This window comes from Saccostrea cucullata, unplaced genomic scaffold (genome assembly GCF_032062105.1).
Source record: "Saccostrea cucullata isolate Sc308-1 unplaced genomic scaffold, CSIRO_AGI_Scuc_v1 ctg121, whole genome shotgun sequence".
Classification (NCBI taxonomy): Eukaryota; Metazoa; Mollusca; class Bivalvia; order Ostreida; family Ostreidae; genus Saccostrea; species Saccostrea cuccullata.
In genome coordinates, this window is record NW_026928084.1 from 15,001 (window position 1) to 125,000 (window position 110,000).

The following is a 110,000-nucleotide window of genomic DNA, read 5'->3' on the forward strand; positions in this document are numbered from 1 at the left end:
TTTAATACACGTACAACAAATACAGTGAAAGTACTTTTTTCCATGGAGTCATAATTCCATGGAATCACAATTTCTGTTCAATCCAGATCGCGATTACTTAGTCTGACTCTGACCAACGATTGTATTCTTCAATGCACTTTAAATATAAAGTGAAAAATCTCCCCCCCCCAATTTCTAGAGGAAACTTGTGGCCACATTCATAGAAAAAAAAAATAAATCTGATACAGAAAAGAGTATAAGGTTTATAGTAATTGATAGGGTAGATAATTAGATGGAAAAAAAATTATATGTAACAAGTTTTTCAGTCAGTAGGTCTGTCTGGTAGCTTCACAGATAAGAATCTGTAAAAAGCTCCAATTCAAAGTAAATGTGTTCTGGTTTGACCTTGTAACTGATTTTTTTAGATGTATTCCATTACAGATCAAAAAATGGTATGTCTAGATCATATCACTTTGTATTTAAATAAAAGACCCTGTTGATTTATTCATCTTTAGGGGGAAGGGTGTTCATGCAGTCCCATTTTAGATGGTCATGATTGCAGGGGGGATGGGGGGCATCAGCAATGTTATGACTATTGTAAAATTAAAATTGAGTTGGGGGAAGGATAGCTTTTTGAATTGATAATAGTCTGTCAAAGGCCCAAAGACAATTTAGATTTCTGATGCATGATTAAACCATACCTTCCAGAAAGTTGTTCCGTCTTGTGAATGCATGTAAAATCCTTTCTTTTTCTCCCATGACTGTACCAAAACAAAAAAATCGCTTGCATTACATTGCTTTTACTACTGTAACAACATTTGAAGATCATTTTAATGTCATGAATTAATACAACTTTTCAATACTACAATCCTACCTTACTGTGGTATTTCACCCAGTACAATACTCCGAGGGCAATAACATATGCCCTCACAGTACGAGTAGCTAACACTCGGAAATTATTTGCAAGCCATGGACTCTGAAACAGATATGGAATTCAATGTAGAATTTCTGCATATATCAAATTATTAATCAGATCTTGATTTTAAAATATAACCCTTATAGATCTAAATTTTATATTGACAATCACATGAATGGCAAGGACACTTTTAATTTCACTGATTCAAGTAAATTCCCCCCACTAAATATTGCAGAAGCGTCAAGCCTGAAGACGATAGTTTAAATACATATCGGCTTTCTTCACGATTTTGACATGCAAAGAAAGTTTCAGAACTGGCACCCTTTAAAAATCTGGGAATTCCCCACCTCCAATCAGAGGCAACATTCTCAGGCAGAGTTTCCAAAAACTATCGGTCCTGCCGGCAAAACCGATAGAAAATCGAAATGTCCGATGAAATTCGCTCTAGTACCGGTCCGTGTGACCGATTGTGGTGAGGGCTTGTCCTGATTAATTTATTGTACTCTGATCTATTGCAATGTCTTCATAAATGAAAATTTTCAATGCAGCATGCTCCTATTTTTAGTAAATATCCATAATCTTATCTATTTTGCAATTCTACTTGACTTATTTACTTCCAAAAACGATCGTTTTTTTTTCTTATCCGAATTTCCTCAATTCCTCTGTTAATGGTAAACACATGCAGTATATAGGTCATGAAGTGCAATGCCCACTGAGAAAACATGAAGATAATTTAAATTTATTCTGAATTTCTTACTATCTTAACTGCTATTTATATATGATTCAATTTTACAAGTGAGAATTAAATTTTAATTTTAGAAAGAATACTAGTAACCTTAAGAAATTAGCTTTTTCAAGAATAAACTTTTTTGTCATATTTAATTGTTTCTTTCCCCCAACATTTACTTGGGGCTAGTGACTTTATTTGCTGCCACAAGCCTGTGTGGGCTGGTGCCATGCTTGAATTCTTTATACATGTAGTTGCAATATAACCCTGGTATCACAATCAGTGTTGATGAGCCATGAAAAGATTTTTTGTCATTTTCTTTGAATTACATCATGAAATATTCATTGTACATTCTAATATTTATTCGGACTGATAGAATATGCTTCGGACTGGTAGAACGCATTAAGTCATCAGTCCAAATGACTGATAGAAATATTTGGTTTTCGGAAACTCTGCTCGGGTTGATCTTTGATACACAAAACGAATTAAATGTCAAAGTCAGAACAGTGACAACTCATGATCAATTATTTAAGTACAAAACTTTTAGTATTTACCAATATCATTTTTTTTTTACTAAAACATACAATCTGATATAATCATTTTATCTGACTGTCAAAATTTGTTTTCTTTCATGCATTTTAAATCTTGCAAGTACTATTGATAATTTGTGAGTTTGGCATTTAATTTGGTTCGCAAATATAGAAAATCAACTCCTAGTCCTAGCTGTTGGAGATGGAGAAATTTTCAGTTGTAATGGTGCCTGTTTTGTCATTTTTCTGAACGGTGGCACATAGGTCTTTTTCAAACATTTACAAACCAAAGATACTTGAATTGAAATCCTGCTGCTTACCATTACTTTAGACAGTGTTCCCTCCAGCATGTTTCCTGGAAGCTGATAAAGTTTTCTAATCCCATTTACTGGCTTAATTTTTGGCCAGACTTCCATCCTTGGTTCACCTTTCGCTAACACTTGGTCTTGCAGCCAGATCTTTCGTCGAATCCTATCCTCTGCCGACATTTTTTCACCCAATCTATCCCGCTCATACGGAAGGGGTTCGATATTAAATGGTGGATACTGACTGCCATTGAACTTAAATATCTTCTCTGCATCCGAAATTGGCAAGGTTTCCTGTCTGAATTTGATAGGAATAAATTTTCCTCCTGCGGAGGCAAACCTTGGTTCGGATAACCTTGCCATTTTTCAGGCAGGATGTTGTGTGTTCAGTGTAAATGAGAAAACCTTCTGTGTGAAAATAAAATCCGGATTAAGGCGTAGCGTTTACAAACGCAAAACGCAGGTATTTATTCCATCACATGGAAACAGAATAAATCAATCATTTTTTCCTCTCCGAAAAAAAAAAATCAGTAGGTGTAACTGGCCTTATAAATAGTTTTGCTTTATCTGAATCATTTTATATCTTGTAATCTTGTAATCAAAGAAAAGGGGGGTTGAAAAAGCTAGTTTTTACCCAGTCTGTCTTGTCTGCAAAACTGTTATGATTGTTTTGAGCTACTAATGTACCTTAAAGGTGCAATTCGATCCTTATGACATGACCTATCTCTGGGTTACAACAAATATAAAACTTTTGAACATTTGGTGCTTCTGACTGACTCTCATATTTCACAGTTTGATTTCCTCGGGTATAAAATTTTAGACCTTAATGACCAAGGACCTATATACTAGTGTAAGGCAAAAAAAAATAATAATAACAGTCTTAATTGTTTTCTGCAACCAGACTGAAAAAATAGGGTAGGTAGGTAGGAAAATTATTTTTTAGCTCACCTGAGCCGAAGGCTCAAGTGACCTTTTCTGATCACATTTTGTCCGTCGTCCATCCGTCTGTCTGTCCGTCTGTAAACTTTTCAAATTTTTGACTTCTTCTCAAGAACCACTGGGCCAATTTTGACCAAACTTGGTACAAAGCATCCTTGGGTGAAGGGGAATTTAAATTGTTAAAATAAAGGGCCAAGTCTCCTCATAAGGGGAGATAATCAAGAAAAGACAAAAATAGGGTAGGGTCATTTTAAAATCTTCTTCTCAAGAACCACTGAGCCAAAAAAAAAAACTGAAACTTATGTGGAAGCATCCTGGTATAGTGTAGATTCTAAATTGTTCAAATCATGACCCCCGGGGGAAGGGCGGGGCCACAATGGGGAATCAAAGTTTTACATAGAAATACGAGAGGTGATCAAAAAGTTCGCAAACTATCTCTATATCTACAAAACCACAATTCAGATTAGAATGAAATTCGGTACACACATAGCCATACAGAAGGTCTATAAATAGCATATGCTGAATAAAGTTTTTCTCCATGTTTGTGACGTCACTATGTAGGTCATTTGTGACGAAAAATGGTTCTCTCAGTTGAACTCGTTCAACAAACGACTGTACAATTTATTGTATATCTTAGAAATCCCTCAGCAGTATTATATGATAATTTGTACACAGTTTATTGAGATAAATGAGTTCCTATAAATTCAATTAATGATTGGATTGATCGTTTTACTGAAGGAAGGCAGATGGTTAAAAGTGATACTTGTTATCTTGCCCAGTTAAAGCAAGTTTGAAAAGATATGTATTTTTAATTAAGGAAGTTGCTATCAAAGACATCCAATTAGCACTTTGAAAAATAGTTGAATATTTGAACAATGATATAATTATTAAATACCTAAGATATCGTTTACTTTAGATTTTAAACACATGAGATATGATAAAAAGGAGGCACCAACTCTCTATCCACCTTGAATAAAATTCTCTCTTGAGACAGACGATTTGTGTTTTAATGGTCGCCATACTTATTTTTGGAAAGGATATTCTTATCCACCCATTCTGTTGCCGAGATATGACCATTTCTGACAAATGAACTGTTCTCGTCATAAAAATTAACTCACTTGGAAAGAAATATAAAGCTCAGAAAAACCTTCCATGTTCTGTGACAGAACGCTACGGAGGGGGTCACGTGACCGCCAATATCACGTGATTCACGCATGCGCAGAACGGTGGTTGATGTGCATTGAAATCGGAGAGGATTAATTTAAAATATAATCAACATTGATACCAAATATTGTAATTCTTTTTTGGAAGTTATTCAATTAGTTTGCGAACTTTTTGATCACCCCTCGTATATAGGAAAAATCTTTGAAAATCTTAATTCTTCTAAAGAACCAATTGGCCAGAAAAGCTGAAATTTATGTGGAAGCATCCTGGGGTAGTGTAAATTCTAAATTATTTAAATCATGACCCTGGGGGAAGGGCGGGGCCACAATTGGTAATCAAAGTTTTACATAGAAATATATAGGAAAAATCTTTGAAAATCCTCTCAAGAACCACTGGGCCAGAAAAGCTGAAACTTATGTGCACATGGAAGGATCATGGGGTAGTGTAGATTTCAAAATGTCTAAATTATGATCAGTGGGGTAGGGTGGGGATGCATTATGTATTACAAGGGGGAAATCTGGTAAAGATGGTCAAAGCTTCTCGGGTGAGCGATGTGGCCCATGGGCCTCTTATTTATTTTATTTTATTTTTTTCCAATGGTTGGATATGAACTAGGATCCACCAATACCACCACCACATTTTCCACTTCATAGGATCTTGATGATAGCAATAAAAATTCTTGAGGAATGTTTTAAAACTATTACAAAGCCAAATTTAACATGTCATAGGACTAAGGTCAATATTATCATTTAAAATAAGTAGTGTTTTATGAAAGTTCATATTTAAAACTCATATTTCATGAAATAACACTTGATTATATTTTTTTTTTCACTTTTGGATAAAGAAATTTCTGATTTTCCCCCCAAAACTAAATAAAAAACTTTAGGGTCAGGTGCGAGTAGCAGGAAACAAGACTACGGTATATTTTTATTTTTGGCCTAATTGAGGTCCCTGCCTTGACCTTTGAGTTTAACTTAATTTAAAAAAAAAATCAACCTTGGCCATTACAATTTTTGAACAGTTAGTGATATGGTTTTCATATTTCATAAATGTATTCCTTGTGACAAGGCCATCCCTTAAAAACAAAAATTTTTAAAATAAACCCTTTGTCCTTGACCTTGGAGTCTAGCTCGATCATCACTTAATTTTGAACAATTTTAACCTTGGCCATAACGTATAAATGTTACTTGTAGGGGTTTTTTTTTATATTACACACTACACAGTCAGATGTATCACTTAATTGTGACATGAGTTTTCCTTATGACAATATACTTTTCTATGGATATCATTATTTTTTATCTCTTGACCTTGGTTTGTCTTACATTAAGCTTACACCCTAAGCTGCCATATGGAGGTATCTGTGCTTCACAAACACATTTTGTTTTCTTATCAACATGTCTGAAACTTAAGTATCAACCTTAAATGCAGGAACTTTCAGGTAATTTGCTAAATTAAAATCATTATAACTTTTGACTGAATATTTTCATGAATATATATATATCATTCTATAATTAATTAATGCATGTATGTTGAAAAAAATGAATTTGTCAATAGTTTATTGAGATCTAGAATGAAATACACCAACAGAAATAATTACATCAAAGTTGATCAAACAACAAATATTGCATGTTCTTTAGCATACTGAAACCAATAATACATTGAATTTATATATTTTAATTGTTTTCTTGAAGTTGTTTAACAGAATCTTGGCAGCCAGTTTTCCAGCTGACACTATAATGTTTTGGGGGAATTATAATTTTTTGAAGACAGATACATGTAACACACTAGTCTAATGGCTGCTACAGGTCTATATTTAGTTTTCTGATAGTGTGTGAAATGTTCATACATATATATTTACAATTTATTATACCCCCCACTTGAAAAGCAAGAAGGTATATGGACCGCTCTCTGGGAAAAGGGGTCTTAATTAATGACATAAGCGTTGACGTTGAGAAAACGTGTTTATTGTGACGTCAAATTTTCGCGTCTTAAGGTAGGATTCTTCTCTGGTTTCTGACTAGATCGAATATTCAAAGAACATTTGTTGATATGTCTTACTTATTTAGATGTAAGAGATTTTAAAGACTATATTTTTCTTCCCTCATCACAATTATACAACTTTAAATAGAAATGGTAATCTGCGTTTGAAAACTAGCAGGGACTATATTTTTGGCGGAATGGTGGCGTATGAAAATATCATCTTTTCTGCCTCTCAAAATTATTATAGAACATTGAATTTAGTTATAATTTTTAAGCAATCAAAGAGTAGACGAAATTTTCAAATGTAATTAAAATTAATAATAAGGGACTAAAGTTTCAAAATATATCAAATAAATAAGATTTTTCACACATACTAGAACTATGTTGGCTTTTAAATGCTTCAAATCTAAGTACAGATTTGAGCCAAAAATCCGTAAAAAGTGTTATTTCTCTCTTAGTAAACGATCAAAACTTTTAGTTTTTGTATCATTTTGTACCTTTGTACCACAACTTTACTATATGTGAAAATTGGAAAAAGTTAAATATAGGAAGCCTATAAAAATAACTAATATATCCTAACAAATTTAGAAAAGTAGAGGAAATTCGGATTAGCAACTATCCATTTTATTTAAATTATCCATGTCAATTTGGTAATATCATCTTATAGGCCCTATATGGTAGTATCTTTTTATGCAAAGAGAAAAATATTCAATCTTTTGAATTACAATTAGGGATCACATGATTGGAAACAGTAATTTTTCTATATATTCGATCAATGCATACTATCTTTGCAAGATATATAACTGTATTCAGCGGCAGCTCACACATATTGGTCCGACCAAAATAATTCCATCATGATAAGTAGATACAACATTATTGTTCATGATAAGAGTAAAGTTGTGTATGTCATACGTTAAAGAAATCAAAAATAACGTCAAAATATCATTAGAAAGTCACTTTCCCCCCGAAATGCAAGTAAAAAATATCAATATTCCTACGCTCGCTCCCTCCTCAGCCTTTTTTTTTTTTACGTGTTTGATAACAGAGAATAATTAGGTCATTCTTCGATTCATATCTTTTCACCAACGAATTGATAATACTATATCAACAATTGTATTAAGTACATGTTTATAGTCCGTTAATTATCATACAATTTGTTCTTAAAGAAAAAATTAATCATTCTGTGTGTGTGTATTATTAAATGACGGAATTTTCAATCCCTGGCCTGCTCGTGTGTACACTTTGTAAACTGTAGGGTATGTGTGGCAAAACGAGAACTGCATGGGTTGGAGATTCGGGTTCGTGTTGAAGTTCAGCATACCATTATATATAGAACTTGAATAATGTAAGTAATTTCTGCGACAAATATATTAGTATATTTCAGTTATTTTCAAAACAAAAAAGGTTTTCCATGTTTTCAGTTTAGAATTTTCCGACCCGGTCCTGATTTTCCCAACCCGGCCATTTTAAACACAAGTTGTTGCAGATGCAAATGTTAGAACAAACTATATAAAGTTCAACAGGGATTGTATAATTTTTATTAATCAGAATTCGTATTTATATGATCTAATTAAGAAAAGAAAAGTTTTGTCTGACACCGTAACTTCTCGGCAAAACAAAACGTGTTTCTCCGAACTCGCTGGATGCGTGTGACAGCTCCATTGCACGTGTGTAGACCAAGGCTACAGGTACATGTAGGCCTATGTGTACTGTTTGTTAGGAGACTGGGTGACCGTAATGCTATGGAATCACGATATTTACAACAGTTCCATAATTAGACAGTGCAGTTTTTTTTTTTATTAACGTCATTATAAACACTGTTAAACATGTTAAATCTTACAGTCGAATATCTTTGGATATGGGGTAACCCATATCTATTCTTGTTATTCTTAATGTCCAGGAAAAAGGTAATGACCTTGACCTGACCTTGCCTCTAATATTAAACGGTCAAATTTAATCTCACTGACACCATCACTTAGTGATATTGTCCTCTTGATTCTGTGAAAATTTCATTCATTTCTAAATACAAGAAATGTGAGAAGAATCCTACCTTAAACGCACATGTTTCTTTTTTCTCACTTTCCACCCTCTGCTGTTTTTTTTTATTTTCAGAGTGAAAGTATAAATAAATACGTGTTATGATCGTCGTATTGTGTGTGAAATAAATTTTTTTGCCATTCTAAAATATTTTCTCAGGATACCCCTGAGGGATATTCTGATATAACTTACATTAATATTGTATTTTCTGTACTGTTTCCTGTGTGAATTTTACATCGGCATTTCGCGAACAATTTGAAGATCAATGTACACAATATATAGATACTATCAAAATTTTGTTCAGCTATTTTCGTTAGATTTGATATCCTAGTGAAATGAATAGTTAATCCAACGCTGAAACAAATTCTATTCATACGTGAACCCGCCTCTATGAATGTAAAGTATTATGATCCACCAAAATTCACAAATGCCATGTCTTTATTTACATAACGTCACTCGAGCCCGACCTCAAAGCATTGCGATTTAAGGGATAATCACCCTCTCACCAATTTTCATATTTAAATAAATTAGAGACTTAATGCTTTCATTTCCTAAGCCACAGAAAGAAGAAAAGACAATGAAATATCAGTAAGTATAATGTTTATACCTTGAAAGTTTGCATACATGTACATGAAAATTGACAATATTAAATGAATTTGATTAGTTTATAATAGGCCTATTTGTGCGTTCACACAACATAAATCAACATGTTCTATAATTGTAGCATTAATTTGTTGGTTGATGGATTGAAATTCATTTGTTTTCTGATATTTTTTCAAATATAAAACTGCAGGACGTGTTAAGATTTTTTTTCATTGTATTGCTTGCAGTTCATACATGCACGTATTTTATTTAGCACATATCATATACTTCGATACTTTCCACTGTTCAACCTTTTTTTAACAAGCATTGCTCCTGGATTTTAGGATTTATTTATAATTCCCGATTATACTCTCAAAGAATAATAGTTTCATTTAATAAATATCAAAAAACTTTAAAAACGATGTGTTATTTCCATGCGCGGATGCCCCCCCCCCCTTAACAATAGTAGAGTTATACCCTCCTCAAAGTGTTTAAAATATTACTATAGTAATCAAATGTTTAAAATATGCGGAGAAATAATACTTTTGAATTTAAGAAGTGAAAGCAGTCCGACCCACCCCTCTACGGAATAAGTTCAACACCTTTGAAAGGAGTGTATATTTTTTGGTTTGGTTTGGTTTTATTTTCTTTTAGCTCGTCAACAAATTATGATTTGGATGTAATTATTAATTAGGCAGAATCCATGCACCCCCCTCCCTACCCAGGAATAAATTGCGAGGCTTGGATCCTGCATGGCTTGAATCCCCGATACATTATGATGTTTAACCATGAGGGATAGAGACTCAGAGAGCGGGATACTATACTGATATATCAAAGGCAGCCGCATGTTGACTTGTATGAAATGTGGATATGTGGATAACTTACACTATACTTATCTTCATGACTAATACCTATCTAATAGCTAACAAGATTGACCAACTCTCTCCACCTAATAACAAAAATGTAGCGATCATATAATTTTAAAAAAAAACTTTCTGTCAATTATATCATTTTTATTTTTTTTTTTTTATACTTTAATTCATAAGCAAAGATATTCTCCGAAAATAAGTGTTAAGTGTTTTCAAAATGGTAGATTTGATCTTTTCATGTCATGCCATATCATGAAAAGTAACTCAAATACACTTCATCCGAAGATCATTCATGGAGGGGGGGGGGGGTGAAATAAGTACATGTACATGCACTTTATCCACTCCTGAGGTGTCAGTGGAGGTTCATAATTTAGTTGTTTTTTTTATTGAAAACAAGTAATTATAAAAATGCACATATACATATATGTATATTTGATTGACTTTTACACAAGTTCGTTCATGGAGAGATTTGATCTAAAGTTGCGCCGTAAAAAAACGAGTGATTCTTCATGTTGTACTTTATATCAGACAAACGGGGGGGGGGGGGGGGGGGTAATTCTCTATTATACACTTAATAGAAAACAAAAGCTCATTAAAAGTTTAACCCTTAAAAGCTTTACCAGTGAATACACTTAAAAGGAAATTTAAAGAAATATTGGTTGTGCACCTCAAAAGTAAAATGACGTTTTTTGTTGGTTTTTTTTTTTTGTTGGTTTTTTTTTTTTTCTGCTTTGTTTTTGTTAAATTTTTCTATTAGGCTGATCCCCCTCTTACAACAAAAATTACCACCTACAGCGTGTGCATATCATGTTAAGTCTTCTTTAATCTAATACTGTTTTTTTTTTTCAAATTTTATACAGCAAGTTAAATTCACGCATGTTAATTAGGCCATCTTTAAAATAATGTTTATTTACCTTCTCCCGACTTGGATTGGATTATAGTAGGTCGAAAAAAAAAAAACATTACCAGAAAATTTCAACATATTTGTTGACGTAATAAGAGGATTAAAAAAAAAAAAATATGGTGTCCTGGTATGTAAAAAAAAAGTTTTGAGTCGGGCCATCTTTAAACAGTCGATTGGGAGTGGACAACCATTTTTTTAAAAGATGGTCTTAGCTATTTCATTATTAACTCAAAACACATTTTTTTAATCGAGTTCTGGTTTCTTTTCAGGGTTTGGCAGTCTCAAAGTTTAACACTTCTCCCGAACGCCATGTAATATTTAAGTGACATCTCCGATACCAATTCTCTATTATACACTTAATAGAAAACAAAAGCTCATTAAAAGTTTAACCCTTAAAAGCTTTACCAGTGTCTACTCAACTGATTTCAGAATACAAAGCCTGGGATTTTGAGGAATAAGGTTCAAAAGCAGAAATAAAGATCAGCGTATTAGAAGATGAGAAATTTTACTCAGGATTGACCAGTTAGTTTACTGACCAATGATCTTATTGACGCCCGCAAACATTTATCCGGTCACAATTTCCCATCCGGCCTGTTAACCCCTTGAAAAAGTATATGTAATGATACCAAGCTTTGTTTTGAATATTACTTTTCTGTTTCTTTGTTATCATAATTATTTTGTTGGTCTTTAAAAACATTTATTGTTAAAAAAAACATTTGTAGTCAACCTTTATGAAATCAATTGGATATACATAAACACAATGTCATTCGCTGTGCAACATGTACGGATACAATAACTTTATAATTTAATAAATATGCTTCATGATATATTTATTAAAGAATGTGTTAGGAAAAAATAATTTATATCAAAAAAAAAATTAGGTTATTCTATTTTATCATCAAATTAATCTTAGATTTTGTTTCAAAAACGTCATTTCTTTTTACAAAGGTAACGTTATTGAAAGTCTTCGTTTCTAAGACGTCATAAAAGATAACGTTATTGAATAACGTCATTGACGTTATTATTTAATTGCAACATGTTGTGTTCAAACACGTATAACTTTAAATCTAAAGCAAATTTAAGGCTCAAATTTTGACTGTGTGTCCCAAATTTGTTGTAGATTTGAAATATTTGAAAAAGTAAATTTCGAAAATTTTGTCATTAAGACCCCTTTTCCCAGAGAGTGGTCCATATAGTAATCGGTATGTCGATCTGTCCATCCGTCTGTACATCTGTCCATCTGTTACGCTTTGGGGTACCCATCTCTTATCCACAACTCCTCTCATACCACTGAAGGAAATTTAATGAAACTTTCACAGAATCTTTATTAATATTGCCATTGTGCACCTCCTATTTTACTTTTTGATCTGACATATATTTTGCATTTTCCAGAGCAAAAACATGGACATGCACTGCCATTATATTCATGTGGGAGGCGGAGGGTTTCATTTATTTAAATTGATTGTCAGCTAGATTACAGGTGAGTACTGTCAGCTATACTTCTACACTGAATAGTATCTGTTACTACATGTATAAGTACCAACAGTTTTTTTTTTTTCGAAGTTGGATAACAAGATCTGGGTTACTAGCAATATACAGTTGTCCTGACTCAATAAAGTTTTGAGGTTATGTAGTTTTTTGAAGTCCGATAACAGAATCTGAGCTGTAACTGGTCCTGACACTGTGAATTGTTGAGGATTATAGTTTTTTGAAGTCAGCTAACAGAGTCTGAGCTGTTACTGGTCCTGAAACTGTGAATTGTTGAGGGTTATAGTTTTTTGAAGTCCGCTAACAGAGTCTGAGCTGTTACTAGTCCTGACACTGTGAATTGTTGAGGGTTATAGTTTTTTGAAGTCCGCTAACAGAGTCTGAGCTGTTACTAGTCCTGACACTGTGAATTGTTGAGGTTATAGTTTTTTGAAGTCCGCTAACAGAGTCTGAGCTGCTACTGGTCCTGACATTGTGAATTGTTGAGAGTTATAGTTTTTTGAAGTCCGCTAACAGAGTCTGGGCTGCTAATCTTCCTGGAGATCCCATCACACCACCACCTGTAAAAGGATTAACAATTTAATTATTTTTAATTACAAAGTATTAATTTAAGCACTAGTAAACACCTTCAATGCACATGCAAGCATTGGTTTTGGAAATAATTTTTTTAACCCATACTATAATAATAACATGTCAAACAAATTTCTGTAACAAGTGCTTAGCTGTGCTTCATTGCTATGAACAGATGAAACTACACATTTAGATTTATAATTTTTATAGAAAACAAAATATAATTTAAATTGGGAAATCATTTCTAAATTTAAATTAATAACTACAAGTGTCTATCAAAAGCAATCACCTTACTGCAGATATACATATACTAAAAAAATGAGAATAATAGAGAGAATGCCAGAAAGAGAGAATGCCAGAGAGAGAGAGAGAGAGGTCAAAATTAACATCTTATTTTGTCACCTGGATGAGCCCCACTCCCTCCAAGATACAGCCCTTTTAAGGGGGTCCTATAATTACTCAGCTGACTCGTGGGGCGGGTCATAAACAGCTGGTCAAGGGACATGGAACCGTGGAAAATGTTCTAAAAATAAAAGATCAGAAATAATATTTTAGAACAGCTGGCACTTATAGTGCCAAAAAAAAAAGATTTAATATTAGATAAAAAAAATAGTTTTAAAAAAAAAATTACATGGCATTGTTTATTCTCCATCTGAAAGCAATGGGTTCAATGAGTCTTAAAATATTTGAAAATCTATCATCTTTAGAAACACAAGAATCATTGTACATACCCCACCTGTCAATCCAAACACCCTCTCCAGATCTGGTGGGGTCAGGATGTCTCTTCCCACAACACTCTCCTTAAAACCAGGGGCATACTGCTCCACAGTGTCAAAAACTATTAAAACAAAATGAATACAAGATTGCACTGCATAATGTCCAGTGTTCTGTATGTAAAACTACATGTTTACATTGGGTTTTAATTTTATCTTGTTATTTTTCCCCATCTAACCAGCAAATGAAATCACCCTGTTATAAAATCACCCAGGCACAACTGCATTGAAAGAGAAATCACTGCATGTCATTGTTGAATTTTCCACGTTTTGAATTCACTAAAAGATGTGAGTGATAAAAGGGTAAAAACGAAACAAAGGCCAAAAGCAATAAAAACACCTTTCTTACCAATGATAAACAAGAGGCCCAGGGGCCACAGCGCTCACCTGAGCACATCGGGCTTGAATTTACTCCCCCCCCCCCCCCACCAGGCATTCATCATTTGAACAAACTAGAATCTACACTACCTGAGGATGATTCCATTTAAATATCACTAATCATAGCTTTGAAGTAGTTGAAAAGAAGATTTTAAAAGGTTTCCCTATATATCCCTATGTAAAACTTGGGTCAGCCATTTTGGCCCCACCCTTGCCCCGGGGGTCATGATTTGAACAAACTTGAATCTACACTACCTGAGCATGATTCCACATGAGTTTCATCTTTCCTGGCCCAGTGGTTCTGGAGAAGAAGATTTTTCCTATGTATTCCTATGTAAAACTAGGGTCTGCCATTTTGGCTCCACCCTTGCCCCGGGGGTCATGATTTGAACAAACTTGAATATACACTACCTGAGGATGATTCCACATGAGTTTCATCTTTCCTGGCCCAATGGTTCTTGAGGAGAAGATTTTTCCTATATATTCCTATGTAAAACTAGGGTCGGCCATTTTGGCTCCACCCTTGCCCCGGGGGTCATGATTTGAACAAACTTGAATCTACACTACCTGAGGATGATTCCACATGAGTTTCATCTTTCCTGGCCCAGTGGTTCTGGAGAAGAAGATTTTTAAAGATATTTCCTATATATTCCTATGTAAAACTTTGGTCGGCCATTTTGGCTCCACCCTTGCCCTGGGGGTCATGATTTGAACAAACTTGAATCTACACTACCTGAGGATGATTCCACATAAGTTTCATCTTTCCTGGACCAGTGGTTCTGGAGAAGAAGATTTTTAAAGATTTTTCCTATATATTCCTATGTAAAACTAGGGTCGGCCATTTTGGCTCCACCCTAGCCTCGGGGGTCATGATTTGAACAAACTTGAATCTACACTACCTGAGGATGATTCCACATGAGTTTCATCTTTCCTGGCCCAGTGGTTCTGGAGAAGAAGATTTTTAAAGATATTTCCTATATATATTCCTATGTAAAACTTTGGTCGGCCATTTTGGCTCCACCCTTGCCCCGGGGGTCATGATTTGAACAAACTTGAATCTACACTACCTGAGGATGATTCCACATAAGTTTCATCTTTCCTGGACCAGTGGTTCTGGAGAAGAAGATTTTTAAAGATTTTTCCTATATATTCCTATGTAAAAGTAGGGTCGGCCATTTTGGCTCCATCCTTGCCTTGGGGGTCATGATTTGAACAAACTTGAATCTACACTACCTGAGGATGATTCCACATGAGTTTCATCTTTCCTGGCCCAGTGGTTCTGGAGAAGAAGATTTTTAAAGATTTTTCCTATAATTCCTATGTAAAACTTGGGTCAGCCATTTTGGCCTCACCTTTGCCCCGGGGGTCATGATTTGAACAAATTTGAATCTACACTACCTGAGAATGAATCCACATGAGTTTCATCTTTCCTGGCCCAGTGGTTCTGGAGAAGAAGATTTTTAAAGATTTTTCCTATATATTCCTATGTAAAACTTGGGTCAGCCATTTTGGCCCCACCCTTGCCCCGGGGGTCATGATTTGAACAAAATTGAATCTACACTACCTGAGCATGATTCCACATGAGTTTCATCTTTCCTGGCCCAGTGGTTCTGGAGAAGAAGATTTTTCCTATGTATTCCTATGTAAAACTAGGGTCTGCCATTTTGGCTCCACCCTTGCCCCGGGGGTCATGATTTGAACAAACTTGAATCTACACTACCTGAGGATGATTCCACATGAGTTTCATCTTTCCTGGCCCAGTGGTTCTTGAGGAGAAGATTTTTTCTATATATTCCTATGTAAAACTAGGGTCGGCCATTTTGGCTCCACCCTTGCCCCGGGGGTCATGATTTGAACAAACTTGAATCTACACTACCTGAGGATGATTCCACATGAGTTTCATCTTTCCTGGCCCAGTGGTTCTGGAGAAGAAGATTTTTAAAGATATTTCCTATATATTCCTATGTAAAACTTTGGTCGGCCATTTTGGCTCCACCCTTGCCCCGGGGGTCATGATTTGAACAAACTTGAATCTACACTACCTGAGGATGATTCCACATAAGTTTCATCTTTCCTGGACCAGTGGTTCTGGAGAAGAAGATTTTTAAAGATTTTTCCTATATATTCCTATGTAAAACTAGGGTCGGCCATTTTGGCTCCACCCTAGCCTCGGGGGTCATGATTTGAACAAACTTGAATCTACACTACCTGAGGATGATTCCACATGAGTTTCATCTTTCCTGGCCCAGTGGTTCTGGAGAAGAAGATTTTTAAAGATATTTCCAATATATTTTCCTATGTAAAACTTTGGTCGGCCATTTTGGCTCCACCCTTGCCCCGGGGGTCATGATTTGAACAAACTTGAATCTACACTACCTGAGGATGATTCCACATAAGTTTCATCTTTCCTGGACCAGTGGTTCTGGAGAAGAAGATTTTTAAAGATTTTTCCTATATATTCCTATGTAAAACTAGGGTCGGCCATTTTGGCTCCATCCTTGCCTTGGGGGTCATGATTTGAACAAACTTGAATCTACACTACCTGAGGATGATTCCACATGAGTTTCATCTTTCCTGGCCCAGTGGTTCTGGAGAAGAAGATTTTTAAAGATTTTTCCTATAATTCCTATGTAAAACTTGGGTCAGCCATTTTGGCCTCACCTTTGCCCCGGGGGTCATGATTTGAACAAATTTGAATCTGCACTACCTGAGAATGATTCCACATGAGTTTCATCTTTCCTGGCCCAGTGGTTCTGGAGAAGAAGATTTTTAAAGATTTTTCCTATATATTCCTATGTAAAACTTGGGTCAGCCATTTTGGCCTCACCTTTGCCCCGGGGGTCATGATTTGGACAAATTTAAATCTGCTCTACCTGAGGATGATTCCACATGAGTTTCATCCTTCCTGGCCCAGTGGTTCTGGAGAGAAGATTTTTAAAGATTTTTCCTATATATTCCTATGTAAAACTTGGGTCGGCCATGTTGGCCCCACCCTAGCCCCGGGAGTCATGATTTGAACAAACTTGAATCTACACTACCTGAGGATGATTCCACATGAGTTTCATCTTTCCTGGCCCAGTGGTTCTGCAGAAGAAGATTTTTAAAATTTTTCCTATATATTCCTATGTAAAACTTGGGTCAGCCATTTTCGCCCCACCTTTGCCCCGGGGGTCATGATTTGAACAAATTTGAATCTACACTACCTGAGGATGATTCCACATGAGTTTCATCCTTCCTGGCCCAGTGGTTCTGGAGAAGAAGATTTTTAAAGATTTTTCCTATATATTCCTATGTAAAACTTGGGTCGGCCATTTTGGCCCCACCCTAGCCCCGGGGGTCATGATTTGAACAAACTTGAATCTACACTACCTGAGGATGATTCCACATGAGTTTCATCTTTCCTGGCCCAGTGGTTCTGGAGAAGAAGATTTTTAAAGATTTTTGCATATATATTCCTATGTAAAACTTGGGTCGGCCATTTTGGCCCCACCCTAGTCCCGGGGGTCATGATTTGAACAAACTTGAATCTACACTACCTGAGGATGATTCCACATGAGTTTCATCTTTCCTGGCCCAGCGGTTCTGGAGAAGAAGATTTTTTAAAAATGCCATTAATTTTTAACAAATTCATGATTATCTCCCCTTGGAAAAGGGCGTGGCCCTTCATTTGAACAAACTTAAATCCCCTTCACCCAAGGAAACTTTGTACCAAGTTTGGTTGAAATTGGCCCAGTGGTTCTTGAGAAGAAGATGAAAATGTGAAAAGTTTACGACGACAACAACGACAACAACGACAACGACAACGACAGACAACGGACAAATTTTGATCAGAAAAGCTCACTTGAGCCTTCGGCTCAGGTGAGCTAAAAATTAAACTAAACTGGTGAATTTTTTTCAATACTGTACTACTCTGACACAGACTGAAGATACTATCAATATCAGAGTGAAATCTAAATTACCCGCTATTACACTTACCATTATCAGCATAAGAATTTTTATCCTGTTCTGTCCATTCCTTCCCATTAAGGTGGTATGGGGTATACTGTGTGAACATGAGACAAACATGAGCACCAGGGGGCGCTAGGGTAGGGTCTTTGCTGGATGGAATCACCATTTCAATCATTGGCCTGAAACCATGTTTTAATAATTTTAATATTTTTAAATGGAATGTTGCAAGATATTTTTACTCTAGCAATTTTAAACAGAATGATTAATTGTGCAAAATTTTACAATCAACTGAAGTTTTTGGTCTTAGTCGTAATTTCTTTTGTAAAATGGGCCCCTGGAATACTTGTATGTTGAAATTGATTGATGATCCAAACCTTAGAATACAAGTTTCAACATCAATATCTCAAACTCTTGGACATCTCTCAGATTTCTGACAGACCTGCTACATGTACATTTGAGAGGTTGGACTGTAATTTTTTTTGAGACCTACATTAATAAACAGCTTAAGCTTACTTTTTGGAGTACATTCCTAGCTGGGCATCCAGGTAGGCATCATGGATTAGCTGGGTGTCTTCACAGTTAAGGTGGATAGTACACTGATGGTGTGGCATTGGTTCATTCTTCTGTACATTAGGATCTGCTGTAAAATCTGGTAGTCTGCTCAGGGCAACTGTGTATAAATAGAACAGATCAAGTCAAATAAAAAAATTTATGCTGTGTATTTTGCTTATACATACAAAATGTACAGGTGCTAGCTATATCATATAATATCTTTTAAAGGTCTTAAATTCTGGCAAAAATTTCATAAAACCAACACTCAAAACCAAAAAGAACCAGAAGTCTCTGTCGAGACTGTAGCTCTACTGGTTTGTAATTATCATAATTCGATGCACTATTATATGTAAGTGTAGTCTACTTGTCTTATGTGCCAAGTAATATTGAAATCAGACTAAAACTAAAGAAGGAGTAGCATTTTAAAGGTATTTCTTAGAAAATTCTATTTTTAGTGACCATGGCAACACCGTTCATTGAAATAAAAAACCGATATACTGTTTTATGTATCTAAGTGTGGTCTACTTGTGTGCCAAGTAATGTTGAAATCAGACTAAAACTGTAGAAGGAGTAGCATTTTAAAGTTATTTCTCAGAAAATTCTACTTTTAGTCACCATGGCAACACCGTTCATTGAAATCAAAAACCGATGCACAATTTTATGTATCTTAGTGTAGTCTACATGTGTACCAAGTAATATTGAAATCAGATCTAAAACTGTAGAAGGAGTAGCATTTTAGAGGAATTTCACAGAAAATTCTATTTTTAGTAACCATGGCAACACCGTTCATCGAAATCAAAAACCGATGCATTATTTTATGTAACTTAGTGTAGTCTACTTCTGTGTCAAGTAATATTGAAATCAGACTAAAACTGTAGAAGGAGTAGCGTTTTAAAGTAATTTCTCAGAAAATTCTATTTTTAGTAATCATGGCAACACCGTTCATCGAAATCAAAAACCAATGCACTATTTTATGTATCTTAGTGTAGTCTACTTGTGTGCAAAGTAATATTGAAATCAGATCAAAATTGTAGAAGGAGTAGCATTTTAAAGGAATTTCACATTTTTAGTAACCATGGCAACACCGATCATTGAAATCAAAAACCAATGCACTATTTTATGTATCTTAGTGTAGTCTACTTGTGTGCAAAGTAATATTGAAATCAGATCAAAATTGTAGAAGGAGTAGCATTTTAAAGGAATTTCACAGAAAATTCTATTTTTAGTAACCATGGCAACACCGTTTATCCAAATCAAAAACCGATGCACTATTTTATGTATCTAAGTGTGGTCTACTTGTGTGCCAAGTAATATTGAAATCAGACTAAAACTGTAGAAGGAGTAGCATTTTAAAGGAATTTCACAGAAAATTCTATTTTTAGTAACCATGGCAACACCGTTTATCCAAATCAAAAACCGATGCACTATTTTATGTAAGTTAGTGTAGTCTACTTCTGTGCCAAGTAATACTGAAATCAGACTAAAACTGTTGAAGGAGTAGCGTTTTAAAATAATTTCTCAAAAAATTCTATTTTTAGTAACCATGGCAACACTGTTCATCGAAATCAAAAACCGATGCACTATTTTATGTATCTTAGTGTAGTCTACTTTTGTGCCAAGTAATGTTGAAATCAGACTAAAACTGTAGAAGGAGTAGCATTTTAAAGTAATTTCTACTTTTAGTCACCATGGCAACACCGTTCATTGAAATCAAAAACCGATGCACAATTTTATGTAACTTAGAGTAGTCTACTTGTGTGCCAAGTTATATTGAAATCAGACTAAAATTGCAGGAGGAGTAGCATTTTGAAAAATTGTTTACAGACAGACGGACAGCTAGACGGACAGATAGACAGCTAGACAGACAGACGGACGGACGCCGGACGCATTACTATCACATAAGCTCTTCTGGTCTCTGACCAGTAGAGCTAAACATTACCCAAAAGTTTCACCTGAAATCAAAAAAGAGGATAATGGAGGAAAAATGAAATAGAGATGTCACTTACCATTGATCTTAGTTACAGGGGAGGTAAAATCAAAAGCTTTCACATTGTCCACTAGATCTCTGGGAAGTTTGTTCTAAAATATACATGTACACATGTATATCATTATGTGTCTGAATAATTACAACTTACTTTAGAGATTGGTTTAAGGGATTTCTCTTATGATGATCGATCTGTTGTGCTACAGATAAAAACTTACCTCTTGGATGAGATCAAGAAATGTGATCTTTGGACTAGCATTAGATATCACAGCCTTGGAGTGAAGTTCTTTGCCATCAGCTAATACGACTCCTTGGACTGCATCATTCTTTGTAAGAATTTTTTTCACTGGCTGGAAAATTAATCATATATTACATTTTATGACACTCATTGTCTTGTACATTCTATTGCAGAGTTTTTTCCCTTACCATACTTGTGAAGATATCAGCTCCATGGTCCATTGCACAGTTACAGATGGCCTGCGACACTGCCCCCATACCCCCCTCAACATAACCCCATGCTCCCTTCTTTCCCTCCAAACTGCCCATTACATGATGAAGAAGGACATATCTTCAATATCAAAAAATAACATTTAAAGCAGATACAAAAAATTAAAGGGAACACATGACCCCGTCTACACTGTAAACTCTCTGACAAAGTGAGAAAATGTGTGATTCAATGGTCAATCGACTAGTTTAATCTGAAATTTCTTAATGGTTAAATCAATATTTTTTTGTGATTGTCTCACACCAATGTTGGTGGAATTAGAAAGAATGAAATTACAAAAAATTATAAAACATTTCTATCTGTTAAAACACAAAAACTGCTCCAACTGACATGCATACCAAGCATTTCATATATATATATTATATTTTGTACACAAAATACAACAAGTTAATGTTGAGAATTTGCTCCTTTCTTAATTAAGTTAGAATTTAACTCATCACCTAAAATAAAGTTTCAATGCAAAACCTAAAAAGATAATTCAAGTTAGTTGTATGATCTAGAAACCATTTTAAGCTGAATATATGATATAATTATTATATTTATGACCTTCGCCTTTAGACTTTTGACCTCAAAATCAATTGGGGTTTTCTCATACTTTTAGCAGAATAAGGGAATAAAATAATAAAACAAACATGCAACCACTTTGACAAATCCAGCTGTAAATACAATAACATGCATATTTGTACCAGCTAGTATAAAAGCTTCCTTGGGGGGAAAATATTGCATAACACCAAAGAACAACATAATTTAATACTTTTGACATTGTTAAAATTACCTTTAAAAACTTTAAAGGGACACATCTTTTGTTATCTATTGCTAAAAGTAATAATAAAACCCTGCTTTTAAAGATCGTATGCACATATTTCTAAAATAATTATGACATTTCAGATGGACAAACATATCTACAAATAACAAGTCCATACCCACTGCCCTGTGACTCTGGGGACATCATGGCTCCTATCACAGAATCTGTGGCCAGTGTGGCTTTAAGAGGCTCTGACTCAAACCATTTATTCAAAATCTGAAATGTTACAATTTGTTCTGTTTTAATAACTACCGGTATAGCATCAGATAATTAGCAAATTTAACTATTTTTGCTGTAGAGCAACTACATGTATTTATAAAAGGATAAAATATATTTATTAAGGAAGCTATCAGCAATACCATGCATTTTCTTTGCATGGAGCACCTATCATAGATATGATGCCAGTATATTGTACAGCCACAGTACTTACACGGTACCTACTGTACATGGACAGGTCAGAGTACCTGTCATAGACCCTTGGGTCCAACATCATGTACATATACATATTCCTGTATGTACATTACTGTAAACCAATTAACCCTCTTATGAGAAAAATATTTGCGAGTTCCACGACTGACTTTAACTCACAAATATTAATTGCTGTGAACCAGTAATTTTGCTTAGCATTTGTAGAGAATGTTTCCTCAGGCTTGAAAATTAATCGTCGCATAATGGTTTCAAATGGACAAATCATGAATAAAAGATGATGTGGATAATAGTTGGTTTACAAATGAGTATATAATTTTTGACAAGTTGATTTGGAGACACCCACAAATTGAACAGCACTCATTTTCTTAAAAGATATCCGTAATATAACCAAATGCCTTCATTTTTCTTTATACAGCAATGTACCAAAGCAGTACTGTACCTTTGTTGTGGGGGCAGTCATTAATTCATAGAAAGCGTCACCATCTGATCCTAACGTCTTCACTGCAACAAAAAAAAAAAACAGACCTTACAATTCTAAAACTCTGATCTGTTGATGAAAATTTACTCTGACTTAACTAATGCATTAAAAATATTGAAATTATTTTCTGCTTCATATAAAAGAATTCACTTACAGGATTTTAGCAGAGTTTTGATAGCTGGTAATGTTTTCAGTGTTTCTCTTAGTTTTCCACTGGTCAAACTTGGAAGATACGGGGGTGGAGAATCCAACAGCGGGTCAATGGCTGTTACAATGTCATCCAGCTGTTTCTCATACTCAACAAAATTCTGTAATAAAATAGGCAGAAAATTTACTTTAATTATAATATTATTCATTTGTTATTATGACATCTTTACTGTATATTTGTTATTTAGTAGATAAATGTAAAGTAAAGTCATTATGTACATGATTTTTAAAAAAGGAAAAAAATACAGAGATCTGCAAAGGATTAAATTCCTGAAATCTGCACTTTACAAAAACTAAACAATCAGGTATATATCAACTCAAGCAGCAACTCAGGCAGCAACATTTCCTTAATTCACATCCCTTCTCTGCCCATCTAATAGAATGATTTCAACCCACATTTAGTTACATGGATGTTCCCATGTTTGAGACTATCATCAAATTGAACTTAAGATATCCATCAATAACTTACTCTTGCATCTTTTTCAGAGAATTGTGCAATTTGTCGGTAAGTCTCAGCGTGATCTGGTCCAAGAGTTAGGGAGGAACCTGGACCTGTTTTCCCCAACAATGGTGTATAAGAACTAGGATTCCGAAGGTAAACTTTCAGTCCATATTTCTAAAATTAGAAAATAGCACAATACGAAAATGTATATTTTTTATTGCTGTTTATAATATATGTTTTATAATTCCCACACTGTGATTCCAAATGTTAAAAAATATATACACTGTATAGGTATTCACAAGGTGACATTTTCCTTGGGATAAATTTCATTAATCTATGAAATAAACTGATTTCATAGTGTCTTAATTTCATTTTGAAGATGTCTAAATAAAAATCTATACTTAAATTATATTTTTAAATATATCAAAAGTTTTATTAAATTTATTTTGTTGATAGATAATATCAACAATGAAAACTAAATTTAAAGCTGACCAGTATATTTATTTCATTTACCTTTAATTCCAGATCCTCTACAATCTTTGGTCTCAGTAAACTTAAAACATAAGAAGCCCTGGAAAATTTAAAACCTGTAACATAAGAAATTAATACATGTACTGTGTTAAAAAGCTGTGCAAAATTTGAAAAAGCATATCAAATAAATTTAAGGTTTCATAAAATAAAAAAACTTTGAAAACCTGGCACAATTTCTTCGGTGACAGCAGCACCCCCTATGACATGACGTCTCTCCAGCACACAGACACGCAAACCACTTTTAGCCAAGTACGCTGCCTACAAATATTATCACATACAGGTATATATCTTTCATTTTAATACTTATCAACGCAAACAAATTCAACAGATTTCCTAGCAGAAAATTAACTTTGTTTTATCTGTAAAATTCATTTAAAATATACCTTTAATCATTGAAAAAAATTCAAAAATTTTAAATTGATTTTTTTGCAGCAATACTTACAGACACCAGTCCATTGTGACCTAAAATGATTTAACTAATGAATTATTTCTATTTATTAAATGATTAATGAGAAAATTGTAACCCTAGAATATCACTATTTTTTATAGTAGAAGACTAAATACTATCTTTCAGCTTAAATTTTGCAGTTCATCTCCCCTTGTTTTGTGTACATCAGTTTAATGGCCCTTTCATAATTGGTGCATGAGAAGAAGCATGAGAAGAAGAGACAAAATGATTGTGCAACCAAAAAATTTTGATTTTGATTGCACCAGTAAACTGTCACTGAAATGCTTTGTTCCTCTCTCCATCATATGGGATAAAGAATAATCAGCTGTGGGTTTCTTATCAGTGATGATGAAAATTTATATGATCTAAAGCAACCAATGGGTGATGCACATGAATGAAATCGAGTGATATATCTTGCGTCTATAATGTGACTGTTGTGCATTGAAAGAGAGTGTACACGTTGTTAGATAATGTGATAGGATTGCGCCAGTGAATCAGCACCCTGAATGCCATTGGAGTGCGGCACTCATGCCATCATGCGAGTCGGTGTATGATTATACCGCCCTTTTCTGACACCCTTTGGTTGACATATCGTTATAGTTGAAATGCAAAAAATTTTAAAGATGCTGCTCAAGAATTTAAGGTGGTCTGAAACAGATACTTTAAGTATACAGGGTATATAAACTAGCTGCTATTGGTACAGCATAGGAAATTGATTACCTTATTATTTGTGCAATGATAGTACAGATTACATGACATGTTGAGCAACAGTCTTGTGGTTGGAAAACACATGCTTAGACAGCCGCGATTTATCTTACTTATACCTTTTTCATGTTTTGAGCACATTAGGCCTGCGATTCATCTTACAACCTTTCAATATGTATCACTCTTGCCAGTTCACAAAATGTTGTAAGATATTTGTACCATTGTTAATTCGCATTTTTGCGACGATGCATCAAGAGATAGATAATTTGGATTGTATTCAGTGGCTGTCGTATCTGAATTGTGTGCATGCATGTCCACTATTTTTAATTTAGGAGACTTGATGCAACCACTTAAATACATGCAACAAATCTGAGAGCTTGTTGGAGCTATAATTTTCCAATCGCAAAGTGTTGTAAAGCGTTCATGTTTCAACTGGCCAAATATGAAAGGACCTTTATATTTATAATCACACTGAATGTCACATGCGGTTTGATGAGACCAATCTAAATAAACACTGAATAAGTATCTGCGCTCGCCCTAACAGCCGCACCGTCAACATATTATTCCTATCGCAAAAGTGTAATTAAACTCTTTTTTTCAAAAACCATTGAAATTATGTTAATTCTTAGTTATGATTTTTTATGACTCTTCGTTATCTTATAATTTCTACATTCATGTCAAATAAAATTATTTTTCTAGTTAACTCATACCTGCACCAACAACGATTACATCATAGTTTGAAGACTCTTTTGAACTAAATCTTGTTGAAGCAGTGGAAAAGTGTCGAAAGAAATGGCTGCATTTAAAATTTCTTTGCTGTTTTAATGCATAACCAAGACAATGTTTAAAATGCATTGTTTGATGATTTGTTGCTGTTGATCCTTAGGAGGCTGCCATTTCTAAGTCATGTGACTTTTATTTATTTCTAGTGGATCTCTGTAAAAGTAGAGAAAGAACGTAATGTGATGTCAACAATATTTTTGTATTATCATAAAACAATAAAATCTACTTAGTAAAATACATAATTTTTAATAGAGTTACGAGAAATGTGCCAAGATAATGACAAACCTATTTTTGTATTTTAAAATTTGATTGCTACCTCATTTTACCCACTTCTTTAAATCATGTGATCGATCCCTGTCAACATTCTCAAATCGTCAAGATGGTGGATCGAAAGGCTTTGCCGCTTGTAATCATGACAGGTTTCTGGGGAGTAGTGGGCATTATTCTACCGATAATTGTACATTTCTTAATGCGAGGATCGCCCAACAAAGGGTAAAACAAAATTATATTGCCTCTTAAATTAGTAATACATAAATCAGAATGTCTTCCTACTTTTCTTTGGATCACATGATAAGGAATTCCTGGCTGTGAGTTCAAGATAAAATATGCAAAGTTTGACTTGGTATCTTTATTACCACAGTATACAAATAATCATTAAATTGGAGATTAGGGGCGTGGGTTTTTTAATCATAACAAATGAAAATCCGAAATTCCTCTGGAAAACAATCTGTACATCAGTACATGTGGAAAATAATGCCAGGGGAATTTCTTTTCCAATCAGATCTGATTTTACCTTCCAAGGCACAGCTTTATGCTACATTCTAAATTCAAAAATCCAAGCCCCCCTTTTCCATCTTTACTACATTCCTTCCATGTTTACTTCCCTGTGGTTGCCCACGATTTTTTTATACTCGAAATGTTAATGCTAAGGCTGTTCTGGCAGCCAGTAACAATTTAGTCTTTCTAGAAAGTTGGGTCCTTTACCATGTCTTTGGAGAGTCCCTTGACTCTCTTGCAAGACCCAGTTTTCATACTCTTAATCTACCATGTTGAGGGATGAGAATACATCCTATTTCCACTATGGAAGAGTTGTACTTCTTAGTGCACTCTTTTGTAAAAAAAAGTTGCAAAATGTACAAATCTCGCAGGATTTCTGAGGCAGTTGTAATTCACAAACATTTTAAATTTTTCAGGATTGTGCAGTTGATGCTAATGATGACAGCTGCTTGTTGCTATCTATTGTAAGTAGATGTAGAGATACCTTTTTCTTGTCAGTGATAATAAACCATATAATTGATTAAAAATATTAAACCAATTGAAAAGGAAAGATATATTGAACATATTTATATTGTGTAAAAATTAATACCAATCTCACTAAAATCAGATCCTTTGATCCGCTCTCATAGATTGCTACACAAGGATGTAGCAATTTTTGTGAGCAGATCAAAGGATATGATTTTAATTAGATTGAATTTAATACATTCATATAGCATGAACTTCAATAAATTCATATGCCTAATATTCAATATATTCATATTACATAAAATACAAAATATTGAGCGATTTAAACATTTTCTGCAGCTGGTTATGTGCATTCCTTTTCCAACTGAATCCATTGATTGGGCCACAGCTGGATTCTGGATTGATAGCGTTTATCCAGGCAGAGTGGGAAAATAATCCAGTAAATCCAAATGTAAGTATCCACAAATCACAAAATGCTGACATTTTATGTTGTAATGGCCTGTCTTCATTAAAATATAGATCGCAGAAATCAAGTACTAGTATATCAGTATGTTTTTAGTGCAGTAAGTTAGGCTATATGTTATAATACAATAAACCGTATTTATAATGAAGTGCTTTGCTTTGTTATAAATGTTAATGTTTATAACATCTGCTAAGTTCACAATACCGTATAAGCAGAATTTTCAGCAAGGATTTAATTTTGGCATTATTAGCGAGGGTTCTGAGATTGCTAAAATTAAATATCGCTAAAAAATAAACTGTGTTTAATTTGTAATAGCTTCATTAGTGAGCATTTTAAAATCGCTAAAATTGTGTCTCGCTAAAAATAAAATACCATATTTTATGGACAAATGGCTAAATTTGCGTCTCTCCAAAATTTCCACTTATACAGTATATTTTAAAGCCTCAAGGAATGTAAAAAGCTGTGCTATAGGTATAGATTCTTTTAAAAAATGTTCACTCTTTTGTTGAACTAATGTTAAAATACTTTTTTATTTTTCTTTTTCAGTGATTTTTGAGTAACGAAAGCATTAGTTTAGAGATGATACCCCAGACTGTTGTACATAGACTGTACAGTCCTCTGATACATCTAGTCACATTCCAGTGGACCTTACAGATCTTAGTGTGTTAATTGGGTCTTCTCATTGTACATTTATTTTGTTACCAGGATATTAAAAGTAAAGATTTTTATTAATACTATTAAATTTGAGATCCTCTAATATAATAAATACATTTGTTCTATTTCTTGTAAAATTACTGTTGGGTAAAGAAAACAATGAATGATGATTTATGTACAGGCAAAATTCAGTTAAACTGTGAATTTGAAATGTCATTCTTTCAGAATGAATCATAACTTGTAATAGTGTACTTTCCTTTTGACATGTGTGATTATGTTTCATCTTTTCATTCAAATCATCATGTGACATTGATTAAGTGCTTTGTATTAAATTTTGAGTTGTAAATAGGTACTGATTTTGATAACATGTAGTACATGTATTTATACAAATGCATAAACAGAATAATTGTTTTATATACATGGGTAATATATGAAATTTTGTTGAATTATGAGGATTATCTTTTTTTGTTATTTGTTACATGGTTATGACAAGATAACCAGATTTACATTCACTGTCTACTACTTTACTTATTAATGTAGTAGTATTCTACTACCACCTGCATATGGTGATTATGTCTCCCTTCCTTATCTGGAACTCAAGAGCACACTCCAAGTATGATCAGTTATTGAACTTACACAGGCTATTGACAAATGAGTTGATGTTACAAGGATTGCATCAATCTTTTTAAAGTCAGCATTTTGCAAATTGTACTTGTATATTGACCTAGTCAGCAGATACAACCAGTCACTGGGTCATGTTCTGACTGATGCAAATTGTACATGTACATTGACCTAGTCAGCAGATTCAACCAATTATTGGGCCATGTTTTGACTGATGTATTTCTTGTCAAAGCCATTGTTTTTTTTTACTAAATCCGACTGTATTATTCAGTTTACCTAATAAGAGCACATGGCAGGTTTGACAAGTCAAAAGGGGATGTTTACTCCTAGACACCCCTACCCACCTCTGAGATTTCTAAAGGTCTGTGTTCCATGCCCCGTTCACAAATTTGTATTGTTTATAGGTTTTTGAGAATGATCCCTGCTATTTTCAACTTTTTCCTGTTACCTTGAGTGCAAAGGAAAGAATCTAGTTGTTTTTGAAAAGGGCTGATAGTCCAGGGAGGATGTGCACACTGTGCCTATTGAAATAATTATTTGGGGGAGGTCCAACAAAAATTGCAAAATTTAAGTGGAAACATAGCGGAAAATAAAAGAGTAAAACCATAGTTATCATCTATTTGAAAGATAATTTTAATGTTCCCGTAATAAAGATTCAGGAGAACATGCATCAAGTTTTTGCCCTGTCTGTCTGTTTGTCAAAAATTAACTTTAGCTTTAGCTTGACCATAAATTTTAAATGGGAGGGCTATGGCTTTCAAATTTCATAGGTCTATTCAATCCTTTGGACAAGACCTTTCTTTGAGTCAACAAACTTAACTTCTTGAATTTGACCTCATAGTTTGACCATCTGTTGCAAAAATCCCTTAAACTTTAACATTGGCCAAAACTTTTGAAGTTAGTGCTAGGGCTTTTATACTTCACATGTATTTATTTGTGATAAAACTTTTCAAAGGGTATGAAAAATTTTGACCTTTATCTTAGAGTTTGACCCACTTCTCAAAAACTTTTAACTTTGGCCATAACATTTCAACAGTGAGAACTAGGGCCTTTATATTTCACAGATGTATTCCTTGTGACAATTAAGACTTTTGTTTGGATACTAACAATATTGACCTATACCTCAGAGTATGACCTACTTTTGAAAAACCAGATGTCTCTGTCGAGACTGAAGCTCTACTGGTTTGTACTTATAGCAAAGGAAGAGAAAAGTACTTATAATAAGCAGTTGGGAATTGAAACTTGACAACAGCAATAAATAGAATAATGATCCTTGATAAAGTCTCTTTATGTTCTTAGTGTAGTCTACTTGTGTGCCAAGTTATATTGAAATCAGTCCAAAATTGTAGGAGGAATAGCATTTTGAAACAATTTTACAGAAATTTCTATTTTCAGTAACCAGGGCAACACCGTTCATCGAAATAAAAAACCGATAAACAGAATTATGTATATTAGTGTAGTCTACTTGTGTGCCAAGTTATACTGAAATCAGATCAAAACTGTAGGAGGAGTAGCATTTTGAAACAATTTTACAGAAATTTCTATTTATAGTTACCACGACAACATTGTTCATTGAAATCAAAAACCGATAAACAGAATTATGTATCTTAGTGTAGTCTACTTGTGTGCCAAGTTATACTGAAATCAGACAAAAACTGTAGGAGGAGTAGCATTTTGAAACAATTTTACAGAAATTTCTATTTTTAGTAACCACGGCAACACTGTTCATTGAAATCAAAAACTGATACACAGAATTATGTATCTTAGTGTAGTCTACTTGTGTGCCAAGTTATACTGAAATCAGACAAAAACTGTAGGAGGAGTAGCATTTTGAAATAATTTAACAGAAATTTCTATTTTTAGTAACCACAGCAACACCGTTCATCGAAATAAAAAACTGATACACAGAATTATGTATCTTAGTGTAGTCTACTTGTGTGCCAAAATATATAGAAATCAGACCAAAACTGTAGGAGGAGTAGCATTTTGAAAGAATTTCAAAGAAATTTCTATTTTTAGTAACCATGGCAACCCATTTCAAATGAGAAAACCGATACACAGAATTATGTATCTTAGTGTAGTCTACTTGTGTGCCAAGTTATACTGAAATCAGACCAAAACTGTGGGAGGAGTAGCATTTTGAAAAATTGTTTACAGACAGACAGACAGACGGACGGACGCCGGACGCATTACTATCGCATTCTGACCAGTAGAGCTAAAAATTACGAAGGCCATAATGAGCTTCCCCTTTCTACAATTCATTTGACCTTGGAGTTTGACCTACCCGATATTCTTTGAAAATTTATTCTTTGCCATAACTTTTAAATGGTTGGTGCTAATGGGCATATTTCATGGGCAATGAGGCAAGTTTTTTCTCTGGATATCAACATTCTTCATCTTTTGATGACTTTAGAGTTTGACTTTCATTTGAGAAACTTTGACCTTTGTACAGGGGTTTAGTGTTTCACACACACTTCTTGTTTCTATATACTGTGAAATCACAAATTTTGTGGGGGTTTAATTTTAGTTGTTTTCGAGGTATGACGAGACCCACAAATTCATGTCCACCACAAAATGTAAAATGTTACATAAGTACTAATTAATTCTTGATCCACGAAATCAAATCCCCATGAACCAAGAGATTTTCCTCAAACCACGAAAATTTGACCCCATGAAAATATTTGATTTTACAGTATTTCTGTTAAAAGTTACCCCCTTTCTCCTGAGAATAAAAGTTATACTTAAGATATCTGTACTTAACTCTTGATCTTACACCTAGAAGCTGACTGACATCTCCATTCAATTAGCAGAAATAATGTAGTCCTCTAACTTTATTTTTTAATCTGATATTTTCTGGAGAGGCCAGGAGCACCCCCCCCCCCCTCTTTAAAAAAGAAGGAGAGGGCTGCATTATTACTACCATTCAATGAACCAGATCAATGTAAACTGAAGCTGAGGATAATAACAAACAGAATCAATCTCTTGAAATGAATTCAAATTGTACAGAGGGCAAAAACATGGAACCCTGGAAACACCAGAGGTGGGACCAAGTGCCAAAGTAGGAGAAAGCATTCCATCCAAGGGCTATATATATATGTAGCAGAGGTCTTGAATGCAATACAATAAATGAAAATCTGCTATAATAAGACTAAAAATGAAACACTGACACACATTTGATTTTGCCTGATTATTTATTTCTTTTTTTTTATGGTTACAATGAGGCTTGAGTGTAAAACTTAAAGAAATATTATATAAAAATAATTTACTAACAAATAGCAGAAATATAGAAAAGTAAAGGTTAAAAAAATACAATGTACATATGTTTTTAAAAGAGGGGTTATTAATGTAAGTTATCATCATAAAAAAATATACAAAGTAACATCTGAAGTAATTTTTTCTTAAACAAACAATTGTGCAAATATTTTAGTGGTAGAACTAACCCTAACAAAATCTTTTAAATATGGACGGAACTTAAAACTAATCAAGTTTGGTAAGATATGTGTTAATTGCTGCAGATTTGCAAAGGGTGTAAAGAGCCCTATCATCCATTAACAATTATCACAAAAATAAGGTGTACTTACAAACTTAAATAATATCACTCTACAAGGGATACATTCTCCATATTAATCATATTAATTAATATTCCTGTGCTTGCAAATGTAAGATATATATACATTTAAATATGTCAAAACAGATAGAAAATTGTAAAAATTGGACCAGTATTGAGAGGCAAAATAGGTTTTGTTAAAAATTGTAAAAAATGACTAAGTTGTAATCAAAACTGTGTAAAATACATGTAGGTGCTGACTAAATTTATACTTGAAATAATTTTTAAGAGTATACAAGATCTATAACTGACCTCAATGGTCAACTGACTAATACACTGTTTAAAATTTTTTCTACATGTCATGATGGATAACCATTTTAATATACCTATGGGCAGGATCAATATAAACTAATTACAACTAAAATTTTTCCCGTAAAGATGGTTTAAATGTTCAAGGTAATGAATTCCAATTTTTATATTCTATCCTATCTCTTACATTAACTAAATGTTACAGTAATCCAAAACTTTTAGAGATGTAAAAAAAATGCAATATGTACATGTATTTAAGATATGGATGGGTGAACCTTGTTTGATTTCATGTTAAACAGTTTGTGTCGTGAAAAGAAAAACAGATATCAGCATAACACTTTTTTACCATGTATTTTATGAAAAATATTTCAACAAATAGATATTAAAGATGTACATGTATGAATGGTGCAAAATACATGTAACCAGCTTTTTTGTTTAAAAAAAAAGATTACCAGTTATTACGTTAAAATTCAAAAACCTCTCATCCACTGGCAGAAAAAAATTCTCACATAGTGACTTCCAACTGAATAAAAATTTAATTGGACTGAGTGAATAGTTAACAAAAGGTTTATCCAAATACCAGTTGAGCAACAATAGCAACAAAAAAAACCCCAAGAAATTAAATGACCCAGACAATCAATCTCACAGAAGATCTTCATCGTCCTCATTTTGAGTCCATCCCTCCATTGGCTCGGGGACAACAGCTGACCGACCCTGCTTTTTCTTTTTTCCTCTTTTGACATTACCCCCTGAAGAAGATGGACGGCCTTGACTCGGCTGAAGGTCATCAACTCCATATATGTCTCCTGCAAACAAAAATAATTTTAATTCTAAAATGTCTTCAAGTTTTATACCTGTACAGTCATATTAGATATGAGTATGCATGAGACTCCCAAATGCTATAATTGTTTATCTTGTGAAAAGCTAAATGAGCATCAAAAAGAGATGAATGTAATTTATGTATATTCATAAAAATTGTGATTGACATTTTCCACAATGGTGACTATAAGGAAAAATTACCAAATAATGAAAAAAGGAGTCCGCCTCCTGTTTACTCCATTTAAAGGGACTTAACTCTAACAAAATTATACAATTTAATTCCACATGGTGGGTTTATAGTAACTCACTTGAAGCCAGGAAATCTTCATCCACCCCGTAATTCATGTCTGTCTTGGCTCTCTCTAATCCCTGCCTCAGCTCTTTACCCAACTTCTTAGCTGCTTTGTCATTCCCTCCAGTATCTGAATGTTTATAATGAAATTTATTTTAAATCTTGACATGTTTAAAAATAATATACCTGGTCTTATAGTTGTATTATAATGCTGAGCTAAATGAATGACTTTCTGCCATTTCAAAGTTCATCCAAATTTAATTTTTTACATAATAGACAAATAAGAAAAATTTGTTCAGCTTTTATATATAACCATTGAGGAAGAGGGTTATCTTGGTGATAAAAATAGAACAGGAATAAAACTGGAACTGCTTAAAGTATTTAAGGACTGTTAGAAAACATTACCCACAAAAAATTAAATCATAGTCAATACAGCTTAATATTACCTTGCACTGCAGATTTTATGGTACTTTCTATTTCAGAATGAGACATGCCACTTGCTGCTGTTAACTGAGTCAGTAATTCACGCTTCTGGTTCTGTAATGGAATGGAATTAAAACTCTTTTAAAAAGTTGAAGATTAGAAACAGTGATCAATCTCAACAAAATCTAGAATATACAAAAATATAAATCATTGAACAGGGCATAAAACATGGAGCCCTGGAAATTCTACAGGTGGGATCAGGTGCCTAGAAGGAGTAGGCATCTTCTATTGGCTGGTATCAGCTGCAGTTCTTTCCAATTCTCATGATTCCTCCTTTTAACTTTTTGAAGAATCTTAACACTGAGAGCTCTGATGACAGTGAGTTGAGTTGAATATAGTACTATTCTCTGTCATCATTGGACTTTTAGTAAGAAGTGGCATTCTCGACGATACGTAATAAGCATCTCTCAAATGGTGACATGGATTCTCATTGGTTAAGAAATTAATAATATCAGTAACTTTGAATTGTTGTTGACAGTGAGGAGATGACTTAAACCCCACCTCTTTTATGTATGAAACATTGTCATTGGATCATTGATACACTCATTGACGTTCGCCCGAAATTCGATCCCATGTATATTTCAACAGTGAATGAAAGGCTGTGTAAATTTCAGATGTTAATTACGTAACGTTGAGAATGCCATGCCTTACTGAAAGTCCAAGGATAACAGAGAATTGTACTAAGTTGTATTTTCCACCTGACAGTGAGTTGAGTTTATCTCCTGATTAAGTGCACCTGACAGTGAGTTGAGTTTACCACCTGACAGTGAGTTGAGTTTACCACCTGACAGTGAGTTGAGTCTACCACCTGACATTGAGTTGAGTTTACCACCTGACAGTGAGTTGGGTTTACCTCGAGTTCGGTCTGTAACTCCAGCTCCAGTTGCTGATTGAGTTCCTCCTTGCTTCTCTCTAGTTCCAGTTTCATCTCACTCTCCAGTTCTTCTCTCTGTTTCTTATGACGCTGCTCCATAAAGGCGGTATTCAGGATATTAGTAGCTTTACTGCAAAACAAAATAAAGAATAATTCAGTTAGTGTATGACAGAGCTGCATTTCACAATTTGTAAATTTGCACGTTACTTAAATTCAAAATATGTTTTCCTAAAAAAAACTGTTTTTTAAAACATAAGGGACATTTTCCTAAAACTTCCTTTTTCCCCCAATATTGCAGTTTGAAAGAAGAGAAGGGACATTTTCCTACAAATTGGAACCCCACCCCCAATCTTGATAATACATGAACTGTTTTATAGAAGAGGACGGAATAATAAGGTGAACCTACCCTGCTCCACGTCTACGAATTGAAGAATTTTTGTTGAAATCCTGTTCATCTTCTATCTGCTCTCTTAGTTCCCTGAAAACATCAAATTATAAACTTACACTCCTTTTTGTGTAAATTATCTACACATACATGTATCTCCTAGTATATATTTTTAAAGACCATTACATTTTCCAACATATGGCCTATCAATGTTTGAAATTTCTACACATGTATTTGATCCTATTTTGGTGAATAGTGTTCTAGGACTAGAGAGTCACATTGCATCATATGCATGTTCATGTATATGCTAAGGCAATATAAAACGAAAAATATTATATTGAAGTTTAATTGAAGCAATGTTATTTAAGATTCCAACAGAACTAGTACCAGAGCATTGATTTTTAAATAAATAAAATCATTTGTCTATTTCTGCAAAGAAAGACCTAGCTAATACGATTTTCTCTAAATGAGACCTACATTTCCTTTTGATGTTTCTTGGCCATGATTTTCTCCTTGATGAGGTTTTCCTGGTGTTCGCGGGCTCGTTGTAGCTGATCGTTTAACTGATCGACCTGAGAGGAATGTTGCTGAATTATAACGTCCACTCCAGTCAAACGACTTCCCTCCCGCGTCAACTTGTTCTCCAGTTGCTCCTGCCAAAAATTAGATTTATTTTAAATTTTTCAACATTTTTATTCTTCTCTTGATGTGTTAACTTATTTAACAAACAAAACTGAACAATGTACTGAACAACAAAATATTCAAGCATACATGTACATGTATGTGACCTTTAATGTCTTAACAAGGTCTATAACACCTAAATGTGGAATATAACAAGGTTTCAGTTGTAATCCATGTAAAAAAATGATTCTTCATGCATGACCTTGACTTTATAACGAAATCCAATTTCAGTATATTGAACCCTTAGTTACAAGTCATCTGAAACTATCTGATTTTTTAAAATTAATCCTGCTGAATTCTAGATACAGAGATTTTTGCCTACAATTCATTTATTATCTTGGGTATGTTCAATATGTCAACAGTTAATGCCTTTGCCAGAGTTCCTTATGCCATTGAAAGAAATGTCAAAATGAGAGCTGGTGAACATTCGCTCTGTTAAACAGTCTCAAGTGATAGGTAACTTACCTGTAGATTTTGTAATGTTGCGTCCTGCTTGCTGAGTATTGCCTGTCGTCGTGCCGCGCCCACCTCTAATCGACCAATCAGCTGTCCCAGTCGCCTCTCTTGTTCCTGTAATGCCTCCTGTGTCTCCGCCGCCATTCTACGCCTCAGAGCGGCCAGCGCTGCCTTTCTCTCCTCCTCCAGTCGTTTCTCCTCCAACTGTAGCTCAGCATTCTGATAATTAAATGTAAGTATGTATGAATTTTGCCATTTTAAATTTGCCCAGAGAGTTTTGTTAAAAAAAAAGAAAACTGTGTCTCTGTTGAATTCAACAAGAATTTTGAATTCACTGACTGACAACATGGGTCAAAAGGATGAAAATAAAGCAGGCCTGGGACAAAAATTTCCCTGTATGCAGTATTAAGTATTGACATAAATTATATTTAGATTTTTCCTCTCACCAGCTGCTGCTGTAATTTCTCTCTGTCCTCCCGGTTGGCCTTGGCTTTGTTCATCAGAGTTTCCTCCTTTTTACGTCGGACTTCAGCCATTTTGGCTCGTCGCTCTGCCAACTTGCTCTCCAGGCTACAAATACAATAAGATTGGAAAGGTTGACAAAACTAATGCAAACCAAAAAGACACATGAACCATTGTATTTTATCCTCAATATCTTAAACCATTGTTATCTCAAAGTTATTTCCCTGTCCTATCACTTTTGAGATATCAAGGTTTTACTGTACAATTTTATCATTTCTACCTAACTACAGAACTAATGGGAACACAAACCTTTTCTGTTGCTTGAGTCGACTAACTTGTAGTTGGTTATTGATGACCTGCAAGTTGTGCTCATGCTCTCTTAAAATCTTCTCCTTGGCCCTATAAAAAAATCAATAAAACCATTAACCCAAGAAATAAACAAGTTCTTAAACACATTATACCTGGTAAATTTGAAAACATTTTTACCATGCATGCCAACTTCTGAACATTCCCATGGGGGATTTTGCATGTGACACAACAACTTTCAAAGCTTTATCAATTCGTGACATTTTTTTGTAAATTTTTAAAGCTGCATTAAGTGTATTATTCAATAAATATAATAAACAATAAAAAAGAAAAAAATAACTTAAACACTATGTTAATTTATGAACATTTTAACAATGTATTAGGCGTATAAATCCTGCGTACTCTTCAGTGAGCTCGAGACTGGTGGTCAGGACTTTGTTGACGGTTGACGTCTGCTGGACGACCAGAGCTTCCTGTTCCTGGTGCTGGGTCTCCTCCTCCTCCTCCAGTTTCTGTAAAAATAGAAATTAGGTCACAAAGAAGGTCAGAAATCATGTCACAGTGTAGGTCAGAAATTAGGTCACAAAAATGCCATTAGAACTCATGCCCTGCCCTCTCCTTACAAAAAGCACAATCCATCCATAATGAAAAGTAAATCTTATATTGTTATGATATGAAATGATCTCATCAACAAAAAGTATGTGTACATATCTTAGTGAAACTTATATTTATGGCACGCCAAATTCACAAAAATGAGATAATCATAGTTTCACAATCGATAAATTAGGTTTATCGGTTGTAAACTATAGTTTACAAACCGTAAACTATAGTTAACAACGTTAATCTATATTTCACATCTGTAAACCATAGTTAACGCGATAATCTATGTTTCACAACCGTAAACTATACTTAACACCGAAAACAATCATTTGCGATTGCAAAACATAGATTATCTGATAAATACACTTTCACGATTTGTAAACTATAGTTTACAAACCGTTAACTATAGTTAACGATCTGATAAATATAGTTTCACGATTTTTGAAACTATGATTAACAACTCTTAACTATAGTTTATGATTGTAAACTATAGTTTACAAACGTGAATCTATGTTTATCAACACAATCTATTGTTAACGCTTATTACAGACAGATAAACTTATATTAGCATTCGTAAACTATAGTTAACAACTGTTAAATATAGTTTTACAGATGAAAACTATACTTAACAAATCGTTAACTATAGTTTACGGTTTGTAAACTATAGTTTACAGTCGATAAACCTAGTTTATCAAATGTGAAACTAGGTTTATCTCATTTTTGTGAATTTGGCATGCCATATATATTTTAGCATCTCTCACTTCAGTTTTACATTAGATTGCTATACAAACATGACATATATTTTTAGGAAAACAGTGTGCTAATTCATGTTTTTCATGATTGTGTTAATTGATTCAGAAAAGAGAGGTTGTGCTAAATTTTCAGCATGGCCTGCTAATTTATGTATATGTATCTTATATAACATATTGTCAACTGAAAATAACTATCATAGCCTAAATACTGTGGATCACTTAATTTTTGCGACACCTTATTTTCGTGAGATAGTCATTGACACTTAATTAGCGAGATATAATTTTCACAAATTGTTGTTTTTCCTCTATATAATTGTAAGGAATACTTTTAAACATGAGAATGAAATTTTCGCGAGATCATTGTCTCACATAATTATGCGAAAATAAAGTTCTTGTGAATAAAACGTGATTTACAGTATGCTAAATTCATTCATATATAATAAGGACAGCTCTGATTTTGAATTGACTTTAAGCTCACTTACAGCCATTCTTTCATTCAGTTTTTCCCTGAGTCTGGCGGCAAACTTGTTCCTTTCCTCTAATCTGTCCTCTGAAATATTAATTAAAGATGTACTTTAATATAAGATGAACTTAAATCTCTATTTTATCATTGAAAAAAGTAAGAGTAGCTACAAACTAGTCCTATCCTTCACTTTGTTCAAGAAGACTACTTTGTAGCAAGATTCATATATTTTTGAAGCTGAAAACTGTACATATGACATTGTGGAACTGTATGAAGACTGACCAGTACTTATTCTATATCTTGATAAAAGTCTTAGAATCATACCTTTAATTTTCCAACATTCAAACGAATACACTGTATATACAAAACAAGAGATGTTTTTAAAACACTTATGCCCCCCTCCCCCAAATTATTGGAATTTTACAAGTCCAAGGGGCATAACTCTATCCAAAATGGCCCGTTCGTACCTCAAACCAAACTTGACCTAGATATTCTTATGATAAATCTGTATACCAAATAGGGATGGGTATCGCCAAAAATTTCGTATCGCGATATATCACGATTTTTTTCCACAATATCACGATAATATCGTGATATTTTTAAAAGCAGTTTTTACAATGATTTTATATGAAAAGTCATTATTTTTCTAAAAAATATGCTAGAAAAACAGAATTTTACTTTCTTGAAATTTTTATGTATATAAAATCAATTATGTTTGGACGGTAAAATGCCGTTCGTTTCACTTTTTACAACATTTTCTATACTTTCTGTAATTGTAATTTGAAAGATTGAACAAATAAATGAATAATTTCTGGACTTTATAATATATACCTAAAAACCGGTATTTAGGTCTCCGTATCACGATACGTATCACGCAACAAAAAATCGCGATATACCGGTATACCGATAAAATCGCACATCCCTAATACCAAATTTCATTTCAATAAAATTATGTGCAACCTCTGCAAAGAAATTGAATGGAAACTGCAAATAAATGGAATTTTTCTATGGCCAAGGGGCATAACTCTGTCCAAAATGGCTCGATCGTACCCAAAACAAAAGTTGACCTAGATATCTTCATGATAAATCTGTATACCAAATTTTATTTCAGTATGTGCAACCTCTGCAAAGAAAATGAATGGAAACTGCAAATAATTGGAATTTTTCTATGGCCAAGGGGCAGATCTCCAAAATGGCCTGAACATACCTAAAACTGAACTATCAAATTTCATTTCTATATGTGCAACCTCTGCAAAGAAAATGAACGGAAACTGATGTTGGACCGACAATATGAAGGGAGGCATATCAAAGTAAAAAAAAAATTCATTTAAGGGGCACAACTCTAACAAAGTCATACAACTAAAAACTAAACCCTTCCTTTTAGTCAGTGCTCTGTATATCAAAATTACATGCATACATATGATATGACATTTCAAAGGAACTACATGTACAGGGTGGGAGGGTGTTTCATAAGTACCATAGATAATTTCAAGAGAGACAAAAATTGAAAGTCTAAACTTTCTGAACTTTTTTATATTCAATTTAAATTGCAAGCTTAGCAAAATTACGAATTCTGACCTTCATACTGCTGCATTCTCTTCTTATGAGCCTTTATCAATCTATCCACCTCAAACTTGTTGTCATTTCCCACCACTTCTGTAATGGTGGACACCATCTTGTCATTGAAATTCTCTATTTCCTTCTGCTTCACTTCTGCTTCTTCCTGTTAATCATAACAGAGAATGATCAGGAATTTCTGTTATTTTCAACTTTGTTAAAATAAAATACAAGTTTATTTAATGTACAAGTGTCAAGTTATAATATGACTTACACGATCAAGTTAATTATTATCCATTTACCTTTCAGTGAATCAATTGTCACTTACAGTTCTGACTTTGTCCAAAGCTTTTAACTCCTCTTGATCCAGTTGTAATTCCTTCTGATCCATTTCCTGTAGATGTTTTTCCTTCAACTCTAGGTAGTCCTATCAGAAAAAAAAATAACTACAGTAAAAGCACAAATATTCGTGGGGGATTACATTTCGTTTATTTCGTTGTAAACAATTATCAACAAAATTAAATCCCACACGAAATTTTATATGACTATATATTGAATAGGATTACATTCAAAAAAACAAAATTAAATGCCAACGAAACTATTTTTGATGAAAAAATCAACGAAATTTTATCCCCACGAAAATATGTGCCTCCACAGTAAGTTACTTTTAGTCAATTTCTAGCAGTTAATGCAATACTGTAAACCCAATTTTTACTCTGGATGACTTTATTTTGCAATTTACTGGGGGTAAACTAGTTCGCAATGATTAATTTTTGCTATAAAGCCTTTTTTTGATCTGTTGTTAATAGACACAGAGACTGTAAGGACCGGTTCGCGGTGAGAAATTTTTGTGATGATGAGGCTCTCGAAAACCTCGCGAAAATTCATTGCACACAAATAAAAGTTGGTTTACAGTATCTATTGCAACCATGTATTATTGTATAAGTAGAAATTTTAGCAAGACGCAAATTTAGCGATTTGTCCTTAAAAATTGGTATTTTAATTTTAGCGAGATGTAATTTTAGCAATTTTTAAGATGCTTTATAAAGAATCTATTAGTAATGAAACGCAATTAATATTTAGCGAAATTCAATATTAGTGATCGCAGCACCCTCGCTAATATTGCTACAATTAAATCCTCACTAAAATTTCTGCTTATACAGTATTGATTCAAACCAGACTTACATCCACTAAACCTTTTGTATCCGTGGCTTTATCCATGTTCTTCAGGAGGAGTTGTTCCTCTTTTTCCTGCTCCGCGCACAGTTTCCCTAGCTCTCGCCGACGACGCTTAGCCAGTTTCTCCTCCAGAGTCAACTGCTGCCTGTGACTCTCTAAAGAAATATTTTTTCAAGGGTAAACAAATATTTCTAACAAAGTTTATATATATCTTTACAGCTACAGCTGTTTGCAAGAAAGTTCAAATCACATTTTTGAACAATTGATTTGCGTGATGTGTCAGAAATGTTTCTGGCTTTGGTCAAATGAATAGGATATTACCACAATATCTGGCTTTGTTAACAGGAGTATTACTATTCTGGCACTTTAGATTTTGTGCTCTTATCATTCAATCAGCTCAGATCTTTATGGGTCATCCAACCAATATTTTGCCAAACTCTCTGTCTTTCTTAATTAGTTAGTTGAGATTTATGTAATACCCCTGGTTTTTGTTGGCTAGTCGATATATCTTACCAAGGTCCCTGGCTTTAGTAAGCCTATTAAGATCCTGTAAGTACTCGTTCAGAATCTGGTTTTTCTTCTTTTCGTTGAGTTTTCCATCCTGTACCAGTTGTTTGAGGACGTCCTCATGACTTTCCACGTTTTCTATGACAACATCACCCTCCTGTTGATCCTGGAGCTTCCTCATGGCTATAATCTGTCTCCGCTTGGCCAACCTTTCCTCAAGAGCCTGGATTAAACAAATATACTTTACTGCATTGCAGAAAATGACAGCATTTCAGTCTGTTAATATTTTGCTATTTGTATTGCACTTGACAAAAGTAATTTGCTATTTCAGAATTAACCTTTTTCTGATTTTGCCACTGTGCAAATTAAAGATTTATGTGTACCAAGATTCCATTTTTACCCTTTGTTGCCTTGACAACTGCAGAGCCTGTTTTCTGTCAACTTCAGACATTTCAGACAATAACTTCTCCATCAGTGCATCAATCTAAAAACAGAAACAAAATAAAAGGGATTGTACAGCAACTGTCGTATAAATGTAATGTATACTGATGATCACAATGCACTACAGGCGATTTAAATCTCAAAATTGCAACTTAGGAGGGAAAGCTTTTAAATGTCACAATTCAAAGTTAATTTGCTGATAAAAAGTACTTACCTCCTTCTCAGAGAGGTCAGTCTGTTTGTTTATCTCCTTCCTGATGAAGTCTCTCTCATCTTCATGAAGACGTGCCTGTGCAAAATAAAGAAATAAAAATAACAACTCAAAAAACAAAAAAAAAATCTGATTAGCAACATGAAGCTAAAAGCAAGATTTGGTTTCTGTCTAAAAAAAAAAGTACTTGTCCATGACTTATCTGGTGTTTAAAATTTTTCAGGAAGTCATATTGTTTTGTTACCAGTTTGTAAAAGCCTCTCTGTATTGCATTTTCATTATAACTTACCAGTTTTTGATTGGTTTTGGCATCCAGTCTCTCTAGTTCATCTTCCATCATAGATGTGTCCTTGTCTTTAGCATGACTTTGTATGATGACCTGAATGGCAAATAAGAATTTCTTATAGAGTCTAGCTTCTGCATTGTCCCTAGGACCTGGGGTATTCCAAGTCTATAATGATGTTATCCCCATGGTCATTTTGGAAACCTCCTCTTTGGGGAGGAACCCTAGAACCCCTTCTACTATTTTTAATGCCCCTTGCTATTTTTTCTAAGGATCTACAACAGAGAGTCCAATAAGGAAACCTGTCCCTAACCTGTTCTTCTTCCCTTCTTTCGTCTTCCAGCATCTTCCTCTTGTTCAGTAGATCTTCCTTCACATTCCTCTCTACGATTGATCGAGCTGGCTCCCCCACCTTCAACTTCTTCAGTTGTTTTTTAACCATATTGAACAGAACCTAAGGAAAAAGTTAATCTTTCTTAATATAATTGTATTATTAACCAAAAGTATACCTGCATTTATATTTTTCAAACATACTAGAAGTTCATAGTGGTCATAAAATCTTCATTTGTTCATATAAATATGATTTAAATGAGAATTGATAAGGAAAAAAACCAAATACCATTTTTTATGTTTGCTTAGTTAAAGACGACTCACGAGTTAATGATAAGCTAAAGACCAACTTTTAAAAAATAAGGTATTGCATAAAAACCAAAGCAAAAATTGCAATGACTGTGATAAAAATGTCTTTAATAATCAATTAAGAATAAATATGATGCATATATACTTTAATAACATCTAATTTTAATATTATCTTCATATAATATAATACCGGTAGTAAACGTGAGCAAGTGTTTGTTGTTGTCTTAAAAATCTATATTTCTATATACCTGGTCTTTTGCGTTCTGTAAAGCTTTCATCAGGGCATCAACTTTTTTCAGATCCTGTTTGGTCATCTCATTTTCTGCATCCTCACTGGAATATAAAATAAAAGCAACAACATATTATCAAACAATGTGTCAAATTGCAACATCATCTAAAATTACACACCTGAAAAAGACAAAATCAACTCTGTTGTTTAATTCTCTTTCCTGTGGACAAGAAATTAGAATAGTCAAACCTGATTATCTTGAGCTCATTGGTACTGAGGAGAAAAAAAAAACTCAAGATATAACAGGATTCATGATATCCAGTCTAGCTAGGGTAATACACATGTATATATAAGGAATACGGGGTTAAGAGTTAAAAAATCTATTTGACATTTCCATGATATTCAAGATATCAAACGGCGATTGTGACCGGTCAGCAGGGGATGCTCACTCCTCCATGGCACCTGACCCCACCTCTGATGTTTTGGAGGTCCGTGTTTGGTGTGCTCCTGTTTTGTATTGTATCATGGACTTTTGATCTTGAATACTCTTAGTTATCTCCATATGTTTCATCCATGCCTGATATTACAAAGTTCAACTGTATCCAGTCAAATTTTCCCAGAACTAGAAGAGTAAAATTAAAGTGCTATGAGAGCCTAGCCAGTAGCCATATTATTCTCTCTCACCTGTGAAAGTTAGTCATGATTTTGCCCAGTCCCTCGGCCCCGGGGAGGGTCTCTGTGGTCAGTAAGGGTCCGCCCTCCCCCTCCTCATCAGACTCCCCCTCTACCTCCCTCCTCTTCACTTTCTTCACACCTCTGTCAGACTTTCCAGACTGCCCTCTACCTTTTATTTTATCTCCTGTATATTTTGCTTTGACAATGTGTGTTGTTGTTTGGTTTTTCTCTAGTTCTTTCAGCATAGCTTCTTCATCTTCCTGTCTCTGATAAAAACATTGAGATGAAATAAATTATATACCCTTTATCTTGTTTTGCATTCACTTGGCAATTGCAAGATGTTTTCATTGTTAGAATATTTTCTGGTAAGGAATGCAGCATTTCATTTCATTACAATATCAATAATATTATATTCCTTCAAAAAATACAGTCAGTTTGATTGGTTTAGAGTAGTCATCTGCAGGAAAACAATTTATGCTGTCTCCCTCATGTGCAGAGTGACAACTGAATCTCCCTTATTGGCCGTAAGATGACAATGCATATATTAGGCCACAACCAAGCATGCAGGGGGCTGCAACTGTGTTGTTAATCTCTGTTGAGATTCTGCTGGGCTAGATATTTGGACTGATGCAGACGGCGTCAGTCCAATTAATATCTAGCCCAGCAGAATCTCAACAGAGATTACTGTGTTGTCTCCCTTTTGATGAACATAAAATATGGAAACTAGATAAACCTCTCTAACAGAGGTGAACTTACTTTCTTCTTCTCCAGATCCTTCAGACAAAAAGGGACACATATTGCTGTAAGCAGAGCACCCAGAAATAAACCCAGGAAAAAGGCACCTGCCATCCAGCTAGAATCTAATGAGAATTGATCCTGCACCAAGTTAACTACGGCTGGAACACACACATCAGACGGGGAATAGGGGAAGTAATTCCCCGAGGAAGCCATAATTGGTTATTGTCCTTTTTTCCTCTTTAGTTAATTCTGAAATTATATAGTTTTTCTTTGTGAAATGTAACACATTTACAGCAAGGATGATAATACCTAATTAAATAACTATATAAGAACTCTGCAGATCTAAAATATCGTACCTCTTAAAGCCCCAACTATTTAGATTTCACTGTCTATTGCTCTGTTGACACGTTTGGCGTTTAAAATTAGAAGCCATTTGTAAATAATGTGTGTTGCGATGTCCGGGGAGAGAATAAAATGAAGAATGACATACGGAAACTTGGTAACATCCGTTTATAGTTAAAAACACGCCTTTGTATTTTCACGTGTCGTTTTAATATTTTGGGCCTAGGATATTTCTGTAAAATAAGAAACACATGATTTATCAGAGAAAAGGTTATTTTAAGAATTTAAAAGAAAAAGCAGCGGAAATCCATGAGTGTTCCCGGTTATTGCTTGAGCCGAATCGATTCGATTATTATGCAAACATTATTTACTTCCGTTGCTATTCTAAACATGATCGCACCTGCCTGATCGCCGAAAATTTTGAAAGATGGACAGATTGCAGTGATTTAAATACATTGACAGGTATCGTTAAGGCTTTGAAAAGTCCTGCATGTTCTTCATGTTTGATGAACTACTCATTTTAATATAGTTTTTGGTATAACTATTATGGATAAGGTAATTTAAAGAAAATAAATGAATGAAAAAATAAATACATGTAATATATTTCTTAATACCTGGATTCAGACAACCAACAGTGTTTCCAACCTACATTTTTAATTGATGGCTTTTCCTTAACTATCTCAAAAAGGCAAACATTAACGAAGAGCATATATAACTGTACCATGGCATTGGGTTATTATTTCCTAACATTGAACATGTTAAACATTAGCCAAAGTACAGTACAGTTAAGGAAAAAATAGTCTGCATTTTTTATTCAGAGGTAACTTCAGGAGACGAAAAAAATCAGACATTTGAATTAATGCATGTCAAGTACTCCTTGCTTAGGGATTGTCTTAATTAGATCTCACAGTGAGAGCAGTGCTTTGAGCTCACTCAATGTTTAAATAGATAAATGAAGGATTTATATAAACTGTACATATGTAGTTTACTTTAACATGAAGTGGTCACCCATCCAATGGTATTATACAGACACACCATTGCTTAGCTTGCCTGAAATAGAGAGAGACTCCACCACATTACTACATAAGCCAGCTCTCTAGTGAGGCATACAAGTTCCCTATACATGTATACTGTCTGTTACACATCTACAAACTTTGAAATTCATATTCTCAACATTTCTTTTCAGTGAAAACAAGATGTTGCTGTATGCTGTTGTGCAGCTCTCCCTACTGGTGACCTGTCAGACATTTACAGTGTCTGATTTGACGGAACTCTACGTGGAAGATATTAACGTCACTACAGCTGATGATTATGCATATTATTACAATGTATGTTTTGTTAATCTTATAATGCAGTGTATTTAAACATAAATCAACCTTTTAAAAGTGAAGAGTAATAATATATCTGTTAACTTATGTTAAACTCATCTGAACAATACTTAATTCCCAATAAATGGACTTTAATATTATTCTTAAAGAATAATTTGAATCTTCATTTGATTTTTTGCAAACTTTTCAGCTGCATACATATGCAGAAAACACATCTGTAATTCCTGCAAATGTGAATACATCCTCCTTTTTCACTGGTAAGCCCAATGTGGCTGGCTTAGTGATGGATTTCACTGAATGGAAAGTGAATTCCACTGGAGCGACTGTAAACACACTTCCTCTGCTCAAAGTCATACAGAGATGGGAGGTAAGTTTATTTATAAAATGTTTTAAGTATTTGACTGAAGTTACAGTAAGTAATATATACTGAATGAGATCCATTTACACGCTGAGCCTTTTTAAGTCCTTTTCCATGGGAAACATAGTTTTGAGTCAAATAATAACGAGAAAAGCCATGAAATTAACATTGTAATAATTCTAATTTTTAGAATTAGAATTTTATATTTCAGTTGAAATAATTTTTAAAAATACTTACTAGTATTCCACTTCATAGCTCTGTAATGGGGGATAACACTGTTATTACATATGTCCCTAGAAAGCTAAAAAAAAAATATTAATCTTAAATGATTTGAAAAAAGGCAGCATCTATTAATTTTATTTTCTACTGACAGCTGAACAGTGCAACAACATCACCAGATACTGTACTGGTTTCCATGGTGATCATCAACACAGGCACCATACCTGCTGCAGATGTAACAGTGGAGTTTGACCTCAGTAATGGAATGTTTTCTCCTTACTCTACAATGGCTGTCAACACATCAGTGAATACTGAGATTGTGCCTATTTCTGGTCAAGTGGAGTTCAAGTGGAGTCCGGGTAACCTTTCAGGTATAGGAATTTCAGGCACATTCAGGTCTTGTTTTCAAGTGAGAGAGAGAGAGAGAAAAAAAACTTCCATTGAAAATATCCAAGGATATAAGATATCCAGAGTAAAATACAAAAAGAATAAGGGGAATTTTCAGGTACAGTCAGGCCTTGTTTTCTTGAACTCGAATGGGACAGAGGAAAAAAAAAACTTCCACTTCCATTGAAAATATAAAAGATATCAGATATCCAGTCAGACATTGTTATCTTTTTCTCAATGGGACAGAGAAGAAAAAAAAAACTTCCATTGAAAATATCCAAGGATATCAGATATCCAGAGTTAAATACAAAAAGAATAAGGGGTTGGGACTTCCAACTTACTATGATATATCGATGGTATATGAGATATCAGTATACAAGATATCAAAGTTCAACTGTACAACTTCCGTACTATAAGTATACCTCAGTGGAACTATAGGAAGAAATTTTTCATCAAAATTAAATTGCAGATGAGTAGAAATTTATGCAGGGTTATAGATAAACTTGTTTTGAACAGGTAAATTATAATAAACGCAGCACAGTTAAGGTTACAAATGGAAATATCGGCGATTTTTTAAGATAAAAAATACACTGTACATACTTTATTAGGATGGGAGATTCTTTTTAGGACTTCCCTGATGTAAAAAAAAATGTAATGTGGTTTAAATCTACATGTTGGGGACATTTAAATTTTTCATTTAGGCTTGTCACGTGATGTCGACGTCACATGATTTTAGCAATAATTATACTTGCAGTTTAGAGGTCATCTATAAATTCCAATATTGCAAGGGTATAACCAAGTTAAAAATCTTAGTTTAATTTATAATCCTTTTCAACACTTTATGTAGTTTGTGAAAAGTGCTGCGAACCTATATATATTCCCTTTTTTAATTGCTAAAATTTAATTTGTTGGACGGCAGGTTGAATATTTTGCTGGTCAACTACATTAAATATAGCTATGATTAATTTATTTGCAAGATTTCATGAGGTTCGCAGCACTTTTCAAATATCTTAATGCTTCCTGAGTTTATGTGTAAAAACTTGACAAGATACATTGAGGGTATGCCCTTGCAATAAATCGATTTATTAGGACCCTTCTATTACTATTTCAATGAATCTGAATACAAACACACGACAGTATCACTTGTATGGATAATGTACGGACAGTTTATAAATAAAATACTAAAATAGATATCGCATCGAAGTTAATGGCCTTTTATTTAATTGCAAATAATATTTTATTTGAGAACAAAAGACATTTTTCATTGTACAAAATGTGACTTGATCAGCCTCTCACTGTGTACAAACTGCGTCATTTTTGCGAGATGACGTCACATTGACAAGTGCATTGCGATCGATGCATCGTTTATATATTGTTGTGTGGGATTTAACAAACAACAAAACTGCATGTAATAGTAAGTTTGTAAGTAGTATACAGCTATCCAGCTATTTGAAATAGCAAATAATTTCATTTTGTGGTATTTTGAAGACCTTATATTATCTTTGACGTCATAGTAAAGATTTCCCGTACCAATTAGGCCCCGCCTCCTTACTTTAACCTTAACTGCGCTGCGAACAAAATTATATAAAGTTAACATAGATCTATCTTATGAGCCTTCCCATTTCTTGCTTTATTCGACAGCGGGACAGGAGAAGTTTTTGAGCTTTGTTGCAACCCCCTCTGGAACAAATGGAGAAAACCTGCAGGCTGGAGACAACATTTACACTGGCCAGCTGACTTTCACCTACCCTGTAAGATTTCTTTCTTCTTCCATATTTAATTTATCTAGTGATGATGAAAATCTTTGACATATATTCTTAACTACATTCACTAAGACAATAATAACTAGTGTTAATTAATCATGATACATGTACGAGGGGTGTTAGAAAAGTTCGCGGACAAGTTCTATTGTGAGCGCCCTATTTCCACGAAACTGGTCAAACTTTCCAGATATAATCTTGAGCTTTCTTCCAATAAATATACGAGAATTTGGTGCTTTCCGGTATTTATTGAAAAATATACGGCATTTTTATTTTGATAAATCTTGCTTCACGGAGCATGCTACATTTTGGCACGTTTACATCACAAAGACTCTTTATTAAAATTAAAAATTGCACAATTGTGGTGCCAAGAGAGTTGTGATATTTTACCTGCCGCTAAAGTATGCAGGAAACGTCACCAGGAGAAATTTTGAATAAAATTGGATGGTATATGACTGTTTTATAGCCGTTAATAAATGATCAACGCGTAAAAACACAGCCAAAAATCGGAACGTCATTGAGCGTAATGGAGCACTGCACTACTTAAAAATTATGTGTACAGACAGGAAAATGTCTAAAAAGAGATTGAAATATTCAAGATGCTGCCGGTAATATACTACACATACAAAGAACAAGTTTTCAAATGGTTGTAGCTTCATAAGAATGGAAAGAGTAACATTTTGAATGATTAACTCCATCGATATTTCAATACCCCTCTATCGCATGGACGTTGCATTGGGCCTATGGTTTTGCATAGTTTCCATACCTGATCGATTGACTGCATAGACTTTTTTTTATTTTTCAAGATCTCAATAATATCCAAAACAATACAAAAGACATTATAGTAGAAAAGTAATATTTCTTGATAAAGATATTCAATTTAAAATAGAAAAAAGATAAGAAAAATCTGTAGAAATGAAAGATTTATAGAACTGCGACAAAGCTTAAAGGGTTGAAATCTGGTTGTCACGTCGCTTACGTCAAGTGATTGCTCCGTGAATCCCATAACCCCATAGTAAAAATAGTTGTAAAATTTTAAGATTTTATTATATGGACCTGATTTTTTACATACAAATAAACAAAATGTAGGAATTCATTCAGACATAGATCATACTTCACAGTACACAATAGATTTTCTGCAATTCAATGTGTCCGCGAACTTTTCTAACACCCCTCGTACATGTATTTGGGTCTTTAACTATAAATTCAATCAAAATGCCATATTTTCATACAAGCAATACAATGTAGTGAATACAGTAAAAACTTGTTTAGTACGAACACGGATATTGCAAATTCACGAATATACTTAAGTTATCTTGGATCCCTAACTATATAGATTGAAGGAATTCCTTATATGGATATAACAAATTACGGATATAGCAAAGTAATTTGATTCATAGGTCCCAGTGACTTTGTTATAACCAAGTTTTACTGTAAATGCTTATTATATTCAAATTCTGCAAATGTGATTCAACTACCCTCAAGGTCAAAAGACCTTAAAAATCTGATAGTTATGAACTTTAACCTTTTGCAAATTTTATCTATTGACACATTTCTACTGGATGGAAGATCCTATTATTAATTTGTAAAAATTAAATCATCTCTGTTTTTTTCTCTTGTTTTTCTAGAGCATCCTGACATCAAGTGTTGGACCAATCAGCTTAGCTATGTGTGTCCATGGCATCCGAGAAGTGGAAAAAAATGTAAGTATATATAGATAATGAAGACAAGACATCTGATTTAACCAAAATTCTGTTAGAAGTTTCTAATTAATAAAAAATCATTTGACATAATTTGAGAGCTCTATACAAATAATTTAATTTAAGTTGTAACACTTCATTTGATTGGTTAAACGGTTTTATCCATTTTGTATAACATAACTTGCCTACGTCACAATGAGTTACGTCAAAAACGTATTACTCCGCTTGACGTTAATTTTAAAATAACACTCAATTTTAAACCTTTTTTCCGGAAGAAATATTGTCTTATTGTCTACCCTGAAATTAAATTATAAGGAATAAATCAATTATGTTACGATATAACAAAAATTTGCTTTCTTATAAACCGCTTCGCGGTTTATAAAGCGTAAACTGCCCCAAGTTATGTTATATCGGATAACATAAGTTGAAATAAGCTTCATTCCTTAAAGAACTCGGATGTTATATTTTGTGGTGTTTTAGATATTGTACCAGCATGGTTTTACAGCCCTGATGTTTTTCGTGGCTTTTTTCCTCGGCATTGCTTTGGTGATTGGAGCTGTTTGTTTGTTTCTGACGATAAAACGAAAGCGATCTGTGAAAAACCAAAGCTTTACACAGGTATGTAATGTGCCATTGTCTTCTACTTTAATTTCATATCTAACTGAAAAGATTTTTTAATACAGTCAAACTATATTATCTTAAACTCAAGTAAAAAAGTTCAAGATTTCAGCGGATTTGAGAATTATTAAAGGGAAAATACTTAAAGAATAAATGTTTGGGACTTCCAAATCACTTGACACATCCATGATATTTGATATAACCGTATTCAAGATATCAGAGTTTAGCCATGATTATAAAGATGGACATACAAGTTAATAACAATGTACGTGTAGTACCAGTTACAGGGAATTTAAAGAAATGGTATTTATATGAATGATGCCATGATCTTTTGCAGACAAACCTAAGGTTGTCAACCAGAGGCAAAACAATCCTGATGGACGACAGAGATGCAGACAAGACAGGCCACACAATTACTGACTTCAGGTAAGAAGCACGGCCAGTCTGAGAATATCCAAAGCTATAGGACTAAAATTACAATAAAATTCTTAAAGTGCTCAAAAATGTACCATTCTGAATTGGTGCTCATATATATCAGTGTTAGATCTTAGTACATGTATTACCATAATTATATAGATCATCATTATCTATTTGATAATTTTGAAATAATTCTGTATTTCTAATTTTTTTTTTCTCCAGTAATATCAAAGAAGAGGATTCCATTGTTGAAGTCCTGGTTGTCAAAGATAAACTGAAACGTTTCAGAGAACTAGACAAGTAAGAAAAGTAGGGGGAGGGAGAGGGGTGGGGGTGTCAAACTAGTGACAACTAAACACTCGTCAATAGCTCCCTGTTGTTTTTTAAGTTAAATGGGTAAAAAAAGAAAACAGAACCATACAAGTATGATGCCAAGTGTTACTAATTAATGAATTTTGAAATTACAGTATTATTAGAATGAAAATTCCCTGAAAGTGTTCAGGTCCAAGAAGATAACACCTTAAAAAAAACTCGGACCATTTTTTGATTTATGAACAATAGACTTCTTTCCTCCCCCTTAAGTGACAGAAAGACTTTATTTTAGAACAAAATGAGGAATGGATAAAAACAAATTAGTAAATAACAACTCATAAATTACCTAAACATATGGTAATGGCTATTTTTAAATTTGAGTGCTTTGATTTGTAGCTTGGACATTTTGTGTACCGTGAAGGCAGACACCGACATTGAGACCCAGAGAACAGACGCTTCCTTGAAGGTGACGGCCATGTTGATACGAGGCCTGATCCATAACAGAGACATTGGCCCGCAGGTGTACGAAGCCGCCGACAAAAACGCCAAGCAGCGTCGGCTACTGTTGGATGCTAACCTGGACGACGAATTTCAGCGACAGAACAAGAAACTCAGAAAGAAGCTGGCGGCGAAGAATAAGGTACTTGTGAGAATTTGATGGGAACAAGGGGGAAAATGAGTCTAAATGAAAGTTGTCTTCAAGAAAAGCAAAGGGTATTCCCTGCCTTATGTTTGCCTGTGCACTTGTATAGATATTATAGAGAAGTTGTGAGTAAAACTTACAAGATAAACCATTTTACAAGAGCTTTATCTAGTACAGCCTTGCAGAAATTATACATTTGCCATTTTTGTGTTGCAGGCCAAATTGTCCAGGACACTGCAGAAACAAAGGGATGAGAAGAAGAAACTTGTCAGTGATATCGCAGATCTGGGTGACAATGTAAGTCTATTACATGTAACAAGATGGTTTTATAAAAAAAAAATTATTGGATGTAATGGCTATTGCATGCTTTGGTTATTTTTGTTATGTTTGAACATATTGTAATGATTATAACATGATATTGTCATATCATGTGTAATTAAGGTCTTCCGTTTCCAACGGAAGACCTTATTGTTTTTGTTCGGTTTCTTTTTCCCTATTATTATTATTTTTTTTTTTTTTCTTACCGATTTTTGTGCACGCGAGTTCTCGGAAACGGCTTGGTCGATTTTCATGAAACTTTCAGATCTGATAGATATTGGTCTGAACCTTATTGGAAATTTTTTATAAGTACGTCGTCACTTCCGGTCGTGAGATATGGACGATTTACTGATTTTAAGAGGGTCAGCTTGTCCTGGCAATCAGTAAAAAACGAATGAAGATATTGACTTGAGATTTTCAGTGAACGTAGAGGAAGGATTGCTAAATTGCTTTTTTGAGTCTATATCTTTCCAGCGCAAAAGGCGTTGAAGCTCGCCTGAGCTCGTTATAATCATTATTTTTCAGACCATCAAATTTTGTGCACGTGATTTCTCGAAGACTACTGGATGGATTTTTGTGAAATATGCAGGAACAATGTGTTAATTGCTATCTGAAGTTATTATATCCTGGAGATTTTTTGGAAATTCCTTTCTGGTGCCAAGTTACGGACAATTTCCTGATTTTAAAATGACATTTTGTTCGCGGATAATCTAAAGAACGGTAAAAGATATCACTGTGAAACTTTCAGGGATTATAGATCGTGATAAGTACTATCCAAGACGCGATCATTTGTACGTCGTCTCCACTTCCTGTCGTAATGGCATGCAAATTTAAAAAGTCGAATTTTTAAAACTTTTTTGTTTTTCAATATTTTCAAAATATATTACTATGGTTGATAGAAACATTTCTTATTATGCTGAATATATAATTTGTTTGTAAATTGATAAATTCAAACTCGAGATATTAACATTCAAAAATCTGAAGCGGGACCAAAATGGCGGCTGTTTCTGTCAATTCTGACATTTCGCAATAGGGGTTTACAGAGGCAGCCGAGCGTTTGCTTGAACGAAAGTAACATAAGGAGCAATGAAATGTGTAGGGATACTTGGATTGTCACCTCTTAGTTTCGTTGCAATTCTGTGTCAAACTACATTTATAATCCAAGGTCTCCTTACAAGTCTTCTTTAATTGGTTTTGGTTGTTTCTCAAAGTAGCAAATGAAGTACAATATCTACATCTTTTGTTTTGCATCACGGTAACACATAGCTTAAATCATAGTTATAATTAATAGTTTTTCAAGAAACAATATATACGAGGGTCATTCAAAAAGTTCGTAGACTTTTGTCCTAGCTTTTTTATTTAACGTCATATTATGTCCAAATTTGGTACAAATATTTTAACAATAGATTCAAATAATTTGAGAAAAAAAATTGGAATGTATCCTAATATTTATTAAAATTACCAAGGATTTAGAACAGCAAAAATGGGTCACAGAGCACCGTCAAAATTGAGTAATTTTCTAATTTTCACTTTATAGTATTTACAGCTTTACCTCTAATAAATGGAGCTGAAACGAAATAAAATTTACATGTTTAAATTAAGTATTGCTGTATTAATTAAAATGAAATCAGGTTATGTAATATCTCGTTCCATTTAAAAGATATCAGCTTCTAAATACATATGGACTTGATTAAAAAAGGCAAAAAACCATGACGTTGGAGGACGTCACGGAGCAGCAAGTAGCAATAAAATTAGACTTTACATTCGGGAAACTTTTTCTACAAGCTTAAAAAATCCTTATAAATCAGGATCTGTATGAAAAAAATCTGTGTATTTGTATTAAGTTGAAAATACAATAATTGAGTGGTAGCGAGTTGGAATCGGACGATGGATTGTCTGCAAAGAAACAGGTTAAAGTTAAAAATATTGTCAAAATAGTTAGGCACGTTATTGAACGTGATGTGTGCTTCAATGTTGCAGAAATAATAAAGTTGCATGGTAAATCAAAGAATTTGAAAACAATATCATTCTAATTCAAGCTATATCTGTACAATTGATAGCAAACCAGGTGTTAAGTATTGTGGAGAATGGAGAAGACGCAACAAACCGTGTTTGAAATAACAAAAATGTGTCTACTTTTACAAACTTGCTCAGCGTTGTTTTTGACGTTACAATATTGGTTAACCGTGCTCCGTGGTAACAAAACATGTTGCTTTTAATTTTGGCTAACGTGAGTTCTGTTTAATCAAATGGAATGAAACTTCACACTTCGACAAAATAAATGTTTATGTTTACGAAAAGGTGTTGATCTATAATCTTGTAATAATCATATGACGATGAGAAGCATTGTCTACGCATTTTTTGAATGACCCTCGTATACATGTAGTAAGTACAAAACGTGACCACTGTTTTCCCATGCACACTTGTGTCATATTAAATTAACAGAAAGGACAACTGTTACAATAAGAAAATATTTTATTTTTAAAGATAACAATTTTTCAAAGACCGTTTAATTGACCTATATAAACATTTTATTTTCTCAATGCAAGTTATTGAACATAATGGAATCTTATTCCTTGACCCTCGTAGGGCGATCGAGGCATTTTTTTTCGGTGAAACATACCACCTTTTTTATGAAAGTGTAAGTAATCAGAATGGTCAACTTTCGTGATTGAAAATTGAAAAATTAACCATTCATAGCTGTTTCACTGCTTTAGTGTTATTTGCCTATATACGATATGTTACATGTATGTGTTAAATATACTTTCCACACCTCAAAATTTAGGCGATAAGAACGCTCTTTTGTTATTTGATTGAAGCTATCTCACCTATTTAAATGAACATTCCAAGAGAAATTCGCTAAGATTTACTCCTTGCGTTTGGCGCGAAATTATGAATCGTGACCCTCCTTTCATAATTCCAAGACAGATTAACTGTTGCAGAAATATATGTACATACAAGTGAAGTAAGAGTAGTTGTTCAATAGCGTAATCGATAAGCGTATTGGATTTTCACGCTAGTGACCTGTTTCAATTACCAGTGTGTCCAAAGTATGTTTAATCCATTTTTAGCTCGATTTTATGGGTTATTTTTCGGAATCGGACGGAAGACCTACTCGTTGCTCGCAACGAGATCGTTTCTAGTTGTTTTCTATTTTTACTTGCACATGTATTTGCTATCACACATAATGATTATTGTATCTCATTGAAACTGAAATGTTTTTTTATGGACAGGAGAGACAGCAGTTACTGGACATGATGGACAAGGAGCACCAGACAGAACTGGACGAGCAAGAATTCCTCCTCAAACTTGAGCAAGACGAGGAGACCGAAAACCTCAGGAAGGTCTGTCCTCATAAAAAATTAATCCTCATTCGATCTAAATCAAACACTACAGAAAACCTCAGGAATATCTGTCCTCATAAAAATCAATCCTCATTCTGTCTAAATCAAACAAAACAAAAAACCTCAGGAAGGTCTGGACTTAATGTCCTCATAAAAATTAAACCTCATTCTATACAAATGAGACAAAACAGAAAACCTCAGGAAGGTCCTTCCTCAATGTCCTCAAAAAAATTAATCCTCATTCTATCTAAATCACACACAACAGAAAACCTCAGAAAGGTCTGTCCTCAGTAAAATTAATCCTCATTTTATCTAAATCAAACACAGCAGAAAACCTCAGGAAGATCTGTTCTCAATGAAGTTAATGATCTCATTCTATCCAAATCAAATACAACAGTATATAAACTTCAGGAAGGTCTGTCCTCAGTCTCCTTATAAAAATTAATCCTCCCTCTGAATTAAACAGAACATTTCAGGAAGGTCTGTCCTCAGTGAAGTGTTAATCATTATTCTGTCTTAGTCATACACAACAAAATACCTCAATGAGGTCTGTCCTCAATAAAGTTAATCCTTATTAATCTAAATCAAACACAACAGAATATTTTAGGAAGGTCTGTCTTCAATGCCTTTATTACATAGATGTTGATTTTGTCATTGGCAGAAATTTGCTGCGAGAAGCTTGTTTGATATTTTGAGTAATAAAATGTTGATTTTTTTCGTCGTTGACAGGAACTTGTTGTGAAGACAAGCTTGTTTTTTTTAGCTATGTAATGTTGATTATGTCATTAAAAGGAATTTGCTGTGAGAAGAAGCTTGTTTTAAAGTATTTTAATTTTATTTTATCGTTGACAGAAATTTGCTCTTAGGAAAAGCTTGTTTTTTTGTGTTATATGTAATGTTGATTTTGTCGTTGATAGGAATTCGCTACATTAAGAAGAAGCTTGTTTTTTGTGTTATATATATGTAATGTTGATTTTGTCGTTGACAGGAATTCGCTGTGAGGAGGAGGATGGGCATGAAGGAGATAGAACAGGACCTGTTGGAGGACGTCATGCAGCAGGGCCACCTGGTGGGAGAGAAAGCTGATTGGCTGTTAGAGGAACACCGCAAGATTCAGAGCGAGCTGGAGAGGAGATATGATGAGGAAGTGGCCAGACAGAGGTTTATACTGGAGGAGAAGTTAGAGAAACGGAAGGCCATGGCTAAACTGGAGGTAGGTTTCTGACTATTATGTATCTATGCATTTGTACACAAGAAAGAAATGTGAAATATTTACCAAATTGTATGAAACCGAGGTCCCAAGTTGCAGTAGGTGCTATCACATAAAGATCCATCCTTGCTCTATGCATATGGCTGTAAGTGCCGAGCATAGGGCAAAATTCGCACCGGCAAGTGGTGGCGTCTCCATATGAGTGAAAAATTTGAGAGAGACGTTAAACCACATACATGTATAAACAAACCAAAATGTATGATGAATTTGTTTCTTATGGATGTTAAATTGTTTTTATCTTTGATATTAGGAACAACAAGAAGATGATGAAAGTGATGTGTTGAACACAATGGCCAGTCATCAAATAGAACTTGTGAACAAAGCTAAGTCCAAAAAGTAAGTCTCAACCATGTGGCAATTTTTAATGCAAATTTTCAAGCACAAGATACAAAGTTGAACCTATCAGTTGGTTGTGCTATAGCGACAATTGCCATATGATTCGCAACTGTTGCTAAATTTTGATGACAGCTAGCTAGGGACCTGACATGTTTACTAATTTTTAAAATTTGAATGACAGGGTAGGGGGCCTGACTCCTGATGAGGCAGCAGAGTTGATTGCCTCAGCCAAGGCAGACATGGTGGCCTTAAAGGATAAACTCGACAAAGACAGACAGAAACAAGAGACGGCGCTGTCTAAACGTCTCGGAGAAATGAAGCGGAAAAAACTGAACCAGATGGTGAGCTCACAATTATCAAATAATAATATTTGAATTTTCATAGTATAAGCATGTTCATGTATTTCATTTTGCTAGCATGTGAAATTCTCTAAGACTAGCTACATGTATTGATCAACTTAAAAAATATGTAGACAAGTCCTGCATATCAATAATTGCAATAGTACAGGGGGTCTGAAATGTTAAATAATTGACTTTTTTATAAAAAATGCTAGACATGTTTTATTGTAAACAAATAATTTAGATTTGAAAAATGCTTTTATTTTGTTGTTTTTTGCACCTTTGTTAGCAATGCCTGCACTTCAGTTTCAGTAGATTGGGGGCACTGAAATGCTAAAGATAGATAATATGTATTTTATTGTATATATTGTACTTATTGTGTACTTATATACTTATAGTATATATGACTTTATATTTAAGAAATCTGAGCAAAAGGGGGAGATGGATAAAGTTTTGAAGACTATGGAGACCCAGACAGAAGGACCAATAGGTATGATATAAAGAATAAGTTAAGTTAGATTTGTACTTAATCTCATTTACTCTACAGACTTAAAGAGTTCATAAAGCAGTTGTAATATGAAACATGAATAACAGAATAAAATTTCATTGATAAACAATTTTGATTCATTTCATAAACATAACTGGTTATAATGGTTCAATAAGTTCAAAACACAGGAAATGAAAATCATTTCACTTTTAGTGAAAATTCAGTATAAATGTGTTAGCTATAACCATGTTTAATTGTACTTAGGGAACATGTGTTGACCCTTAAAATTTATCTTTGTAAGATCCACTCATGTACATTGAGACAAAGCTCAAACTGGAAGCCAAGCATCGAGATGAGATAAATGAAGAGGAGTCCGAGATCGATGAAAATCACGCCGAGCAGCTACGCGAGCTCAATGACCAGCTGACTGAACATGCTAAAGACGAGATGACTCAAGCTGAGAGGAACTTGATTAAAAAGATAGGTGAAATAAGTAAGTGTGCAGTTTTATGTTTGTATAAAAAGAATTTGAGTTGTGTCTTATTCTCCAATACACTGTATTGCTTATGTGGCAGTCAGATGGGTTTGATTGCCGGTGGCCAGATAGCTCAGTCGGTAGAGCACATGACCGTAGATTCAGAGGCCCCAGGTTCGAATTCTTATCTTGTCTACTGCATTTTTCTCCTCTCCTGTTACACTTGTACTGTAAAATTTAAATAGATATTAGAAAAAATTACTCTTGTAATACATCAGAATAACATACAATTTTTTCTGCAAAACACCTGAAGAAGTGAGAGTCTGGAGCCCATATATTTTTCAAAACCGTTTTCTACACATATCATCTGATAAAATGAGTTACCTTGTAATGTTACAGATAATGTGTCCATGGACCAGTATGATAAACTGCTGAGTCAGCATGAAGAGGAGGTGGCCCGATTACAGGCTCAACAGAAACGGTCCCAGGAAAAACAGAAGGCCAATCTTCAGGTTAGAATCACCCATATTCTTTAGCCTTTCAATTTATTCTCTTAAAAATTGTTGTTATGTCAATCTCTAATCTGTTCAAAGCAAAGCTTGCTTTCATGTAATACCTTCAGACTGGAATCCCTGCCATTCTGCCATTTGTTACAATATTTTATTCTTCATGTAAAAATGATATTTCTAAAATTAATTTCAAATATATTGATAGGAGGCTATCCCTGTTGTATGAAATATTCTTACATCGAAAACTGTCTCATTCAACACTTGTGCAATTCATTTCACTGTGTATTCTGACCCTTCATTTACTCCAATCTTACTATTTTCCATTGACTTTATGCTTTGTACTTATAGATACCCAGTCTATTTTGACAAAAAATGTTTCCAAGTGCATGAATGTGTCAGATTAAACAGGTTTCACTGTAGAATTATTGATATCTGTTTATTAGAAAGTATTCAAGCATGTAACCAATGTTTTCTTTATTTTATTTGTAGGAGAAGCTTGCCAAGGCTAAGGAGGAATGGAGACAGAGGAAGGAACAGGAAAAGGTGGAACAGGAGGAAATCAGGAAACGGGAGGATGAGGTTGTCAAGTAAGTACAGGTGCACTTAGGGCAACAAAATTATTCTTAATTAAATAAGATAAGTGCATGTGAACCTAGGAAACAAGTAGAATTTCATGGGTTTTTTCTTTTGCTTGTTAGAATTTTTAATAGAAATATTAAAACTTAAAAGAAAAAGGTGAGCATTAGAATTAAAAGTAATCTTTTTGTTGACAGGAAGTTGTTGAGTGGTCAGATGTCCATGTCAGAGGAAGAGAGAGACAGAATCATGAAAGAACACGAGAAACAGATGGTCAAAGTTGAGAACAGGTCAGAAATTTTAAAATTTATAATTATGCACACAATCATAAAACATTACTGAATGCTACCTTTGTAAAATTCAATCCCTTGAAAAAGAAATCTTCATTATCATGAATGTGCATTTACTTTTATTTACAGTTTAACTTTGAACAAGCTGAGACAGAAGAGAATCCTGGAAGACAAACTGGCTGCCAAGCGAGCTTTACAGATGGAGAAATTAGAGAAGAAACAGTCACTGGAGTACGAGGTTTGTCAAGCCGCGCATAATTCTGTCCACCCCAGAAATCACATAGGCTTTGTCTAGCCATACACAGTAGTAAAGTTATTGACAAATCTCATTTTAAAAAAATGTTGATGGGGCCAAGAAAAAAAACATATATCCAAAGATTCAAGATATCTATTTATGTTTAAGATACACATAATAAAAACAGTGGTACTTCCAACACTTATCCTTATCCATGGAATTAGAGATATCAAGGTTCAAGATATGGACGTTCAACTGATACAGGGCTTCTATCGAGAAAAAAAAAATACATGTACATGTATTAATGAAATTGATCCAAATATTACAAAAAAATGTTTTTAATTAATAATTAAAAAAAAAAAAAATTTATGTAGAAAAAGATGAGACAGATAGAACATAATGGGGAGGAGTCAGATCCCGAGAACCAGAGAGAAAAGCTGGAGCTGATGAGGAACCAGTTTCATCAGAAAATGGCCGTCCTCCAGGGCCAGAAACTCAACATTGATGATGAACTGGAGATGGTATGTCTGTTAAAATGTTACTTTATCATTATTTTTCTTCTGGATCTTTATTCTTAATTCATTTGTTTATCAACCAATCTTTTGTTTTAAGGCTTTACAGATTATGCCTCCAAACATTTCTTTTTTGTATTTTTTCACTGGTATAGTTTTTGTATTTACTCATGGTATTGTCATATTCAAAATTGATATTTAGCTAGAAGAAATCAATTACGCTAGTTCATAATGAAATAATGATTTTGAATTAAAAGGTGAAAATTGAAATGTTGAAAGAAAGAGCACTAGCCCTGAAAGACCAAGAGGAGCAGCTAGGGGCCATGGTGGCAGCACTTCAAGTAGCCAAAGCAAGGGAGGTAAGCCATGTCAACTGGGCTTAAAGGAGACAATTTCTTCAATTACCTCCCTTTCATGGAATGAGAATCCTGATTATATGTTATAATTTTGTTGTATTATTTGTATTCATATACCCCAGTCGGGGTCTTTGTCTTAAATAAAAACTTGTAACTTGAATCTGAATTAAGCTTGTTTCTACAATTTCTTTTTTGCATCCTTTCAGATGGCCCTTATTGATGAACAGCAGGCAGCTATCAATAACTTGAAATCAAATCTGATGGATGAACTGAATGAACGAGGCATTTTGTCTGATCCGGAGTGTCAGAAGGTTCTAGAGAGACACAAACAAGTATATTATTAGATTTTTATATACATTGTTTAGAAAGATCACATGCTGAATACAAGTTTTGATTAATTTTGCTTGACATTTAAATTGAAAAAGACTCAAAAGTTGAACTTTTCATTGCTCCAGGAACAAGAACAGCTACACAAAAAGCTGGACAGCCAAAGAAGTCGACAAGAGAAGGTAAGATGTGATTAATGCATTTAATCTAATCAGTGTTTTTTTTTATTGCAATACAATCATGGTGGAAAGCAAAAGACAAGTTGGCAAATTTAAAAAATAAATAAATAAAAACATGGGATTTATGATTAACTTTGAATTTATTCTTCTATATAGCAAGTAAAAAAAATTGTAAATTTAAATTATTTAAAAAATATAAAGGCACATTGATCAATATCTAAAATTTGACTTTTATATTTTAGGAATTACGTAAGCGACTGAAGGAGAGGATAGAACAGAAGGAAGAGATAATGATGCGAGCTCACAAGAGAGAAATTGACGAACTGTTGTCTACAGCAAAGAACAAAACAGCCCTGAAAATCAAGAGGGCATTACTGGCTCACAAACATACAATGGAGATGGAAAAATTCAGGCATTAGAGTTTTTTCTGTTTAAAAAATATCTTTGCAGTGAAGGGCCTTAGTTGTACCTTGTTTTAACGCAGTATAAACTGTGGAGCTTTTTTTTTTACAATTATTCATGAACACATTAAATTAAACTGTAAATGGTTTATATCTAGTTACAAAACTTCTGTTGGGAAAAATAGAAGTGTTAATCTTTAACGTGAATATATCTCATTCTGAACAATATCAAGTAATATGACTGCATGTACCTGATAGGCAGCTATAAGGGGGGGGGGGGGGTGTGTTCAAATATAACATTTAGCAATAGACAAAAGTGTAAGGTTGTCTGTTTTTCTGTCTCTGTATAGGAATAATCTGGACAGACAGATAGCCCAGACCTTGGAGGAAGTCCGACGACAATTTGAAATCAGGAAAGCCAAGGAAACTCAACAAGAGGTCAGTGCAGGGTGACCATTTATAACAGTTTTCTTTACAGTTATCTGTGGTTGAATATTATTACACATCTATGATATATTTTCATTGTAAACCACCTTTAAAATTTTTGATTTTGTTCTTAATATAGATTCATTTCAAGTCATGAATACGGTACTTGTTCACAAAAACTGTCAATGGAATCATCAATTTTAAGAATTTAGGAGAAAAGTTTTTTTATGTTCAATACGTTCTGATAATTCAAATGCACTTAAAAGGTTTAGAAATAAGTTTTAATTTTGATAAGGAGTGTATTCTTTTGTCACATTCCATCTTTGTCATGCTGTAGGAGCTAAAGTTCATCGCTGGTTTGGTGCGTGTGGGCTCCTTTGACCAGACAGAGTTGGTAGATGTCCTCCATCTTTTGTATCCACAAAAAACTGATGCTGAAATTAGTGCTGTCATGAAGGAAATCTATGATCCTAACTTCAAACCCCAGACTCAACAAGAAGTGCCGTAAGTTCTCAAAAGATTATTTATAATTGTATGAATTTATGATGTAAATTCAAAAATCTGAAATTATAATAATTTATTGTCAGCAATAAAAATATATACTTTAGAAAAATATACTGTCAAACTCAAAATGTTTGCATCGAGAAATATTTTTTTTGGTGAAATTTGGAATGAGTAGATAAATTTTTCAGAATTTTCATCACAATATGCACATTATTACTTCAATCCAGTAATGAATTAGAATTACAACAACACATTTTATGCCTTCTTTAAATATATAAGCCAGCTGAGTTTTGCTGTTTAAATATTGTACACAGTAGACGTGTTGTTTATGTTTGTTCTTACAGTCCATTATCTCGCCGAGATAGCAACCTGGCTGAGCGAGTCCGCAGCACTCAGAGTCTGGAGTTATCCAGGCGAGCCTCACTGTCATCTAGGTAAGATATCTCAACTGGAGTAAATCCAGAATGTAGGATAATTAGTGATAATTAGTACATATAATAGATATTTATTTATGTGGTATATGCCAACCACATAAAGATAGTGTGCTGCTTGGTAGTCCAGAACATAGATTAATTAATGATCTATATAGTGTGTACTCAGTTTGATAGATATTTATTTGGTATATCACATGCATAAAACGTGCTGCTTGGTATTCCATATCATAGGATAATTACCTGGTAGTGATAATTAGTGAATTATAGATTAGATATTTATTTGATATATCACTTGTACAAAGTATATGCTGCTTGCTGATTAACTTTTTTTAGGGTATTGATTAGTTTTGATATTAATTCGTGTTCTGCTAGCTATTGTCTAGGGATTTACATGCATGTATAAGTCCTCCTATTTATATTTCAGTATTGAGGAAAATACTAGGTATATATTTAAATCTAGATGCTTAGTTTTCATATCTGTAGCTTACATATAATGGAGTTCTGGGCTAGTTTTGCGTTTTCTTTTTAATGGATTATCATGAAATTTGATTGGTTGGATGTAGAGACACCATTTCTTTCATTGGACATTTTTATAAAGTTTAAGCAATAAAGATTACTATACAGTGTACAAATCATTTCTATATGAGTGTTACCTCCAGCCACTTAATATATTTAACTGTGCTAGAGCTTAATTTAGTAGTCTAGTGAAGTTTAAAAAAAGGGGGGTGCATGAAGGACAATGGGATTCATGCAATTGCATGGTACATATCGAGATTTAAAAGAGTTGGTTTTGTTTATATCTGATATTCTACATTAAATCCAATTTAACTGAGGGTAAATATCAAGCTTAAGAGCTTGCCTACACATGTATATCATGCAATCAATAATCTTTTGTAATTACATTTATAATCTTATGACAATTTCACTTCAAGTATCAATCTAAAAGAAAACTTTTAAAGATAAAAGTATACATTTATTTAGCTTTACATATTTGTAACGAATACATCAAAGATTAAATTGATCGAGGTTTGAAAAATTTGTCATTTATTGAAGAAAAAAAAAATCATGAAATGGGAATTGGAATGGTATAAAATTATTTATAAGGCCACACCAATAACATCTTTGTTTGTCAGACCTGTGCACTACAAAGCAATCAATATAATAAATTAGTATAATCCCTAATTCTAGTCAGTAATTTTAAGATTATATATATCTAGTTTACAGCCAGACCCTATTAATACACAACAATAGCAGAAAAGTAGGTCATTTCAGTAATATATCAGTCAAAGTGGGACCATTTAAATCATGCATTGAATATACTTATGTATTCATTTACTACTGAAAGGGGTTGAATGGGAATAATCGGAGACAGTGTTGAAATTGTATTATTGAGCCAATTCAGTACACATTAATTAAGGGTAAAAAATATCTATTAAACATTTTTTTCTTACATCTTGCTTAAAGTTGGGGAATCAAATTTGAGTTTGTCTGTCCATCATTCTTTCTGTCTTTGACACTTTCAATTTGAATGAGAAGTCTAAATGTCCTTCAGCTTTTGCAATATTTTTAGAACCCCTTATTGATTTTGAAGGCAAAAAGTCAAATGTCAAGGTAAAAAAAATGCATAAAATGATTTCCATTTGATAATATTATTTCTGTTTTAGCTTTTGCAATAAAAGTTAATTTTGAACCTTAACTGATGAAGATTTTAATTGATTTTGATGTCAAAAGGATTCCAGCAAATATTAAATATTCCAGTTAATAATTCTCTATATTTCTTTGGGAAGCCCTCTTTCTGAGTATTAGTGAAATGTAGGTGAAATTTCACAAGATTAAACTTGATGATTTACTCAATTTATGGCTTACTAAAACATAATTTTTAATCATGCACAGTGAAATAACTTTACAATACATTAAATGGTCATATATCTTAGCTATTACAAAGTGAAATATATACTAAAAATGAACTATTCATTTTAACTAAAAAATATTATGAATTTTTATGGTGCTGAAACTAGAAAACATTAATAAACCTTAAGACTTATGCTTTGCTTTGTGTTTTAATATATTACATATATCATATCATTATGACACACTATTTAATGAGATTTATTATATATTCTCACTTTAACTGTAAATTTTCTTAAATTATTATCTTAAAACTTATGCTTTGCTTTGTCTTTTAATATAAAATTTATGATATTTTAATGAAAAACACATTTGATTTATGAGAGATTTGTTTACAACCCCCTTATCATAAATTTTCTATTAATTATTATAATTAAAATTACCAGTAGGTTTCATAAAATTTATAATCAAAGAAAATCTACTTGCATTGTAAAAACCATTTGTACAATGAGTATTCACTCAGATGTATAATATATCACAATATTTATTTCTTTCAGGCATTAATTATTTTTTGTAATCAAAACAATTAAATTAATTAAATAACCAATTCAATTTGATTTTGATTTAATTTAATAAAACTTTAAAATAAAAACATTCTTCCTGTAAATTAACATACAATTATCTTTAATCTCTCTCTTCATCATTGTAATTCTAGGGCATCTTTTGACGTACGTATTTATGTACAGTACCACATATTTTGCAATGGATTGTTCTATTACATTGATCGTAATCAAACAATAAATACACATGCATATTAATAACATGGCCAATTCTTAAGTTGATTGTGACCACTGTGTTCTTTAATTTGAGGTCTCAAACTTCTTAGTTTAAAACGACACACAAATAAACGAGTTTGTGTATTATCATAACAGAATAAATTTTATGAGTAACCTTCTTCATTTCATGGGAATAATTAAGACACAGTATATGTTTCTAAAAAAAAAATAAAATAAATATTTGCATTTTTTTTCATCTTTTTTTACACTAGTTGTCTTGTAATTTATTTTTTAACTTTGTATTTATTAAAAATAATACTTTTGATCATGATTTGCAGCATTTTACAAATTTAATATGACATATCTCATTATTAATCATTTAATTCTTGTCATATTTCATTAAATAAGTCAAATGCGTGAGTTACTCAATTTAAAAAAAAATTGAATCAATCTCCATTATATGAGGATACAAGCAAATAAGTTGGCAAGACTTGCTTGGTTAAATTTTGACCCATATGCAGGTCTGAAGCAAAAGTTATGTTATCAAATTATTAAAGTATAATGTACCTATCTCACTTTAAAACAGTTAACTACAAACGTATTTGAAAATTGTTTGAAAGATTTTTAATTTTATTCAAATTATATTCAAAGTAATTGGTAAACAATTTACCAGTTAGTCTTATACATTAACTGAATTCCAAATTATCTGGATTTTATTAAATGGTTTTAAATTTTTGATCTTGACTCCGCCTTTTATGATGCATCTTCTTTTGTGTTTAACTCAAAATGATTTTTCACTTTTGATTTAGATCTCAAAGGAAGCGCTCCTCCAAGAAATCTCGCCAGAATGCTGACTCCATCTCAAGACCCCTCCCCGAAATCCCTCAAAGACGAACCTTACGAAAACTGAACGAGAATAATGAATCGGACGATGACGAATACTCGTATTTAGATAAAAGACCTGAGCCCATAGGAGAAGTCATGGAGGCGCGCAGAGTGGACGATTTCGAGACTCTGCCAACTTCGGCGATACCCTCCAAGTTACCTCCCCTTGAGTCCAAAGTACAGAAGAAAAAGGGGGGCAGAAAGAAAAAGAAAAAGGTTCTACAAAAACTCGCTCACGCAGAAAGTGACGATGAGATGTTATGAAAAAGAAAAAGATAATGTTATTCTTGAGGAGGAGTTTTTACCGTAATTTGCAAGAATTCTTTTGATACCAGCGAGTACACTAAACAATTCTGTTTAATAGTCATTTAATCAAGAAATTTCAGGCAATTTTGTGACACATACATGTATTTTACATTAATTATTATTTGATTTAATTTTAATTTATTTTTAATTACTCATTCACGTAAAGGTAAATCCATACTCTTTCAAAATTTATGTCCCTTGACTGGCAGCTTTTGAGGACATTAACCCTTAGAAGTCATGCATCTTAGCATTTTTATAAGTTTCATATAGCTTGATACTCAATTAATTTGTCATATTTGACTTCAACACAATTAACTGTTGCATCTTGTATTTTGAATGCCCCATGAAAGGACTACCTAAACATTAAAATAAAAAAAATTAAACACAAAAATTTGTAGCAGTATGCCTTAATGTGTGGAAGTGTAAAGAAGAGAAACATTACGATTTTCCCTATTGACCTTTTGGTTGACCCCACAAAGGGAAATAACTTTTGCAAAGTGTGGATTGGACACACATTTATCCTAATTTGACTGTCTGTCATTTGCCATCTACCTCATGCTTCTTCCATTATACCACACAGTGTCAAGGTTTAAATCATATTCAAACATTTGAATAATTGCAGCCCTGTTTGGGATATTATTTTTCTGTCCAGACCAACATATAGTTTTTGAGCCAAAAAAAAAAAATCCTCCTTTTTTTCTTAATCTCATTTAGATAGTAAAGTATTTTGAAATTTAGATATTGAGAAAATTTAAAAAAGCAAAAATATTGTATTAAAATATAGTTGTGGTAACAGGATTAGAGATTTTTGAGTGCAGGGGATATTCCAGCAATAGAACAACATGCTATACAGATTTTTTAAATAATCAAAATTTGCCAAATTGTTTTAAAATAAAATTAAAATAATTCATTTTTTGGACATACATGTACATGTTATTAAAGAGCATTCAATTCAATTAAATGTAATCACAATAGAGAGCAGTTTTTCATAAAATTTATAATTTATGTATACTCTAAAACTGGAAACTTTAATTGACATACTTGTCTATAACTTATTTTAATCATTGGTATTTTCATAGACATGACAAATTTCACATTCCTTTTGAAGAGTTTAATGTAAAATGCATGTCATTCAGTGTTTTCATTCGCCATAATTTTGTAATGAACTGCAATGATCAAACTTTTAACTTTTACTCTGGACTGTGTGGAGTAATTTTCAAGACACAATATTTGGGGATTGGCCTCCACGCACGTTATCATTCATATTGCACCTCCTTTCTCTGTCAAGGGTAAATTGGTAGCATAAGAAGCCTTGCTCATTATTTGATTCAAACTGTGATATTTATATACATTTTTTATTCTTTATTTGATATACCAATCTTTTTTTTCCTATTGATCTTACAATGATGTTTTTTTTTTATTTTAGGAGATTATTTTTTAATGAAATAATATTTTCCCATGTTTTTTTTTTAATAAAACTGTCAGATAATGTATAACTTAATGTTTGTTTGTCTTTCTTTGTTATGTAAGGTTGATACCCCCCAACATCTAAATCGTAATTACCAAATGTAGCTGGTATCCAGAACACCTAAACTATATAAGGCAACACATTTGCTAAAGTCAAGGTTTTACGATCCAATCATGAATTTTTATGCACCTGGATCAATAGATTCAAGGTATATATTATTTTTGTTCTGTCTGTGCGTTTTTTTGTCTGCAAACTTTAACCTTCGCCATAACCCATAAATGTGCCACCTCTTTCAAATGACACAAAGGTCAATGACATTGTTACCGCCATTTCCAAACATGAATCTACATGGTCATGATTTGAAATATTTGACTGTGACATATATGCTAAATAATCCACACTAACCCAGGATTAGGTTCTTGACCAAGGTCAATGAAGACTGTTACCTATATGTTAAATATATAGCTTTTTCGAATTTTGTTGCCGCCGGTGGTACACCTGGCGCATAGTGTTTCACAAACACATCTTGTTACTTTCGTATTTCCCATAAAGATTTTTCCTACATGTTTCAATGTACAACTGGATTCTCCCCGCCCTACCCCGGGGTCATGATTTGAACAATATAGAATCTACACTACCCAAAGATGCTTCCATGTAAATTTCAGCTTTTCTGGAATTCTTGAGAAGATGTTTAATGAATTGTCTTTTCTTGATTATCTCCCCTTGCAAGAGGGCTTGACCCTTTATTTTAACAATTTAAACTCCTCCTTTGCCCAAGGATGCTTTGTACCAAGTTTGGTTAAAATTGGCTCGGTGGTTCTTCAGGAGAAGTTGAAAATGAAAAAAAGTTAACAGACGGACGGACAACAGATGATCAGAAATGCTTAATTGAGCTTTCAGCTCAGGTGAGTGAAAAAATGACATGCAACGAAATTATTATTATTTTTTTTACATTTAACCCCACCTAGTGAAGTAGTTTTATAATTAAAACAAAGCAAAAGTACATCTATTTTATGGAATTTCAATATTGAATTCGAATCAGCAATTCAAAAATATCATTGCAACAAATATCATGAGCAATTACCGGCTGATTTCGGTATCATATGCATGTTTATCCTAGTACTATTTTTATGTATAGTTGCATATTCAAACATTCGATGACGTTGATGCGTTCGTGCTACTGGTTTGTACCGTGCTGTTTGTCCTAGAATGTGATTTTCTGGTAAACAATTCTTTGATCCCTCTCCTAACTCGGACGTTAACAACGCTGTATACGATAGGATTTGACGCATGCGCAATGAAAAAGCAATACTGGAATATCAATCCTTTAGTTACTTCAAAGGCGTAGAAAGAATAGGGAATCCAGCAAATTACGTACAAAAATGTACAGATGGTCAACATTGTCCACGTTTTCGCTTGCATTGTAGGTCTTCTCTTGGCGGATGTGACAATTCGAGAGTTTGTCGAGTTTTGCCTTTTCTGTGATCCCTTGAGTGGAGGAGAAGATACTGAACTAGTTCCTTGACTTGATTGGTTGTTATTGAGGTACATGGATTCTTGGCGATGATCATTTTCCTCCGAGACTGGCGTTCTTTCTAGGTTGATCGTGTTCGATTCAGCACCTTCATATCGAAAGCTTTGCAAATCTCTCGACGAAGAATTTTCTTGAGCAATCTCATTTCTCTCAGAATCTTTCTCCAGGTAGATGGATTCCAGTTTATCATCTTGTTTTCCGTTCGATATTTTTGACTTTCTTGAATTTAAATTTTCATCAGTAGTAATCACTTTAGAATCTGTGTCCTCAACTTGTTGTAATGGGGCAGACTCAAGTCTCGCAGAAGACCGTTCTTTCATATCATCATCAGCTTCATTGGAATCTGTCTGCACGACTTGACATAATGGGGTTGAGGCAATATTTGACATATCGCGGTCATCTCCTCTGCCATTGTCGATAAGACGAGCACTACGTGTTTGACTTTCATTTGAATCTTGCTTCCCTACACGATTTCTAATATTCGATCCTACATATGATCGTGGAGCCCTTTTCCTATGTCGATAGATAAGCACATAGACAAGACTATACGTGATTATCAAAATTAAAAATTCCACTCCCATCAAAAAAGAAATCATATTTCTAAACCATAGCGTTTTCTGTTTTCCTAATATGCTTGTTGTATGAGCACAATATTTTTGCTGTGCCTGAGTTCCATTTCCAGACTGGGTACTATTGTGATAACTAACATTGTAAACAAGAGCTGCGGGGCTGGAACACAGCATGGCAAATAGGAAAAACCCTATCATGAACGACAGTTTGGTTGTAGATTCCATAGCTTTCAGGGGCCGCCATACCATCATTAGACGCTCCCATGCTATCAAAATAAGGATCAAATTAGAAAATCCTATAGCAGTATGGCGAAACACTTCGAACGCGTGACAAGCAAAACTGCTTTTCACCTGTCGTAACTGGAACACAATAGAATAAGGGGCAACAAGCACCACTATCACTAGGTCCGTAATCGCTAGACTCAGAATGTAAGCTCGTCTTGGAAATTGTCTTTTTTTAGACAAGTAAACGGCTATTACAAGTGTGTTGCCGATAGTTCCCAAAATAATATAAATAGACGTGGAAACAAGAAAAGATATCATATCCAAGTCCATAGCAACTTCTTGAAATATTTTCCCCATGATTGTTCCTCACTTTCTGTTACTGGAGGTAAGGTACATGTGAGTAGGATTTTCTCTTTGGTGGCTGCAATGGAAAGAAAACGCAAAAGCTTACATGTGTCATAAAATGTTTTAATACAATGTGGGTGGAAGAACAAAGCTAACCCTTAAGAACAGTTTTGTCTATTGCATACTTAAAATGGTATACTACTCAAACAATTGGGCAAGAATGCGAACTGTTGCTATCAATTCCATTGAAGTATTCCGTTTTGTATTAATGCAGTTAAGAATTAAGAAATTCCCTTACGAACCGTGCCAAGCTTTAATTTAGAAAGAAAAACATGGCTAAAGGAGTAGAGTAGGGTCACAATAGCTTTTATCTGGATACAACGGAAAAAATATTTAAAACGCTGTCAGACTGTAGAGTAGCAGGATCATTAATTATGACTCAGGTGGGTTGGGGCCCTTGAGCCTCTTGTTATTATTTAATTTCTATGATGGGTCAACGAAGAATTTTTATTTTATTGATTCCAAAGTATTGTACGGTGGTCCTAAATGTTCCACCGTAGTATTGCATGTCGTCTTAATCAGTTAATTATATTTAATAGAAATAATGTTCTTAGCACTAACTTGCATATAAAAGTTTATTTTAAAAATTAACCCTAACAAGATTAAGTAATTAGAAATACCTACCTGTAGAAATAATATGCTTTCAAAGTTGAATATAAATCCTGTTGTTTTTTTAAAATCCAATATTAACTAATTAGTTTCTTAGGCACATTCATGGCCATGCAAGTCCTCGAAGGTTGAAAACATAGCATGCTGAAAACGCCATGGGGAGAATTAATCGTGATCCTTTACAATACCCGTCGTGGCTGAAAAGTTCTCAAACTGTGAGAAATTGGCTAAACCGGTATGGTTCTTGTTAATCGGTATCGGGTGACTTCTTATTTTCATCAGGTCAACTTTATTGTTTTATAAAAAAAAACATTGTTAGATCTGCTTTCTTTTATAAATTCATAAATAGGTTTAGAACATAACATAATTATTCAGCCAATCAAATACTTCCATTTCTCGCGAAGAATTGGTTCTTCATGGTGAAGAATTCTTCTATTTCTGAAAAATTCAATGGTATCTGATTGGTTCGCTTGACAGTTATATGGGTGTGTCTTCATTGGTCTTTGTTCAGCACACAAAAAGAAACTATTCAAAACCCACGTGCTGTTTACAATGATATTTAAACTTTCTAGGCCTTGCTACACTTTTTTTTCCCACTGTAATCTTTTGTCGCCTTTTTGATTATTATTTTTTTCACATTTTGGTACATACAGAAAATACAACCATCGTCATATATATCAGAGACGAACCTTGTCTTTGAAGACAGATTTAATCACAATTTTTATCTAATTTTTATTTGATATGAGACAGCGATACCCACTCCTGCTGACTAGGGCCTTGTCATCTTAACACAATCATTTTTTTAAATATAGATATTTCGATTCTTGTTACATGGGTATTCATTAGTTCAGTAACTTAAATATCTTCACCATACCATTTCCCCAGAAAATCAAGCTATTTCATATAATCGCGTGCTAACCTGAATGGGTTGGGAGTCAATTCTAAAACCGCGTGTGTTCGATATTGATTGCGTGCTCGATATGTACAACGAGCGGTCAAGTTGAGCCTTATATATGACACAGTCGTGGGAGGAGTTTATTTTTAAACCATGCATTTGATTGGCTGAGGTTCTGTTTAAGTCAGTAAGATCATACGAAGAGAAATCTTCGTCACGAAGAATGGGCTCCGCTTCGCTCCGCCCATTCTTCATGACGAAGATTTCTCTTCATATGATCTTACTATTACAAAGATTCCACAGTGAAATTTGAATTTTGTCTGATGTACAATGGCAGAATAATCGGGGTCAAGAACGGAATTTCACTGAAATTGACCGTTATATTTTTTTAAAAACAAGATATTTAAATTTGGCTCTTTTTCAGACCGACTCTGGTTTTTGTTACATAACTGTATGAGTTTTGTATATAAATAGAGAAGAACTAGTTCTACTAGTAATGCCAAAATACAGAGAAAATCAGTCAAAAATGCTTTGCGCGTAATGAAGCCAGAAAACATTGTAGAGGTTTGTTTGCAGCACCTTACAAATCAGTGGCAGATCCAGGATTCTTGGAAAAAAAAGGAAGGGGAGTCGACATTTTTGGCCAGGTCGGGGTTGAGACGAAGATCTCTAAGCCCATATGTTTAAGGATTTTTATTTAAAAACAGTTTTTGTACATTTTTGGTCACATAAGCCCCCCCCCCCCCCCCGACCCACCCTCTTAATCAACCAGTGAAGATCATCACTGAAATGTCATTTTAAAATGCATCTAGCTCTGTCTCCAGTTATGTTGGAACCAATCTGGATTATGCACTACGTCGACAAGCATTCAGGCATGAGGACAAAACTATGATAAGATATTTTACAGTGTATACGGTCTGCAAGGAGTTTTCTACCAATTAGAGATAAGAAGTCCGTCCTCTGAATACTATCTGCTTGAAACCGTGAGTATGATAAGCATTAACCTCAAGAAAAAAAAATCTCTTTCTCTCCCATTTTAAAAGAAAAATCCCTTTAATTCTTTAGACTTCGAATAAATCGTATTCTTTATACATACTGAATTTATTTAGTCCATTTTCAGCATAAGGTACTGTTATATTTATCCAGGATATGAAAAACATACCAAAGAAAATAATGTATAATAAACAGTAATCGCTGAATATCCTCCGTAAATACCCGGTTCACAATGGCGAAGATAACGAACAGTGATCTATGAACAATTCAAAACTGTAAAATCTGCATAAACACGGACTCCTGGTAACTGTAGAGGTGGGATCAGGTGCCTTTGAGAAGAAATCATCCCCTGTTGACCTGCCCCTTTGTATTGATCACGTAGACAGAACATTCCGTAGTCAAATTCAATATTAAAACAAAAGCCTTACAATTTGTAACAATTTGAAACAAGCCAACCAAAATACCACCCACTCATAGGTTGGATTTGCTAATAAGATAATTATTATGACCATGGAATTTACGAAATATGAAAGCAAAGTTTTCTACAAACTTGCAACCAACACGAAATGTTTCAAACATATTTCTTGAATCAATCGATTAATATATTGTTGCAAATTTGTAGCAATATTTGCATTATATATAAGCTAGCAATAATCTTTGCATTCAAATTAGCACATATGTATCTATATTTTGAGAATCCAATGTTTTCAAGTCTGTAGCAAATCTTACTTGCATGCTGTAAACTTGTTGCATACAATCAAGAAAATAGGTAGGCCTACATGTATTTATAATGGCAAAGTCCATGTTTTACACTAGGAGACCCGAAATATACATGTAAGTGTCAGATCAAAAAGTAATATAGGAGGTGCCCAATGACATTTTGTAATAAAGAATCTATGAAAGTATCATTAAATTTTATTCAGTTGTATAGGAGGAGTTGAAGATAAGAGATGGGTACCCTTCAATATTATAGAAAAAATGGCCGTGCCCATGTTTTGCTCTGGGAAACCCAAAATATGTCTTACTCAAAAAGTAAAAATAAGAGGTCACAATAACACTATGTAACAAAGATTCTGTGAAAGTTTCATTAAATTTCAATGAGTTGTCTGCAGCTACATGTAATATTTACATCCACTAAATATTTTTTCCTTTATTTCTTATGAAGACCATTGTCATTTATCACTGCATGAACGACATTTAAAGCAAGCCACGTGCATAGATTTCTTGACCAATGGCTGTTCCATCAGTTATGCATACGATGACATATTAACCAATAATGCAATATTTAACATACTGTATTTAATTTTACTTTTTTTTTCATACAGATGTACGTAAATATACACAATAAAATGTCTTTCTTTGAGAATTAAAGTTGCAGCTGTTTCAGAAAAAAATGACATAACCCTCGGGGTATGTATTTTTTCTGAAACAGCTGCGACATTAATTCCCATACTAACAATTAACCAAAGAAATCATTTTGTTAATTTAAAACACATTATTTTTTAGATGTTGCTGGTGCCTTTGTTTGGACTGGCCATTTTGCAATGTCTGGTTGTAGGGGCGGAACTCACAGACACGGTCAATAAATTTAATGATGCTCTTGATGCAGGCTTGGATGGTGTCAAAGTCTTGATACAGAATGCAGAGGACCACCTTCCATCCGCCATCAACCAGGCTTTTGAATGTAAGTACAAACCCCAATAGCTCGAACTTGACAGGGAAAAAAACTTTGAGCTATCCGAGGATTCAAGTTATCGACTATTAAATACTTAAATAATATGTAACTAGGACTCCCAATTCACTTCGACATATCCATGGTATTCAAGATATCAGTGTTCAAGGTACCAAAGTTTAACTGTAGTTCTTTATGTTAAGCATAACTAAATACATCCTGTGTCATGGTGTCCTCTCATATTACACCTACTGCAAAATAAAAGCTTAGAAAAGAGAAAAGTAACCCATTGACCTTTATTAATGCTTTCATTTGATCACTTAATATCACTAATGCATCTTCACTTCTTGCAGATCTTGACCGACTTCAGAAGAAGCCTACAGGGTATAAATATATTGTTATTCATGCCTCTCGTATCTTTTCTGTGCAACTTCTTTAATTTACTCCAGACTTACTAGTATATGCGTTTAACAACCAGTATTACAGTTACTAGTAACTGGCTTCTTGAAAATTAGATCTTCGTATTTTTCATGTACCGAGAAGTTCATTTATTTGAATTTTACTGTTTTATTCTATTCCCACAGTGTGACCCATGTAACAAAATCAATATTTGAAACAGCTAAGAACACGATTTCACAAATCCAGAGCGAGACTGAAAAACTCTTCAATGCTCTGCGGGTTTCTTCGGACAACCTGAAATTACCAGAGAATATACTTCAACTCATCGGTAAGCTTCGTTTTTCCCTTCATACTTGAACTGTTACATTTGGGTTTTTATTCAAGTATAAAATACCGGTAGTTCATGTAATACTCAAAAAAAATATACTTGCTCCGAAATTTTACGACAAGCAAAGTATGGTATATTTATAGTCGTCATTAATAATAGTTGTATTTTCATTTTGTCAACTTTGAGCCATAGTTTACTGATATTTAAAGAACGAATTTTATTCCGTTCTATAGCAAAACACCATGAACAGCAAGATCAGCTTATCAAAAAGGCAAGACAGGATATTGCCGACTTTTTGGCAGCTTCCAATTTGAGGGCCACCAAAGCAGACGAAAAGTTAGCTTCCTACCTTCAGCATAAAACTAATGCTCTCAAACAGGTCTGTTTGCCGAAAGACGTGTCGTTCTTGCTAACTCTAGGCATTGCAAGTATCTGTTACTAAAACTAGACTTATTATCTTACAGGTAGTGACGTCAGTTGGGAGTGCCGTCAACGGCATCGTTGGAAATTTACAAAATATTGAAAATTCTTCCCTTCAAAAAGGTACATTTATTGAATAAGTTTTCCCTACCCTAAAATCATTCTTTGTATGTGTACTGAAATATATTTTTCATAATCATTTACAGATGTTCTTGAAGCGAGAATCAGTCACGTTCTTCAAACAGGCCAGAAAACGATTGAATCTGCCGTCAGTTTTGCAAATGAAGAGATAAAAGACGCCATGTCACATTGAAATATAGGAGTGGATCTGAAATACTGAATGCTGTATACAGTCTGATTTGATAAAGACCTATTACGATCTCTCTAACTATTCTCCTTTATTAAATACAAATTACAAGGAATATACATTCCAAACTACAACAACTATAAATCCCCGTAAACCATGTAACAAAGACGCACATGCAGAAAATACAAAGATGATATCACAGTGGGAACAAGAAATATGAGGTGAATTTAAAAATAGTCCTGTAAATAATTATTTAAAAAATATAATATTATGCTCACAAAAAAGAGCCAGATCTAATAAGTGCACAATATACATTCGCCTCAAATGTGGGGCACTTTTTCTTCGACTAGAATAAGTTACTAGTTTAATACTATTAATGTAGGTAAAGTGTACAACATTATTTATTAAATAAAAACTCCTAAAGGACAGATGAAACAAACAAAAATTTTATCAAAAAACTTTGAACATACTATGTTAAATTGTATTTGTGTAAGTAAAATGAATATTAATTAGTTTCACCGTATAAATTTTAGTTTTTCATTCAAAATTTCACAATCTCATTTATTTAAAGTGACAAAAGTTTTATAAGTTAATTACGATGGTTGCAGAAAAGTAGAATTTTGAACATCATACGAAGTATACGATTCGTTAATATTTATTTACAATAACAACCAAAAATATTGACCAGTCCAGGCATCCATCTTTTTGTTTGTATCATCTGTCGTTAATAATTTGCATACGTAGTTTGAGCAGTTTAAACTATTTTGAGGACTGAAAGCCTCAGTAACAATGCCAAGAGTTCTGCTGGAGATAGACTCAAGGTGAGATGTCGTTCCATGTGGAAAATTTAATCGAATCCCTTCCTGTACCCACACTCATTTCGCGGACGTAGTGGGTGCCCTCCCAGCCCCGCCCCACCTGTCGTTTGAGGGCGGAGTAAGGCATGTGTGTCTTAGGGATAGTGGGCGTGGCTATAAAGTCTTCCTGAATGTCATATTCACTGTGGATTGGACTACTTAAATAACGAAACGACGCCATTGCAGTTTTGGCGCGCTTCATTGTTGCAGCAGGTATGTGATTTCCGACCGAATGCCGCAATGGAAACCGCTTTGCGCTGAACAGAGAATCTGTTTTAAAAAAAGATATACCCATAATTATAATGATTGGAAGTACATTTCATCTTAATCAATTTTACTTTAACAAAATAAGATGTGGTCACTTTCGGTTAAGGTGTGTACTCACCGTCAAAAGCGAAGCTGTTTCTCGCCTTGTCCTGGTACTGACCTGAGATGACCGCTGGATCAGACTTTGGAACCGCTGCCAAAAACAGAAGTGAAATCGTTACACACAGAGAAAATATAACAGGTAACAATACTTATTTTACAAATAATAATCATGGAATGATAAATTTTATATTCGTGCGACAGCATAACTATCAATCTTGTTACAATTTTAAAGAGAGAAAGAAAGAAATTTCCCTAACTTACTTGAACTGAAAAGTGGTTCCTCAACATAAGATTTCTCAGAAACTCTGTGGTATCTGTTGTATAAACTAAAAGTAAAAAAAAGTATACAAAGATATTCAAGAAATCTGTCTTTAATACTTTTTGTATTACTAAATACTTGTGTTCTATACTTTCAGTTTGTCCCCAAAATATTAGACCAACTTTTTTAAATATGCGTCTATCTATTCGTGGAAAAAAGAGGGGGGGGGGGTAAAAAGGAAATCAATAACTATTATGCCTATAGGATTTTTCTTTGAAATAGATATTTATTTGTTAAAAATGAAATTTATTCATTAGAAAAAAATTAACTTGCAAGAAGATTTATTTGGCTTTTTTAACTTTCAGACCATTTTTCCTCTTAAATGCCACGAAAAAAAGCATAATTAATGCATTTACATTTAGACATAAGTTATAATCTATCTAATTGCATGAAATATATGACTAAGAAGGAATGCAATAACAGTGATTTGGTGGAATATTAACTGTAATGTTGAATGCTTACCATCTGATCATAGGAATAAATCGAATGTTGCCAGCTCTAACGAATGTTCCATGATTTAGAGGGCATTGGAAATATCTTCTCCCCAAAATCATACCGTCATTTTCCCCCACTGAAAGTCAAATGCATAACAACTTGACAAATTGTGTAAAATAAAAACACAGACAGTACCATAATTATATAATCTTGCAAAGTTATATTTAGTACCTGGCCTCTCCAGTGCCACGCCCACCCAGTCACCCTGTCTGTTGACCACTGACCCCTTGTACTTGACCACTCCACGGAACACGAGGTTACCCAGCTTAACCTCGACCCTCTGCCCAAAGTTGATATTCTGGTACAAAACCATTGTCAACTCACGTCCTTAAAATTGGAATCATGAACCGATACTGCAACATGCATAAGTAGCGTTACTCTAACAGGTATATTGTTTACAATTCGTTGGTGATATGAATCAGCTAAATAGATAACGCACGGGTGCCATTTCCAAAGATTTCATCTTAAATGGTTCCACTGAATCTACCTGTTCATGCCTTATTGTCTTTCTGTTAAATCTCTTATGAAACCTATCTCGATCACATTCTTTGTTGGCCTGGGGGCACAATAGTGTCATTGTTCGCAGCATTTAAAAAGCATCAAACTGGTCATAAATAAAACAAAAATGTGACGTAAATCTTTAATATCATTTTCACTTTGTAATTCATCCAGAACATATATATATACTTACCTTTATTGTCTCTTTCGTGCAAAAAGTAAATATCATCGACACGGACACCTGATTGAAGCCGCCATATTGTTTACATTGTATCTATGATTAATCAGGATCAGTCGTGTGTTTGAAAGTACGGCACCTCGTACCTGACATTTCGCAATACACCAAGAATTTAAAAGAATGTCTCACTTTTAATGTTATAAATCGCCTAATTATGTTCCCCAAACGGAGTTTGGGAACATATTGTTTTTACTCGGTTTCTTATTATTATTATTCTTTTTTTTCTTCTTTGTTCTCCGGTCTCTTTTTGTCCGCGAGTGTTCTCAGAAACTGTTCACCCAACTTAGCTAAAACCTTTTTAGGGTTAATAGGTGTGTAGTGTAGGTGTGCGAACGAAGGTCATTTTGTGCGCATACGCATGCACGTGCGGGTGCGTGAAATGAGTGAAATGACGGATATACTTTATATAGCCATAACTTTAATATTTTTTGATGAAATACTTTAAAACTCATTTAATAAGGATATATTAATAGTGTAGATAATGTGACACTGTCAAATTAGCACGAACTCACACGCATGCACGTGCGCTTTGCTCTGATTGGCTGAAACAAAAATGTCTATATCTTTCCTGTTTTTTGACGAAATGCTATGAAATTTAAAATATAGGCATACTTTACGATGTACTACAATATGATATATAACAATTGTCATGTAAACACGCGCATGCACGTGCGCTGCAATAGGTGATTGGCTTAAACTTTAAATGGCTATAACTCCCTTGTTTTTCAACCAATCAGTATGGGATTTAGAACATAGACAGACATAATGGTCTTCCACAAGGATATAGTATGGTCGTCATGCACATGCATGCACGTGCGTGCACGTGTGGTTTGCTGTGATTGGCTGAAACAAAAATCGCAATATCTTTTTTTAATTTTTGACGAAATGCTTTAAAATTTTAAACATAGTCATGCATTAGGATGTCCTACAATATGATATATAACAGTTGTCGTGAAAACATGCGTAGACACGTGCGCTGCAATCTGATTGGCTTAAACTTGAAATGGCTATAACTTCCTTGTTTTTCAACCAAACAGGATGGGATTTAGAACATAGACAAACAAAACAGTCTCCTACAAGAAAATATGGTCGACATGCACATGCATGCACGTGTGTGCACGTGAAATGAGTAAAATTTCAAATACACTAGATTAAAACGTATTTTTTGATACTTTTGGATAAAACACTGTAATTTCTAGTACTAGTATATAAATAATGTAGACAAGATGATATGGTCATTACGCACATGCATTCAAATGCGCATGCGTGCAATGCATAAATTTGAATATACTTAGTATACTTCTGGGAAAACATTGTTATAGTCTAAAAGGCAACGAGTTCGTCTTATACAATGAAGCTTACAGGGAATAACGCACCAAAAGGGAGATGGGGAGCGTTTGGGGAACATCTGTAACGGTTCCCGTTACAATTAGCCCTAGTTTTGATATGAAAATATAATGTATTTTTGCCTTTAATATCTTCTCTCAAACGTGGATAGTATATTTACCTTTAATGTCTTTTTAGGGTTAATGGGTGTGTAGATCAATTGTCTAAAAAAAGGTCATTTTGCGCGCATACGACAGTCGCGTTCGTTATATATACTTAATATGGTCATAACTTTTACATTTTTTGATGAAATGCTTTGAACTCATTATATAAAGATATATGCATAGTGTTAATATCATGAATTAAAATTTTCCCTGCTTTTTACTTTTGGGAACACAAGAATCTCAATATCTCTTTTGTTTTTTGACGAAAGGCTTTGAAATTTTAAATATAGTCATGGTATTCCATATGATATCAAAAAAATCAAGAAATCACGCGCATGCACGTATATACTGAATAAACTTTATATAGGTCCTTTGTTTTTTGATAATTATAATTTTTTTAAGTAATAAAGGGCAGAATTTTGATAAATTTTACTGGTCTATTGTAGAATCTGCTACAATATCATATATACTATAGGAATTAAAAAAAAAACAAGAACGGTTAAAACAAAGTTCATTAGGATATCCTCAAATGTATACAAAAAAAAAAATGAAATCACGAGCATGTACGTGTGCTGCTAAATGTTGGCAGAAACTTGAAATGGCTATAACTCTCTTGTTTTCATAATATTATTTAGTTTACAAAGTCATTCATTTTTACCTTCGAGGAATTTAAGGGGGTGAAATTAAAAATACACTTAAATGAGTGATTTTTAATATTTCGCGCACTGAATAGTTGATATATAGAAGCGTATTTACCGTTTTAATGCAACTTTTTTCGCTTAGTTATTAAAATTAAACAAGATTAAGAAGTTATAGGTATAAAAATGTAATTACAATTTGATATAACTGATTTTTTAACCGATTTTGCAATTGATAGGTAGGTTGACGTCGTTGCAGTGTGTTTTTGACGTTTTGATAATCTGTAGCTCTTAAAGAAAGGGGTAATAAAAATATTATTAAAGAAAAATTAATAAACATACACTCTTGAAATTTAAAAAATAGAAATTTGACAATATCTCCAATATTTTTATTTTGTTTTCATGTGAATCCATTGTGTATGTCATATTTTGTAATACTCTATAAAAATAGTAAAATTTGCTAATTTTTTGCATTTTGAGAAAAATGCCCCATCAAGGTAACATATATATGGTAGAATTTTGTGTTTCTTACATATATTGTATAATATAGTATTACTCATCAAATATTATAGTTTGAACACAATGTCTATTGTAGTTTTTGTATTATTTGCTTTAAAGTGCTAAAAATTGGCATTTTCCTATATAATCCTATAGTGAATGTACCTGTATTTTGAGACGGTCCCTCAAAAGTACCTGGATGGTAGATAAAAATGAAGAGTTTCGCTATTGTAGTTTTCACACAATAAAACTATAGTCGGCCCCCTTAAATACGTTTATAAATACTTTTATTTCTCTGTACCATTACGTATATATATATGAGTGGAGTGAATTTGAATTAACTTTAATACAAATAATGCACTTGTCCATGAAATATCAGTTGTATTAATTTTGTCCTTTCACGCTAGTCAATTCATGTATTTTTCCATATCCATGGAAGGTCAATTGTATCTTTAACCAACACAATCTGTATTCTCAAATACTAATCTAAAAGGAATTAAATCATTACTAGTTTGAAATAAAATTGTCGGAAGAAAACGCCTTTTTTTCAAATAAACATCAAAATAATATACAGTGGAATTTATTTTTGAAGTGTATATCACAGAGTACAAGGTATAAAATGTGATAAAAATTCAGACAAATCAAATGTAATATGGAAGTTCGTACACAGAACAATAAAAGTAAAATAACAAAGACACGGAATGTAATGAACTAACCAAAAAGCACCCTTTCCAATAAAAAAGTACCAAAATTCCATTAAACAATCAATGTTTCTGCTCATAGTGCTCTTGTAGCGCCATTGGATTACTAAATTGTCGTGAACATTGCTTGCAATCAAACGTCTTGTTTACAGGGACCGAGTCGTTGTGGGTTTGCATGAAATGTTGCTTAAGAATTGTTAAGTGTCGGAAGCGCTTTCTACACAGAAGGCACAAATAAGGCCGAGCAACGTTGGTTTTGTCTTTTCGATAATGCACTGAAAATGTCGGAATGATGCGATCGACAGAAGGGGTCTCTCTGTTCTTTAGGAATGCGAATTGTTTCCGTTGTTGAGCACGTGACATAATTTGTCCAGTAGTCACTTGGGGTCGTTTTCGTGTCTGAACTACATGAGGTTCGCTTTTTATACGAACAGTTTCGCCCATCTGCTCTTGTGTTGCATCAAAGCTTTTATTGTTGGGAGTTGAGGTCATGGATGTGCTTGGGCCTCCATTCATGGCCAGTGCTGCGCGTGATATGTTTAGTGTTTCCATGGTGAAGCGAGCCGTTTCCGGTACAGGCATCGGATTACATCCAGTTAAGTGGTTCTCTGCATGCTTAACAAGATCTGCAACATCGACTGTCCTGTAAAAGCACAGAGAACAGGCATATGGCCTCTGAGCGAAATCGTCGAAGTCCGATACAAGTTTGGCGTACCGCCCAGTACTTGGAGCATGCATCGATACGCCGTCTTCTGTTGGGCTCGCGTGAGCATTATGATGTGAGAAACTGGTCACGAGGTCGGCTTTACACTCTCTTGTCTCCTCTTTTTCTTCAAGAGTCTTTCCTGGGGATAATACCCTGGACCCACTGTTATTTGCGGGTCTCTGAATTTCTTGCATAATCTGTCGGTTATGAACTGAATTGGTGTGCATTCGCAGCTGTGGAAGACTCTCTGCTTCAAAGTTGCAGTAAGCGCATTTATGTTTTTCAACAGTTATTTCTTTTTCGGAAATCTGTTGGTTATGGTCCGGATGGTTGTCTCTAATATGACGTTGCAAGTGACCAAACGTGATGAATGGCATTCTACAAACATTGCAGATATGACATGCAAGTTCATGCTTTCTTACGTGCCGATCGTATGTACTTTTGTAATTCGTTGCATATGCGCAGAATGGACATTTATGGCGGAAGGTCGCATTACTGTTGTTGGCGGTTTTGGGGGACAGATGGTCGGGAGAAGTTGGATTTTCTAGTTCCTGTATGGACATATCTAAGGCCAAATCGTAGTCATCCGGGTCCTCCACGTAATCTCCGATCTCCCCGTTTCTCCCGTATATCTTGTGGACATTTTTTAGATGATATTCCAAGACCAGTTTCCGACCAAAGGATTTTTCACAATACGGGCAAGTATGCTTAGTTCCGTCTGGACCATTTTTCGTCAGGTCTTCTGTTTTGCTCATAACATTGCTGTCGCTATCCATCGGAATGATTTCGGACGGCTCAAGATCCGGGTCTTCGTAATTGTACCCGCCTTGTGGCTCGGAATCGCAGTCTCCTTCAATTTCGTTGTTCTCAATGTAAAAATTCTTTTCCCCTGCTCCGCTGCCTTGGGGGTCTTCTTTAGGATCCACAAATTCAATATTGTTTACGTTGCCGTTTATGTCCGATTGTTTTGGATCATTCATTTCGGGATCGCTGTGAATTTCTCCACCAGTCTGCTTTACGGATTCCACACCTTCCAATCCCATGACCACCTCTACATCCTGGACGCCGTGGGCGGATCTTTTGTGGTGTACTAAACTCCCTGATGTCATGAAGGGTTTGTTGCACAGGGTGCAGTGAAATTTTGCAATGTAGTGTTTGCGGACGTGACGAGTCAGGTCCGAACTATACATTGTGGCGTACGTACACATTTTGCAGGAGTGTTTCATCACTTCCTTTGGCGGCTGTTCCTCTACTAGGTGAACATGCTCCTTACGTTTATGAAACTCTACATTTCCGATAGTCTTGAAAGGCATGTTACAAATGTCGCAGCTAAATGTAGCAATAGCGTGTTTACGTACATGTCTATTTAGATCCGATTTATAGCGGGTGCGGTATGCGCACATAGCGCACTTGTAGCGCTTAGGCAGATGCGATTTCTTGCCCACCAAAGGTGGTTTATGGGAGAAATTCGTGTTGGGGTTTATTTCTATTGGTTCCTCGTTTTCATAGTGATTTTGAATTTCCACTTTGGTCTCTTCGCGTGTTTTGCTCATGTACGAGTACGATGAAGCATATGGCATATTGGGGAAGACCGGCATGGATACGTTCTGATACGTCATAGATCCGCCCCCGTCTCCGCCGTTGTAACCGTACGATCTACTGAATTCTAGCTGGTCTACGTTAGTAACTCCATCTGGTGGCAAATTAAAACCGTTTTCTCGGTTTGCTCGGAATGTCCCTGGACTTAACGGCTCAACTTTTATCTTCGATTCTGTGTCCATCTGGTTTCTGAAAAGAAGATAAAAAGTAATATATAAAATTTGCTCGCGACATTCATTCAGCCCGTTTAATTATATACACATCAAGAGGCCGATATTCTTGTTTCGTTACTTTTAAATTCGAGTGTATTGGTTCCGTAGAAAAAGGTACAGTGAGAACCCTAGAAGAGAATTTGTTAATTTTTATATAGAAACCTGTAAACCACCTTGTTGCTAAGAAGCCATTAAATGAGCCTTAGTACTACTGATAAGACAAAAGGACAGTTAGGTATAGTAATCTGTGTTACGAATTTACGATGTGAACCAGTATTCATGGTTTAATAAATAATTTTTATAAGGTCTAAATATTTACATGGTTTTAGAGAAAAAATAATTTTAGAATATATTTGATTGTTTAATTAAACTATACATGTGACTCAGACAGATGTGCTACAATATTGTGTCCGTAGACAGATGAACATTTATTATTACACATCTGAACATAAACAATTCATTGCCCTGGCGAGTAATGACTATAAAGTCCATTACGCTTTACGGTGGCATCGATTTGCGCTTGATCCGCTCCTTTGCTTTTATTAAAGTTACCTGGCATTTATTAGAGAGGGTTTCTAGTGACAGGTGAATGGGTCTAAGTAATATCACCACCTGAAGGCTTATCTAGCCCAAAGACCAGTTGACACACATTTATTTTACACCAGCGACGCCGATCAAGCAGAAATCGTTTGTAAGCAGCTTATACACTTATCAGAAGGGGTCACACAGCACTCAAGCACTCTAAACGTCTGCTCGTAATATCGTGTATGGGATAAGTCGACATTCCTCACATAGATATTATTTCAAATATATAATTTCACCACTCCTTCCCTAAGTAAGCAATGCCCAAATGTGAAAGCACGTTCAAACGCGCGCTTTTGATTTTTCGGAAATAGCCAACCTTTAAAATTGCATTTAAGATAAGCTCTATTTACAGAGTGCGATTTTTAGTCAAATGCATTTGCATTTAACCCCAATAAGCCTGCGTGAATGATTTATGGCTCATAGACGACGAAGTACATATTCTTGTCTGGCGTTACGCCTGACATGGTTTTGTGTTAAGAATAAGGAGTCTACAGGTATATTCCGACTTTAACTAAAGATATTTAAACTCTTCACCTTGCTTAAAGTAAAATACGAGGATTTAGATAGAGACTAATTAACTTTTTTTTTACTTTCGTTAAGCTTAAAAAAAGTTAATAAAAATATTGCCAGTACTAACCTTGTCAACCGATGGCGGTATAAGTTTTGGCCTGTGCTGATGTCCCGTCAAACGTTGCTCTACTAACACTTCCAGTATACAAGTTTAGGCTTGGCAGACAATCAAAACGTGTTGCTTCTATGTCAGCTGTTGATTGGCTCGACGTGGCACGCGGGTTTTTCTTATCGTCTGCCGGTTTGAGAAGTACCTGTCCCTTTTCTCTCTGTGTGTAAGATATAATGGCTAATCACCATGATCACCTTATAGCCCGATTGATCAGGGCTTACCTTAAACCGTCTTATTCAGAACATAAAGAAAGGACCGACTGTTTAAAGCTGACATTCTACACAAGGCGGATATAGAAAATGCTAGCTTAAAGCTATATTTCAGAGACGCGTTGTAAAGATTGATCTTTGGTCAAACGGAAATTTAGCCGGTGTCGTATAGGTTTGGCTTCCGACTGTACTTAACTGCGTTTGAATGATAGTTTAACTTCCTGGATATTTTCATTACTTAGAACAAGTGTTTGCAGAAACTGAGAGATATAGAATGCAAACTCTCAAGTGCATGGATAAAAAACCGCGATGCTTTGTGCCTTATATAATTTTGTGCTTTAACATGCATCGTCTATATATTGGTTCTTGTATCAAGCTTTTAATTGTAATGTGCAGCTTGTACGAAGAAAATAAAACTTTTTATTTGTGCATTGTACTTGTCTTAAGTTATTGTATTACTGTCTTGGAGAATGAACATATATACAAATTGACCAAAAAAAAAAAAAAAATTATAAAAAGAAAAATTGAAGGGCCATGATAGCCTAATTAGGGAGCGAATCAATTAATATTTATATCTAGGTTTACATACCATACACATGTACTTTGTCACAGGAAGAGTTATGAAAGTGAAGCAAATTTCATGCACTCAATGATTCAAAATTTCAAGTAAACCATACAGAAAACTTAATTTTAAAAGGAAATAATGAAGTTGTCATCATTCGACACAACAAAATTCATTTTTAAAAAAATCAAATTCATGATGACTGTCATCTGACGCTTGAAAAAAGTTTTGCTTTAACCTTGACTTGAGCTGAAAAAGAATGTGTTTAAGGCATGCAAAAGCAGAAGTTCAAACTTCACGATGAAAATGAAATTAGTGGCTTTCTTATCGATTTCAGTAGGGAAATGATTTTAAATATTCTTCAGCAAAGTATACAGAAAACACAGCTCAACTTTCTTGAATGAAAAATGATGCTTGCCATTTAAAATTCTTGGTTTAGGTCATGGCCACAAAGCGAATACTTTTGTATTTACTGTGCATATTGTGACAAGTCATGCACTTGCTGAATTTATTTAAATAAAATCTCATTTATGATAAATAATGAAAAGATTTTCCACTTAAGATGGAGTAGATTTATGTTAATGTTTAGATCACAAATAATAAATAAAAATGAAATAAGCAGTAATTAGTCATCTATTTAATTGTACATGTATAAATATTTTGAATTGAATGTAGGAGGCATTTCGATAATTTAGGCACTAGCTATTCTAACACGTAAATGAGAACTTGTATTTTTATTCTTTCGAGAAATTATTAATTCATGAAGCCAGTGAAATTTGTGGAACTCAGGATCGTTTGAAATTTATTTATTTATTTATTTGTTTATTTATTTGTTAATTCATTGTGTTGGCTTGTAAGCACATTCTTTATATACATGAACATAAATATCTTGAAATATTAATTACGGATTTCGTTGATGATCCGTTTTGAGGACTGGAAATTTTCTTAAAGTTTAAAAACATACCGACCATTTCACTGGGATTTCTCTGGACTAAAAGCCTCGGTTTTTTTCAGATCACCTTTTGATTTTAGGTACTAGTTCTTATTTAGTTTTACGCATGATAAAATTTGAAAAACTACTGGAACCGTTTAGCGTGCAATGAGCTCACTAAATGATACCCCGCCTTCCATATGATCTTAATGACAAAGTCTGTGCTTTGCTCTGGGAGATCAAGTGTCAGATCAAAAAGTAACATAGGAGATGCACAATGGCATTATAATTATGTACATGTAATAAAGGATCTGTGAAAGTATCATCAAATTTTATTCAGCTGTATAGGAGGAGTTGCGGATAAGAGATGGGTACCCTTCAATATTGTAGAAAGAATGGAAGTGTCCATGTTTTGTTCTGGGAAACCCAAAATATTTGTCGGATCAAAAAATAAATTAGGAGATCACAATGGCATTATGTAACAAAGGTTCTGTTAAAGTCTCATTAATTTTCATTCAGTGGTAAAAGAGCCGGCTATATACCCTCCCACTTTTTAAGCGGGGGTATGATAATGTTACAACACCTATCAACTAGTGCTAATTGTAACGGGGACCGTTACAGATGTTCCCCAAACGCTCCCCAGATCCCTTTTGGTGCCATATTTCCTGTAAGCTTCATTAAATAAGACAAACTCTGCATTTGAGACTTTAACAACTTTTACCCAGAAGTGTACCAAGTTCAATCAAATTTTAACATTGCACCCGTGCGCATGTGAATGCATGTGCGTAATGATCATATCATCTAGTCTACACAATCTATATATTTCAATATACTAAATATTAAAGTATTTAATCAAAAAGTATTAAAAGTACGCTCATTCAAGTGTATTTTTTAATGTACTCATTTCACGTGCATGTACGGGCATACATGAGCATGGTGACCATACCTCATTGTAGAAGTTCATTACATCTATCTATGTTCTAAATCCCACCCCGTTTGGTTGAAAACCAAGGAAGTTATAGCTGTTTTAAGTTTCAGCCAATCAGATTGCAGCCCAAGTACACGCACGTGTATGCATGTGCATGGTGACCATACCTTCTTGTAGAATTCCATTATATCTATCTATGTTCCAAATCCCATCCCGTTTGGTTGAAAACCAAGTGAGTTATAGCTATTTAAAGTTTGAGCCAATCAGATCGCAGCGCACGTGCGTGCACATGTTTTTATGAAAATTGCTATATATCATGTTGTAGAATATCTTAATGCATTGCAAAGCTCAAAATTTCAAAGGATTTTGACAAAAAACAAGAAAGATATTGAGACTTTAATTTCAGCCAATCCGAGCGAAGCGCACGTGCATGCACGTGAGATCTTGCTATTCTGACCATGTCATATTGTCTGTGCTACTAATATATCCTAATGTTATGAGTTTCAAAGCATTTCATCAAAAATGTAAAAAGTTACGCTTACATTCATTATATTGATCATTTCTCATGTTGCACGTGCGCGCTCTTGCAAGCACGTGCGCGCAAAATGACCTTCGTTCCACAAATCTACATAACATGTCTACTGACCCTAAAAACATTTCACCTTAGTCGGATGTGTAGTTTACGAGATCATTCGCGGACAAAAAAGTGCCCAGGAAGAAGAAAAATAATAATAACTAGAAACGATCTCGTTGCGAGCAACGAGAGGTCTTCCGTCCGATTCTGAATTAAAAACGCCAAAAATCGAGATGTAAAAGTGAAAAAAAAAAATCAGATATTCGGGGGAGCGAACCCGGGTCGCCCGCGTGACAATCCAACGCGCTACGTATTCAGCCATTGAAAAGACCGCTTCAAATATTTAAATGCAAATATCTCGAGATTGCCCTATTCAATTCTTAAACAAATTACATATTTCTCATTCGCAAAAGAGTCACTTTTAAGATAATTAAAATCGTAGAAAAACATTTGAAAACAGAAAAAATTTAAAAAATGCACTTTTTAAATTAACTTCCGGTAGCGACCGGAAGCACCGACGACGCAGGAAATGGGGCTTACGCACATCTAATAACCATGCCCTATGCTCTTAGATAAGTCTCCAGTTCATATTCTCAGCCATTTTCGATAAAAGTGCGCGACAAAATCGCATTTTAAAATCAGAAAACTGGACATAACTTGGCACCAAAAGCGAATTATCAAATTTCCTCCCAGATGTATCAAGTTCATATTGATGCACATAATTTCTGAAAATTTCATTGAAATCCGATGAATGGTTGCTGAGAAATCGCGTGCACAAAATTTTGGAAAAAAAATAAGAAAAATAATAAGAAACAGTAGAATAACTATAAGGTCTTCCGTGAAGACGGAAGACCTTAACTAGAATCTTGTTGCCATGGCAACAAATAAGTCTTCCGTTCTTCTAAATCTGTAAGAATTTGCTTTTTTCTCTGCAAAAAACATAGATATCATATGTACTCTGAAAGAAAAAAAACTGCAAAAAGGTCTTTCAGTACTTAAGGTACTTTGATTTTCATGACCAATCTTGTTCTTATGCATTTTGACACTCATAAGAGCTACACGTGTATCATAGACAAACCAACGGACGGACGAACACCGTACTCTCATAAACTTCACTGTGTTTATTGTCAATGTACAATTGGGATGGTGTTATAAAAATGTCATGAACTAGGTTAGTACCACAGGTGCCTGAGGACAGGACCCCCCCCCCCCCCTAAATATAGACCCCCAGGCCTGTTAGACTTTTTTCACAAAAATTATATATGGATGACACATTTGTGATATAATCTATCCTATCAATTCAGAAAATTTGCTTAAACTTACATTTTATAAAAATATATACCCTCTCTATAAATAAATTTTTATATAGAGAATGTAGGGTAGATTTAATACAACGTTTGTTTTAGGCAATTTTTCGATTTGCTGGTATAGATCTTATCACAAATATGTCAATGAAAGATTTTTTATGAAAAAAAAAATCGAAAAAGCCCAGGGGTCTATATCGAAGGGGGGGGGGGGGGGGGGGGGGGTGGTCCTGTCCTCAGGCACCTGTGGTTAGTACCACATTAAACGTAAAGTCGTTGATTTTTAAAGTAATACTATCGAGATTTGTCAGCAGAAAGATAATTCAACTACAGGAATTATTCAGCAATCGATTAATTGATTATATGTTGTTTGATGTCCCTCTCGAGAATTTTTCACATGGAGAAGCCTCCACTCGCCGGTGGAGACTGCAAAACGTCCTATAATTTGGCTCTAATCGCCATTGAACAGTGAGGAATCTTTTTGAGTCAGTACCATCTGACACACGGGACATCGATTTAAACGATCTCATCTGACGGACTGGTCTCCACATCCCACAACTGAAGTCCATAATACAGATATATGATGCTCTAGCCATGTTTTTATTTTATTTTTCATTTCTCAAATTTGTTGCATCAGATTTTCTTAAAGATCATACTTAATAATAATAAAAATCATTTCGAACAACTTTATTGCAATGCATACAGCGTCCGGTGATTTTGATTGACAGGTCAATACATGTGCACTAAGTGTAATACTTCTTAAGCAGAAAAAATATACAGATAGTGACTATGACGGACTATGAAATCAGGAAATATTTAATAAAGAATGGGTACAACTGATATAGTACTGATTTTTTGTCTATGTAAATGGATAGGATAATCAGGATTAAAGGGAATCTCTCTCTCTTTCTCTCTCTCTCTCTCTCTCTCTCTCTCACAGACATGTAAATTTCAGTATCTTGCGTAATGAAAAATATACTATTATAGAATATGAAATTCTGTATACATGTTCATGGTAATTATAACCAAATGTTCCAGATTTAATTGTATAACGAATTTATAATTCAAAGGCTTATAGTTGCAATTATGTTTCCGAATAAAATCAAGAGGGGGGGGGGGCTTCAAAAGAATTACATACTCGGTAATTTTATGTTTTATGAATTAAAAGGAAAATACTTAAGGTTGCATGTACATACATATAATTATATAGCATTGCATAAAATTGTGTTCATTCGTATACTTTATCTAACATATCAACAGACTTTTGCAGATGTTTTTGTATCATGTTTTTAGCGTAGCATTATTTCACACAGAAACGCGTGCATGTAACTTTCACATATTGTTAACCCTTTGAGTACTAGTATTTCACAAAAATCCAAGAATTGCTTTTTCTCATCTTTAATAACTTCTCGGGTATATATAAAAGAATAGATCGTGTATAATAAATAACAATATAAGACTTTTAATCAATGAAATACGTGTTAAAACCAAATCCAATCTATAGATTGATTTTCTTTCTTTTAATTTGCAGATATCAATTTATTTCTAAAGGCTTTACACCTACTCTTCTATCTCTCAGTTCCCTTTTAAGTACATATAATATTTTAGAATCGAAAATAAAACTCGGATTCCCGGATAATTTAGCATGCAAATTAGAGAATGAATTAAGAATTTTTTTTTTACATATAATCATAACAGACATTACAGATTTACACTACGCTGACAACTTTAAACTATGCATATACCGAAAGCAGTAACCAACGTAATCTTTCATACGGAAGTGGGTATGGAAACTCAAAGTTTAAATATTTTTTTTTATGTGAAAAGTGTGGATATAGACGTCTGCGACGTCATGGATACTACCTCCGCCTTTATCTCGAAAGTTCTATTCCCACTTACAAGTCAGAGTTATCTATCTTTGCTCATTGTCACTGCGTAAATAGAGAAAATGAATTTATTGACGGAACCTTAAATCTCCAAAATGCAGAATCAGATTGAATAAATAATATGTTTAGTATTTTTTGTAGAATAATTTGTATATTTATCGCTGTAATGTATACTGCGTACAATATTATTTTCTTCAAAGTGCTTAGTTGACACAGAACGGATATTTTTTTTAAGATATAAATTTGTAAATCAAAAACTTTCAATATACAGACTAACACTACACAGCCAAATTTAAACTAATATGCATATAGTGAATTAAATAATATGCAAATATTGAATGTGTAAATATGTTGATCTGGAGAGTGTATATGTCTCTAACGTCATCAATACTATTTCCGCCTTTATCTCGAAAGTTCTATTCTCATTCACAGGTCAGAGTTATCGTTCTTTCCCCACCTTATACATACTAAGTAAATAGAGAAAATTTCGGTACCGAAAATATACAAAATTCGGAATCTGATTTAAAAACAAATTATATAGTTAGTATTAGTAGATAAATGTCTATTTTACATAAGAATATCTTGAAAAAATATCCAAAAACAAAAAAATAAAAAATTGACCAAATATAAATTCACTTCCGGTTCGGACAGGAAGTACTGGAAACACACGAAAACAACTTCAAAACAAATAGAATATCATGATTTAATACTCCTGTAAATTTCATATCTTTACCTCAAACCGTTTCTGAGAAAACTGCCGGACAAAAGTCCATTTTAAAATTCGAAAATCGGCCATAACTTCGGACCGGAAGTGAATTTTTCAAAAAACGGAATTTTATATAAACTTCACATAACAACCTACTTACATGAGAAAAATTGTGAAAATCTATCCAGCCATCTCTGAGTAATCGCGCTCACAAAATTTGGGAGGAATAATAATAATAATAATAATAATAATAATAAAAAGAAACAATACAAACACTATAAGTCTTCCGTTGTGAACGGAAGACTTAATAAGAAACAGAGTAAAAACAATATGTTCCCCAACTTCGTTTGGGGAACATAATTACAGTAGAAATGTAACAGCTGAATTATCTGAATTTCCATGTACGAGGGTTGTCCCGTAAAATCGTGGACAAAGTGCTTTTCTCAAAAAGTAATGGGCGCACTAAGCTGAAATTTTCAGTAAATGTTTATTCATCATATTTAAGTGTATCATGATGTTTTTGATAATATATATGCAAAAATGAAGATTTTATTCTGCTTGAATGTGCACAGGGTACGGTCCTACGGCGCACGGTGTAATAGCTGATAATTTTAATAGAGTGAATAAAATCACTAGCCTTCCATAAATCTTTTAAATAAAAGTATTTCGCTGATCATTTTAACATCATATATATTATGGGAGCTTATTTCAGACGTACCAATATATTTCTATTCCGTTGCTTTCTTTTATTTTGAAAAAGTATTGAGAAAGAGACATAGTGTAAATTAATATTTACAAAACATTTATGCAGCAAAGTTTAAAACATTAGGGAAAAAATTAGGGAAAAAAACATCTTGGTTATTATGGAAACATTTAACTCAGATCATCCTGATGACAGTACAGGTGGAATAACGAAATTCCTTGCCAGTCTCAAGTCAGATACATGTATGTATACCCGGTAGTCCTGTTAAACAACCATCTACTTGTATTATATACGGAGGGATGGTATATATATACATGTATACTAGTACCAGTATCTCAACTGTTGTTTTCTCAGAACACCCATCGTCGCCCGCGTAGTGCAGTGTTAAGAGCGTCTGCTCTTCAGTTGATCCTTATACGTCGTAGGTTCGAATCATTCAGTGGGACGTGGAGACCGCGTGTTGCAACTTAGCTATAATTGCTGGCACGAAAAAGATCCCTCACTGCTCAATGGCCCTAAGTGCCGAGTATAGGAGAAAAATTGCAGCTCTCCACAGGCAAATTAAATTGTGGCGTCTTCATATGCATGAGTGAAACATTCTCCAGAGGGACGTTAAACAACAAACAAACAAACAAAACATCAATCAATCAGGGTATAATACCAACTGACTGGATTAGTCCGCAAATTTATGTCGTTTCTTTCTGCAAAAAGGGGGACAAAGCAAACTTAAGTAGATGTCTAGATGACATTACTATATAGACCTTTGTCCTTGACTTAATTCAGTTATATACCTGTAAGCTTCTTGAACATACCATGGCCTATAACATCACGGACCATGAAGATACAAACAACACCTTGCATGACATAGTACACCAACATGTAAGCGCCGCTTTTGTGAAAAAGAGAAATGATTACAATTCATGATCTATCTGGTAACATAGATAACATTTAGGGACAGACAGATGTCGTATTGCTGTTTTTTGACATGCAGCTTAAAGGTGATAAAGTCCCTTATCAAAGCCTTTTGTACAAACTAAGCTATTTCGGAATTAGACTCAGACTGCCATCTGTATTGAGTACGGGATTTACTAAAGTTCTAAGCACACCTAACATTTTCTATGGGCCTATCGGAGGATCCGGGTACAGCTGCAGTACAGTCTGGAGTACCCCCAAGGGAGGGGGTATATCAGCGTAAAACATTGTAACTTGCAAAAATTTATAATTCTTAAATTGCACTAATCAATGCCTAGAAATACGTACATGTAAATAAACTAGGGAAAAACTTAAGTTATTTTATTTTTTTACATTTAATTTTATTATCATTATTTACATTTATTTTGTCTGTTTGTAAGGACATGTGATGAAAATCCGAAAACAAATGATTGAAATGATACTACTTCTTGCGGAGGCGGCTTTGTCATTATGCGCATTAGTGTAATTTTTTTGAAATGCGAAAGCGCATGTGTTGAAAACAAATATGGCGGTTGTAGAAGAAGACCTGTCAACTTTTGATAGATTTGAAGGTGAGATGGACTTTCGTTTCTATTTTTCGCAAAATTGAATTTGAAAACTGTACAAGTACATTAAATGAGAGCAGCATATGTAATGCAATAAGAGATGTGTTAAATGGTGAATGGGAATGTTATTTTATTTTTTTACATTTAATTTTATTACGTGTTCGCGCCATTATTTACATTTACTTTTGAAGATACCGCTTTTATATTTTATTTGATTAAAGCCGCTTAACCCGAAACAGGCACATATTATCTTACACAATAAAAGTACGTCATTACATAGATAATATATAAAAATGAATTATAAGATTGATTTAATAGTTTATTACAACAATTCTTACATGAAAAACGCAGATCAAAAACCTTACAGACAAACAGTAGTTCCTGACGGAAGTTAAAGCTGAACACGATTCGTAAAAGAAATGTATCCGCCATTTTAGTTCCCGAGACTCGCTAGCCTGCAGACCCATATAAATAGGGCAAGAATTAGAGACTGTTCAGTTTAAATGATCGGTTGAAATGCTATAAATCACGAGAATAATAACGTAATACTTCGTCTAATGCAGGAAAGTAAGATACCAAATAAATTTACAATTATAGGTACATAAGTCAGTGCAGTATACAAACAACATAGATAAACGTAACTGCAATAAAATATAAACAAAGGTAATGCAAGATTCGCCATTCCACGCCGATACCTGTGACAATAAAGCAGTCAGGTGTAACGAAAGCAACGAGTATACCCTAGTATTTTTAGATAATGCTATCAAAAATGGCGTATGCCTATTTACGAGTCGTGTTCAGCTTTAAGATCTGTTGTGAAGTCAATTCTGAAAAAAAATATGTTTATCGGATATATCTAATATTGATGATAATTCAAACCCGATTATTTTTTTTCTCTATTAGTAGAAAGTCTTAGTCATAATACATCTTTTCAAAATTAAGTATCATAGTAATTTTTATATTGATATGCATATTTAAAGGAGAAAGGAAAATCAGATATATTAAATGATTTTTAAAGGAGCTAAAATATTGTCCATGTACAGGTAATATACATGTATATACTTTGTTGTGAAACAAAATGCTCGGGTTTGTTCTTCATGAGATAAACATGTAAGCGATAAATTTAATTTTTCGAAGGTAATTTCACGCGATATCAACAATGATCAACATAGGATTATTTTTTGTCTGACCTAACAAAAATTATTTTTTTAACTTTTGAATTTTAATATCTTTTAAAAGAAAAAGACTTTGGGGATATAATTTGACAAAAGTTGAAACAATTTAAGGACAAATATTTTTCAAGAAGAAAAACGAATATACATTTTTAGCGATTAGAATCGGACCAAGCGGCTTTAATATATATATTAAAATATTATAAAGAAGAGGTAATTGCAATGAAATGGGAAGTCTAATATTGTAAATCAAATGAAAAACAATGACATCCTTGAAAACTCAATGATATTTGTGAAATAAATATTTATTTTAACATCCAGTCTTAATTATTCCAAATTAGACGATCAATTTTGTTCAAATAAATGGCTAAAAATGGCCTCACTATCAGTGTTAATACAAAATGGGATAATTATCCGACACACAACATTAACGCGTGGGGTTAATTAATTACAAGGTACTAAGTTATATAATTATAGGTAACATGCTCTAATATCTTACCTGTTGATAAAACAGCGAACACGTAATGGAAACCACCCTACACCATCTTATATATACATGCTCTGCTGAAAACAGCGCTGGTGCTTGTACCGTAATAGATGTGTACTATAGAGGGATCCTGATATGATGCATTTTTCTCCTCTCGTGTTACATAGGAAATAACTCCTTTATTCACTTATTGCAAAATATATCTATCAAAGAATTCTAGAAAATGAATAAAAATGATAGGTGACAAAGGATATGAAAACAAACAAGTCGATATGTACAGATATAAATAAGTATCAATAATAGGATATCCTATCCTTAACATGGAAACAATTAAATAATGCACATGGGTCTGTGTCATGGCTATATCTGTACCAGATTAGGGACAGATACGTATGTATACATATTGCTAACTGGGACGTGTCCTGTACTCGGACAGGTCTGGGTCCAAGAGACAGGTATGGGTCTTCGAGGTATCTAGCACTGTACCTCGTTATCTTTAATCTGTCGACTTTCTCCTTTAAGCTCCGACTGGCAACTGCCAGCTCTCCGCAGAACACTCTTATTTACAATTTTACACTGATGTCACTACCCTTGGCTGCGATCGTTGTGCACTACGATAAAGTCCAGCTTACATTATCTGAGTTGACATTCAGAGCCCCATCTCTGTCACATAATTATATTCATTATCCATAGAAGAGAACAACCGATTTTGATTTGGAGTCATATATTAAATTTATAAGCGAGAAGGGCTGTTACATTGTGTTACGTATCTTATTGTGATTTTTTATTAATTTAAATGAATTGTTTGTTAGAAAGGCACAGGTGTACTAGCTATAAAAATATAGCATACATCTACTACTAGAGATGGGTATCGCCAAAAATTTCGTATCGCGATATATCATGATTTTTTCCCACAATATCACGATAATATCATGATTTTTTAAAAGCAGTTTTTACAATGATTTTATATGAAAAGTTATTATTTTGCTAAAAAATATGCTAGAAAAACAAAATTTTTCTTTCTTGGCATTTTTATGTATATAAAATCAATTATGTTTGCCACTTTGGACGGTAAGATGCCGTTCTTTTCACTTTTTACAACATTTTTTATACTTTCTGTAATTGTAATTTGAAAGATTGAACAAGTAAATGAATAATTTCTGGACTTTATAATATGTACCTAAAGACCGGTATTTAGGTCTCTGTATCACGATACGTATCACGCAACAAAAAATCGTGATATACTGGTATACCGATAAAATCGCACATCCCTATCTACTACGTACAGTACAAGCACCAGCACTGTTTTCAGTCTCATCTGACCACCACATTCCTCCCTCCTTAAACACTGTTAAATTCTTTAACCCCTTGACACCAAACCACACTCTTCCATGGCAGATCTCTCACTAATGTCACTTCAAGGGCATAGTCACAGCGATTCCTGATGAATGAACATGATGAAAGATAGATTAAATCATGTTGGTAATAAAACAAGAACAAATTAAGCTACATGTTACTTTCCACTCTCTGTTCATATTAGTCACCTGACACCTTCTGCAGTTGTAAGAACATCTGCTCTAGAGTCACTGAGTAAGGAATTGATCCTTACATAGCAGGTTTGAATCCCACTGTGAGACCATTCCTTCACATGAGACCTTAATCATCCTTGTATTATGCTGTCTTCCATGGTATAAACCTAGGTTAAACTCTGCCAAATCTATCACTGTCAAACACCAACAAATATAAATTAACTCTGCCTATTGTGTGACATAAGCGGTCCCTCATCTCATCTTCAAGTCCAGAATCTCACTCAGCGGTCTAAATCTCTCTTAAATGACCACTCAGTAGAACATGAGAAAAATTGTACATGAATGTATTATATTTGACATGTACATTATTTGATGGAAATTAATTTTTCAACAATTTAGCGTAGATTTGATTTAGTGCTACATGATAAGAGTCCTAATTATCATGATTATGTGTTCTTGCAGCTAGCTGTTGCTATGAGAAGCGGACTACTTTCTGAGGCGACATGGTGTCCCACGTGAAGCTCCAGGACTACCAACACCGGTACTGCCTGGTGTGTCTGACCGGTAGCCTGGGATGTCGATGGCACCGCTACAAACAATCCACCAGAGACAGCAGGAAGGTCAGTGAGCCACTCCAAAAATGGAAATCCCTGGTGTATCATAGTACCTGTTTAGCTTTTACATATTATTTTTGTTTTTCTAATATCATGATAAATGTACAGGTGAATTTCGGTTACTTGAACACTGATATTTCAAATTCCTTGGATATGTCGAAGTGATTTGGAATTCCCAACCTATTATTTAGTACGTGTATAATAGTATTTTACCCTTAATAGCTTGAATTCTTTGAAATTTTTTTTTTTTAAGTCCCATGGAGGTTGAGATAAAGAGGTTTGACTGTATATATATCAATATATGCTTTTCTTGATGACTTACGTGTATAGATAAACATGTTGATGGTATGCATAACTTTCTGTGCCATTTTGAAGAGAAAGTTCATCTTAATTCATGCAATTATAATCTGGTTTGCTAGTTTGACATAGACTAAAGTTTACAATTTCAGTACCGTATAATCCCTATTTACCGCCCCTGCCCCTATTAGTGTCCCCCTGGGTCTTTTTCAATTTTCAGGAAATAAGGGCCGCCTGCACAGTGATTAAAATCATTTGACTAGAATCGAAAAAGTCTGTCAAAATTTGAAGAAAGTGAAAATGAAACTTTCTATTATCCCATTTCTTGGTAGAAAATGGATCATTTAGCATAATTTGGGTGGATTATCTTTACTTAAAGTAAAATTGAGACTTTATTTAAGTGGTTCTTTGAATTAATTTTTTTTCAAAAGATTTTTTGAAGTTAAAATATGACATCAAATATTGTAATGAGAATACCAATATAACCGCCCCCTTTTCGCAATTTTCTATTCGTCCTGGGCAGTAAACAGGGATTATACGGTATCTTAACTCTTGGAGGAACATTTTTAATTGCACATGCAAAATCCAGCTTACTGATTAACTTTAGGGTAAATATTGGTAAAAATTCTTTGAGGGGATGACTTTCTATATGATTTTCTGATTTCAGAGGGACTTGCTGATCTTCTTTCTGTTGACCTTGACATTCCTGTTCGGTGTATTTATGCTGTACACCATTGCTATAATGAAAAATGACTTCAATGATCTGAACTGGTAAGAGAAACATTTTAGGACACAAATAATTAACTGTAAAATGTAAATCTTTGGTCCGTGTTCTTTCTGAAATTCTAAGCCTTTGCTTTCAATAGTGAACAAAATACATGTACCATGTAACAAACTGGATTACCAGGTAGCATGATTATCAATTGCTATTTTCAATCTTCATCTATATGTCTGAAAGACATTTTGCTTTTTTTTTTGTAGGTTTTTTTACCCACAGTCCAACAAATGGCTTCCAGTCTACACAATATTCCTTACTATTATCTGTGTTGTATTTATATATTTATTTATTTTAATGGTAAGTAAATTCTTTTCCGAGACGTTAATAAGAATGTAACTATATAGGGCAGGGAAAAATTCAAATATTAAGTATATTTTTTGGTGCATGCTTTCAAACATGTAAAATTTAAATTTAAGGTAGTGCGCATCATGAAATATGCTTCTGTGACAATGACTTGTACAAATCTTAAAAACATTCCTTTTCATTTCATACGAGAGGAATCTCCAAATTTAAACAGAGAAGTATTTATTATGTAAACATATGCAAAATAGTTTTATGATGGTATTTACGTTTGTTTTTCAGTGTCTTTCTTTGTGCCATTTTCTACAAGGACAGCAGCTGTACACACACAAAGTGCACACTGTGTTTATTTTACTCTTCCTGGCATTCTTCATTGCCATGGTAATTACAACTGAAGAAATGTGGAAAGAAGAGTGGGCTTTAGTCTGGCTGTCACTCAAGGTAAGGGCCATTATTAAAGATCTAAAACCAGAGTCACCGGCATGGTGCAGTGGTTAGAACATCTGCTCGAAAGTCACAGAGAAAGGAGTTGATCCTTATGTTGTTTGTTCAAAACCCACCTCTGGATATCGTTCTTTGGATGAGACTGCATAATCTAAGGTCCTGTGATGCAACAGGTGCTGTAATAGAAAAGCAATTGGCTTTGGTTTAAATTTGCAGCTCTCCACCAGCAAGTGGCGGAGTCTCCAAATGAGTGAAAAATATGCTGACGGCAAATGAACGATGATTCTAATGCAATTGTTTTGTAAAACACGTTTTGATTAGCTAATGCACTGATGTTTGAAGCAGTAAAACGAGCATTAATGAGAAAGAAAGCTTTTCATTTTGACCTCATAATAGAGTGACGCAAAAACACAATGCGCCGTGACTTATTTCATGTATTAAAACTCAACAAAATAAAACGTAAACAACAAACAAAATGCATAGATTGCATTAGAATGGAAATAACTATCTTCTAATTTGGTATTTTTTACCGTTAATGCTGATTTAGCAGTCGCAAACATCTTTTTGCGACCGTTGATACCGCAAATACCAAATTAGAAGATAGTTATTCCCTAATTCATGCCCTGTTCTCACGGAGAGTTTAATATTCGCAGTAAATAAATGTGAAGTAAACTTGTGCACATCAAACTAATGCAAATTAAATTGCGTTCATACGACAGCTATTGTGAAGTAAACCAATGCAAATTCATTTTGCTTCTACTGTCAGTCTCAGTAAAGCTATTATGACATTATTTGCAGTAGGCTGTAGCAGATCCATGCATTTGACATAATGTCAGTGTCTGTACACACAGTTTAGTGATTAACACAATATTCCTCAGTTTTTCACTCAAAAATAGCACAAGTACTTCTGGCTGACCACCAACATGTTGCATTTGTCTTAATTTTGCCATTACCCATGCATCAAAATTTAATTAGAATTAGCCTCGCTTAGCATTCACGCAGATAAATGTGAGGCAATTTAATGTGCAGTAACTTAATTTGAAATGAACTAATTTGCATTAAACTCCCCTTGTGAATGCAGTTCAAATTTAATATGCAGTAATTTATGTTTAATTCGAATTAAACTCTCTGTGTGAACAGAACATTAATTAATGTAGGCCTAAGAAATAATGGTATTTTTTCTATTAATGGGTGGCTAATATTTGCCCTGTTTCTATTTTCAGATATTTGGTCCCTATCTACAGGTAGGGGGTGTGGCTGTGATGACTTTATTATCCTGGATGATAGCCAGACAATGGTTCACTCTGTCATCTACATGTAAGTACACTGTACAACCTATTTTTTCTGAAAATTTCTAAGAATTGAAAAAAAAAAATCATCAGGTTTTCTAACACTTTTTCATTTGAGTTCAAAATATCTTATTTTGAAACTCTACATGCCATGGCAAACAAAATATCAAATTGTTATAGAAAGTCTGGAAAACATTTAAGGTATTCTAGTCTTATTTATATTAAAACATTATATAACATCCAGGATTTTTATAATCACTCTGACTATTTTTCAATTATTTGAAAACAGATATTCACATGCATATAATTTTCCTATGTAAAATTTTACATTCTGGTAAGTACATGTATAGACAAAAGCACACTTCAATTGACACAGAAAATAACCCACCCCCACCCCCTTAGTTAATGAAGATCACTGTAATGAATATGTGTACACCATCGTCATATATCCACAGATGATTCATATTTTACTTATCATGAGAACACACATGAATATAATATCTGATGATTGAAATGCCGAAGACTATTTCTTTTTCAGGTGGCCAGCTGTTATGGCTGATTCTTTATCTGGCTATGATGACAGGGCTGTATATATCTCCATTATTCATCAATTCTCCATGTGTTGTACTGATCTCAGACCTACCACCCAAACCTCGACTTCTGGCTCACCGGGGGGCATCTGCAGTAAGCTTTGTCTATTTGTTATGAAATTGGTGTCTAGATGCAACGTTTTAGCTCACCTCCACAAAGTTTTCAGATGAGCTTATATTAGATCCTTAAAAAATGGAATATTAAAGATGTAAACATCTTTATTTTTAACTTCATCGGGACACAAAATCAATATGCTATATCCTTGAATTTGTTAGATTACAGTTTGTAATGTTAATTTTTACAATGAATTGTTGGGAATGTCATCAGGGACCTCCTGCCCCAAACTTCACTACATACTTGAGCAGAAAGTGTTTCAGATTCATTTTAAATGACATTTTTTGTCCCCCGCTTGAAAAGTGGGGGATATTAATTTGGGTTTGTCCGTCCGTCCGTCCGTCTGTCCGTCCGTCCGTCCGTCCGTCCGTCTTTCTGTCTGTCTGTAACGCTTTCGTTTCCACACGATATCTCGAGAACCCTTTGAGCTTTTGCAATGAAATTTAGCATAGCAACTCCCTATGGACTAAAGAAGACCCCTATTGATTTTGAGGTCAAAAGGTCAAAGGTCAAGGTCATAAATAAGCAAATTCTGTCTGTTAAAACACTTTCGTTTCCACACGATATCTCGAGAACCATTTGAGCTATTGCAATGAAATTTTATAAAACAACTCCCTGTGGCCTAATGAAGACCCCTATTGATTTTGAGGTCAAAAGGTCAAAGTTCAAGGTCGTAAATTTATACATTCTGTCTGTATGTAATACTATCATTTCCAGGCGATATTTCAAGAAGATGTTGAGCTTATGCAATGTAATTTTATACCAAAACTCCCTAGGACGTCTCTCGCCCCTCTCAAAGTGCCCCGCCCCGTTTGTTTTATTAGTATTTATAGTATTACATGGCGCTATTTTTAGCGCAGGGGCATGAGGAGAGTTATTGCGTATAAAACAGGTTCTCGGCGGACTTTATGTTCTTATTACATCTATTAGAACTGTTTGTGTAAAATTTTGAGAAAACCGAACATGAAAACATGAATATATACGTGTATGTGACTTCAGTTCTGCATATACTTCTGTCTGTGTAAACCGACTCCGTGGTCTAGTGGTTATGTCTCTCGCTTCAAATGTGAGAGGTCCCGGGATCGAATCTCTGTCGAACCTCTAATTTTTTTTTTTTTTTTTTTTTTTGTAAATTTTTTTTTTTTTTACTAAATGATAGTATTCAGCATGTGAAATGAAAAATTTATGAGGTTATAAAATCATCATTACAGTGTGATAAATATTCCATATAAAAAAATCTTCTATACACATAATAAAGAATAAGCAATCAAATCTTTGTATGAATATTGACATACATGTATTTTATTTCCTTCAGTATACATGTATACATTTAATAATTCTACAAATTCAGTCATGGGGAGCCGACTTTTTCCCTAAGCGGGGGACACGAATTCTCTGAATTAGCTTGTTTGTTTTGTTTATAGAGATTGAATTCTTGAATTAATGTTTCAGATTGCTCCAGAAAATACTTTAGCATCATTCCAAGTAGCAAACGAATATAAGGTAGCTGGATTTGAAAGTGATGTCCGAATCAGGTATGTTCATTACAGATTTAGCATTCTTTGTACAAAGACTATCAATTATAGAGTGCTCACCATTTATACCGATAAATTCAAGTAAGACAAAGGCTGACATTCTTAGAAAACCATAAAGGCACACAAGAGCCTCTTTTAAAATGTGTAACTGTGTTCAGTAATAATAAGATAAGTATATTATCACATACATTTGTATTTGTTAATTAGTAAGTGACCAACACTGAAAAACCATAATCATTGTCTGTTCAGTGACACTTATGCATTTGGTTCCTTCTTTTAAAATGTTCCTTCATTTATAATTAACATATAAGTAATAAAATAAAATCTGAATAAATTTTTATTTTAAACTAGTCATAGGTCAATCATTTATTTAGTCTGTAAACATTTCAGGACTTTCTTATTTATTAGTTCTTTATATTTTTTTTTTGACAGTTTGGATGGTGTCCCATTTATTTGTCACGACTCCACATTTCAAAGAACTACAAATATTGATCAAGTCTTTCCTGATCTGGTGAAACAAGACGTATCTTATTTTAATATTTCACAAATAAAAGAATTGAATGCTGGGATATGGTTTATCAAGGTAATTATCTTTTTTCTCTTTATTTCAAATATATTAAAAAATAATGCTGGTATGAGTTATCTCTCCTGCCAGAGGGGTTAGTGAACCTTAAAGCAGAATTTGAGCATATGTAAATACACTGTACTTACTTTTTTTACAGACTGATCTCATGTCTACAATTAATGAGGTCTCAGAGGAGAGAAAAGTGTTGTATAGAAACCAGAGTATACCAACACTTTTGGAACTAGTGCAATACTCCAATTCTACCAATACAACACTGATGTTTGATAGGAGGGGGCCACCGGACGACCACCCCTTCAAGGAGAAAAGAGACAATCTTATTGTGGAGGCCATACAACAAGGAGGAATGAGGCCAGAAAATGTAGGCTGTAGAATTATTGGATAAGTGGCTGTTTTTATGGATGTGCACTCTTTTTCAAAAATGTTTGTTTATCAAAATTTAAATAAAAAATTGAGAATCATTTAATATTCAGATCTACAATGTGTACATATATATTTGTATTCAGACCTGCAAAATTGGACATGCTGAAATTCAAATGCTAAACAGGTGTACCTTTAATTGATCAAAGCAAACTTTTACTTTACAGAAAATATGAATGTTTTGATTGGTTACCTATGCAGCTGATATTCTTGTGTTTTGTCAGATTCTATGGCTGACGGATGAGCAAGGAGGGGCACCTGCCGGCTTTACCCCAGTGGCCAAAGATCACTATTACCCCTCCAGTCTCCTCCATAGAAATAACATCTCCAGGGTCAACACCAAGTTCAGTGTTCTCTCCTCTCATAACATACAGTAAGTCTGAGGGTTTTTGAATTGTTGAAATAGTACATATTAACTTCCTACTGGGCTTTTGTGAGGAGCGCTGACTTTTACAGCTTACTTTTACACTTGGTCAGTGTACGGATGCTCCTTCACAATATACCCTAAAATCTTGAAAATAAGCCGCGGCTTATTTTAAGTTTTGGTAAGAAAGTAGGGGCTTATTTTCAAAACCGTCTTATTTTCAAATCGCGGCTTATTTTCAATACAAAAATCTGGTAAGCGGTGAGAGCATAATCAAGGCTTATTATCAATACAATAAATTGTAATCGATAGATTGAAATCTACCAATTCGTTCTAAAAATAGATTATCCAGGTAAACTCAGGTAAACAATTAAATGAAAAGTGTTCAAAGGCCTAATATATTGGGCGCCCGTTTCTCAGTTTTTTAAACAGTGAGCTTTTAACAATGGAGAATGGTAGTCGCACTCCGACTCCTAGGAAAAGTTATAACCGAGAATTCAAACTTCGGGTTGTAGAACATTATAAAGAACTGTCACTTGGGAATACAAAAAACCGTATCATCGAAACTGCTAAGTTTTTTGGAATTGATGAAAGCAATGTGCGGCGATGGATTAAGTCCGAAATAAAACTACAAGAAACTCCAAAAGGTTCGAAATCGCACGGCTCGGGACGGAAATCGCTTTATCCTGAGATGGAACGACAACTACATCGTGAATTCAAAGAAATTCGGAAGGACTGACTTAAGGCCAAATCATGGTGGTTCAAATCCCGTGCAGCTGAACTTGCAGATTCTGACTTCAAATGCAGTAGCGGCTGGTTTAACAATTTCAAAAAACGGCACAATATATCGTATCGAGCACCAACCAGTGGCGCTCAAAATCCACCAGACGCTAAAATTGAAGCCTTCAACAGTTTCCATAAATTTATCCGAAAAAATGCGAGCAGAGACTGCACCGACCCTAATGGTCGCTTTGAATTAGTTGCCAACATGGATCAATCTCTACTCCCGTTTGATCTAAATAAGGGGAAAACATATGAAACAACTGGTGCTACTAAAGTATGGTGCAGAACAAAAAAATCCGGACTTGATTACAGACAGGCAACATTACAATGTTGTATTTTCTCGGACGGAGTTAAACGCATAAAGCCGCTTGTTATATTCAGGGGAACAGGCCAGCGAATTCCGTTCAGTGAAAAGGTGAAGTATGACAGTCGCGTTGTGGTTCAATTTCAACAAAATGCATGGTGTGACGAGCAAGTTATGTTGTTTTGGATTAATAATATGTGGAAACCTCTAGCAATCCAGTACAAACCAACAATGTTAGTCGCCGATGTACACAGAGCGCAAAATACGGAAACAGTAAAATCAAAGTTCCGAGAGATCGGCACAACGTTAGCGCTAATTCCAGG

General features: G+C 34.0%; 10 protein-coding genes across 11 annotated transcripts in view; 4 read left to right on the forward strand and 6 right to left on the reverse strand.

The window, feature by feature from the left end:
- Positions 1-2,851, reverse strand: part of LOC134276346 (uncharacterized) — a 3,053-nt gene extending 202 nt beyond the window's left edge. The window contains exons 1-3 of the mRNA XM_062758606.1: positions 2,473-2,851; positions 854-955; positions 681-740 (exon numbers count right to left, since the gene is read on the reverse strand). Coding sequence (XP_062614590.1) covers positions 681-740; positions 854-955; positions 2,473-2,820 — 510 coding nt within the window. The 5' untranslated portion in view covers positions 2,821-2,851. The remainder of the gene's footprint in view (positions 1-680; positions 741-853; positions 956-2,472) is intronic.
- A 9,295-nt stretch (positions 2,852-12,146) lies between these two features.
- LOC134276355 (pyridine nucleotide-disulfide oxidoreductase domain-containing protein 2-like) lies at positions 12,147-26,096 on the reverse strand. Its single transcript, XM_062758615.1, has 16 exons — positions 25,886-26,096; positions 24,465-24,484; positions 24,187-24,280; positions 24,005-24,078; positions 23,519-23,665; positions 22,997-23,150; positions 22,804-22,865; positions 22,054-22,151; positions 21,052-21,193; positions 20,844-20,975; positions 20,648-20,720; positions 18,603-18,759; positions 18,117-18,268; positions 13,722-13,828; positions 13,393-13,513; positions 12,147-12,980 (listed from the first exon to the last, which is right to left on the reverse strand). The coding sequence occupies exons 1-16, from the start codon at positions 26,028-26,030 to the stop codon at positions 12,910-12,912; spliced, it is 1,749 nt and encodes a 582-aa protein (XP_062614599.1). The 5' UTR covers positions 26,031-26,096; the 3' UTR covers positions 12,147-12,909.
- Positions 26,097-26,292: 196 nt separating this feature from the next.
- LOC134276347 (V-type proton ATPase subunit e 2-like) lies at positions 26,293-28,769 on the forward strand. Its single transcript, XM_062758607.1, has 4 exons — positions 26,293-26,450; positions 27,152-27,199; positions 27,540-27,651; positions 28,210-28,769. The coding sequence occupies exons 1-4, from the start codon at positions 26,338-26,340 to the stop codon at positions 28,210-28,212; spliced, it is 276 nt and encodes a 91-aa protein (XP_062614591.1). The 5' UTR covers positions 26,293-26,337; the 3' UTR covers positions 28,213-28,769.
- Positions 28,770-32,125: 3,356 nt separating this feature from the next.
- Positions 32,126-46,069, reverse strand: LOC134276356 (trichohyalin-like). The gene is made up of 22 exons (XM_062758616.1): positions 45,845-46,069; positions 45,098-45,354; positions 44,433-44,517; positions 43,859-43,999; positions 43,552-43,641; positions 43,266-43,340; positions 43,011-43,094; positions 42,617-42,833; positions 42,110-42,258; positions 41,253-41,351; positions 40,946-41,090; positions 39,387-39,454; positions 37,955-38,064; positions 37,556-37,645; positions 37,231-37,354; positions 36,794-37,003; positions 36,125-36,300; positions 35,669-35,740; positions 35,242-35,392; positions 34,352-34,442; positions 33,922-34,035; positions 32,126-33,600 (listed from the first exon to the last, which is right to left on the reverse strand). Exons 1-22 carry the CDS (start codon positions 46,037-46,039, stop codon positions 33,437-33,439), a joined length of 2,907 nt encoding a protein of 968 aa, XP_062614600.1. The 5' UTR covers positions 46,040-46,069; the 3' UTR covers positions 32,126-33,436.
- Positions 46,070-46,545: 476 nt separating this feature from the next.
- On the forward strand, positions 46,546-69,135 carry LOC134276357 (trichohyalin-like). Of its 2 annotated transcripts, XM_062758617.1 has the most exons (31): positions 46,546-46,630; positions 47,355-47,496; positions 47,687-47,863; positions 48,228-48,444; positions 50,102-50,211; positions 51,849-51,923; positions 52,401-52,538; positions 52,876-52,964; positions 53,178-53,255; positions 53,664-53,907; positions 54,127-54,207; positions 57,462-57,572; positions 58,561-58,785; positions 59,093-59,178; positions 59,360-59,519; positions 59,937-60,006; positions 60,305-60,496; positions 60,878-60,990; positions 61,477-61,574; positions 61,761-61,853; positions 61,983-62,091; positions 62,463-62,609; positions 62,858-62,959; positions 63,163-63,288; positions 63,412-63,465; positions 63,705-63,874; positions 64,214-64,301; positions 64,627-64,793; positions 65,138-65,227; positions 65,652-65,669; positions 68,661-69,135. In XM_062758617.1, the coding sequence occupies exons 2-31, from the start codon at positions 47,365-47,367 to the stop codon at positions 68,998-69,000; spliced, it is 3,900 nt and encodes a 1,299-aa protein (XP_062614601.1). In that variant the 5' UTR covers positions 46,546-46,630; positions 47,355-47,364; the 3' UTR covers positions 69,001-69,135. The 2 variants fall into 2 exon arrangements, with proteins under 2 accessions (XP_062614601.1, XP_062614602.1); XM_062758618.1 differs by lacking the exon at positions 65,652-65,669.
- A 2,495-nt stretch (positions 69,136-71,630) lies between these two features.
- On the reverse strand, positions 71,631-74,100 carry LOC134276348 (dopamine D2-like receptor). The gene is made up of 2 exons (XM_062758608.1): positions 73,868-74,100; positions 71,631-73,259 (listed from the first exon to the last, which is right to left on the reverse strand). The coding sequence occupies exon 2, from the start codon at positions 73,193-73,195 to the stop codon at positions 71,657-71,659; it is 1,539 nt and encodes a 512-aa protein (XP_062614592.1). The 5' UTR covers positions 73,196-73,259; positions 73,868-74,100; the 3' UTR covers positions 71,631-71,656.
- Positions 74,101-75,648: 1,548 nt separating this feature from the next.
- On the forward strand, positions 75,649-78,913 carry LOC134276358 (uncharacterized). The gene is made up of 7 exons (XM_062758619.1): positions 75,649-75,730; positions 77,247-77,424; positions 77,766-77,796; positions 77,997-78,139; positions 78,373-78,518; positions 78,604-78,682; positions 78,766-78,913. Exons 2-7 carry the CDS (start codon positions 77,247-77,249, stop codon positions 78,870-78,872), a joined length of 684 nt encoding a protein of 227 aa, XP_062614603.1. The 5' UTR covers positions 75,649-75,730; the 3' UTR covers positions 78,873-78,913.
- A 475-nt stretch (positions 78,914-79,388) lies between these two features.
- Positions 79,389-81,675, reverse strand: LOC134276350 (CAP-Gly domain-containing linker protein 3-like). The gene is made up of 6 exons (XM_062758609.1): positions 81,598-81,675; positions 81,078-81,259; positions 80,874-80,982; positions 80,354-80,418; positions 80,109-80,183; positions 79,389-79,993 (listed from the first exon to the last, which is right to left on the reverse strand). The coding sequence occupies exons 2-6, from the start codon at positions 81,217-81,219 to the stop codon at positions 79,683-79,685; spliced, it is 702 nt and encodes a 233-aa protein (XP_062614593.1). The 5' UTR covers positions 81,220-81,259; positions 81,598-81,675; the 3' UTR covers positions 79,389-79,682.
- A 3,157-nt stretch (positions 81,676-84,832) lies between these two features.
- Positions 84,833-89,095, reverse strand: LOC134276359 (zinc finger protein Xfin-like). The gene is made up of 2 exons (XM_062758621.1): positions 88,709-89,095; positions 84,833-87,463 (listed from the first exon to the last, which is right to left on the reverse strand). Exon 2 carries the CDS (start codon positions 87,454-87,456, stop codon positions 85,033-85,035), a length of 2,424 nt encoding a protein of 807 aa, XP_062614605.1. The 5' UTR covers positions 87,457-87,463; positions 88,709-89,095; the 3' UTR covers positions 84,833-85,032.
- An 8,913-nt stretch (positions 89,096-98,008) lies between these two features.
- LOC134276361 (glycerophosphodiester phosphodiesterase domain-containing protein 5-like) overlaps positions 98,009-110,000 on the forward strand; it is a 24,652-nt gene continuing 12,660 nt past the window's right edge. The window contains exons 1-11 of the mRNA XM_062758622.1: positions 98,009-98,079; positions 101,724-101,881; positions 102,840-102,943; positions 103,154-103,247; positions 103,533-103,691; positions 104,918-105,011; positions 105,522-105,667; positions 107,141-107,223; positions 107,656-107,806; positions 107,946-108,167; positions 108,451-108,599. Of these exons, the coding sequence (XP_062614606.1) occupies positions 101,765-101,881; positions 102,840-102,943; positions 103,154-103,247; positions 103,533-103,691; positions 104,918-105,011; positions 105,522-105,667; positions 107,141-107,223; positions 107,656-107,806; positions 107,946-108,167; positions 108,451-108,599 (1,319 nt within the window). The 5' untranslated portion in view covers positions 98,009-98,079; positions 101,724-101,764. The remainder of the gene's footprint in view (positions 98,080-101,723; positions 101,882-102,839; positions 102,944-103,153; positions 103,248-103,532; positions 103,692-104,917; positions 105,012-105,521; positions 105,668-107,140; positions 107,224-107,655; positions 107,807-107,945; positions 108,168-108,450; positions 108,600-110,000) is intronic.

Excerpts from the sequence above, each read along its gene's own strand:
- LOC134276355 (XM_062758615.1), bottom strand. The coding sequence starts at position 26,030 with ATGCATTTTAAACATTGTCTTGGTTATGCATTAAAACAGCAAAGAAAT. Across the intron at positions 24,281-24,464 it reads GTCACAATGGACTGGTGTCT|GCAGCGTACTTGGCTAAAAG; the intron begins GTAAGTATTGCT and ends TAATATTTGTAG. Across the intron at positions 18,760-20,647 it reads CCCTGTAACTAAGATCAATG|TTGCCCTGAGCAGACTACCA; the intron begins GTAAGTGACATC and ends ATTTATACACAG.
- LOC134276347 (XM_062758607.1), top strand. The coding sequence starts at position 26,338 with ATGGTGGATCGAAAGGCTTTGCCGCTTGTAATCATGACAGGTTTCTGG. Across the intron at positions 26,451-27,151 it reads CGAGGATCGCCCAACAAAGG|GATTGTGCAGTTGATGCTAA; the intron begins GTAAAACAAAAT and ends TAAATTTTTCAG. Across the intron at positions 27,200-27,539 it reads GCTGCTTGTTGCTATCTATT|CTGGTTATGTGCATTCCTTT; the intron begins GTAAGTAGATGT and ends CATTTTCTGCAG.
- LOC134276356 (XM_062758616.1), bottom strand. The coding sequence starts at position 46,039 with ATGGCTTCCTCGGGGAATTACTTCCCCTATTCCCCGTCTGATGTGTGT. Across the intron at positions 44,518-45,097 it reads ATCATGACTAACTTTCACAG|TGAGGATGCAGAAAATGAGA; the intron begins GTGAGAGAGAAT and ends TTTATATTCCAG. Across the intron at positions 37,646-37,954 it reads AGTCTCGAGCTCACTGAAGA|GGCCAAGGAGAAGATTTTAA; the intron begins GTACGCAGGATT and ends ATTTTTTTATAG.
- LOC134276350 (XM_062758609.1), bottom strand. The coding sequence starts at position 81,219 with ATGGTTTTGTACCAGAATATCAACTTTGGGCAGAGGGTCGAGGTTAAG. Across the intron at positions 80,184-80,353 it reads GGAACCACTTTTCAGTTCAA|CGGTTCCAAAGTCTGATCCA; the intron begins GTAAGTTAGGGA and ends TGTTTTTGGCAG. Across the intron at positions 79,994-80,108 it reads AAACAGCTTCGCTTTTGACG|ATTCTCTGTTCAGCGCAAAG; the intron begins GTGAGTACACAC and ends TTTTTAAAACAG.
- LOC134276359 (XM_062758621.1), bottom strand. The coding sequence starts at position 87,456 with ATGGACACAGAATCGAAGATAAAAGTTGAGCCGTTAAGTCCAGGGACA.
- LOC134276357 (XM_062758617.1), top strand. The coding sequence starts at position 47,365 with ATGTTGCTGTATGCTGTTGTGCAGCTCTCCCTACTGGTGACCTGTCAG. Across the intron at positions 59,179-59,359 it reads AACAAAGCTAAGTCCAAAAA|GGTAGGGGGCCTGACTCCTG; the intron begins GTAAGTCTCAAC and ends TTTGAATGACAG. Across the intron at positions 59,520-59,936 it reads GGAAAAAACTGAACCAGATG|AAATCTGAGCAAAAGGGGGA; the intron begins GTGAGCTCACAA and ends TTTATATTTAAG.
- LOC134276348 (XM_062758608.1), bottom strand. The coding sequence starts at position 73,195 with ATGGGGAAAATATTTCAAGAAGTTGCTATGGACTTGGATATGATATCT.
- LOC134276358 (XM_062758619.1), top strand. The coding sequence starts at position 77,247 with ATGTTGCTGGTGCCTTTGTTTGGACTGGCCATTTTGCAATGTCTGGTT. Across the intron at positions 77,797-77,996 it reads CTTCAGAAGAAGCCTACAGG|TGTGACCCATGTAACAAAAT; the intron begins GTATAAATATAT and ends CTATTCCCACAG. Across the intron at positions 78,519-78,603 it reads AAACTAATGCTCTCAAACAG|GTAGTGACGTCAGTTGGGAG; the intron begins GTCTGTTTGCCG and ends ATTATCTTACAG.